Raw genomic sequence first — 144,179 nt, 5'->3', positions numbered from 1 at the left:
TTTCTTTTAGCCGCATCTTTGCTTTTGTTTTGCTTCCGTTGCGCAATGTTTGCCACTCATGTCCTTTTTCTTTATTTTTACAACGACGACGCCGACGACGTTGACGACGTTGACGACGATGATGATAAGGACGACAGCAACGTTGACTGAGACTGAGACTGAGGCAGCTTATTATGCATTGCACATTTTTACATTTTTCTCAAAAGGGGAGACCAAAAAAGCGCCCACCACGCACACCGCAAAAATCGTAATGAAATTTTTATTATACTAAGTACACTGGTCGGCACAATTATTTTGACGAACTGTACTCACGACTATCGGTGCTGGTTGCTTTTAGTTTCAAGGAATAACGGTACAATTTTCATACGGGATATTGAGTTCATAGCAACAACAATATGTAGGCAAAATATTTTGTCTATTACTCTTCACACCTTTTTTCTACAAATGACAATGTGAGTTGACTGCGGATTCAGGCACGGCATAAGTATTTTGACCAAACCTTGTCGCCGTTTTCGCGTACGTTTTATCAAGTGATACTAAAATAACTTTGGTGTAACAATTTTTGTTGACCTTTTTACATTATTTTCATTAAAATTTGATTCAAAAGTAATCGATACAATGGTAAAAAAGACAGAATTAAGTTATGTTGTTAGAGCCTCAATAGTGGCGAAGTTTAATGCCGGCGTAGCACCAAAAGACATTGCAAATGAATATAATTTGTCGCGGCAAACAGTCCACTATCAAATTAACAAATATAAGACCCACAATGACGTCAAAAACTTGCCTAGATCAGGTGCTAACCGCAAAACAACACCCATTGAAGATCGAGTCCTATTGCGGGAATTTAAAAAAAATATTCATTTAAAGCCGCAAGCTGCTGCAGATCAATGGAATAAGTCGACCAAGACTCCAATCAGTGAGCGTACTGTTCGGCGACGCCTAAAAGAAGAAGATTTTAAGACATACAAAGCGAAGGACATACCTTACATATCAAAGGTGAACAAGCTCAAAAGATTGGCTTTTGCAAAGGAGCATCTGCATAAGCCAAAAGAGTTTTGGAGAAGCGTTCTATGGACAGATGAAAGCTCCTTTGAATATAATTCATCAAAAACAAAGATTTTTGTAAGGCTCCCACAGTTTCAAAGACAAAAAAATATCCCCGTATGTCAAAAAGTGAGCCATGGCGGAGGCTCAGTCATGTTCTGGGGATGCATTGCGTACAATGGGTTAGGTGATTTCGTTCCCATCACCGGCTCAATGAACCAGCAACAATATTTGAGTACCCTTAACGAAAACGCATTCCCTTCCGGTGACAGGCTGATTGGAGAATCATTTATCCTGCAACAGGATAACGCCCCATGCCACAAAAGCAAAATGATAAGAGCATTTTTAAGCGATGTTGGTGTTACTACTCTGGATTGGCCACCACAAAGTCCGGACTTAAACGTTATTGAGAATGTGTGGTCTCTTGTAAAACGTAAAAGAAATGCGTCTTTGCATAAAACCGAAGAAGAAACTATTTCCGAGGTCACTTCTCTTTGGAAAGAGATACCATTAGAGGTCCTTCAAAATTTAGTGGACTCAGTTCCAAGACGTCTTCAAAAAGTTATCGAAGCCAAAGGCGGGTATACATTTTATTAATCTACCATCAATTTCTTATGTTTTGTTTAGTATTAAGCTTTGTTTTTTTTGTTAATATCCATTGTCAAAATACTTATGCCAACCCATGAAAATTACCTTGATTTATAATTTTAAAAGTTCTTATAAAAATATATCCTTTGAATTATTTTTAAGTTTGTAATACCAATATGGAATTGAGAAAAAAAGTTTCCTTTGATATCTTAAACCAATAACCAGTTATTGACAAAAATGTATGATTTTCTTCTCGTCAAAATAATTGTGCCGACCAGTGTATATGTGCGACAAAGTGATATATAATAAAAAAAATATTTTACTTCTTCATCGCCTGCCTCTACTTGCCATCGTTTCAAGCTGAAAATCACACAAAATGCGTTTGCGGCTTAAAGGCCAGCCACCAAATGGGCGTGGCTGCGAAACTGCCAAGTCAATCAAAATTATGCCAGAAAAACTTTGTTGCTCTGTCTTCGGGCGCATGTCATAAGTATTATATGCCGAAACCGGCAACTATATTTATTTAAGCAAATTTGTTCAGAAACTAAACACAGCACTTAGGCCAAAAGTCCACCAACGTTCAGCCAACCAACCAAGCTAACAGCGTGCCACACAGCAACAAATGTTGTTGCAAATTGCAGCGCAAAGTTTTCACCCTTGCCCCCTTCCTGGTTGCCCTTGCCACTACTTTGGGTGTCAATTTTCCAGGGCCAAGAAGTAAAGTTTTGTTTTCTCTCCCATCTTTTTTTATGTCTTTTCCTATGCAAATATTTAGCCAACGTAATTTTGTGACAATGTTGCGGCTTGAAAGCCGAGTCGGGCATTTTCTTTATAACAATCTCAGGGCAAATAATATATACACAGCCCTTTTTATTTCTATTGAAGGACAAATGTTGTAGACAAAAGATATTATTCTCGTAGAGTTCACCGACAGAAATATGTTGAGGCAGCTAGATGGCTAATACAATCTTGCAATTGCATGTCTAAAGACTAAATAACTTTAAAACAAAACTGAAAGCAAACTCAAAGAGCTGTTTCAGATTCAAAAATTCTGAAATGTGCAGAGGTGCTTCGGTTTTAGATTTTACAAACAGAAACAAAATAATGTACTTCTTATACTAATAAACAAATCTGATAAATATATGTAGACCACAGCAATGTTAGATGATAACATACTATACAATTTCTGTATGCGTTAAAATTCTTATTCATCACATAAACAATTTTGAAAAATATATTATTAAGTACTACAGGAAATAGATGACAAAAAAAATCAAACAAAAAGATGTACATGCTTAGCAATTATTTATACCAGACTTCATTGAAGGAAAACCCCCAAAAACATTATTTCAGTAATCTTCCTAAAAATTGTAAAGTATTTGTGTTTGATAATCTAAACTTATTCGCAACATAATAATAATAGGTATATTTTTTGTAATAAAAAAAGACGATACTTCCATTTGGTTTGTAATTAGTTATGCCATTTTAAAAGATTTCATTTTTGAAACCCTGTATCCGAAGGGTAACAATAAAAAATGCTACAGCCCGTAGTCCAAACATTCGACGCTGCGTAAAAAGCGTTCATAGCAGAAGCAAAAAGCAAAAGGAAGTTAGTAGTTAAATTGTTTCGCAAATAACTTTTAAGAATTGACCGACTTGTACGAAATTGTAAACGAAAGTAGAGAATTAAATTTCATCCGAATCTGTCAACTCTAGCATTCTCGACTGTAGCATTGTCTCCTGTTAATAGTGCTATTAGTTTGGATTTTAAAAAACTTTTCTTCTCGAATGTACACAAGTATAATATAAAATTGTTGAAGTTGTTGCTTAAATTGTAAATTACCGAAATTCCTCCAAACAATAACTGAGTCGTTATTTACAGCGTGACTAAACGACAAATAAGCACAACAACAGCGCACAACAGTGCGTATGCTTAATGTTGGAGGACATTAGCTTTTTACACAGCATGCAAGGAGACACACATATGAGGAGATAAGTGAGGACGCACATCAAAATCAATTTGCTGTTGCATTTCAAATCCGAGTCAAATCCACTGACATATTTATTCAATTTTCGTTTTTGTCGTCTGCAGCACACACACACACACTCACACACACACACACACACACACACACACACACACAGACGAAGTCGCGCCAAATCAGAGCCAACTGTCATGTTTCATTTGCAAATTAATTTGCCTGCCAATGCCAAAATGTGCGCATCGATTTGCTTAGCTGCTGCATTTCGCAAACGCACACTCACATCCTCTATACTCTAGATTCACAATAAGGATATACATACATGCGTCAGTTATAAATCACTATGCATAAATATATATTACAGTCGGAAGGGAGGCCGACAGAAGATGCGGGCCAAAAAAAAAAACAAAAACAAAAAAAAATGGAAATAAAAACGAAGACATTAAGCAATTTAAAAGTGAAATAAATCGTTTGGCTGGCAACTTTGGCGTTGCAGCAAACTATGCTGAAGGAATGCGCAAGGACCAACAATGAGAATGTGTGCACAGGACGAAAGGAAGGCGGATGTCTTGCATATGCAACGATTGCTCGACTTTTTCAGCGCTCGAGACGTTGCACTTGTGATGTATTGTGTAAATTGTTTCGTAAAACTTTTTTCAGCCAAATAAAAATACTGCTGCTGCCTGCCCGACGCTGCTACTGGATTGTCGAGGAATGGAGAGGAGGGTGGGGTGTTTAAGTTGCTAGCTGAAAAATGGGAAATTATTAAAGTCAAGCAGCAACACATACAGACACACTATTATTTATGTCGGTTCTGTAGACTGTAATTGCCAGCCACTGGCTGTTGGGCCATTGCAAATTTCAAATTTCAACGCCGGCCCCAGCACGAAAAAGGCGCAGGTGTGCTCTGTACTATATATGTGTGTGTTTCGGGTGTGTGTTGGTTACAAATTTTAGCCAGCGGATTTGCTTCTTGCCAAACCACAAACGCCAACAGCGCCCACGCCCACGCCCACGTCCAGTTCCAGCTCTCTAGCTCCAGCTCCGTGCCAAGTTGCTGCAAATGCGCGGAATTTTTCAACTATGACGCGGCTTATGCCTGTGGCAGGGACAGCAATTGCGACTCCTGCCGCTGCGCCTGTCTGCATGCAAATATTTATGCATAAAGTTGGCTCCGTGCTCATATTTATACGCTACACCAGCATCATGGATATAAGGGTATACTAAAAAGATCCTAAAGCGTGTAACAGGCTGAAAAAAGTGTAAATAGGCCGCCGCTTTGACTGTACGAACCGCTTGTTCGACTGTATGAACACTGATAACTTTTAAGTTATAGCATCAAGTGAAGGCAAAGTTGCTATGTAGACGTGTCTAATCCATTTGCATCTAAAGTTTATAATCAATCATATAAGCGCCTCGTCATATAACTGCGATCGGTCTTTTCAAAAAAAATTATAATCTAAAGATATGTGAAAGTTGGTAGACAGCTATTTATTTTATTTTATTTATTTTTTTATTTTTATTTATTTATGTCAACAAACATATGACTGTCGACTTAGGAGGAAAATATATAAAAATTATAAAAAGCATCTTATAAGCGAGAAAAGTCTATGAAGGATAAATCTAATCAAATTACAATAATATCTAATTAACACTACATTATCGAATAGTTGGGAAATAATGTAAAAATCCCTATTGGCCCTAATTCCTTTTGGGAATAAAACGATATCGATATTTTTTAATTTTCCCAGTAATTTTTATCATAAACGTCAAACTATCACTTTTTAACTATAAGAACTATTTTTGGGCTTATTACGATAACAAAAACAATTTTTTTTTTTAGTTTCCCATTATTGTGTGTATCGAAAACTACATAGATATAAGTTTATTTATGATCTGGCTCTCATATATGTTAAAAATCAGCTAAGTTTCAGTTTATCAGTTTTTCAATTTCTGTTTTATCACCTAACTTCCATATGATCGTTCAAAAAATCGCAATTAAATTAAATTTTATTCATTTATTTCTTGGAACTTTAAACTTTTCTTTGTTCTTAAGCATAATTGTGACATAATTGCTTATTGAATTTCCCACTATTTCATATTTAATTCCTACTACCTAGAAACTACTTTTTGCTCATTCAAAAATGTTTTAAAATATCCCACTTTTGATCATTTTTGGTAAAAAATTGTCCACAGTTTCCTGAAACCATTTCAATTTCTTAATTAAGCAGGGTATGTCGTATATGGGAGAAGACTTCGGCATTCTGAAATTAGTCCTTGAGCCGCAGTTGCTGTTGCAGTTGTAGTTGCAGCCACAGCCACAGCCGCAGTCGCAGCCTGTCTGGCTGTATTGTGGCATCGTGCCCATTGTTTGCCGGCACACTTCATGGCCAACAACTGCACAAAGTCAGCTAAAGTTGATGCCTAGCATTGTGCCCCAACAGGGTGGGGACAAGGTTGGGGATGTGCTCATAAATCATCTCGAGGCAACTTAGTTAACATGACGTTGACTCTGAGCTTAGGCGGCTGCATGTCCAACAGTTCACTGCAACTACAATGCACTGCATGCAAATCTAAAACTGATTTGTTGTGACGCAGCCCATCACAGAGATAACGAGTGGAAGGGCGGGGGCGTGGCGGAGCTGCCCTGGGATGAAGAAATGGACAATGCACTCCACTCTAATGGAAAGTTTAAGAGACATTGGCACTCATTCATACATATGTACGACCAGCACTCCAATCAATTCTCGAGCCATACAATGGTCTAGATTTATAAGCGAGCAGGGAAATATATACTTTATAGGCAGCAATTCTAATTTGGAATTAAAGACCTTAACTAAGATGGAATCAGAAGATCTCCCACACAAAATGAAGAATAGCGTTTTATTCATTTTGAAAATGTTTAAAAAATTGCTTCTAAACAGTCAAGCGTGTAAATGTATCGAGAAAATGTAACATTTTTTGTCCATTTGCAGAGCCAATAATCCCACCTTCCCTAGCTGCAAACATTTGCACAATTTTGTCGGTTTTTGTCTGCGAGCTTAAAACCATTGCCGCTTCAAGTGGCAGCCAAATGTTTGGCCAAGTGCACACGTGTGTGCGATTATCAACATGTACCTGCCTAGCCTAGTTCGTATGCATGCCGCATGCCAAATGCGCAGAAGCCCCTGCCACATGCCCCATGCCCCATGCCCCCGCCACATGCCGTGTGCCGTGTGCATTGTGAAACAACTGTGACTTGGTCACGGAGCGCGATACGTTTTTATTGACAGCTGCGCCTCCCAGGACGTGAGGCGGGGCCATGCCTCTGGCATGTTGCCGCTCTGGGGCACACGCACATGTTGCAGCTTAACCTCAGCACTTGCAGCACTTCCTTTCTTTTTTTTTGGGGGGGGGGGGGTGGGAGGCACACATTTAAGCTTCTGCACTTTATTAAGATCAAATAACCCTTCAATTGCATTTGTAGTGCCCAAAAAATGCTTTTTAATTTGCATCAAAATGCAATTTAATGAAATTGCTGCTCAAATGGCGAGTGTTGAATACAAAAAATTGAGAGCATAAAAATTCCCATTTGGCAACAATTTTGTTAAAATCCCCCAACTACCAGAACGCCAAACATCAACGCCAACATCAAACATACAAACAAACCGTACAAATAAAATTGTTGATTTTTTCAGCGGCGAAAGAAAAAGAAAATAAACTATGCTGGTTTTTGTTTATTTGTTGCCAGAACCAGAAAACTGATGATGACGACGACGATGATGCTGGGAGAAAAGGAAAAATAATGGAAACTACGCACGGGATTTGGGGAATTGGGCATAAGTTTTTGTTTAGAGTAAAGCGATGGGCCTGCGCATTCAAAATGCCAAGGTATGTCAACAAGTTTTCAAACATAACAAGACTCAGTATAGAATTCATTCGATTAAAAAAAAACTGGCCCTTTTTTGTAACTTTAAAACGTGAAATAATTCGTAAAAGAAACCAATTTTTACCTAAATTAATAAAAAATAATTTGAGAAAAATCATACTAAAAGGAAAATAAAATAAATAAATTAAATGAATGTTTAAATACTTTCTAAGAAATGAAATTAAGTAAAATATATTGAAATATATTGAAAAAAAAAATTTGCCTATATATATATTTTGATTGTGTCAAAAAAAAGTTAATAAATGGTTTACAGAATAAATATTTCTACAAAATAAAAAGAAAATATATTAAAAATAATTAGTTAAATAAATAAAATATTTGTTAATATATGTGTTTAACAAATTTTTTTTAAATATTTAAAAATAATTTGTTCCCTCAATTGTGCCTTAATTAATAACATTTATTTAGTTAGAATTTTTTTAATTAAGACGACTTTAAAAAATGTCATTTATAAATAAACACCTTTGTTAATCTTATCTTTTATGACTCCCAGTCCACTAGCATTATCCCCACAATTAAACCTTACAAAGACAAATTTTTAACGAAAAAGAAAAACTTCTATTAAATCATAAATGCATGATTTCAAAACCATAAAGACTTTAGCACCTCGGGGAGGCAATAGACGGTTTTGAATTTACAAATTTACACCCACGAGCACTATAACTTCATAATTATGTACCCACATACACATACTATTAACTGGTGATTGTAAACTTCTTTTTATGCTTTTAGGTTGTCCGGTTTAATAACTTTTCACCGAAATAATGTTGCATGCTTTACAATAAACTCAAAGTTTATTGACTTTTTTATGAAGCAGAAAATAAAAAAGAAGAAACAAAACCAAAAAAGGAAACAAAAGCTTACCCAAGGTCGGAAATGTTCAGCACCGACTGAGCCAAAACATTCATAAGCTCGTAAAGCGTGCTACTCACTCATTCAAACACACACACACACACACATATATATATATATATACACGCATCCACATATACACGTGCATATACAACGAATCTGCCACAACGACAGCGCAAAAAAGTTTCAACATAATTTTTACTTCCGGCGCCGCCATTGTCGGCCTTAATATGCTTTTGCTTTTCCTGTTTGCTTTTCCTTTCTCTGACTGGCCGGTCAGTCATTGTCGTCACAGCAGCAGCAAGTGGCTGTTGTTGTTGTTGTTGTTTTTTCACTTTGTTACCGTTGCTATATTTGTTGTTGCTGCTGGGCCGCTGTGTCGGCACTTCCGGTAATGGCCACTCAAAGCACGTGGCAATTAAATAAATGTGCACAAAATGCAGACCTCACCTCACTCCACCCTATTCCGCAACTTCACAAACAACAAAAACATCAAATAAAAATACTAAAACACAACAACAACAACAAGCTAAATAATAAATACATACGATGACTCCCACTCGTTGCTGTTTATTGTTCATAATTGCAGGTGGAATTCGTTTTCATTACTACTACAATTCTCTTTGTTTACTTTTTATTTTATTTATATAATATTGAGTTGCTTGTTCTGCGATACAAAAGCATCTAAATGAGCCGCGCTATATGAAAAGAGGAAAAATCATGGACATTTCTGCATGGGTGTAATATAAGGGGTGACCTTTTTGAAGCAAAAAATGAGAAACTAGAAAGATTAATAATTTTTTTTATTTCAGCTAATTCCGATTTTAATTTAGATAAAAGGAGTTTAAGAGTATATAGAGGCCGGTTCTCGTCAGGCGCACAACTAACGTTCATGAACCACTATAAGTGTGTAAATGGCGTTAAAACAGTTTCTTGCCAATAAAAATGGAGTCCATCTCTAGTGTCTCGTAGCTTCCTATACACTTTCAAAAAAAAAAAGCCAGTCAAGTCCAAAAAGCTATCAATTATCTCATTACACTTAGCTAAGCAGCTTACAATGAGGCCCTGAAAGACCTGTCCGCTTCTGAATCGCCAGTCTAGTAACCAATGGATATTCAAATGCCCATAGAAATGAACGAATTGTTCATGAAATTCTCAAACTCTGATAACGAGAATGCACAACGAGAATGATTCCTTCGTGACAGCCAACTTCACGCACATTCCACAAAAGGATGCAACTCTTGTGTTTCAGCAAGCCACTGCTGTTGCTGCTCTTCATTTTGCAAACTTCTGGCTCTGCTTTTTCTTATGTGGGGCATTCCGATTTCAAATCGCAGGAGTTACGGTTCAAGGTACTCCTCATTTTGCAAAATTCTGGGCCTGACACTTGTGCATAATACGTATTTTGGTCAAATAGACCTCAGAGGGTCCCCATCGCTCGACAAGCTCCCCATCGACCCAGGCACGTGTATGGTGGGCTTTGTGGAGTCCTCGGAAAAGACATTTTTCGAATAATGCCTAATGCTCTCGTAATCGTAGGCCACATCATAACCAGAACTTCTAGGGTATGTAATGTTCATCATTAATATTTGATATTTGCAGCAATTTAAGGTGCACTTGACAAGGAGATCTTCCTAAACATACTAGAGGTTAGCTCGGCAGCTTTGGTCATTATTGTGATATTTTGGTTCTTCTAGAATGAAAGTCGATGCAATCACGCGGATTGGAGTGTCTGGTCACAGCCTCCTCCTCTTAGGTTGCCTTTTTTATTGGTGGACCTTGTAGATGTGCAAAATTATTTGGCCAATACCCTTTTTGTGGTACCGATCATCTTCCATTAAACTAACAACAAAAGTACAAAATTAAATACCTGATTTCGTTTATTTATTTTTGTAATTACAGCTGGAGGAACTAGTCTAGTCATAGCCTCAGCACAATTCTTTCAGACAACACCAAAACTTTAATTATTATGCAATTTCTACTTTCTAAATTTGAAAAGCATGTTAGTTGATATTTATACTTCATGAGTTCATGGCACCACGTTCATTTAAGAGCGATTTTTTTTTTATATGTATGAGTTTCTGTGATTCAAGATTAATTCTAAGTTGCAAATGATAAAATAAATAAATAAATAAGAGCGGTTTTTATTTAATTTATTAATGATTTACAGCAGTTCTTGCAGAAAATCAAATCAGAGTCGTTATAATAGAAATTTTATTCGATTTTTCCTTTTTAAACTTATGCAGCTTTTAATTTGCAAAAGTTGTTAACAATTTATTGACAATGGCAACAAATCTGATTCAACAGCACCCTGTATGTGTGTGTGTGTGTGTGAATAATTTTGGGTGTGTGTTTGTGTCTCTTTTTGTTGAACTTTAATGTTGCTGCTGTCGATGTAGTTGTTGTTTCAATTGAAGAGCTCAAGGACAGCAGCAAAGCCAACGCACGCCTGCTGCTGAAAATGCTTGAAACGACAAATTTTTAATTTGTAACCAAGGCGTGCTTAACCCGCACATGCACACACACACACACACACACACACACACACACACACACACACACACACACGTACACACTCACAGTGACAAAAAGCGGACACGACTGAGGAAATGCTCAAAAGAAATAAAAAAAATGTTCGTGCAGTTTTCTGTTACCCACATTTCTTTATTTTTGCTTTGCTTTTATGAAGCTTATCTCATTGCGCTCTCGACAATAAATTCAATGAGTGTCGAAAACTTTAAAAGGCAACTCGAGCGCTTTCGTTTGCCGTATGCTTTCTGCCATTTGCCGTTTGCCGTTTTCTGTTTGCCATTTGCTGCCTCATCAAGAGTCCGCAACAAGCACGACAAATGAAATTCCAATTGAGCGCCGTTCAAGGCTCTTAATGGAGGCCATCAAAAATATTGCGTATACGTAACGTTTGCTTCTTGTTTATTAATTCCACAACCATAATAATTTCCCCCACACATGCACACACAAACTTACACATGCAACTGGGCAATAAATTATATTGTATTTTGATGGACTTATGTTTTGAGTGGCAAATTGATATTTTGATTGTGGTTCTCTGTTGTTGTTGTTGTTGTTGTTATTTTGATGGCCGGTCAATATTTTGTTGGTGTTATAATTAAAAGTAAACTTATACGTTGAAACAAAATTTCTGTGCACACATTTGTCTGACCTTTCTGCTTTATTTGTGCATTTAATTTATTTTCCAATTAAAAACAAATGCCACACACACGCACACGTACTCAGACAAGTTTTATATATTGTGTGTCTGCAAGTGTGTGTGTGTGTGTGTGTTTGTTGTGTTGACTTGACATCGCTCCTGTGGCTACTCGAGAGGCCACTGGCAAATGCGGTACTGGATGGCCGCGCGCCAAAATGTAAATGCTGACATTTGTCATTTCTGACATTTGATAGCGCCAACATGCTGAGGTCAACCTACAATTCTACGCACAAAGAAACGTACACACACACACACATACATATACTATATAGCATGTATTCAGAGCGCACAAATTGATGCTATTGTGGTGGCATATAGAAAAGCATAGTAATGGTTGTCCGAAACAAATTTCCATGGCCTAGAAACTTTTCAAAATGTCAAAGAATGCGCTACAATTTTCAAAAAATTTTGGTGCTGCAGCCTCTAACAATTTAAAATCTGCACACCTATGATGCGAACCAGAGTCTACTTTGGAACAAATTCAGATTGTGGCTTTCCTGCTAGGCCTCCACGAAAATTGCCTAACTTGGATTTGAGTAAAACAAATAATTGGGGCATAAATAACATCCAAGATTCTGAAAAACACGCAACAATAATTATCCGTCAAAAAAAATTCAATTACAACAATTTCGAGTTACAAGAGACATTATAACAAAAATATTTTTAAAATCAAATAAATATTTTTTTTTTTGGTAATCTAATACAATATATACTTATCTGAATTAAAAAATTATCCGTCAAAAAAGAATCAATTACAACAAATTCGTCATTTATTCATTTATCTGAATTATTATTAATATGCAAAGCCATTTGCCAATTAAATAATTAATTCGTTCGTGTGTTTTAAAAACTTTAAGCTCTGACTTAATCTCCTCATCTATAAACGCACAACTTATTCCATACAAGTATTGATTTTCTTGCCACACATACTATATATATAGTATATAGAACAAACATTCTCTAGCTGATTTGGTCAGCGAACGATGCCGGAAATATGGCCCATTCGCTTGAAATGTCGCCCGTCATTTGAAACCGATCAATCATATCCCTTGGAAAAGGCCCATAAACAGTCCGAAAACAAATAATAACCACTCAGGCAGTCAAATAACAATTTCAAATGCATTAAAACCCAATTTCCAATTCTCCACTGGAGAACAACAACAAACGCAACCGATACCCAGAATTACAATCAAAATTCAAGTGTCTCCGGCAGCCCAACGAACATAAAACTGTAAAATGATAATCCAAACTGCACATTTTAATATATATTTTTTATTGTAAATTAAAACAATAAACATTTAAAAGCTGCCTTCGTTACACTCGCAACGAGCCACAGACAATGCAAAATTTTTGTTATTGCGCATCGTATGTCTGTGTTCTATCAATGGGCCATCTATTTTCATTGTTATGTGAAATACAAACGGAGCGAATTCGAGACGACGAAAGGGGCGTAAAGGGGTGCGGCACATCCAACACAGACACAAACATAAAGACAACACAAACACACTCACACACAAAGGCAAACACACTCGCACTCTCACATATCAAGTCGTTTTACGTTTGACAAATTTAATTTGATTTTGTGTGAAGTTTATTGGCAAAACGTTTGCTGTTCGCTAAGAGCAACCGTGGCCGGCTTCTTCTTAATGGCAGAACATTGAACGGTCGAGTGTAGGGTGCAGGATGCAGGGAGTACAGATGGTGGGCTGTCAGCTTAAGCGTGCGTGTAACGTGCAGCGCAGACGATGCGTGCGCCCTTCGTGTGTGTAACTTAATACAAGAAACCTAAACAAGCTGCACAAAATGGCGTTCACACACACACACACACACTAGTGTTGAGGAAAAGGAGCGTTTTCTCAGTCACAGTTCAAACGGTGATTGCGACTATGGAGTCACAGTAATAAAAAATTCAAACTAGAATAGCCAGTTACCAATTATTCCTATGGATAGGATATAGTACGCCGGTCTTGATGAAGCAAAACAAAATACTATAAACAAAATTGTAAATATGAAGGTATCGTAATAAAGAAGAAAGGTATTCTACTAAGAGTGATGGATTTTGGATGGATTTTGTAATAAAATTTCTCTGCATGTGAATAAGATAAATCTCCCAAGTATAAATCCAGTTTGGTGTCCCTAGCTGTTATAGTTCAACAGATTTGGGCATTTAAGAGCCATACCTTGGGCTCTGTTACATAAATTTGGTGCTATAGATATTCCAGTTTTTCCAGTAAAACTTATAACAATAGAAATTTTTAACATTAATGGCAATCGCTATATGCTTTTGACACTATGTTCTAATAGAAACGATCGCTATATGGAAGGCTACATTAACAGAACAATGCCTAACAATATAATGACACAAAAATGAAGAGCAGCATTTTCAGCAGTGTTGGAAATCGCCAAATTGTGCAAGCACTGTGCTTGCATCACATTTTATTTTATTTTTTGCAGCACTATCACATACACACACACATACAAACACAGTGAAATACCAGGGAAGCTCTCAGCACGTTTAACGTTTCACATTTCCATTTGCTGAGCTAAATTAAATTAAATATAATACGACTACGAAATACTGGCAAATTTAATTTGCAACTACGTTGAAAGGGACTGGGGCTGGAAAGAAAAGTGCAATATTTATGACGCACATTTCTGTTTGTTAATAAACAATTTTGCATAATTAGTTGGCTCTATTTAGTATGACCCAGTGCCTGGCTGGCTGACCTTCAGCATTGACCGAAATGCCAGTCAGAAAAACATCGACTATAGTTGTGCATATACGATGTGTGTATGTGTAAAAGCTTTTCCAACACTGGCCCAGCCAGGCAGACTGTAAAGGCATTTGCGGTTTTTGTGGCATAGTCGAACGAGCTGCATGGAATGCTTTGCTGTTGCCGCTCAAAGGCGCAAGGACAGAGGGCGAAGCCCAACAGGCGTTGACCACAGCATTGAGTGTCTGTCTTTAAGATGGAAAATTAACCAATTAACGCCTACCCACGCACCTATATACATACATATGTGTGTAGGTATGTGTGTATGTATGTGTATTTAGGAAAGGCATGCAGCTTTAGGCGTGGCACATTAACTACTCGAACACACATCATTTGCATGCCAGCGCAACATTTGCGGTCGACGTTTAATTTTTGCGGCGTGTGTCTGAAATATTTCGAGAATTTCACATTCGTTTTTGAAATTCTGTAATGAGTTTTGCAACCCAAACGTAGACGTTGTCACCTCTAGGCAACCACTAGTTCCCACTTCGATTCCACAGCCCAACTGCTGATTAGTTTGCTTGTGGTCTCATATATTGGTCTGACACATACTGTGCCACTACTCTGACGGCTCAAGGCTTTCTGCGGTTTAGTGCCAAAGCTGGCATATTGGCAAAGGACCAGACATGCGAGATTATAGGCAGAGCTAAGAGTAAATAAATAAATTAAAACTAAAATAAATTATTAATGTAAAATTCAAAATAAAAAAAGTATAGATCTCATAAAATTGCATTTCATAAATTGGTGTGCATTAATAATAAAGAGTGCAGGTTGTAAAACCTTATCAACTTAATTATAAATAAATTGTCCCCGTAAATCAATCTAACCAAACTATGGATAAACTATCATTCATAAGATCTAGTGCTTATTGAGAAACCAACAATTTAGTCATCTTTCGGATTTAAGTATACTTAGCAATATTTGCTCCGCACAATAAAAATTGTAACAGACTTGAATATAGGTAACTTGCGAATAATCATTTTATGAAGGTAACTGACAGCTACACTGTTCTTCAATCGTGCCGCATCCAAAGCAAACTTTGGCTAAAATCAACAGCTGTGAGCGCGTTTGTTGCTGCTATTGATGTTGTTTTTTTTTTGTTGTTTTTTATTCCTACGAACACACACACAGACACACACCTACACATGAAAATGACATGTTTACTCTGCCGAGCATACGCACGCACAGCTAAGTGGTCTGGCAGGTGTCTGTTTGTGGAACTAAGCTGCCAGCACTTTATGCCGACGTGGGCTCGAGACTGACTCTGGTTATGGAGCAAGGTCTGGGTCTGGTCAGGCGCATAAAGACGCCTGCTTAAAGACCAGCACACCTATAGATTGCTTGGTTGGGCACAGGCAAAGGGATGATGAAATATAAATTTCAAAAGGTCAAACTCAAATGTTAAAATATGCAAAAGGTGCTGCTGCCAAGTGCAGGCGAACAATGTCAGGTGGGCGGGCGTTCGGTCGGTTTGTCGGTCGACTGCAGTTTCTCCAAATCAGTGCACAAAGCAGCATAATTTTTTTTTTGCATTCGCCAAAATATTCAACGAGCGGAAATTTAAAATTCAATTCATTTGAAGTGAGCACCTTGTCTTGCCTTGCCTTACCTTGCCACAAACAGTGCCTACATGTGTAGGGTGTGGGGTGTCGGTGTAGTTGTGTGGGTGTAGGTCATGTATACGCTTTGAATAATGTGCGGCAATTATAATTTCTAATTCTGACGTCTGTAACACAAATACCAAACCCAAAGAGCAAGCACACTACTCGTATTACGCTCTCTTACATTGCTCTCTCACTCTCTCTCTCTTTCTTTAGCTCTGTCCCTCTCTTAGCACGGCATTTTCGAACTTCCAGGCTATGGAGTTCGAAAAGCTTGCTGTGCTCTCCAGGCTGATAGGCAGGCAGCGGGCCAGCCAGCACAGAGCACTGGGCTCAACAATGTTGGCATTTTAACCTTTTGGCACATTCTGAGCGCTCCAATGTATGCTACGCCACATAGTCAGGCAGCAGTGTTGAAGGTCACTAATTGATTAATATGCCAAGGCATCAATAATAAATGAAATTCGGCCAAGTCCCTAACCAGCAAATATGCCAGCTTGAGATGCTTAGCCAATGGCAGATTAAACGGAGCCGGAAACCAGAAATTATTGCGCTTTCGTTGACTTGGTTTTCTAATTTAGCTGCCTTCCTCCACCTGTATGGCCATTAATTGGTAAAAACTTGCAAATTGCAGTTTTTTATCACGAAACTACAATGAAGCAAAACGCATTTTTAATAACATTTTGTCAGCCCTATTAGAAATAAATATCGCAGCTGTCAAGCAAATATAAATGTTAGCAGCACCACAGCATTTACTTTTTCGTGGGCAGCCACAAGAACGTATCAAACAAAATATTATCAGCTTATTAAAGAATTTAGGCTTTAGATCTTTTAAATATACCCAATTGCTTGACTTTATGCAACAAGTAGAGTAGTATTTTGTTCATAGTCAATTAGGCCATCAAACTTTGTTATAAGAAGGTGCGTAAAAAGAGGGTGTTAGAATAATTAACTTGCTGGGCATAACCAAAAAAAAGAAAAAAAAGAATGTCGTTTGAGTCTAGTTCTTTTCATGACAAAAATATGAAACCTTAAAGCTACCTCAAAAATTAATTGTTGGTCAGTAACGCAGCTAAATAAAGAAATAAAAACGCGTCCACTCAATTTTCGAATATTTTGTAATGACAAAAACGCTTTTAAGCACATCCCGACTATATGTATTGTGTTTGCCTTAAAATTTAAATTTAAATATTTAAAATTAATAATGCACATATTTTGAAATTTATTTTCTGGATGTAAAAATTATTTGCGACTATATTTGTAAGCATTTATTTGTTTTCCAAAATCATAAATTCTGCAAATTAAGAAAATAATTTGTAAAATGAAATCTGTTAAATAATTTATTGACTAATATTGAAAATATTATAATTATATGAGATAAATAAAATTTCTAAAAAAAATTATATATATATATATGTGTCGAACCAAATTAATTATATTGTTTTAAATCAATAAATATATGAAAAATGTTTTTTGTAATTTATTTATAATAATAATTATTAAAAATATCTTTTAAAATAATGTTTAAATATATCAATATGTTGAACACTCTTTGATATATAAAATTTCTAAAAAAAAATGATATAATAATGTGTTGAAACAAATCAATTATATTATTTAAATCAATAAATATATGAATAAATGTTTTTTGTAATTTATTTATAATAATAATTATTAAAAATATCTTTTAAAATAATGTTTAAATATATCAATATGTTGAACACTCTTTGGTTTGAAAAACTATTTCCCTAAAAGGTCTACACTAAACGGGCTTTCTATGAATATATTTGTTACGCCCATCTCTAGAGCTCACGCCCCTGTCTTTATTCCTCTTCGCTACACATTCGCGCCAGCCCACACTTACACAGATACGCACACACACACACACACACACACACACACACACACACACACCCATAGTAGGACACACATATGCAATTGATAATGACTTAATTAGTTTTTACAAATAAACGACCTTACAGGCTCTGTAATTGCGCAAGAGTGTTGGTGTGTTCGAGTGTGTGTATGTGTGTGTGTGCATACGTGTAAGTGTGGGTGTTCGTGTGTGCCAAAACCCATAAAGGCCAAACTTTTCATAAAGGATTTGGCAAAAAGTTTTCGTGAACATTCATATTTGTACGTGAGTGTGTAGGAATGTTTTCCCTATATTTATGTATATACACATATATCTGTGTGTGTTGATGTTTAATTTATACACAGCAAAAAAGCACTAACACACACACACACATGGACAAATATAGTACAAATATATTATTGCCTCGGGGCAAAAGGATTAAAAATTTCGTGCCTTGCTCTTTCGTGTTGTCTCCATTTTCCGCATCGCCCTACTCCGCTCCCACCATCCGTCCGTCCCACTTGATGGCTGTCCCCTTTATGGGCGCCCTGTGGGCGTGGCAGCGGTCGCCGCACTGCACAGTTATATGAGTTTTCACGCATTGCTGAGTTTTATAGTTACCAAATTTTTCTGTTATGCCGCAATAAAACAAAACGTTGGCAGTCATAAATGTGACCGACCGGCTTAAAAGTTTCCGCACACGTCCTGAAGGAGCACTCTCGGCAATAGTAACAACACGAACAACAACAACAACAACAACACCACCACCACAACAACTATGAACCAACAACACGGCTATAGTCATATTACGAATTTATTGTGGTTTTTGCAAAGCTCTGCACATTTTACTTTTGTCAGTAGTGTGGTTAAATAAACATTTGCCTGCTCGCGCTCTCCTACAGGTCCTATCAAATACGAACTATATACTACATTATAATACTGTGGACTAATGTTGCATTTTATAACATTAATCAAACTTACTTACGGATATTAAATTCTGCCCATTCAGCCACAAGTTTGGAGCGACAAAATGTGCAATGTGGCCGAAAGACAAGTTGGAAATTAAATGGAACGTAAAGACTACTTCTTTTGCTCGGTTGAAAAGGACTTTCTTAGTGGTACGCAAATAAGGCCGCACCTAAGCTGAGTACAACTATTATTTTTGTTTTTCAAATTTGTAAACTTGACTAGCATAAGTAGAATATATGAAGCTCACAAGCTGATGGGAGAAAATAGTTGAATATTCAAACAACAACAGTATTATAATAAACTACTGCTGCAACAAATTCGTTGGGAAGCAGCATTGATTTATAAAATGTATAAAGACTGCTTAAGTATGCAAGTTACTTACTTCCTGTCTTTTATTCACATATTGCTTAAGTTTAGTTTTTTGCAAGTCGCTTACTAAATAAACGTGTGTCCTTAACAAACCCAGTAACTGCTTTTTATCATGCGTGTTTCACTTCTGCTATAACTCATCATTTGTTGATAGTATTTAAACAAGACATCTTTTAATTTCGTTTTAAGGCCACAATAAATGCCAAAAGTATAATTCGATGCCAATTAGTTCATTAACAAGCCACTACTGTTTTGATTGAAGATATGTCGATTGTTTTAAATGAGATTGTAAATTTGTCATATTATATAAAGAACTTTTGGTAAATTAAACATAAAAAGGTTGGATTTAATACGGTATGAAATATGCTGTTTTTTATAGATAATAATCTTTAAGACTTAGTTTAAAAAAAAAAAAGAAATATTGCTTTCTTTAAGTTTGTGGCAGCTCCTCCCAAACACAATCAACGTGAGTGCGTTTTCTTTAATTACAAAATCCAAACAATTTTTAAAAAGAAGAAGCAAATTGGTATCTAAGAGCTATTTCCTTAACTAGAAATAAAACAGGCATTACTTATATGCTAATATTTTTATTTTTGAGGCAATCATACGATTTTCTACCATTCAGAAATTAGTTAAATTATTAAAAGGTACAAGTTTGTTTTTTAGAAAATTTCTAAATTTGATTAATTGTAAATAAATGTTAAAGTCAGGCGCACTTAGAGCTACCTGCTGGGCTCGTACGTATACGTGTTTGTTAATCCCTGGACACATTTCCCATGCTTGGCAGAGTGTCGTCACGTCGTAAAATGTAAAAATAAACATAATTTAAAAAGTGTATTTTTAGCCACCTAACAATCGCAATCGCAGCGCGCTAATGGCCAACACAGAAATGAACATGGCTTATCGTAATTATTTATTTATTTTGTTACCAACAAGACAGCCCAGGGGCGAACCGGGCAGGACAGACAAAGAGGCGCCAAGCGGACGTATAATTTTATGAGTCACCCTAATTTTGATGCATGTGCGTCATTATGATGCCAAACGACGTGGCCCGATGAACCAAATAAGTCGGTGAGTGAAACAAAATGTGTGCGCCCGGACTCTGAAAAAGCATGAAATATAGACGGAAGTTAAAAATTAATTCCAAGTACTACTCCAGCAGCGGCAGCTGTCGGATTGCCCGCTGAGATACAGTGCGATTATGCTGAGGCGCGATGAAAGGCAAATCTCGAATAATGCTCGTAAACATAAAAAATTTAACACTTGAAAAAACAAGCGCACCATCCGCCAAATGAACTGAAGAGTAAAAAGTGAATTAATACACAAAAATTTAGTGTCTACACTCAGAAAAAAGCTTCAGCTTAAAGTGTTGAATCATTTTAAAAATATATTGTAACACATATGGGCAATGACAGCAACTTAATGTAGTATTAGTATTAACTATTAAATTATTAAATTACAAAAAATTGAGATGTATTTTGTGCAAATATTTTAATATCGTCGGAGGACGATTTTTAGAAAAATATTGCAATACAATAAGAAGAGGAAGCTCGAACAGAATGTTCTAAGTACTTCTTTTTTAAGTAAGTTTTATAACTTCTCGAATATTTTGCAGCCATAATTTTGTGTAAAACTGGTGTCTGACGAGCGAGAGCTGCAACAACTTCAATATCGATTAATACTCGATACACCACTAGCATCAGTTCATTCGATTAGTCGGTAAGTTACAAGCGAGCAGGAGATCTGAAGTTGAAAGCGATGCTCGTGTCAGCTTAAATATAGCGAACTGGATTGGATTGTGAAGCATGAAACTAAAAATAAGACAAAAACTCTTATGAATGAAAGTATAGGCTGCCACAACAGTTTTATTGCCAACTTAGAAAAGTGGAAAGAGTTCAGAATATTTAAAAAAGAAAAAGTTTCCTCTTCGACCTCACTATCAGATCTTTGTTTTATAAAACTATCTTTATAGCTTTCTAAAAGTGTCTACAATTTAAAGAACAAGTATAATTTATTTTTTTGATGAATTCTTCAATTTGTAGGTTAAATAAAAAGTCTACAATTTTAGAAACAAGTATCATTTGATTTTCAAAATAAATTCTTCAAAATTGAAGCCTTAATTTAAAGTGCTTGCGTGTCAAATTTTTGTCGCAGTGTTGCTTTTTCACTGCCTTTTACTGAACAACAGCTGTTGCCACGCCCACTTGCCACTGTCCAGTGGACACAGCCTACACTTGACCGCCCTCGCCCCCCTGCTGGCATGCACGCTGCTTATCGCTAAAGTTGTCGACCAGCGACATAAATACAATAAATACGTATTTATAATTTTGTTTATACAGGATATTGAATTTTTAATTTCGTGACGCTATCGTCAACATGCGCTCTGTTGTTTTTGCTGGCAATCGAATAAAAATATATATTAATTTCAAGTGGGCCACCTCAATAACTTAAGGCTGGAGGTCACTCCTGCTCGACCGGAGAGCACGTACGCAGCATCCAAGATATTGCACATTATGCTGAGTGGGTGTGTGTGTGTGTGTGTGGGAATGTTTCTGTTTCTGTCTCTGTGTGTGTGCGTGCGTGGGCGCCAGCAATTTTAATTTCCCGGCAAGTATAATTACATACTCAAAATGGCCATTGATGTGTTTCGCCCCACGCTGGCCTCACAGGTGAAGGCATCATTTCTGTTTGACTCTTTTTCAATCTTTTGTATTTTTGCTGTGTCGTGTCCTTGTGCTGAAAACCACCAAGTGTAGGAATACCTCATCTCTTCCCGCAATTTCCTTTATATGAGGCTTCGAGTGAAAACCCAATTTCGTGGACGGAGTGAAGAAATCGCAGCACAAAGAACACGCCGCATGTTAATTAAAAATTGTAATATAGGAGTCGGTAATGTCTGAAAATTGCTATAAACTTCATCACACATTAAAGAAATAAATAAAATAGAAGCCAAAGAAATAAGAGTAAAGAGTTCAGAATCATGCAATAGAAAAGAACCATTACTTTGATTCACTTTTCAATTAATTCACTTTCAATGAAAATGTTTTTTCTTGCATTGAAAAATGTAAAAAAAAGATTTAGTTTTTAGTTAAATTATAAAGATTAGTTAAGTTAGTTAGATTAGTTAGATAAATTAGGAAAAAACGGCTTTCAATTTGAATCAAAAAGTATTAAAATATATTTTTAAATCAAAACTAGTCAAGATTAATTTTATTTAATCTTAAGAAATTATTGGAATTCTTTTTTTATTTCTTTCAATTATATTAAATCTTAAGAAATTAAATTGGAATTCTTTTCTTATTTATTTTTTCTGCGCTTCTTAAAATTGACAGCAATTCAAATTACAGCTGATTAGAATTTTTGACACATTGTGATGATAGTTAAATGCTTTAGGTTAGGCTACCTAATCTAACTTATAATTCGTTTACCGGGAACAGATTTGATTTCTTCATTTTGGAGAAATTATAGTAACAGTTACTTAACTTATTACTTTTAAACGCATTACTGGGATTGCTTGCTGTCCTTGAAGGCATTTCGTACTTGCATAGAACGGAAAAATATTATTATAGCTGTTCAGCATGTGTGAAACAACACGATTGTAGACTAGAACTAAGACTTATAATTAAGACTTATTTTTAAGAAACCTAATAAAAATATCCTAAAAATGTACTTTACTTATATGCTTGACTCTGAGAATATAAAGTGTAATTGGTAGTCCAAGCAGAGTTGACTTCAAGCCACATTTTCACTTTATCGACATGGCATTCGAGTGTTTTTATTTTAGGCATTAAGTTTGTTACTATTTTTGTCCAATTTAAAAATAAAACCCTTTGCGTTCTTTTTTATATCTGTTTGTGTTTGCCTGTGACGTGTTGCCTTTATTATTATTATTATTATGTATCAGCTTCAATTAATGTCAGCGTGCGCTGGTAACGATTTTCTTGTCATTCATGCCAGTCAAATGTGGGGCAGGAGTGGGGGCTGCCGGTGCCGGTGCCGGCACCGGTAGCGGTGCCATGGACGACGAGCCGACAGTTAGACAAGATAACCGCCACACACACACACATCGACACGCACACACAGACACCGAGCTCGATTGAAAGGCAGCAGGCAAAATGGAGAGTATGCAGTGCTGCGTGAGGCGCATGGCGTGAGGCGTGGGCGTGAGCGTCAGGCTGCCTGTCATGCGTTTATTCATTCGTCATTCGTTTCCTTTTAGCCGCAGCTTTTCTTTTTTTTTTGCATTTCCACATTTTTTACTTTTTGTTTGCTGGCTCTGCTGCTGCGTATTGAAGTGTGGCAAAGAAATCAAAAGAAGAATCCTGATGAGATATCCTTGCGTATGCGTATACACCATACATATATTTATATATATAAATATATATATGCTTGTCAATGTATCACTGTAATTGTAACTGTATCTGCCTGTCTGTTTTTTATAATTTTCCACCACACACACGCACACATACAGACCCACACAGCAACAACAACATAAGCGAGTAACCTCAATAAAGCTGGCAGACATAAAGTCGTTGTCGGTATACAAAAAACAGAAAACAAAATTGAAACAATCAAAATAAAATTGTATGGAAACAAATGTAATTTCAATAAATACAAAAATAATTGCTGCAGGATATTGTGGCGTCTCAGGGCGGCACGAAAAGCAGACGCACACGCACACGCACGCACAAACACCCACACACACAAAGACAACAAAGACATATGCTTGACGTTGATCAATGGCATTGATAAGAAAAAACAGAATAACAGCCTTAACTCAAAAACGTGCTAGAGGCGAGCATTTTATTCAAATATACATATTGCATTATAGGGTGCTTATTCTTCAATATTTCAAGTCTATTTCAGGCGACTTTTTTGAGCTCGTCACTGAATATAGGATTGCCCAACTCGATGTAAATGGGGGAAGATGGGGGCTGTAGGAGACAATTAAAGTTATGTATCTTAAACTCTACAAATTGCATAATTAATTGTAAAAGAAAGCTGTAAAAAATACAGAAAAAATATCTCTTGCAGGCTGCAGGCTTACAGGTTTTGCGGCTGTAAGGTTCGCCAATCGGATGAAATTACAGAGATAAGGATGAATAGCAAAGAGTAGAGCACCGGCTTAGGCTCATTTTTTTAGGGCAACCCTACTCCTTACTATCTTACAAATAACCAAAGCAGGAGGTCATGAACTTGGAACTGAATGGTTGAACCATCGCTCCAGTCATCTCTCCCTAGCCTAACCAATTCCTTTTTCAATAAACTGCTATTGAAATTAATCAACGAAAATCATGTATAACTACTTAGACTTAGATTTTGACTGTATTGATTGATTTAAAAGAAAAATGCTTAGTGTTTTAGCTAACTAACTTTTATTAAATTAATTTATCAATACAAATATTAAACTAATAGTGTCAAAGACACATTCTTTTTCTAAAACATATTGTTTTTATTTTCAATTGCTGTTCATTATCTGCCCTTATACCAATAATATCAAATCTTGGAAGCTTAAGTTTAGAGCAGTATTTTTCTATAAGTCAAAAAGTAAGACTAAGAAATCGCCCCCAACTGGGTGAAACGTCCTATCAAAGCTAGACAAGCGACATTAAATTATAAAACTTGGTTACTGGGTAAAAAATTCTATACAAGCTTCGGATAATAATAGTCAGAGATTTTGACAGCCAAATGGGTCAAAAAATCCATTAAAGTTCGATTGAATTGTAACTAGCAAAGTTTGACTACCAAGCTGAGATAAAAAATAGGCAGAATATTTGGATACATTTTAAATTATAACTAATTAACTAAGTATATGCAAAAATAATTTTTCTAAATTTTGGATGATCTAAGAATGACTATGTTTTCAATGATTCAAATTCTTGCAATCTAGTAGTTATAGTTAGAAAACAATGAACTAGAAAAGCACCTTCTATAGTGCGCAGAAAATAGAGAAATGCGTAAATAGTCAATGAGCAGATGTTGTCCCAACAACATACATACGAGTAGGACTCAAGCCCATGATAAACATCATTCGAATCCAACCTTTGACCAAATCCAACCCTAATACCGAACCTAATACCGAATCCAACACCGTTTCCCAAACCGGTGGAATTTAATTAATGAATCATTTGGTCAAAGTGAAAATGTGCCCAAAAAGTGTGTCGTAGATTCCGGAGCTGGCGGCGTCGCATCTTCCTCTTCCGTCTGCTGTTACCATTACCGTTAGCATTACTGTTGCCGTTGCCGTTGCTGTTGCCATAAACATTTGCCGCACGTGTGAGCGGCTAACGGCATTTTGTGCCGCCTCTGGGCTCCTACTACACATCCTTCTTAGTGCCCAACTCCTGGGCCAGCCAAGTTCTTTTTTTAAGCTTTGTTATCTGTTTTTGTTGTGCTTGTGTGTGTTTGTGTGTGTGTGTGTGTGTGTTGGGAACGAACTAACAAAAATCCGACAATGTAAAAACAAAAATTTTAATTAAAAGAAGTAAAAATAAGACCAAAGAACAGGAGCACGGGGAAAAAACCTGTTCGTGTTGCCCGCAGGACACAAGCTGAGCAATTGAGACACACATATGTGTGTGTGTGTGTGTGTTTATGTTCACGGATATGTGGATACAAATACGAGGCTAGACTACACAATATATAAGAGCTTTTTAAAGAAATAAACAACATATTTGGCATAACAAATTACTAATTTTTAATTTACTTGTAAATGTGCTTGTTAGGTGTTGTTTATTCTTTTTCTTTTGCTATTTTTGCTTAAACAAAAGAGAAAAACATGTACTACCATATTTTCATTTTATTTGCACTAAATTTTAACTAAATTTGAAGCACCCCTTGGTAAGAGCTGAAGAATGGTTTGGAAAACATCTAAAGACAATCAATTCATTGCTAAATAATGTTATTTAAATAGTTTTCCTATTTCAACCGCCACGAAATACAAACATGCTGTGAAAATCATTCTCAATTGAATAACTTTAATAATGCTCATAAATAAATATTAAGTAAATTTTGTATGTCGGACTTCTATAAAGTGCCTCAAAATCGAAGCAGGAGACAACACATATTAATTTGAGTTTTTCGAAAAAAAAACTAAAACTTTTAAATCCCACCTCGTTATAGGCACAGATATAGGTATGAGGCATAAGTTGATGCTGGCGGGCCTCTGATTACGTATGTATATATGCGTGTACCTACAAAAAGCAAGTTAAATTAACAAGCAGCTCCACAGTTCGCCCCACTCCCACTCCACCAGAGAGAAACAAGAAAACTTCGACAAAAAAAGAAAAAAATTAACATCAATTGAGCGCCAACGCAATGACCATGACTGTGTGGTTAGGAAAATGAACAAGTCATTGTGGCGGCTTTTTCCGCCCATTAAAAAATACGCACAGATTTATTGACACTTCTAATTGTCGTTTATATAATACCGGGCACTCAATTATGCTAAAAGCCACACCAGTCCATAGACTTGCCCTTGAACAATTTTTTTTTTTTCTTTGTTGTAGGATGTAATAGTAGGGATGGACATAAGTCTCCTTCTATACACGAAACTCAAATTCCGGACGAACCAGTCGAGACATCTTGTGCTAAGTATAAATAGACAAATTCATTAAGATAACATTTTTCCAATAATTTCGAAACGTGTTAAGTGCCTTTGATGCGCACAACGATTTTGATTTCAATGTATAAATATTTGTTTGATTTATTCGTGCGTGACTTTTGGTTTCGCGAACTTGACACGATCCACAGCCACCACTAACAGACAGGACATAGACGTATCCTGCCCGCCCATTAGACAGCCACTCAGGCTTTGGCTTGGCACGAAATGCGTTGCGCGTATATAAATTAATTTATACCAAGAAGAAGGAAAAAAATAAATAAAGCACGACTTCATTTTGTTGCTGTTGTTGTTGTCGCAAACACTTGAGTAGCGCCGCACAAACAGGCAATTAAAATTATTGAGTCAACGAAATGAAGCACTCAGCAGCAGCAACAACAACAGAAACAAAAGCACAGCCGCCAGCCGTTGACGCTTAACGCTTCAAATGCCACACACTGCGTATGAGTAATGCGTGGAAATTGGTTTGCAGGACGTTTTTATTGCTTCCTTACACCATTATGAGTGGTTATGGAGGAGTGTCTGTGTACGTCGAGGCACTTAAAACTTAATGAAATATTTACAATATTGGTGTGTGTTGCTTTTCTGTTCTTCTTTGTTTTCCGCCTATCTGCTCTCGCATTTTTTTTATGGAATTATGAGCAAATTGCTACAAATCACGCCAATATTCCATATTGCAGATATAAATGTTGGCCATTTTAGGCAACGTACACGAACATTCCCACACATACACATAACACAATCACACACCCATACATACACATGCGCACTCTTAAGTGCCATTTTATTGAAATGCTTGGCCGCTTTAAGTGTGTTTTGTGTAGCTTCGGCTTTATGGGCGTTTGATTGGTTTTTCTTTTGTCCCCCAAAAGTGATTTGGTTCAAGTTCAAGGTTCACGTTTACTTAGCCGTGCAGAGACTAAACAAAGCCAAAGGATCAGACTGAGGCAATCCAATAACTTACGCATACATTTGCATTTTTTTTATTCGCCGTAAAACGAAAATGTACAAGTATGTTGGAGTTTAATGGCTCTGCGAAAGTAAAGTGAATCTACAAGTATAAACCTATTACAGGATTAAGAATTTGCATGAAAGTAGTAAGTCACATTCTAATTATTAATGATAAGCTTTAAATCTGATTAGCGATTTCCAAAACAAATCATGCCTAATTATGAAAATACCTTCGTTTTCTTTTCATTTCATCTGCTTATTGTGTTCTATCTTTAATTAAATGTAAAGGAATACATTTCCCGGCTCACAACAGACTGCAAAATTATTCTCGAATAACAATTGTGCACACAACACTCAACTCCTGCAGCCAACTATCTATTCTGTCCTGCCATCGGCCTATAAGAGTACCTGTATTAAACAAATTCAATAATTCTAGATTCTGTATGTAAAGACAGGCGGCAAGACACTTCTTAACTTATTATTAATGAATACATAATTTTAATAAATTGAACAAGATGATAGGAAAATAATTTAATTGAATTTCTATCTATAATATTGTTGCTTTTTTGTTCAAGTCGTCTATATACACAATAATTGTTCGCTTTATATTGAATTTTGTATATTTCGCTAAGAAACAAACAACATATAAATATAGCTAATTGGGCTTACAATAGAATTGTACTTCATTAGCCCCAAATCTTTTGTTGTCTTTGTTATGGGCGATTATTGAAGCTGAATTGGCATTGTTATGCTATTGTTTAACCAAAAATTATGCTAAATATAATGCATTTTAATGCGCAGGATTTAAGAGGACAAATTTCTGCACATACGCCTCATGGTCGATCGAACAGCGGCGAAAACAAATTTGCAACAATACTGGCTCCTATTATGGCTCAAAAACACAAATACACACACAATCCACTTACTATTGTTGTTGTCGCTATATGCTTAAAGCTGCAGCAGCATCATCACCAGCAGAAATAATAACAACAACTACAATTTTAATTAAAATGAAAACAAATACAAAACATTGTTGAGAACAGAATCACAAACTCACACACACACACACACACCGCACACACCTATGCCTAGTCTCAATAATAAATTATGCATATGCCGCACGAATACACACACCCACACATACAAACAGGGACACAAATATGTGCAAAACAAAACAAATTCGCACAAATATACACACACACACATGCGAACACATGCACACAATATAATGCCATAGAATTGTTAAATATAGTCAAACCAAATGCATTCATTCTCTCGCAAATATATTTTGTTTTGGAAACGTTGCCAACATTGTGAACATTACGGCTGCATGTTGCAAAACAATTAAATTGAATGAAGCCTTACATGCAACAAGGTAACCAAAACTACAGCAGTAACAGCAACAACTATTTGCACCATTTTGTGTACTTTTTAATGAATTTATCGTGTAAATTTGGCGCGCTTAGACTTTGCATGGCCGCAACCAGCACCCCATTCAAAGGGGGGACATTTTTTCTCTTTTTGCGATCACAGTGTCATTAAGTTCTCGTATTCATATAAAATATTAAATTGTAAACGTTAAACGAGATATCCCCGCAGGTCATATTGCAGGGAAAGTAGCCAGAAGTCCACAAGCTACGGTAAGTGTTCTGGCCTACCAATCAGCGCTGGGAAAGTACAAATCAGTGTGTTCGAGCAAAACTCCTAAAACTATAGGAAGGATCGATATATCTGCATTGCTTCTGCAGAAGCTTTACAAATCAGGAAGAGAAGGAAATAGGAGAGCACTTACTTTGTTATTGTTCTGCACTTGGGAGGATCAAGCTCATTGCAAAAGTGCAAATGTTTTTAAATTATCTCTCAAATGGAGATCATCAAACAAATAAAATTAATAAGGACCACCGAGAGGCATTATATGACATCACAATATGCCTGGCGATCAGCAACCATTTCAACCTACCCCAACCTAGGGCTAGTTGACAAGCCTCCTAGTACATACCTTATTAATAAAATAAATTATTGCAGTCCTCTATTATACTCAAAGTTGAATTTGAACTCGTATTACTGAATAACATTGTTTGGAATACAACTAATTTTATCTAGGCTTAACAGGACTATTTTTTTTTATCTAATTTTACTTATTTATTACTCTCTGTAGAATGATTTTTCAGTTTTCCAGCTCGAAGCACAACTATTAAAGGTGCCAATTAGATTTTTATTTATTAAAAACCAATGCTATATTGCCTCTACACCCCTCGCTATGCCCATGAAAGTATAGAAGCCTGCATGTGTATGTGTGTGTGTGTGTTACGCATTGACGCCCTTACAATGTTTTTGCTAAAACCCCCCAATCCAGCAGCGCTCTCAAAAGCAAACAAATGCACTTTAATTATATAATTAAATTTATAATTGTTCGAGTTAAATTGCGCATACGCACGGTGTAACGCGCTCAGGCAATCTGACTGACTGCCTGACTGCCTGACTGCCCGCTTCCCCCACTGCACACCTCGCTGATGACAAACAAAAAGCCAAGACGGAAATGTTCAACATTGTTGTGTGGCAGCTGCCTGTGTGATACAACAACAACAAATACAACAACAGCAAAAATACTCTTGGAAACATGTGCTTGTTTTTATTTAATATCTGTAGGAGACGGACTCATTAAAAGTCTGACGCAGCAATTACAATTTATTTGAAATTAAAGCAATTTACGAATTAAAAATCTTAACCACACACTTGAGTAGCTAGGTTCAATTGGCAAATAGATTAATACCGGCCAGATGGGCTATATTGTTCAGTTATCTCTGGCAGTTGTATAGGGTGTATAGCTGTAACTTCCATTTAATGGACATTGCAGTGATCCAGAAGACAGAAAGAGAGTCTTATCGCCCCCATTTGTGAGAAAGCTCCCACCCAAGACTCAGAAGCTTGAAACCGTCAGTTGGGATGGCCATACATATCCAATTTATATTTTCAATTTTTATTTCTTTTATGACATGATCTATGTGAGTATGTGGGACTTCAGGGATTCCTTTATATGCGCTTCTCCATGCAAAGAGCACTCTGCGCCTAAGCACTATGTTAGTAACTAATCCCTACGATAATATCGCTTATTATTACCGATTATATTCAGTGCATTCGGCGGCGTCGTGCGAAGCGTTCGCTGATCTCTGCACCTTGAGGTGAAGCGTGAAAGCATGAAATGGGTAAAATAGGTCTAATAACGGCTAGATTTAGATTTAGTTTTTAATATTTTATTAATAGAATTGCTGGTTTAAATAAGGGCCATCCCTGTAATATTATAAAAACAAAATTTTAACTGAAATTCGAACACTAAAAACAATTTAAGTACATTTGTATGTTTAATGCCATCTATTTAACGATATTTTTTAATCGACACATCTTATAGAATTTTATTTTAAATTGTTTAAAATTCTTCGTTAACCAAACTTCGCAATATACATATGTAGTTCCGAATTAATTTAATTTGGAAAACCATCCATTTCATTTACATTTATTAATATTTTATTTACCTTAACCTTAATATACCTCAATGGTATATTATTATTTTATAAATGCGTTAAAAATTAATGATTTATTTACTTTAACAATAAACAATGGTATTTCAATATTTTTCAAAATTGTTGCCTAAATACTGTTGTATATTAAGCTTAAGCTTAAATTAGTGCCGAAAAGTGTGTCGCGACTTTGCTCATATAATGCCATTGTTTATTTATTATACTTATGTACATATATTTATTTTTTGCTATTGTTTTAAACACATCAAATGCATTCAGCCGCATGAGCCTGATTGATCCTTTTAAAACTTAAAAGAGAACATGTGGAGCGTATATATTTTACACTTATTTTAATTTGCAGCAAGAATTGATTTCGTGTGTGTGTATGTGCGAATGTGTGTGTGTGTTTTAATACCACCACTGGACAATAAATAATTATTTTACAATACCAGCTGCTGCATTCATGTATTTAAATGCAACAGGAGTTGGCCGGGCGTGAAAGGCCAAATGCCCAGGGGATGTCACTCGGTGTGTCAATTCCACTTTCAGAAAATCGAGCATAGCCGTGTCAATATGCGAATGTAGTCGAGGTCTTTGTTATAACGATAAGCCATTTATGACAATGTCGCAACAAAGGCCTTGATCAACATTTTCGAGTTGACTTATTTAAGTGTTTTATATGCTTATTGACATGCTGAACTTAAAGTGTTTAAAAAATTTCAATCATTTCTATAAACTAAGTTAAAATTAAATTTGCAATAAATTAAAAACAAAAAGTATTATAAATTGGTGCAAGGAACTAGATTAAAAATGAACTTTTATTGAAATTTGTGAAGTCACAAAAAACAATATAAAATTAATTAAAAGTTGATCAAAAGAAATGCTAAGCTAGAATTCAATGTTATGAATTCAATTTAAACAAAAAGAATTAAATTATTTGTCATGTGAAATAAATTCAATATAAATATACGACAAATATCAAAATTTAAGCTAAAAGTTAAAATATACTCTAAAGCTGTTGCTTTATTGAAAGTATATTCAAAATAAATGAATGTCTTCAGTAGTTAGAAATAATTAAAAGTAATTTTTAAAAATGAAAATTAATAGAAAATATTTAGAATTTATTAAAAATAGATGTGCAGAATAAGATATAAAATACATTTTAAGGTCTTGAGAAAGATCAGATTTAAAATTATTATATAAAATTACTTTAAAATGTGTACAAATTTAAAAAATATTCAAATAAATAAATACATTTAAATAAATAAATAAATTTAAATAAACAATAAGTTACAAATAAATAACAAGTGTATTAAGGTAGATTTTAAACAAATTTAAAACAAATCTAAGATAATTAAAAACAAATATATTGTTGAAAAATGTATCGAAATCAAAAGTCAACAACAATAATTCTTTATAAAATACAATAAATTCCATAATCTCCACCTCAATGAAGAACGATTTGAAAGCCAACATTTGCTACCAAAAAAGTATAGTAAGAACACTTTTTTTAAAAGGTATTCACACCTGCACTATTCATAACAAAAGCTTTAAAATAAATGCGGGTTTTAAAGCGGGTTAAAAGCAAATCAGTATTATTATGTTGCGTAATAAAAAAAACTGTTATGCATTTAATAATCTGCAAAATGCGCATCTAACATTTACCACCTGAAGACGAAGATGAGAGGATGGTAGCAGACAGGCGGCTTCTGTCTAAAGAGCCGTTGGCAGCAATTTCAGATTTTAATTAAATTCTTGTCTTGTTTGCGTTGCGTTGCGTTGTAAAACGCGGTCGCTTGCTTCCAGCTACCAACGACCAAGAGACGACCTAAATGAACCAACCGCTGCAATATAAAAATATTTGTAATACCAAGAAAAAACGGTAGAAAATGAAAAGTATGTGCATATAAGAAAAATATGAACGAAATCACGAAACCACACAAAGAACAAAAATGTCGGGCAGATGTCATATAGAAATGCTTTCGTAAAATGTTAATTAACTGAATTTGTATCAGAGAATGCACTAATAATCAATCAATCGGAGAATTTTTTTGCGCATCAATAGCGTGTTATATACTACTAAGTATTGGGGTTTCAGAACTCTACTTAACATATTATTGACACACTTTTTAAGTTTTTTGAGTTTACAATTCGCAAATGTATTGGTTAAATACCAGTATTGGTTATTAAAATACATATGTAATTTTTGCATGAATGAAATCATCAAACTATTGACATAAGATGTTGGACTAGTTTTTTAATTTTTGCTAAGCAGTGACTAACAAATACAGGGTGCGCCATCTTTTATGTCGGTATGTAAATATTGAATAACTTTGTCATTAGTGAACTTGAGTAGACCAGTGTTCAAAAATTAGTCTGAAGAAAGTGTACAGAACCAAATTAAATAAAAATATCTCATACTTGAAAATCGGTTGTTTATTTTCAAAGATATTCAATGTTTACATACCGACATAAAAGATGGCGCACCCTGTATTAAAAACACGATTATTATACTTCCTCGACAGATTTGAGCACCAACAAGGTAATGGAAAAGACAAATGCTCTACTCGAAAATTAGAAAGAATATAAAAAATATATCACCGCTGTCTTTCTAAACTGATAGCTTTCTTTTACAAAAGAAATTTATGAAGTGATTAACCATATAGTTAACCAAATAGTTTTCAAAATTAATAGCATGGATAGTCAGGAATATGCAATCAATTTAAATATATAAATAAATTAGTTTTCAAAGAAATTAATGAAGATAAGTAGAGTAGAACATAAAGTTTATTTTATAAATACTGCAGCAGGCATATTTAAATGCGAATTTATTCTAAATTTTTCACCTAGCTGAAAATGTGAAAAATTTGAATCCTATGTATGTTTTTGAATTTTAAATCTAAATACATAACTTATTGCTTTATTCGGTTCTATAATTAATGTAAAACCCATCTCATAAATAACTGGGCTTACTTACTCAGTATATTAAAGGAAAAACCTTCAATGCTATGGTCAGACAGGCAAACAGTTTGCATTCGTAGATCTTGAAATGAAAAGAATATGGTATGTTGTTGTGATTTTATGTGCATGACTTAGAAAAAGTTCATTGCTATCTTTTAACGCTCTTAGCCTACTTATATTAACGGGCTTATTTTGGTAAATAGTGTGACCATAAATTGAATCAATGAAAAAATAGATTAATAAATTGCAGCTCGGGAAGTTCAAAGAAAAACCTGTCTGTAATTTAATTTTCATGACAGCAGTAAACCCTCTGTTTTATTTAATGTTCAAAGCTTACTTGCAATAATTTATCAAATAGTTTGCCAGTGGGACCATAGCTAAAGTTACAAATGTAGCTCTGGATGCTAAAAGAATAACCAGTTTTTCATTTCATTTCAATGTTGTTATTTATAATTTGTGTTTCTTACTTGCTAGACTGTTGAAAATAATTTGCTAAATAGTTTGCCTGTGTGACCATCGCTAAAATAAGAATTATAGCTTTGGAAGTACAAGAAAATAATATTACTAAATGCTCCAAGCTTACTTGTAATACTTTATTAAATAATTTGCCAGTGTGACCATCGACAGCAAAAGTAGCTCTAGAAGCTAAAACAAAAACCTCTTTTCGATTTCATTTTAATGTTGCTATTGATATTTCGTTTGTCTCATTTGCTAGACTGTTGAAAATAATTTGCTAAATAGTTTGCCTGTGTGACCAGAGCTAAAGTAACTTCATATTTGCTTCACAATCGAATTGATAATTTGATATTTGGGATGTTGCAATTTCAACGCACTAGCGACAACACTTAATTGGCAACAACCACTCGGGATGTGGTTGGGATTGCTTGCCACCGAGACGGCGTTACGCACACACCTATTTGTGATCGCTGAGGCATGCAACACATGCACTAGACAGCCATCCACACAGCGGGATATGTGCAATTTGTTCGATGACGCTCTCTGCAGACGTGGTTGGGTAAACATTTTCTCAACTATTGAACCGTTGCTGGATTGTATTGACTTTGCGACACATACACGCACGCTCTATGCACACAACTTAAGGCAGTTGGCAGTTGAATGTCGTTGGCACTGATGTTGCCATTGATGTCATGCTACTGGCCCAGCCACTTCTCAATGGCATTGGCCGGAGCTGGGCGGTGCTGGCCTGTCGTAACATGGCCTGCTGAGCAGCGAAAACGTTCGAATCATGGATTTCTCTTCGTTGACTGCTGCTGCTGCTACTGCTACTGCTACTGCTGTTGCTGTCGGCGCCAACTTACAGGCAAATCCTTTTGAATTGCTGATTTTCCGAGCATTTTATATTTACTGTGCGACAAAATCCTTGCTTCGCTCATGCTGCAGTTCCTCGCTGGAAGCAATGGGGCAACGGGTAATCCATAAATCTCGGTCTTAGCTCCTGCAATGGCAACTTAGGCAGATTGCATTGATATGCGGTTATCTAATGCCTCGTTGCGTTTATTTATTTGTTTCGCAGTCACCACAACTTTAGAAATGAAGTGTTTAAGTGCATTACTTTTCTTGCTCGTGTGTATATTTGCTCGAATGGGTATTGCAAACAACCATTACCTTCTCACTGAGGTATTCAATTGTGTCAGCACTGGGTGAGTTATATCTGAGCTTTTTACAAATTTATAGCTTGTTCGAAACAGAGTAGAACAAAATCGAGCACTGCATCGCTACATTTGTTAAGTTAATGGCTTTAGAGAGATGTGCTTATGTGTTTCAAGGACAAATGAAAGTTTTTAGAGAAGTTTTCAGAGAAAATACGATGCATATTTTGTACTAGAATTATTGCCACTTTCCCTCATTTAAGGTGTTAATATTTCGATGCCACGTTTTTAATCATTTTTATAAAAAAAAAACTTTCTAAACTATTAAGTCAAGTTGTAAAAAACTGCTTGGCAGTGTCAGCTTATTGGTATTTCACCGTTAGTGCTAGATGACTATTTCTAACTGCAACTTTTGGGGATTACTTGAAGTTAAGAGCCAATCATTAAAAGACTTAATAGTTTCATTTGTATTAGATCTTCATATTTTTGGTTTTTTATTTCATTATAAAAGAGTGCTTACACATTAACCCGCAAAGTTATCATTGACTTAATTATATTATAAGCAAAAAGAGAATTTAATAAATGAGAGAAACTAGTATGTCTAATACCAGTATGGCTTTGTTTAAAGTTTGAAAAAACATTAAAAACACAAATGATTATTCTCAGGTTAAAAAAATTTATTAAAACTGATTTTCATTATGAATTAAAATTTATTTTGTAATCCAAAATTAATGCTTCTCTGATCAGCTTTTCCACCCCCTCACCCCCTTTTGCAGTAACATTTTATTTGTGTAGGTGGTTAGCATCCGGCGCAAAATCGCCAATCCCAGCTCTACAGCTTTTCGATTTTATGTTTCAATAACGTTTATTAGAAATTTATGTTTTTCAAACATGCGCCCCACAATTTTCTAATTGAAATTTCAGGCAGGTGGTATTAGTTGTGGCTCGACAGTTTGTTTGTTGGCATTAGTTACAGCATAGTTACTGGCGCCATGCCTTTCCCATTTGGTAACATGATAAATTGCTACATAAATTATAATAAACGGACACGTGGATAAACACACACACACACACATACACACATGAGACTGACCACACACATGCTAGTTGGCTAAAAATTTACATGAAAAACTAATTTGGTTTAGGAAGTGCGCCGGCTGGCTGGCTGGCTGGCTAGCAAACTAAATGGCAGACGGAGGCTGGCAATAGTCGTAGTCGTAGTCGTAGTCGTCTCTGACTAAATGACTAACTGCAGCTGATGTTGATGAAATTCTCACACACTCCTGCACAGCCATGGCCACACAAATATCTTCATTCAACATTCCAAAATCAATTTATTGCTTCGATTTCCAAATACCTGATCAGTTATTCTTTATGCTGAAAAAAATAGTATATGTATAAAAATTCGCCGCATCATCAGGAGGTAATCCTACGTTTTCGTATACTATTTTCTTAGCAAATAGCTACCTTTTGTAGCAAATATTCCTCAGATAACGAAGCAGATCGAGTTACTTTTAGGTAGTTTATATATGTACATATATCATCTATTCTTACAACATTTTAAAAAGGATGCCTCTGGAGTTGCGCAAAATTGCAGAAACTTCAGAGCCAGCTCCTCTCTCGTATCTGTATTCGATATTAAATAAAAGGAAAGTAAGAAGAAATTGTAAAAAATAGAGCAAGCACCATACTTCCAACTATCGCAGCTAACATTATGGACTTTATTTGAAAAGTAAAGGAAACAGAGACTATTTATTAGTGTAGTGTTCAAGTAAATGCTCAATAATTGTTTAAAGTTTATCCTATCCACATCGATTGAGATCTGTCTGAATCATTGTGAGTTCTTACACTAGATGAAATCGTTCTTTTTTTTTATTCGAAGACTTCAATCAATACTATACTTCAATCAACTATGTATTTTGTTTGCTTATACTAATCAGAAAAAGCAAGTTTTATTTTGCAGATAACTAAAGTTGACGGTCTAACAATAAATTATAATATGCAAAATGTAAATATTGAAAATTTAGATCAAAATTGTTTCCGTCGGATAATGTTTTCTCACCTTTTATTCGAATTGTTCAATTGTGGCTTGTCATTGTTCCAAGATCTACATTCAAGTCATAAGGCCACCAAATAGCTTGTATTAATAGCTTGTTTTAAGGTCGTATTTACAAGTATACACTGCTTTAAATTATACTTAGCATTATTAGGTTTTATGTACCACAAATCATTTAATTATGGCATTCGCAGTATTTGAAGCATTACTATACATTACAAAATGCTTTATATATTTGTGGAAAAATAAAATACAAATGTTGAAAATATAAATTTCTATAACTTGTGCTATTTTTGTGGCCATTGCTGTACCTGGAACAACATACAGACAACAACTTTCATACAAATTGAGTTCACACTTTGGCATTGATAGGAATAGGGGGCGGAGGCTGGCAGACACACACACCCACATAAACCCACACACACGCTGCATAATCCAAACGATCAGCATAATCATCAAAATTCATGAATCACAACAAGCATTAATTTAGTGAAGGGGCCGTGGCGAGGGTGGAAGGTGTGAGTTAGCAGCCAGACAGCAGTGGCTGTGGCTGTGGCAGTGGCAGTGATTGTGGCGATTAGTTACAAATGTTGTCAGCAGCAGCATTGCCTAGAATTGAGTTGCTTAGAGGAAGGAAGGAAGTGGTCGGCTGCTCGGCTGGTTGGCTGGTTGGCTGGACGGTGGTCTTAAGGTTTCCCGTTGCAACCAAAACTCAAGAGAAGTCGCCAAAGTCACTTGACCGGCGTGCTGTTCTTGTTGTTATTGTTGTTGCCAAAATGCATAATTAAAATAATTTCGCAGACATGCGGACGGAAGTAATGAACATGCAACTCAGCAGCTCAACTGAGGCCGTGACGAAGACGCACAGCTGCCACGGCATAGGAAATATGTGCAATCCACACACACAAACACACGCAAACACACACACAAACACGCAAACACACAAACACACACACAAACACACACATACACGCATGCACGCAAGTAAATTAAAATCATGACTTGAACGCAAAGTAAAAAGGATTTTCTCCTTACACATGTACACCACACAGAAAAAAAGTTATTGTAATAATTTTTTTTATTATTATAATATTATTATTTTTGCTTGAAAGTGATGTTTCGAATTTCTTAAAATGATTTTCTCCTCACACACGTTCAACTCCCAGAAAAAAAGTTATTTTAATACTTTTTTTATTATTATAATAATATTATTTTTGCTTGAAAGTGATGTTTCGAATTTCTTAAAATGATTTTCTCCTCACACACGTTCAACTCCCAGAAAAAAAGTTATTTTAATACTTTTTTTATTATTATAATATTATTATTTTTGCTGGTAAGTGATGTTTAGAATTTATGTTAACATTTTTGAGGAAAAAACTATATACTCATCTAAATAAAATAGCCGTGGGTCTTCAAAAGTTTTGTGGCTTTAGAAAATCTGTGTGATATTATTGTATAGGATTTTGCAAAAATATGTATTTACTGCGAAATATTTTCTGGCAACAAAAAGTCATAAATGCGACGATTGAAGAAAACTCAGAAAAGGCCACCTTTAGAGCTTAATTAAATAAAGTATATATTTTATTTAATTTATTTTAAAAAGCTGTTATCTTTTGTAGGAAAGCAATAGCTCAATGTTCTGAGGCTACACTAAGAACACATATTTTCTTTGAAATTTTTTAGTATTATTTCGATTTTTTCTATATGATATTCTACTTAAATATCTTACTACTAACTATTAATTTTCCATTCATTTTTATATGTATTTGTTAATTTGTTGATTCTTATTTTTGACTAAGGTTCGCAGATTGGATTTGCGGATAGATTCCAAAATGGTGATCACTAACAAATGCCAATTTGAATTCTATTCGTTCTGTATTTCTTTCCGTGCACACACACACACACACACACATGCAGGTCTGCAGACTGGCCCGAAGTCAGCCATTTGGGCCTACAACTTGGTGCTGCCAATGCAGCCACTAGATTGGCAGGCAGTGGGCGAGTGCATTGACTTAAATATATGTCACTGCATACCTTTTGGCGTGTGCAACGAGGCCGTTACTCGACCGCCTGCCCGGTTAGCCGACGTTGGAGTTAACGTCGTGTTGAGTGGTTGGCGCGCATTAAATTGCGAACAAAAATTGCGGTCAATGAGTTTCACATACACACACACATACATACATATATATGCATATTACGTATAGTGGGCCACTATATAAACTATATAAGCTGTATAATGTGAATGCCAATGGTCAGCCAAACTTGCATACTTGACAAACGGCACGGGCACGGGCACTGGCATGGCACGTCCTGAGCCCAACATTAGCACATGCCTGTAATTAAATGCACGATATATATAACTATATACAAGTGTACATACAAGTGTATGTGTGTGGATATAGTTGATAAGCTGCTTGAGAAATGGCATGCCAAAAATGCGACTTACCAATTAATCGTACGTATACGTAATATGCATAAACTCGCAAATACTTATATACATATGTACAATCATTTACTATGCTATATATATACTTGTACATTTTCGTATGCAGACGTTATGCTAAATAAAAGTTGCGCCATAACTTGATTGCACACAATAGAATGCTACAATTTGGTAGCTATTGCCGGGCGCGGACATTTTTGTGATTTACGTGCGTGTGGCGGCAAAAGTGGAAGCGAGCTGAAAAAAACAAACTACACGGAGACAAACGGCTATACAAATTGTATATATGTTGGCTATAATTGTACGAATTATGCATGCTCTTCTTGAAGTATAAAAATGATTAGAAATTATCTTCTAATATATATAATATATATATAATATATTTGTGCCATTAATCTACACTTTTATATTTTATATTATTATTTATTATTTTATATTATATTTATTTATTATATTTCATCAATATTTTGCTAAAATGCGTATCCAGCGAATACGCTTGTAGTTGGGTCTAACACTGATCATGGAATTACCGATCGTGTATATTAATTCATTTAAGTTTCCTTTCTCTAATAATTTCTTAATGTAAAATGTTTATTTGTTAAAAATTTCCTCACAAATCTACTATATAAAGGCCTCCGACAATTGGCTGCGAATATGGACATAACTTCGCCCATTAAGTCGAAGGTGTTTATTAGACACAATTTTCATTTTATTTTTTTTTTACGCTTTTTTAGCTTGTAAGGCGTGTATTTTTCGACATCAAATAAAATATATAAATAAATAAATGGCGGCATTCGAACGTCGCTCACCATAACCAACAAACAATAACATTTCTTTCTTCTTTTGAAACCTGCAACGACTATTGTTATATTTGTATAGTTCCGTAGAACCGATTCGATATTTCCTGGCATACATACCAATGTTTTCTCCCATTTTCTTTACATATGCACATATACATATAAACGAGAATAAAACAAGAGGCTTCGATGGTTTACATTTCGGCGACGCTAGAATATTTCTGCAAACTGCAACAACAATCGATAAATTGAAGAAGCAAAGCAATCTACTAGGCCAAAATTTTCTTATATACATATTTTCTCTATTATCCAAAGAGATTGATTCGTTAACATGCTTCCTAAGTCATTTATATTCGGAATGATTTACGTTCTAGTAAGGAATTCTTCATAAAGAGACTCACAATACAGTATGAATTTTCGTTACAATTTAGTTTGTTCTTCATCTTAGTCTCCAGCAGAATTTATTGATTCCTGTGAGCTCTCTATTATTCTTCTATAGTCAGACTTCCTGCATTTCATGTAAATCTAGCTTGGGAAGATTTGTGGTCCTTTTTTTACGAAGAGGCCTTTCATTCCAAAAGTTATTATAATTGTAGCTCGAACCATTTAGTCTGCAGTAGGGTTTTGGGCCGCATTTAGAGATTGAGGATTTTAGATTGAAATGATTCAATTATTTGGTTTAAATCTAGAGTAAAATACATACTTTTTTCTCGCATAAATTTATAGATAAGGTACTTTTAAGTTGAATTATTTAAATCATTTCTCTTTAGGTCAAAATTTGTCCAGTTCAGTTGAAAATTACTTATCATTAATGCGGATATAATCGCTACTAGCACTCTTTTTAAAACTTTTAGGTTATATTTTTTTTTATTACAAAATCGAAACACTTTAAGTTTTCCCACAGAAAATTATCGAGCGGCGATTAAAACACACAATCTGAATAGTCTCGATAGTTTTTCAAATGCATTTCAGCAATTTAAAAACGAAAATTTCCAGACTTTGGTAAACATTTCTTGAAACCCTAAGAGCAAAACCTTAATTTGAACAAACAACTAATTGCGTTCAATAGACAGCTGTTTAAATACTTAATTGTATTGAGCAAATAACATTGCATTTTTGAAATGCTCTTTTTCCCAGTGAGGGTGTCAAAATGATGGTAACATACAAACACGGCCGCAAACATGCGTGGTGTTGGGTAACCAAGTTAACACCTCGCACCACATAGGCAGAGAGATAGCGGGTGAGGCTTGAATACTGGTTGGTGGTCGGTGGTTTGCTGCAAAACCAAAACAAATGCCACCGGCAATGAAATGTGCTGCATTTTTGCCAACACTTGCACCGAAATGCATTTTACGCGACTACACAATTGAAGTAATAAATCACGAGCGCAGCCCAAAAGCGTCCTCATTTTTTTCGGGCATACCAAGCACGCCAACTGTGTTCCAGTTTCAGACTCTTCCTTACGGTTTTTTTTCTGATATTTCGGATACAAAAAAAATTGTACTGCACATATACATGTATATATGTATGAGTATTAAGTGCAATCATGTGGAAATGCGCGGAAAATGCAGCCGGAGACTGCCTATTAAAATGTTCGCTCATTAATCATCGACTGTGCCGGCATTTTCCCTGTTTGCTTATTTCGTTTATCTTCTTCTTTTTCCCAATATATATTTTTCACGCCGCCCCGAAAAAGAAACTGCTTGGCCAGCGCATCAAATTGCAAAAAAGGAAAATCTCATTTTTATGTCTGCGTAAATGCAAATTTATTTGCTTTTCATAGTCAGCGATGGGTTAAAAAATTGTTTCATATTACAATTTTTTTATGTCACCCACGGCATTTGTTGTTGCTGCTCGCTTTGGCAAATAAATTTGGCAAAAATTTCATAAATTTTATTGAGTGTGTCTTTTTTGCGCTCTCTCTGCCGATTTGCGCGGGCATATGTAAATAACTGTAACTGCTGCAAATTATACGGTATGTGTGTGTAGTAAATTGCGCATACGCCGCATTGCACGCGAAGTATGCAAGTTAATAATGGGGAAAATTAAACGAAACGACGGCCGTGCGATACTCTTCAAAATTTTAAAGCTTTCTAGCAGCAATTAAAATAAGTTTTCAATATTCAGTTAAAGTTTTAAAAGAAATATTTTTTGGAGGACAGAATTTTTTGCTATTGATTTAAAAGTGTTTGTAAGCACTTAAACAATATAATCAGAACAGCTTCTAAATTTTTTTTAGCAAGTTCTTAATATATAAACATTATGTTGAGTCGCTGTTTCTTTTGAAAATGACTTCAGCCTTCAGTCTTTCACCTCAACTTTGTTGTTGGTTAAACAATCTCTAATATAAGCATTATCTTGTGGAAAGACCCAAATCATATCATAACACCAGTTATTCGATGTGTCGACCTACAAGACCAGCTCCAGATGATTAAACACCCTTCTTCAAATAGATTCCAAATTCCCGTTACAGCAAAGCTTCATTCATTGCTCTATAACCCAATAGAGCTTGGCAAATCTACTAGTGTAGAAATGTTGCTGGCAGAGTATTTAACGATTTTAGAGTGCATGCCAAAAAAGCATTGACACAATAATTGATTGAAGCAGAGGCGCATTTATAAATTAATTTAAATATAAAGCGCTATTGATATATAGTACACAAAAAGTTAGTTTCGTGCATGTATTTGGAATTTGCGTTTGATAAAACAGATAAAGGCAGCTAATAAATATTTGAAGCATATTTTGACTGCTTTGATCAATTTTTAATCATAAATTTTCTTTAAAATGTTACATTTTTTCTCAATAATTCCTCCATTTTAATAATGCAACTTTCAAAGCAAGCTGGCGCGTTATTTATATTCCATATTTTTTTGTATTAATGCTCCATTGCTGTTCGTTGCAGACATTTCTGCGTGTGCACTGAGTCTTTACAGGAGCCTTTTAACTACATTTTTAAACTCAATTACAAATATTACAGCTAACCAAATGACATTGAAAAAATGTAATTCTGTCACCGTCAGAAAAAGTGTGGACAAGAGTGTCAAACGAATTTTTTTCACGAAAACAAAAACTGTCCTTCCTTTAAATATGATGAACTCCTCCAAAAAAAAATGAAATAGTTTTGAATTTGTAAAAACAGCGTTTCTCTTTGAATTAATTGAAATTGCTCGACATGTTTATATGCACACATATTTGCATATATTTGAAAAAAAGGGAGTTGCTTTAAACACGCATTTATTCCTACAAGCCAATAGAAATAAAATTCTCTAGATAGAAGCCTGAATAAGTAACTAAATGTAGTCAGAGTTGGCGTACGAAAAAGAAATACCCCTTTTAGATTGTATTACATTGTTGAGTAAAGCTTGGAATATCGGTTCCAATCCATAACCCAATGGATCATTACTGAAGCTCTCTGGTATATTCGTCACGAATGTATCGGCAATCATCATAGCATTCCAACTCTAATATCTTTGCAGTCTAAACTTAACTAATATATGCAAATAAAACAAACCGAACTACTCGTCCAATCACTCAATGTGCCAGCAATGTTCCCCGTGCTCAGGAGAAATAACCGACCAACCCAGTACCAGTTATTTAAAAGAATACTTATTGTGTGTTAAATCCAACTGCATTCAAAAAACTATTTTTCCGATAATAAATAATGCTGCTTTCACATTCCCTTATTTGCGGAAATGCTGGAAAACTTAACTTAACTAGTGTTTTAGTTAAAAGAAAACCCCACAATATCTGCTAAAACGTTTCTTAAACTTAAAACACTTTAATTGCCAGTCAACAAATGTATCGTTCATTATCCAATTACAGCTTAATTGCTTTCGCTGATGTTCCACTTGCTGCAAACAACTGGAAATATATACTAGTATATGGCTATATACAAACATATATATGTAAAAATATAGTATATATATTCATTTTTTTTTAGCCACTATACTAGTATATATAGTGAGCGCTGAGCAGAGAGCTGCTTAATTAAAAACATTACAACGTTTGACCTTCCCACAATAGTTTTGTTCAATGTACGGCCATTAACAGAGGCAACAAAACAGAGCAACAAGTACGAGTGTGGCAGCAACAATAACAATAAGAATAGCAACAACACAACAGCAACAACTTGTGCATAATGGGTTAAGCCAAGCACAAGCGCGCATTCTGCGCCCCATTTGCTCACAGGCATGGCGTTGCCTCTCTGCCCTCAACGCCCCCTTACCCCTTTCCTCCTTGCCTATCCTGCCTAGACCAGAATGCCAGAATGCCTCGCTGTGTTTAAGCGGCCTGGTAATCAGTGTTGAAAAGCATAACTAGAAGAGAGAAGAAGAGGGAAACGAAACAAAATAATTAAAAAGGGTAGAGGGCATTAAAATATCGCGTTGCGACACAGCATGACACTGCCACGCCCCCAACCACAATAGTGCTCTCATTTGCAACAGCAATTGCAACGAAGCTTTGCAAGTTGCGAGTACAACTTTTCTAATTAATAATTAAAAGCAGAACAAATGTGCAGCCGCCTTTGCTGAAAAGTCAATTTTTTAACTTACAGCCAACCGAGTGAGTGGTTAACTGCCTACCAGAATTGTTTGTTGTGTGTCATCTTTGTCTATTTGCTTAATACGTTTAAATAATTGCCGACTATTTATTTGAGGTGTGGCCCACGTTGACAACCACGATGACAGAATTTTCACGTTTTTCCATCCCAGCCAGCCAGCCATCCAACCAACGAACCGGCAACCAACTCGCAAACAACTGGCCAACTGCCTCACTGAATTGTTTGCTTGCGCTGTCTGGCCTCGAGCCGTGCAACTTTGCGACGATTTGTGTTTTTGTTTGTTCTGCTCTTGACTGCAGCTTTTACATATACACAGAAAGAATGCGAGTAGAACGTCAAAATATCCCGCGCACGACGACTCTGGTGTACCCTGTAATCTCCCCTATCCTCTGCCACAATCTTTTAAATAAAACTTTATTGCACGTTTTGGCGAAAAACTTCTTATGTGAGGGCTTTGAATGCTGGATCTGCAACCTTTTCTGTAACGAAACCATTAGCACGGTAACAGACGCACATAAAAGCTGCATCTATCTATTTTAAGCGGATTTTATAGCAATTTATAGCGGTGTTTCTAGCTACTTTTCAGTGGGTTTTCTATATATTGTAAATGGGTTTTCTAGATATTTTTTTTAACTTTTCGCTAGCTATATCTAATTGGTATTCTTGCTATTTTTTTTGGCTATTTATAGCGTATTTTTAAACCATAATCTGACGATTTTCTAGCTCGATAACCGAGTGCGATTACCATTTTGTAGCCATTCGTTTGAAGCCAAATTTGTTATGTTGATCACCAATGTATCTGACACAAGTGGTCTGCCATTGTCCCTTCTAGCTCTTACATATATTTTGTCTAACTCGGTATAAATATTCATATTTTTGACTCAATTTGAATCTCGCGCGAATATTGATTCACAATTAAAGCAGAAGCTTATTTTAAGTTTTTTCTTTTCGAAACAATGTACTATTTTATTTTATTTATAAATGCATACTCGTATAAGGAATTTCAAAATGATTTTCCAATTTTAAAGCAAGAAGGGTAATTATGCATTTTTTTTCTCTGTGTAGCCAAAAAAATTTCTGCCAACTGTCTTGCCTAATGGGCGAACGCGCCAGATGAAAGTGAAAAGCGATGCATATCTTGGTCGCAACTTCCAGACGCCATGCAAGTCAGATGTCCAAATAGCTCAGACAGAGGCAGCGGCTTAGCTTCTCAACAAAATGGTGGCAATTGCCGCGCTGTTGCTCCGCGTGTGTGTCTGTCTGTCTGTGTGTGTGTGTGTATCTCATTTTTTGTAGATTTATGCCACTCGTGCTACGCATAAACTTTTGGCCAACTGGCAAACGCAATTTTCCACAAAACCCGCTTTTCCCAAAAGTTTCATACACATTATAGAAATGATATCTCACATGCAGACACACGCACACCACATACTATATAATATTAAAATATTTTGGCACACATATTTTCATGCTGAGAGTGAAAAAAAATTCCAGCTGCGCATAAAATCCAGAAGCAACCATTTTATTAATACTCGACTCGCGTATGCGAAAAATTAAAGCAGAACAACAATGTGGAGCCACATTTTTGTGCTTATAATTGCTTTTGTTTTTTAATAATCTGGCTTGACCCCACCGAGCTAATAAGCTAACCGACCTACAAGTCAGACGTTGCGTATGCGTAATATTTTCAGTTGCTTGCCGGCTGTGCTGTGCAAAATAAACTCTCTAAACTGCACATAACTTTTTATTTTTAATTTAGAGCTCAAAACTAATAAAGTATGCAAAGCATGTGGTGGGAGAGGGTGTCTGTGGGGGTTTGTTGTGTTGCCATGACGGCCCGACTGGCCATTGGGCGCTCCTCTGGCAAATTATATAAAGTAATTTCGTTGAGCAACATTGCAAGGGTCTACTGCTTTAGTGGCAAGAAAAGCAACAAAACTGGATTATATAGACGAATTGTTATGCTTTCATAGAACATTTATGCGCGTCTTTATGGATGCAAGGCTAGACCTGAAGACCACTTCATTGAGCTATTTAGCTTTTCACTTTTGTTGTTATGTTTAAGCTCTTTGCTGTAGAATTATGTTCTTAAAATTGTGGAGGAGTTTCGTCTGCTTTGCACATAGTACTTTCATTTAAAAAAACCATAAGAAAGTAAAATATATTAAATGTAATTTCAAATTCAATTCATTTACATAAATAATGTTTTATAGGGTCCAAAAAAATTATTTAAAATATTTGAAAAAGTAGAACTACGTGCGTGACTCGACCCTTCACCAAGGCCTCAATCTTTTCACCGGCAACTAGCAGATACAGTGACAGATTAATGTGGGAAGAGGACCACTTTCTGCCAGACCTTTGCGAAGGCTAAAACAATAAGATTTTGCCAAGGCGCTTAGATACCCCCACCAGTTGCTCGAGGTCGGGTTACTTAGAATAAATAAACTAGCATTGTGAGGCGCCTAATCTGAATGCCAAATACAAAAATTTGAGAAACACAATTTATGCGAAGGGAAACATTTTGTTATCTCATGAGCCAAATGCTCAAAAGCTCGGTTACTAACTAAAATTCGTAGCAGAGAAACTTTTAAATAGATAGAAAACTCTCTGTTAAATACGCTTGTTCTGTTAAATATTAACGTCTTGATTAAGTTTCGACCAGAAGCTGCTCGCCTCTGTTTTGCAAATTGCTAGACAACGACCAACACCTAGCTTATGGCATTTGTGTGAACCGCTGCGAATCAATTTGTAATTAAGGTAAAGCTTGAATACTATGTCTTTATTATCGTCATTCTTCTCAAATATCAAGACGGTAATTGCTGAGTGACTTTGTAAGTTGTCTTGACATAAAAGGACTTCGCCTTTTTTCTTCATTCTGGGACAAGTAGAACTTGTGAGCAAAAGTCAAGAGCTTTTGTAGCAGGACTGGAGAAAAAGCCCTGTTTTCCAACATTTCTTGGTAAAGGAAAAAGTGTTCCAGAATCCTAGAATGCTTAATTGTTTTAAGTTCCATGACGTCGGTTTTGGCCATTGTATTTAAATGACTATTTAAATCATTCAATGCATGATTACTGAAACCGATGATGACTTTAACAAACTGCTCATAGTGGAATTCCCTTTAAATAAACGATTTTGCGAGCAAGCAAGTCGTTCTTTCTGATGTCCTCACTAGTCTCAGGCATCAAAGCAGCAATGTTTTTGTGACTGCATTGCCAAAGAACTGTTGTGCTCGGATAGTAGTTCGAGAAATTCTAGAAAATAAAACAATTAAACTGATAACTGAAGGAAGCCGCAAGCCGACACTTCCCATCTTCCTAAATATATTTACTGCAGATTGTTCTTTTCGAAACTACATATTATTCAGCCGCACTATTTGAAATTACATTTCACCTCAACACTACAATAAACTCACTTAAAAGCCACTTCTTTGTTACATCTCCTTCAGTTCAGGCAACAACGTTTTATTTTTCATAATTGAGTTCATATTTCTGCAACATTTTGGCCCCAATTTTCAATATAAGCTCGTTGCGTATGCTGTTCATGCCTCTTGATGAAGCCAATTTCCATTTAACCACAACAAATTAATTTAAGTCTGTTGAATACGGCATGTCTTGGCCCTTTTCAATTGTCAGTTAAACGTGCGTAAATCGTACTCCAAAGGCTTCTAGTGCTTAGTTCTCTGGCTTTTAAATCCGATAGCTTGTCTAATGCAATTTGCTTTATGTATAAAATCTGGCGCAGCTGAGCCACATGGACGGCAGTGACAACAAGAACAACAACAACAGCAACATCGACTTGCCATGAGTGTTTGTGTAAACATGACTCCCACCCATTAATCTATGTGTGTGTGTGATTGTGTGTGTTGTACGTCTGGTGGGAGTACGAGTATGTATGCAAATCTGGGTCATGCTTTTATTTCCGGCTCTTGTAACCAGTTTTAAAGTGAACATTTCGAGTATCTCTAAGCATGTAACCAACCAACCAACCAACCAGCTCACGGATCACCTTGTGGTGTTTTAGCCAATTTGTATTTGTGGGCCAACGCCCCATGCTCTGGACGCAGCGCCCAGCCGCAATGAGCGGGTAAACACATTTGCAAGTTGTTATTATTGTTGTTGTTGTTTTTTATACATTTCGCCATCGTCGTCGTTGTTGTTGCGGTCGTTGTCTGTACATGTCGTTTGAAGTTCGAAAATTGTTTTGCAATGAAATTAGATTCTAATTCTAATTGTCGTGCTTCAATGGAAAACCTCAATTGCAGCTGTTGTCTGTGTTCTCGCTATTGTTGTCCAACCATGTACCCAGCATGTCTGTGTTGTGTCATGTACGAGTACGTGCTCTGAGCGTACACAGATCTGCAAATGTGTTCCGAAAAAAGATACAACAACTGCTAACTGTCTGTCAATTCTGACTTAAGCCAGCATGCCATTCAGGAATATTTCTAGTTAATCTTTTCATGAATTTCATTGCATTTTGCGCACAATGTGCATTTATTTCATTTTATTTATTTTTTAGCCTACTTCCATGTTCCTCTTTTCTTCTTAAGGTATTATATCTTGTTTGTGGCACAAATGAAGCGCTCCAAAGTCATATCAAGCTGCAAGTCTAGTCGCATGCAGCATGAAGTCAAGCCATGCCGCGTCGTGTTGAGTTTTGCAAGATTTTGTCAATTTTTGTCCAATTGTGTCAGCTAAATGCTGCAGAAATTGCAGCAATGTGCACACAAAGGCATACTTCTACCGCTATATGTTAAGTATTTAGGCCACATTTTTCAGCAGACGCCCAAATGTATGCTACAACATTTTTGACACTAACGCAACTATGCAGCAATGCAGTACGAGGGCAGCCCAATAAATTGCTCAAATTTTCGTCTCTTCTGTTTAAATCACAATTTAAATCTTGAAATGAAATTGGATTCTGAATGGCTGTGTCACAATTTTAATTGTACGAGCCCTCGCTGAAACCAAATACCCGCATATTTACACGCCTAGCCGTTGAGCTGTATGCGGCTACTGCATACCTGCACACACATACATACACACACACACACACATCCTCGGCCGCAACTTTTACTTTTGTGCACACAAGTCGGTTTGACCTTACAGCGTCGTTTTATCTTACAACATTTTTGTGTTGCACCTTTGCCGCAGGACCATACCTTTTGCGAGCAGAAATGCAAATTACACATAAAACTCACACACAAACATACATATGCTCATATATCTGCCTTTTGGCAAATGAGCGCAATGGCGAAGGGAAAAAAATTAAAGCGCGCGAAATGTGAAAAAAAAATGTAATAATAAAGCAAAAGCATTTGTTTCACACGTGGTTGATGCTGTGGCATGCAGCGCTTTTGTTTTCATTGTGCGGCGCAAGTGTGTAGCAAATGAGTGCAGAGGGGGTGGGGTGGGACGAACGTTGAGCTACCGCCCGTATAGACAACGAGAGCCCAAGAATTTCTTTTGGCAGCAACGCCCAACAACGCATGTCAACGGCAACTGTCTGTCTGTCTGTCTGTCTGTCTGTCTGTCTGTTTGTCTGCTTGTCTGCCTGTCTGTCCGTCTGTCTGTTTGTTTGTTTGACTGTGCAAGCACATAAGTGCATAGTTGTGTGCGTGTGTGCAGCGCACTCTTCTGTTCTATTTAATTAAAAATGCACATTTTTACATTTTCGCTAAGTTTTTAATTTCCATAATTAGCGTTTCGTCGACAGCAGCGACACAAAAAAACAACAAAAACTACAACAAAATGTCAGTTTTTCGAGTAGCATCAGCCACCAGCCAGCAGCTGCAACCCACACAGTCGCACAGAACTGCGATGCTACAGAGTAGTTGTTTTTGTTGCCTACTTATATGGGCTGCAGTGTCACATGCTCGCAGTTCAAAAGTGCGCTACTTAGGCGCCTCATATACGCCTGTTTACAAGCACATACACATATATACACACATGTACGTACATATGTATGTTGCCAGCTTGAAGCACCCTCGACTGTTGTGTGTTAACGATAATGTTGATAGAGGCTAGCTCTAAGGAAAAGTCATGTGTATATGGCTTGGGGTTAAATTAAATGCTTCAAATTTGACTTGGGGCTTTAGAGCAAGAAAGTGAAATGCTTACTTAACACACAGCTGCAGCGGCAAAGAAAAATAAAACGACACATACAAATTGAATGTAGGGTGCATTTTCTAAGCTATTTCCCATTCACAATATTTACAAAACGCCTGCTCTGCTCTACTCTGCTCCTTCTTTTATTCAAAGCTATACTTTATGTGGTAATTCGAATTGGAGCGATGCTAAGTGGGCTTTAGAGTTCGCTTAAAAGAAGTGCAGCGAAAGCAGCTTAGAATAGAAATAACTAGCCGGGAGTGAATGAGGTACGCGGATAAATGATCATTTAAATTTAATTTACCGTAACTCATATTTGGTGCTAATTAAAATATTCCATTATGAAATCAAAAAGGACCAACTATGGGAGAGATGGATCAGGATATGTTTATACTTCGTTCGACTGACCATAAGTTCAACCAATAATTGAAGCACAATAATTAATATTTTGAAAACTACCTAACCCATTAAAAATGTAGTAGAAGGATATAAGTACACCCATATTTATAATGCTAGAAATGTGCACATTAATGTTTAATTTGAAATCAAAGTTAACCCCACGGTCTTCCATATACGCAGCAAACTCAACTAAATAAAACAACACTCATTCACTCTCGTTTTGACTCTTCCTTACCACGAGGTAACAAAGGAATGGAAGAGTGTGGCAAAAAGATATCGATGGCCTACTCGAAGGAATATTTAAGGCCATAGTGGACAGCCGCGCTAGGCAATACAACTCCAGAGCGAGCATTTGAATGCTTTAAAAAGCCAACTTTGGTTCGTTCAATACATACTTGTACTGTTTTTTCAATTGTCACACAATTCTATTGCGGGCATTATATTTAACTATTTAAAGATTAATAGTGTTTCCTTGTTCTGAGCTTATGCGATGGCTTATTCACTTCCTAATTTCTCCATATTTGTTTTATTATACTCGCAGCTTCAATATTGTTCGCTGACAGTCGCACAGATGTGTGGAAACCACAATTTATACTGCCATTTAGCAACACCTGAAGCAACATAAAGTCCCATATTAGCAGACACTCAACTGTGTGCTTAAGTCGCGCATACATTGCGGTCAGCTTATATGGCTGCTCGCCCACTTGTGAGCGCATTTATCACATTTATCTGTGGCATTGTTCTTGGCGTTGCTGCTGCAAACAACTCTTGTTTGTGCCGCAGATAAAACGCAGAAGACATAAAGCAAATACGAGTATGCAAACATGCAGCTATTTTATGTATGTATTGAGAAGGAGGAGGAGAAGCAGAGCACAATGGGAAAAAAACACGGCAGAGAAAGGAAAGACGATACAGTTTTTAATCCTATTTTGTTGGATTTTATAGCGCTGCATTTGTTTTGCTTGTTGCCGTGTTGCCACATGTCTAGATATGTATACACGTATACGGGTGTATGTGTGTGTGCAGTTGAGATAAACACAAACTTGCAGCTGCAACAAAAATTGGCAGTTAGCCTTGCACCAAACTTTGCTACATTAACGTAATTATGGCTGCCTGGAGACCACACTAATATAATTAACGTAAGCGCTCACCCGCCAGCCACCCATTCACTCATTATGCCAATCAATGCCAAAAACATCAAGCATTGCTGGCCAACTGTTAACACATGGCTGACAAGGCTTAGTCCGCCAGTTTCCAACATTAACACTATGCTGCAAGAGCGGGAACAATTTTACTAATTTATGAGAATCGAAAAAAAAATTGTATATGCTGTACCGGAAGCGTTAAAAGGGTAAAGCTATTAGGTTTGTGCAAAGCATATAACAGGGAGAAGGAAGCATTTCTGGCTCTATGAATTATTATTAATATTCTGAAACAGCATGACAAGATGAATTGATAGAGCCAGGTTCATCTGTCCGTCTTTCTAGATAAACGTCTAGTTTTCCGAATCGTCTGAGGCTAATTTGACAAAACTTGGTATGTAGACTCTCATTATCACCAGACAGCATGAGCTTATTTATTTTTTGCTCTGAAGCTGAAAACATTCGCTAAAAGGCACATTCAGGGGGTTTGTATGATCACTTCATTAAATTAAGGCATGAGTTAGATAATATAAATATTGTAAGATCCCTGTTTTGAATAAACAAAGGAATTGTGGTCCCATTGAAATTAGTTAGTTGGAAAAATGTTTAATTAAGTTGGAAATGGTAATTAAAGTAAGATGAAAGGAGTCCTGTTTTGTGTGCCTTTTTTATGTAAGTCAATATATTAATTGCAATTTCTCGAATAACTCAACAGAATGCCCCGTTTCAGACCGACCGACTACTCTTCGTTTAAACACTCAATTGTTTTACTCATTTGCCTTCTTAAAGCCAAAACCGCAACAAATCACTTTATAAATATAAAGCGATTGCTGCATAGTGTAGTTTTGGCCAACCAAAATGACTTTGAGGTTCATGTATTTTCAATGCAGCTAAAGGTAGTTTTCGGGGCGACGAGTTAGTGTGCTGGGTTATCCAAATGTGTGCCCCGCATACACACACACACACACACGCACGCACATTCATGCATGTAAGTATCTATTTAATTTGCATTTTGCACGCAAAATACAATAGTTTTTCATTTTCGAAGGGCGTTACCGCTGCTGCTGCTGCTACTGCTGTTGTGGCTTATGTGGGCGGCATTACTCATACGCAACGTGCACCGAATTGCTGGCAGGCCCAACCGCAGGTCAGTTTCGTGCGCAATGAGCCTGCATAGCTGAGTATGTGTATGTTGGTGCACACCATAATTAGAAGTTAACTTTTAATTGGCCGAGCATAATTTTGTTTAATGAGTTTGTTTGTCGAATAATTTTCCCGCCCTTTTTATCTCAATTTAAGTGCAAAACTAAAACACTGCACTCGGCACGTAAATGTGCTTGAACGGCAATTTATTGCAAAAAAAAATAACCAGCAAAAAATCAAAGCGAATTACAAATAATTAGTAACGCATTCTTGCTGCCAAGTTTGTTTCCTCGCCTCATTAAAAGAAATCAGCGCGTTTGCTCTTTTAAGAATATATTTTTTATTCCTCTGTTACTTCTAACTAGTGTAGTGAGTGTAGTGAACTATAAGTCGAACATTCTGCCGCTGTCGAAGGCTTTATATATAAAGATATATATATATATATATATATATATATATATATATATATATTGTAGAGCATACCAAAATATAGTTAATTATATGCTGCAGTTGCTACTTTTGTTTCAGCGGCCAAAGAGCATGCTTGGCAAAATGCTGGGGTTTTGTTTTTCGTTTTCCTACTTGGGGCTTGAAACAGTGGTCAAAAACTCTGAGCAATTTAATTTGGTATAATGCGAAAATATTCAATGTTTATTTTGTTTGCAGTTAAATATTGGTTTCTTTTTTTAAAAAGTTTTTGAATAAAATCCATTGAATCTTTACGAAGATGACTTAGTATAAATATTGGTTCAAAGTATTTTTGAAGACAAATCCAAATATTAGTATTGAAGTACTATTCACGATTATACAAATTAAATCTTCTTTATTCAATCGCTCAATAAAAACTAAGCTAGCGAGCAAACTGCTTAGCAAGAAGTTAGTGTGTAGTTAAAGAAGCAGCTGACAGGATTGTCAAAGTTGCTGCTTAAGGAAAAGTTTAGCTCCAATTTTTAATGAAATTTTTCTCTACCATTAAGCTTCTGATTGCTATCGAAAAGTGTTCGAGAATCAGCAAAATGTTAGCATTTGAACCACTGTAGACACGCTATTTTTTTAGGAGGCATACATCAAGTCCAAAGTTTGATGACTGTTTAATACTTATAGAAGCTTTTTCGCTCTCGTCTGTTCGCTAATGAGTTGACGGATGGTGGAGAAAGAAAAAAATAACAGCAGCCATCATGAAGTGGCAGTTTGGAAGTTTGAATGTTGACGACAATGCAAAATGTTCTAATTGGAAGCACTCGTTGGATTGAAGTTACTTGAAACTCTTTTAAATGGCTTTCGAGTGCACTTCAAAGTATACATTTTAAAGTTGGATAATGCAAGTTTTTCAAAATTTAAGCATAGGTCACCAAATCTCTTATTTACACTCTAGTCATTGAGAAGTGAGTTACAAAAAAATATCCCCAACTTTATATTCAAACATCTGTAAGCTGACTACCTTTTAAAAAACAAGTTAACCTTCTACAAAAATATATAAATTAGCAATAAACAAAAAGTCATTTCAATTCTTTATAATTTTATGTTTACTATAATATTTATATAAGTATTGAGTTGTATCACAAACCCCTTATTATATAAAAATTTCAAGAAGAAATTATAGAATTTTATGCTTCTCAATTCCAATGATTCATAATATAAGCCGAAATGTAAATAACAACGATAAAAAGAAATAAATTAAGCTTTGAATAATTTTGCTCCACCAAAGCCTTATTTGTTTACACATTGCAGATAAAAAGAGAACAACCTTTAAATACTTTATTTAAGATATTTTAGAATAAAATCATTTAATCCAGAATTATAAAAAAATGTTGAACAAAACCTCTAACCAAATATTCTGCTTTATTTATGCTTTAAACCCCCCTCTCTCCATACCACCAGCTATATCTAGCCTAACCTTATTTGTATAAAAATTACAACAAATATGACACAACCTTTAAATCTATTTTAGAGGTTTTTGAACAACATTTTCATCCAGAATTATACAAAAAGTTTGAACGAACCATTCTGCTTTATTTATGCTTTAAGCCCTCACACTATTTTTACATACACATTTCCCCCTATTTTCAATACACACATCTCTACAGATACATATTTTTTGCTAAAAGCAGCTGAATATCAGTCATCCGTTCAGGTTCATTTGCGATGTCAACATTTTAAGCAGCTCTGCGCATTTTATCTAAAACTCAGCTGCAATTCAACTTTGCCATAAAAGTGTCGCCCGTTTGCCACCCGAGCACAACTTCAAAGCATTCTAAATGAGGCGGGACGTTGATGGCAGGACGGCAGCATGGCAGGATGGCAGCTTAAAATCCATTCCTGAATTATTAAGCAGCCCTAATGCATTTCATGCGTTTTCTGAGCTACTACCACTACACATTATCCACACCTCGGCTTCATATGCCAGCAGTGTGGTCGTTGGGACGCTGTTTTTAGGGTTGCACCCAAGCTGAGGAGTCATCTGCCGTTGCCGCATCTGTTTGCCAACCGTCTAGGTATAATCATTAAGGCAACGTGCTCCCTAGATGCTGCCTAGCTCGATTGATTGTGTGGCGGACAATGGCTTGCAACTTGGGCATAGAATTCCAAAGGCGATGCTTTGTGTCTTGACTGCACCTTGGGGCGTGCAAAACAATCACCATTGTCGCCATATAATTTGTTGCATGCAGCACTCAACTAATCGCTGCACACACCTTCGCACAAATCTTCATTCCACGGCAGATGACGCAACCCACCCATAAAGTGCTCAGCGCAAACATCTAATGAATTATTAACGTATTCATTACACGCCTTACTAATTTAAACTTTATCTTTGCCTAACTTTCATGAGCTCAGCAAACGTCGTCAGAATCGTTATACGCCTTAACCGAAAAGTTTAAAGGTCTTACAAAGGAAATAGGCTTGTTGCCAATAGGCAGAAGGTAGCAATGAAAACCAGAAAAGGCCAGAAAGGCCTGATCGCCTCATAGTCTGTATGAGCATTCATAATAGTTGATTATAAATCATTCATATCCTGATAATTTTGAAGAAGTACTTGCCATAGGAACGATCGGTGTAGAAAGAACATTGTCAAAACTATCAACCAATTACCTAATCGATTAAGCCATAAGCATACATACTTCCCTTTGTTTGCCCGCCTACCTGTTCTTCTGTATTAACATAATGTTACGCTAGGATAAATTAATAAATTAAAATAAATAAGAAGTAAATAAAACATAAATAGTTTTAGAACCATAGTTCCTTGAAACACCAGACTGGCAATGTATACTAATTTTATTTTCTCATAAATTTATTTATACAAATATAATATTTTATTACAAATATTATATTGCTTTTTTATGTTAAAAAGATATTGTCAGCACTTATTACTAATTGATAGAGTGTTGTCTGTTGATCTAATCAACTGTTCGCCTGTACATCAATAATTCATAAGCCATAAGCCGCTCATTCGCTTTTTACAATGCTTAATACTTTCAGCAAAGTTGATTAACTATATCATATAGTCATACCTTTCATTTTTCAGTATGTATTTCAATTTTAGTTTCAATTAATTACTTTGAGTTTTAAATCATTAATTTCATCTCAGAGAATGGAGAATCGATAACAGAAGAAATTCCATCAAGGGGTACTCTAAACTTCTGTACTTTATTTTGAAAGTTAGTGTCAAAAGGGGGAAAAATTATGCAAAATTAATTTAGACACAAATTCATCTACCTGTTTATTGATAATGGCCAAAAATTGCGGCTTCAACCGCAATTGGCAAATAATTGTCTGACGGTTAATGGACATTGCAACATAAATTGTCAAAAGCGGCACGCCTCCCATGGCGATTAATTTATTTACTCGTGTGTAGTATGTTTGCCAACTGTAATTAAAATAATTGAAATATTCGACAAAACACATCGCGGTCTAACCAGCAAAGCACACGTGCACACATATACGTATATTTTTATATGTTCATAGAATTTCTGAATATTTTTGCAACCAAAAGTTGGTCAATGCATTGCGTTTATTGATTGTCCTTTTCATTGTGTGAGTATTTGTAAGCCTGTGTGTGTGCATCGCACATTTTAAATGGCACCACAATTTGAACTATTAAGCATTGGTGGCCACTCGACTCGATACTAAGTGAGGGGATTATTTCCGATATAAAGTATACTTTTTTTCCGTGTTAAGTAATGCCTTCATCAATTCAATCGCTGGCAATCCAAATATTTTACATTCTCTAATAGGCATCGCGAATTTTAAATAAACAATGAATTATCATTTCGAACACACTGGGGAACTACAAGAAAATTGGGACGAACCTCGCTAAACAAACCAAACAAAGGATATGGGACAGGATTTTTCACAGGAATATTAAAAAAGCCATATAAATATTTTATTTTCTTCCATTCTTGCATTGTTTCGATAAAAACAAAATTTGCAGCATTCAAAAATTAAATAAAAAGAGACAAAGTCTTTCCTCATTCGAATTTACAATTAATTTCTTCACTAATGACTCCAAGTTTGTAAAAATATTAGTTTAACAAGATATCATGATAGGTGTTCGAAAAGTTTTCTTATATATTTTTTCCAAACAGCATTTGAAATTGAATTTTTTTTTTAAATATATATTTTTTTTTAAATAAGTAAAATGGAGGGATATTTTAGAAAATAGCGAGCTCATGCATAAGAAGATTTTAAATATACTTGTATTTGTACAGTTTTTCTTTTTAGAAATATCAAATTCTTGTATAATTTAAAAAGCAAAAACTGATAGGTGCTGAACATTGTTTTAAATAAGTTAACGATTGGACTTTTAATTAAAATAAATGGAAATAGATTTTTGTTTAATATAACAATTTGGCAAAAAAACACAACAAAAACAATCTTAAAGCTATCTGCATTTAAAAAATGAAAACATTTTTGTATTCAATTGATTAAATGTAAATAGATTTTTGTTTAGTTTGCAAACATTGCGTATGAACTTAAACCTTACTGAAAATAACAATTGATCTATTTTCTTTAACTGATGGATTGGTTTTATTTGTAACACATTATTACTTGTACAACATAACAACAGCATTGTCTTTATTATGTTGTTTGTGCACCTTTCTGGCCACGTTCCGCTACGCCTCTGCTGCCAACGTTGTTATGGCCAGCTTGGCAATTATGGCTGGCATATAAAAATATCCAAAATTAGGTCAACTAATGCACACATCCAGCTATCGGCACTGAGCCAATCGATTATATGACATAGTTGTAGATTTTCAAAGGCTCGACCACAAATGTGGCAGTGACTAACTAATTTTTTAAGCCTTCATGTCGCCATTGTTCAATTTGTCATGCAAACACTTATGCGACAGGAACAAAAAAGAGACGAACAATGGTGGAAGAGAAAATTTAATGCCAGCAGCAGTAAAACCAAATAATTCTCGCTTTTTCCGGCTATCAAACAAATGGCAGACAAGTGTAAAACGTATTGTATTAGTTTGTTAACCATAAAACCAACAACAACATTAACTATTCAATTATCGTTCATGGCCCAAATGCTGATGACAATGAGAATGAAACAACATTTGGCCAAAATGACATTCGAATTTCTCAATTTTTCTGTACACTTTAAGAAAAATGTATAGTAAAGAATGGAAAATACATCAAACTTGAATGAAGATGTAGCTTTTTTTCTGAATTATGATTAGGAATGAAGAACAATAGTGGCGAAAAAAACCATTAAGATAACACTTATCTTTTCGTGAGAGCCTGCTGTGTCTTTTGTGCTTAAAACTAAACAGACTGGCCAGTCTTTCATAATTTTTTCATTCATCTACGGGCTGTAGATGAAGTAAAGCTCCTAACATACTGCATAGTAGCATTCTTATTTTTAATTATACTAAGCTGCGAATAAATTTTAGAAAATTATAGAGTCAATGAATGTTTTTAAATTTCCTTAAGAACAATATTCTGCAGTTTTGTGTGCTTTAGGTTTGACGTTTTTATAAGCAATTTTTAAATGATAATGTCTGAGAGCAGTTTGATCGAGCGAGCCATTTGGTACAGATATAATTACTATAAAATATCAATTAAAATATAAATATAATGCAACATCACTTCATAGCTAGGTACTATAAAAACTAATAAATACAATTAAAAAAGAGTGTTTTCTCCGCTTGCTTGGCCTGATATTCCTAGCCCCAATTTTTATAAAGTTATACAGCTTCAAATATTTCGACCAGAACACACTCTAATACGTGTGGCTGTTTTTTCCAAGTGTAGACACTTTAAGAGTGTGTTTGTGTGTGTATGCGGACAATAAAACAAATTGAATAAATTTACTTGCGTTTAAAGTAAAACCAAAATACACAAGAGGCAGCGACGTGGCAGCATGGGAACCTCAGCAAGTTGCATCAACTGTCTGTTTTGGTTTTCCAGGCACAGGAGTGGGGGGCACAATGCTCTTGGCATTTACAACGTCTTGCCATGAAAATTTCAATTTTTGCCTAAAATTACAACGTACTAAGACGCATGTAAATTGCTTTAGATAATACGAAAGCGCGCAACAAATGCTGCAAATTGTATATGAAAAAGCATCTATCGCGCAACATCTCATCTCTGCCACATCTACCTCAGCTGCCGCATCGGAGGGAATCTGGCGCGGCGGCAAACTGTGGCAATTCGTACTATAAAGCCGCCGAAGGCGAACGTCTTGGCGTCCACCTACACGCCCGATAGTGAGTCTTTAGCGTGGAAAAGTAGGCAACAGTCGGACATAAAAAGAAAAGAATAATTTTAAATTCATGTAGACGACAAGAGGAAAATTTGTTGCCGCTGGATGTTTGCGTTTAATTTTATTTTGCATGCAGCCAGGCGGCCATAAACAACAGCAGCAGCAACAAAAACAACAACAGGAGCAGCAGCAGCAGCAACTAGGAAACACGAACAGAAACAGCAACAATAGCGACAAGAAATCACGCACCACTGGGAGGGGTGTGGGCATGGGTTTCCATGTGGGTGGAGGTTCTAGTGGAGTGTGTCATAAAACAAGAGGCAAAAGAAATGTATTCCATGCATGCCACAAGGCTGTCTCAGTTGTGTAGCTTGGCAACGGCTTGTTGCAAATATCTGAGAGATGAAGACGCAAAAATCCAAAAACAAATTGTCCAATGAACATTTTGTCATTTGCAGGCTCCGGGCTCTAAGCTGATACAAAATTTAAACGCTTTCATCTGCGGGTATGTAATTTTCAATAAATGTTTAGAAGGCGTTCTATTTATGGCTTGCACTTATTTAATAACGGACTATAGATAGATAGATGGGCTGGTAGGTAGATATTTACATTTCCCAAGCAGGCTTTATTTTGTAGGGAATATAGAAGTTAGAAGACTTCATCCACCCACTGCCTTGTCAGTTTTTAGTGTCCATCATCCTGCCTTTCACAAAATGTAGAAGATGGAGAAAATGTTAATGTTTTTGTCAAATTCAATGCCTTGGTGCAGCATGTGCCTGTCAGCTGTTGCTTTCGCTTGTAAAATGTTGCTAGAAACCATTATGCAAAACAGTTAAAAATACATCGAACGCATAATTTATGCAATTGCAGTTGCAATCAACGGCGTTTTGTGCTTTCCCTTACGATGTTAAAAATGTTGCTGTTGCTTTTGTTGTTGGGCGCTGTTTTGCATTTAAGTTGTGATGCATTTAAAATGCAATATAAATACAACATGGCGTATACGCAACGAGGCGCCGCACTTAGAAATCATTGAAAATTCAACACATTGCTAATACGACACGTTATTGTTGTTGTTCTCATTGTTATTGTTGTTGTTGTCATTGTTGTGGCACACAGGCCGTGCCACACAGTAACGCGACACAGCGCAACTGTTGTTTGCAACATTGTGTTGCACTTGCTATTAAGTACTTGTGCGCACAATTTTGTCGTAATGACGACCCCGCAAGGCGAATGCCTATGGCAGCTGCCACCAATGCCTGTGAAAGGGTCTGTGGAAGGCGCAGGTGCAGGTGCAGAGGGTGAGAGTGAAGGTAGGAGGCACATATATCGCGTGCCAGGGCCGAGCAACTTGAGCTGAAGTGGCAGCCAGCAATGAGAACATGGAGCAGTAAGGCCGTGCGCCAGCCAAGTGTTGTACATGTGATTTGCATGTTTAGCGAAATTAGCGCACTAACAACAGCTGCAAACACACATCGATACATAGTAGAGTTGGGCACGAGTTGGACAACTTGACGTCACGAAATGTCAATCACATGCACGGCAACTAACAGAATATTTTAGGCAAGAAAATGATCAAAGAATGGAAAATATAGTAGTATGCCTAACTATTTTTCTGATTATCTAAATAAAATGTTACTAACCTTGCTTACCTTAACAATGTAAGTGCTTCTTAATATTTATGTTATTCCTAAAGAAAGCTTTGTATATAGTTTATTTACTATATGAAACAATACTTGGCTGTAAGTAGGGACAAAGCCACTTTCCTGCGCAGCTAATATACGTATACACATATATATATATATACTTTGTATGTGTATTTAAATGTATTTAAATTCTTCTGCTGATCGAAAAGAGGAGTAAATTGTTCTAACGACAATTTACTAGCACTCCTATCTTTATTTTGATTGAAACTTTAAAACATTCAGCACTTTCATGAAGACATGTAATTGTACTTATCTTTATTTTGACCTTTAAAATCTTGCTGTTTTCTTAGTTAGTTGATTCAAAAGCTATTAATAATATTTTACTTGGTTAATAAGATATTTAAAACTTTCGTCCATTCATTATACGGCGTTAGAAGGCATTTCACAATAAGTCTGACAAACAATTTTTACATTTGTACCCAAATAAGCTCTGGTTCCAGTACAGTGAATGCCATTTAAATTTTGAAATTTAATGTTAAAATAAAATGATAAAATAGAACTAAGAATAGATAAGTAAAAAATAATGATAGAGATACATAAGAAAGAAGAAAATAAATAAAACATTAATCAACTGAGGACGCAAATGTTATTTTCTGATAAACTATTTTCTATTTTACTTTAAAGCTTAGTTTAAAGTCAAGTCTCATTAATCGAAAGTTTATTTAAATTATTTAAAGATATTATTAATTATATTATTATTAAAAATATTATTAAAAAAAATTATTAATAAATACTACGCTAAAGATAAGGAGTATTATCTCTCCAGTTCAAAATATTAAAGCTACTTGCATTCGCATCTTTTTCTGCTCGTTTGACTATTACTGAAAACATACCTAAGTCAAAACAGATTCGTATTTTAGCAATGATTTATAAAAATGGCGCCAAGCACACATTGCTTTCATTATACTACTTTGCATTTTTTGTATACTTCTGATTACATTATCTTCTTCCTTTTCGAATCAAGATAAACCAAATGACAATTTATAGCTCGAGTTTAGTTAAACAGATGGCCCATGCACACCTCTAATGCACAGACACTTGAGTGCATGTGAGCAGCTGTTATTGTTGTATGCATTTTAATAACTGCACGCTGCCAAAACAAGCGCGCAAACAGACAATCATCGCGCATACGCCATGTGTGTGTGCCCCATGAACATAAACTATTATTAATTTAAACGCCAGTTCGGTGCGGTGCTCAGCTGTGAAGCCAAACAAGCCCCATACGCCACTTTAAATTGACTTTAATGGCCGCCACCAACAACGACATCGTGTTGTTGTTTACTGACGCCGACGCCGACGCCAACGCCAGCACCATGGCTCTGCCATTACAAAACCAATTCATTTGCCACTGGTTTCTGTTGTTGTTGTTATTACTGTGATTGTTGTTTGTGCATTACGCGACGCTGCCCTCTGCAGCTAAACTCATTTGCCTTAATAAGTCAATTAGGTTAGTGCGTTTTTGTGGGGGGGCCAAAAAGTTTCTTACTTGGTCGGAACTGTGCACGTAAATCATTACCAACTTTATTTCGTTCGTTTTCTCTCCTTTTTGGCAGACTGCAACTGAACTGTACAAGTATGCTATGATTTTTTCTCTCCGTGGGCTGCTTAGTGATGTGTGTTAATTATGTAACTTTAATTGAAACAAAATAAAATATTTTGTATTCAACTCAATGCTAATTACTTACATTTTCTTCAGATTATAAAGAAGGAATTTGATTCAACGACCTAGAGTTAAAATATTAAAATAAACAAAAGTCTTCTGATTCTGCTTTTCGTTGCATTCCTTTTTCTTTTCACAAATACTTTGGCAGCAGCAGAGCATTTTCCTTTAAATATGTCTCAAAACTTTACCTATTTACAAAAATAAATACAAGTACACTACAATTATTAAATGTATGCAAATTTTGTATTTAAGAACAAGATAGATCGCTAACATAAGCTACTGTGGTCTGATCAATTTTCAGGAATGATTATCAAAATATATTTTTTAGAGCTTTTAAAAAATATCGGATTTCCGCGCTTACTATAAACTATTCTTTCTAAATTTTGAAATTGAAAAGAATATTTTATTTTCATTCCTGAGATATTGTCCAAAAATCGTATTTTTAAACCCTTATATCTCTACAAATACTATAATGAACATTATGGGAATTTCCATAACGGACAATTTTATGTATTTTTTCAATATTTTGGTGCAATAAATTTTTTATTATTTTTAATTTCTAATCAAAATTTCTATCAAAATGAATTTTTTACGTTTCTTTCTACAAAGAAAGTGTAAAAAAAACCATTTCAATAAAACATCACTGTCGGAATTTATTTTGAAGCCAATAACAGGTACCTAAGTTTGTGAATTCGCTTCTTAATATAAACATATTTTAATTATTAATTAATGGAAAACCATATGTTACAGGGCTGTGTAGTGATTTTGCGGTATAGTATGGTTTTATTAAAACTTCTGAAACTGGTTGTAGGTCTAGTTTTTCTTTATATTTATTTATTGGTATTTAAAAACATAACTCCAAAGAATTTAGTAGCGCTTTACATTATTTCTACTCATAGCTAACCTAAAACATATGGGATGTGTCAATACTGATTTACATTTTCCCAATAATTCATATTTGTATGCAGTATTCGTAGTTTCAAAGCATGCATACATACACCTTATAAACTTTGTTAATTGATTGGCAATCGAAGAAGTTTTCCAAGTTGCCTCAATCGTTACTGCAAACGAAATTTATTGCGTTTGAGCATTTATGGGGATTTTGAAAAAGAGAATCTTCCGCTTGAGTAAACAACTGCTAACAGACTCGCGTTGATTGAATTCAACAATTCCAAGAAACTGACATCAAACGACTGCACTTCCACCACGCCTGAACGTGACACGAAAGATATAAGGAAATTATTGGGTGCCTGCAGGCTGCTCATATCCTTGATAGAACCTAACTAAAATATAACTTTTAATTAATTTCATTTTTAAGTGAAATGGACGGACTGATTGAATGCATCAAAATATAACGTATACGTCAACAGAAATTACAACTATTTGACATTTCATTACTATGTTTGTAAATGCTAATCAGCATATAATCTGCCAAGTTAGATATATAAATACATATATATTTATTCATATGTGGAGTCTTGCGTGCTGGCACTTTCAAGAATTTGGCAAACATTTCATGCTCTTTGGGCAAAATGCTCGCATAAATTATGAAATTATCTAATAAAGCACCAAATAACTTATTAAAATTTCATGCAAAAGTCCAGTCCATATACACATAGTACTTGTATATGGTATATAGTATATGTATGTATATGTCTAGAGTACTTTGTCTGCTTGTGGCTGTGAATATTTTTGTTTGATGCGTGGTTCGTTACGCAAACAGCAGTCAGATGTGGGACTAGTTGAGTTAGTTGGAAAAAGGAAATTTTACTTAATTTGTTTAGGGTGGTTGGCGTTTGTTTGCGCTCCATGCTGTTAAACTTATTACCAAACATAAAGCCAGAGAAGTTGGGCTTACGTTGGCTTTTGATGTTGTTGCTTGTCAATTTACTGGCTTTACAACTTTTAAGCAGCTTCATCACAAGTTAACCGCAAAACCAGGCGCTATATCATTTCCAGTTAAAGCCACTTGAAATTTATTGAGCAGACAAATGAAAGATTTATATTTGCATTTATTTAGTGGCGTAAATAAGTCCGTTGTGTTGACCAAAAACAGACCAAACTTAAAGAACTTGATTAGGCAATAATTTTCTTTATATTTTTCCATCTTTGTTTTTGTGAGTTGAGCAAACACAAAACAAAGCACGGAGCTTTCCTCAAACATTAATCTTCATAATCATTTTTATTGCTGCTTGTTTAAAGTTTTTGTGTGTTTTGAACAAGTTTTTAACTGAAATTAGAAAAGCTGTTTCCCTCACAGCTTTCTGTAATTTATTTGCGCTCTAATTTAAAAAGCTTAAAGTAAAATTGTGTTATAGATGAAGTCAAAGCTATCATGAATCATGAATGCAAATGTAAACAAAACATTATTTTGTTGAAATTTATATAAATTAAATCATTTGTATAAAAATGGAATACTTTCTATCAAATAATACTAATTATGCTATGTTCAGGCATGGCTTGATATACGTTCCTCGTTAAAGTTTAATTCAATCAACACGAACCTGCTAGTAATTGTTTACTCAAGCGAAAGTTTCTTTTTAAGGAAATCCCTTTAAATACTCAAAAGCATTGCTTTTGCAGTTACGTTTAAGGCAACTTGTAAAACTTCTTCGATTGCCAATCAATTAACAAAGTTTATGAATATTGCATATCAATACCAATTATTTTGAAGTGGCAACTTGTTGTATACTATACGCTAGTAAAGAAATGAGCAAGTTGAGTAAATTGCTTAACTTAAGTGTGTGGATTAGAAAATTGCTCGCAAATGCTCTTCGAAAACTTTAAATGCAGCTAATCATAACAATTAAGATAAATTTCCTTTAACGAAGTGTTTTAAATTTTATAGAATTATTTGAAAGTACATTGAGAAAGATATTTCTTATTCAAAAATACAGCAATGTTTACTTTAAGAGTTTCAGAAACGCACAGTTTTTAGTCCATATTGAAATCTTAATGAACAGAAGAATTACTCCAAAATGTTAATATTAAGCTAAGCCATTTACCTTTATAGATGCATATTATGGACTATAGGTTCTCTCAACTAACATTAATTAATATATTTAAGCGATATGTAGTATATATTGATTTCTCAACTTTTTGATTAGCAAAAATGTGTAATAAGAGTTGATAATTATTAATGCAAATTAAAAAGATTTCAATGTTTAAAAATACTTAGTACCCGAACTTTGGAGCACCGATCTTTCATATGAGTCGCATTATCGTCGTCAGTTGTCACAATATAATAATAAGAGTCGGTTTAATATTTAATATTTCAACGAGGACATGTCATTCCTTTGTCATACTATCTGCTAGTTTTACGGAATTTCCATTCTTCATCGTAATCGAATTCGGTCGAGAAAAAGCTGTAAAAGCAATTCTCAAGTGAACTTCCTTGAGTATGCCTACTTATGTGCCATATTTGCGTTGACCCGTAAACACCGCAAAATCGAATAAATAGCGCGAAATGAGCTCGTCCCGGTTGGCAGCTGAAACTGCAGATGACCAATAAGGCTGGGAGTGGCAGCTTAAGTTTCTGCTTCGTTAGCTCTCCATCTCGCCAGGCACTTGATCAAAACTGGCGCGTTGTAGAAATAAAGAGAACAAATGAAAGAAAATATAGAGTATAGAGTACAGAGTACAGAGGGTGAGGAAAGATGAAATGTAAGCACCCAGTTTGAGCCAAAGCGAAAGCCATGCCACATGTCTGTTTCAATTGAGTGCAGTTGACCTACTTTGCACAGATTTTAGCAGCTGGACCGGGCGGTCAGACAGTCGAACGGACAGTCGGTCGGATAGCCAGTTGGTCAAAAGTTGCAGTTTTCATGCACAGCATTTGCTGGCATCGAGCACTCGTATTCATGTCTTCCGTTTCCGCTTTTTAGGTAATGCTTATAATTGCAGCATAAAAGTTCAATGCTTCGAGCAATATGTCTGTGTGTGTGTGTCTGTGTGTGCATGTATACGTGTGCGTATGTGTATGTGAGCTGCAACTTATTGTATTTGCTGTTGGCGTCAAGCTAAGGAAAAACTTGCCATCTAATTGGATGCCGACTAAGTTGACCGATTATGAACGGCTTGGAGTGAGTTAAATTTAATGGCAGCTAGCTGCAGAGACTAATTAAAACGAATTAAAGAGACAGTACGAGTACGCTCGATATTTTGTGCATGGCTAACTCAACAGTGAGAACTTTTAATTGGAACCTAAAAATTATCGGATTTAATTGTAATTTATAAAAATAACATTATTTTCTGAATTGCTATCTATCTAATAAATTATTGACTTTATTTTACAATATCTAACGATGGACTTAAAGAGGAACAAAAAGTTATTACCCATCATATCGTCAGTTATATATCCGTCAGATATCTAGCCATCATATCTGTATGTATGTAACTATGTATATGCCCACCATATCTCTGCATATCAGACCTATATCAATCAAATCTCTAAGTGTCATATTTACACAGAATATAAATATCCGTCAGATCTTTTGACATCATATATCTACCCGTCAGATCTCTAACTACACCTTTGGCCTCCACTTTTCGCCCTTCGGTTTTTACTCTCCAGATCTCTACACGTCAAATCGGAGCCCATCATTACTACCTATTTGATCTCTTGGACCTCACTGCTTTACCTGTCAGAACTTTATACGACATTTTTCTGCCTGGCAGATCTCTACACATCAGATATCTACTCATCAGATATATATATATACCCTTCCGATTTGTACTCTCCAGCTCTCTACAGGTCAAATGTAGGCCCATCAGATATCTGCACGTCGAATACATATCAAGTCCCTACTCAGTTTTTTTAACCTCTACAACATATATCTATCCATTATCTATCTATCTATCTATCTATCCATCCTTCATACCAAAGCGCCATAAGTTTAATCTCTACGCGTCAGATATCTTCACCCACTTACCAGATAAATACACATAGAAATGCTCGGTCTATTTCCGATTTATTTCCGACATTGGATTTTTGAGAAACTTCGCTCAAACAGTCGGACATCTAACTCATGTATTTCCACAACTGTTAGATATTTTTCTCGAAGTGCTCCTTAAATCAGTCAACTATATTTTTTTATATGCTAAATATAAATAGCCATCCACATAAATTGAGAGATTTAATTATCATTTTTAATTGTTATAAATTGAAATGAATTGCTTAAAATATACGCGTTTGCATATCAAAAATTTGTTTTCATTAACGCAGAAACTATATCAATTCTATTGGTTTTAATTGATAATGCAAATCCAATAGTATTAATACATTGTACAATCTTAGTCTTATATATGTACAAGTATACATGGGTATACTCGTATATAACTCATGCGCCACGTATGCTCGCTGCAATTTCATTTTCACTTTGACTTAGACAGAAGGCAGGAGCCGCAGCTTTGGTTTATAGTCGGCACACGCAAAAGTTTTGCCCAAGATTAGAGCAAAGGCAATCACGGGCATGCACATATGTATGTATGTGTAATTCGGCGTTGGTGTGTCTGTGTGCGTTTGTGCAAATGTGCCTGTGTCTACCTGGCTTCTGGTTTATTAAAATTTGCACGTGACAGCATGCAAAAACGCTAACTGCCACTTACAGAAACTGTGGAGCGACATACACCGCATAGATACAAATATGCAGCCACCAACAACAACAAGAGTAGCAACGATAAGAACAACAACTACAAAAACAGTGGCTTGTTCGAGCAACATCATAAACTATACATATATGACAAAGTTCTCTGCTTTATACGCACGCGAAAAATCAATTATTAAAATGGAAATTTTCTTTTGCCCTCCGTATATACCTATTTGTGTATGTGTGTGTGTGTGTATCAATATATGTGTGTGTGTGTGTGAGTGTGGAAGCGCGACACAAATTAAAATGCATATGGCAAACGACAACAAACGACTACGACGACCATGATGGCGGCAGTGGTAGCAATGGCGGTGGCAATGGCGGTGGCACTGGCGGTGGTTTTGGTGACAAAACGACGGCTAACTAACTCAAAACATTGTTCGCCACAAAAGTTTGTAAAATTTTTAATCAATTTAGTTGTGGGCGTGCCTGCATTTCAGCACGATGTATGGGTGTGTTCGTATGTAAAGTTTTATAATGAACACGGCATGGAATGTTTTGGGGGGGGGGGGGGGGGGGGGGGGGGGATTCAAATAAAACAAAAATAAGTTCAATTTTCACAACTTCTGGCATACAAGTATATCATAGAGACAGCTCATAGCTACCAAATCGAGTAACTCATAACTGACTAAGAGAAGCTTCGCACTACAAAAAAATAATTCAGAAGCTACCAAACATTTATTGAGAAAATATTAAACTTTATAGTGGGAAGTCAAAAAGTTGAACGCTCAAGAAAATAAAACTGTTCCAAGATGTCACTCTTTTCGAATTATCGGGTACCGATACAAATTTATTGTCATTGTTTTAGAAGAAGAAAAGGAAATGACTAAATTGGTCAAATTTTATGGAAATGTTGTGAGTGCAACAAAAGAATCATTGTATTGCATTTATTCCATTCCGTTGCCCCACCCTGGGTACACCCTTGTTAGGATTCATGCAAATCATAAAGAAATAATAAAATAAAATAAAATAATATTTTGAGAAGATTAATAAAAATATATATATAATATATTTGAATTGCAAGATTTATGTTTTAAGGTAAGCTATAGCTTCCGACCATGTAGATTGATCAATTTATTTAAAAACAATAGAACAAACAAGCTTTTGCGACTTACCAGATAGTTTTTTTTTTTATGCTTTGCTTAAGAGTTTCCCCAACACTCTACCAAAGTAAATTTCAGGGAACTGCAAAGAAAAGCAAACAAATAAATAATAAATAAATAATATTGAACAAATTTAAATATAAAGTTAATGAAATTATATTTTAAACTTATACCAACATGTATTAGCACATAAAACATAAAACTATTTCTTCAAATTTGAATTCAAGCACCGGATGTCAGTTTGGAAGTCACAGTTTTATTAAATTACATAAATAATCTATAAACATTGGACCCACTGCGATTAATTGCTGATTCACTGACTAAGCAAATCAAAATCTAATTAGCTTCCCAGGTAACTACGATGTAGGCGTACATCATGGACTGGATATTATACGAATACCTTAATCGCATTAGAACCCAAATTAGCACGTAAAACTATATGTCTATGTTTCTGTCGCTGCTCAGCCCTAATTAATGCAAGCAATTAGTAAATTAAATTTGCCTCGTTTTGCTATTATAGTTGTTGTTGTTGTTATTGTATTGTGTTCCGCAAACCAATGTCAATAGAAAGAATTTGCGAGCAAATATCATAAACATAAAAACGCAAACGTTGACAATAAATGGCATAGAAATGCCAAAATTTTATTCTAATTGGGCTTGTTGTGCCACACTAGCCAACGATTGTATATGTATGTGTGTGTGTGTGTGTGTGTGTGTGTGTGTGTGTGTGTGTGTGTGTGTGTGTGTGTGTGTGTGTGTGTGTGTGTGTGTGTGTGTGTGTATGTGCGTAAGTGTGGGTTAACATAAATCCATTGTGGCAAGCTACTCTATGTGGCTTTTAGCTGACGTCTTCAATTTGGTTTATTTGTCTAGAATGCCAAAGGCAGGTTGCCGAACGCGGAGCTAAGCCAGCCAGCAAGCCAGCCAGGCATCCAGTCGGGGAGCCTTACTTCGTGTTCATACAAATAAACATATACATATGTACGACTATATCTACAAAATCTTTGCGCTGTGATTTCTTGTGTCAACCCAACAACAACAGCAACAACAACAAGAACAAGAGCAGAAGCCAGCGAGTTGGTAAATATTTTATATTTGTTTCACAGCCAAAGCCAAAACAACAGCATTCTGAGCATTTTGGGCAGCAAATACTAAGCTCCTTCGTATCATGCGTCATACGGGCATACGGGCAATGAGAAAACAATCCTGGCGCCGTGATTTCTTTATTCTTCTACATCTACTATACTTCTTCTTCCTCAAATCATACCTTTTCTCTGTGCTTAGCCGTCGCGCACTTCGTTTCACCAGAATTGTATTTGCATGTCAATTGCGTTTGTTTATCTCGCGTTATTATTTTCGACATGCCTGCGCCGCAAACAGATAGACGGACAGGAAAAAGGACAGACAGTCAGAGACCGAAGATATGAATACCGTTAGGTTTATGTTGCGGTTGATTTGATGGCCCAGATATAATAAAAAATATTTAGCCAAGACATGTGCCGTATCCTGGAATCATAATGTGCATGTTCAAGGCGTGTTAGTGCCATTGTGTTGAATCGTAAGGAGATAAAGGAGCAAGGACACGTGGCCAGCAAATATGTTCATGCCTTTAAAAATCATACAGCGATCGGCTTTAGACATTATCGAGTTAAATTTACAGTTCAGTTGCCCTACAAATCGACCCTTAAACACACTGCCTTTATAAAGTAAAAACAATTTTTTCAATGGTAATATTTGAACGAGGCTTGAATTTGCTTTTAGTATTATATTAGTATGTCAACTAAAACCAATTTCAAATAAACAATTATTGAACAAACAAAACGCGCAAATTGAAACTAAGCCTGCTTGGCCGAAATGCAAAAAAACTCGAGGCGTTTGAAATGCTTTTGAAATTTATAACCATACATGCGTATAAAGAAAAATGCACTTGAGAATGTCAAAGTGTTGCAATTTTCTGAATTTATTACATATAATTGATAAGTTTTTACTTGAATCAGTATATAAAAAATATATGTACAGATTACTGAACCTAATCTAGCTATCTATCTGCATTTCAGCTTCATAAATACCATGTTGTTTCCTTTTGCTCTCTAAGCTAATTAAATTAAAATTTAATATCAGGCAAAAAGCAATCAGAAAAAGCAAGAAAAAAAGAAATCAGAAACCAAAGATTCGTAGAAATGAACTGAATAAAGGCATAGATAGAAGTTTCTATTGAAAAATAAGTATACGCAGATTCTGCAACAAAACACTCAAAAATCCACTTCAATAGTTTCGATTACTTCAAAGATAATGCTTGTTATTGTGTGCTCGTAATAAATAACTTTAAAAAATATATATTTCAATAAATTATCAAATAAAAGACGTTTGATGTTGAATATTAAAAAAAATATATTAGAATTAGGCCTTACAAATAACACATAAATAAATAAAGAATTTATAATTCCGTATTATATTTTATTTTTTAATTTAAGTGTTGAAAAATTACAAAAATAATCTATTTTAGCACACTATAAATATTTATCAATGAGTTTCATAATATCTACAATATATAAAATATCCTAATACAGACGATATATAATTTATATGTTTAATTAAAATCTAATAAGCATGTAGAATAAATTGTTTTATTTGCATTTGATCGAGAACTTTAGGTATATAAGTTGCAAAATTCAACAAATATTCTTAAGAGTAATCGAACTGTCAGTTTTTATCTATTTTATTACTTATTTAAATTTAATAATTAAAAATGATGATACAGTTGTTTTCTGTTCTTCAACTTTCAACTTAATACTTATATTTTAAACCTATTGTCTGCTTAGAACACAGTTTCCAAGCCGAAATCTTCAATAAAAATTTTATTTTAAGCCGGATTGCCTGTCTCTGAATTAAAAATGTTAATAAAAATATAATTTCGGACGTTTGTCTGCTGGACAGTGCAATGGTTTTATGTCCCTTTTTAATAACACTCATAAAAATTGCAGTTTTTCCCACCCACACTTACGCTTTACTTAAAATTAGTCATGACCCGCGGGCGCCACGCTATCATTAAAATGCAGAAACTTAGACACACTTAAAAGCAAATTTACGGCACTGTAAATATAAATCACAAGAAAAGAGACACGATAGTTCTTAAGCATTATTTTTTATAGCATGACTAATTTATATTTCATAAATATTCACGCAAATAAAAATGGAACGAGTCATTAACTCAAGCACTATTGGTTTCTCATATTCAAGCTAAGATGTCTGTCAAAATTTAATGCGAAAAAAACAGGATGGTTATTTAGTTTTGCAAAAGCAATATTTATCATATTTCTAAATATTTTAGTGGAGGGGTATTTCCACTTCATTAAGCGTGCATTTATGAACCGTAATCTACAGATTGTTGGAAGGAAACTTTTCCAAAAATAGGCTTGATTACTTTTGGTGGATTTTGTAAATTAAAAAATAATATTTCCGTGTTTTTAATTAATATTTATATATAAATGAGTTGTGCCTTTAGTAATAAACAGCATAATTCAAATCGTAATTTTGAACCGCATTTACTTAAAATGTATTAAATGGCTTATAAAACATCAAAGTTTGAGCTTTTCACAATGAATAAAATTTAGCTTCAAATTCAAAATGGATTTTAAGTTGTAAAATATCCGAATAGTTGTATTTCACTTGAAACTTTTTCAATAAAATAATTTCAACCCAAAGCAGAAATTTCTCTAAATTGTAAAACGTTCGATTATCTCACTCGAACCATATCAAAATTCATAACAAGAGTAACAATTGCCTTTTGAAACCTAAAACATATGCTCCCAATTTGTTAAACATTATACACTTACATCCTGCCGCATCCGCGAGCAAATTAAAATTCAATTACACGATCGTAGGTATAATGACCCCAGCCGCCATATGTATTTGTAGATGTGATTGCCAGTTGTGCAAATGAGCCGTCAAATTAGCCGAAAATTCACGTTGCGCCAAAAATTTGAATCCAAAAGCAATTGCCAAACACATTAGCCATGTTCTTAGCCTTCTTTCCTGTTCAAACATTGCGCAACCAACACGTACGTTTCGTGCATTTTTATTGGAGGCAAGCAACTGGAATTGGCTTTAGATATGTATATTTGCTGCATAGGCCGGCGTCGCAGTCAATATAAAAAATAAAATCGCACCAAGTCGTAAATTTTGACAGCAAATCCAGTAAAAATGTGTACAGCATGATCATAATGATGATGAAGCTGATAATGATGGCCATGTAAACACGCATGTGTGGTTGGCATAAGAAAATAGACATGGCCAAGAGTATTACTGTATAATACATATATGTTAGGAGATAGATTTTCATATAATGCGCGCATTTTTGTCTGTAGATTTGGGCTAACGACAAGCTTGTTACTCAGCAACAGGCAACTAGCAGCTTTAAGTTTTCCTTTAGAAAATGTTGCTTTCATCAACCGGTTAACCTCAAAACCCGCACAACTACAATAGCCATGTTCGGAGCCATGGCAAATGCAAAAGAAAACACATCTGCACATTCTACATTGTAATAATAGCTTTTGCCCACCCATTCGTGCAACAAAATTTCTGCTACGTATTGTATGGCATGTGTGCCACATGTGTGTGTGGGTGTGCCTATGAGTGTGTGAGTGTGTCTTTCTCTAGTTCTGTCCATGCCTTGGCATCTGCCCACCCCACCAACAAGTTGCTTGCAATATGAAATTAGAAAAAGCTCACAATGAGGTTGTCATTTGCCTGAAGATTCCAACTGGAAATTTAATCTGGCCCGCATGGTAGTAACAGCTCTTTTACTTTTTCATTTATGCCCTCCTTAACGTTCATATTGTATGGATAATGATGGGAAATTTCAGTTACTATTTCCATATGGCATAAAAGTATATTTGACTCTGTCTCTACTTTTCCCAAACCAGTTTAGATATTTTATTAAATTAGATTGATTCAAGTATAAATTATTGAAAATAATAATAATAACCATAATAATCAAATGAATTGGAAATATAAACAGCTATAATATAAGCAGCTATTGATTTTTTTACTTCACTCCCTCCAACGGCACACGACTCGCAGTCAAAAAAGTGATGAGCAACATAGTGATTAGCAACAATAATTATAAAACGGAACCTTTTTAAGGTGAAGATATCCGCAACACTCAAATTTCCCAAATCCCAATCGATAAAGACTTTCAATTTAAATCATAGTTCCTTTTCCCATTTATAAAAAGTCCTCCTACTTTGCAACTTTGTATTTAAGAGATTTATTTAAAAATAAAGAAAAGTCATCTGCAGGTCTTTCTTTTTAAAAACCCATTTTTATTTACATTATAAGCATTTTGTTGCAATTTAAAACAAATTTATTTTTCTTCCTTTAAAATGTATGTACTATAGTATTCATATCACAAAACACAATATCGTTTTATTGTCTGCAGAGTGAACATTTATTTGCTTGTCGGTTGTATCTTCACCTCACCATCTACCGTTGTACCCATGTGCTCTGTAATTTTGTATTCTGCCCTGCACATTGCAATTTATATTCTAGTGACCATTGCAAATACGATAAATGCTCTAGAAAATAAAATCAGAAATACATGAAAAAATGCAAGAATATTTCTGCATCGCAAAAGTTTTGAATACAGCAGCATTGGGCTAATAAATCTGCACACATCTAACCACAAAAAGGGAGAATTCAGACATACTCGCACATGAAAGCGAATTGTAGCCTAACAAGCTGTTGACCCTTGTGGCACACACAACCACACACAGGCTCACACATGGACACAGACACACACCTACACACAATCAATTTGCAGCACAATGCGCTTTGCAACAAGGATCGTTAGTAGCAGGTCGGCATCAATGCATTTGATTGCATGGGCATTGGCTCGATGACTATTCGAATTCTCGACCAGACCAGTAGCAAGACTTTCACTCAAGGTCTAAGCGCCAAGTGCTGTCAGCAACTTTTCTATGCCGTCATATTTCGATACACTATATATAAAGGCATGACGACTATAGCAAGAACTTTATTTTGTATGCAACAGGCTAGGGGAGGCTTTGTAGATCATACTTTTTTGGTAGAAGCTTGACGTCTTTTCGTTCATTCATCTGACCATTTGAACGTCGATATCTTGTAGGCTATATTAGGTTTTAGGAACACTCCACTTCACTTTTGGATTGTCTTAGCCACATGCATATCACTTATGCACTTATTTTAATGATATTTATTTACAAGATTTATTTTTACGATATACTTTTTAAAATATCACAGACTGCCAAATTTTGATCTTCTGTTTTTTAAAAGATAAATTTACATAGGACAGACTTTCGATATACCACACTCGAAAAGTCATCTGACAAAGACATGCAGTTGAGTTCAGCACCAATCGAAGCAAACATTAGTTTTGTGCAACTGTTTTTTAAAATAAACATTGCTTGTTACGATGTCGCAAACATTAATGATACATTTTAATGCTTCACAATTTTCTAGAGTCTTCTGACTATAGCTGCATGACAAAAATTGTAATTCTTTTCGTTATATCTTATATCTTTTGATACAATCATATTTAATGGTAATGAGTACGAAAATCTATTTATATTTTTATTTATTATCTGTAATAATAATTGTAAATTATTGAAAACAAATTTCGTACTTTCTAAACATTTTAAAAATATTTTTCAAATAGAATCTATTTATATTTTTATTTATTATCTGTAATAATAATTCTAAATTATTGAAAATAAATTAAATACTTCTAAACATCTTAAAAATATTTTTCAAATCGAATATTTTATTATAAGAAAGGGATATAGTAAAGAAATGTGGACTGTTTATTAAAATGTAGTATATATATATATATATTTTCTTAATTATTCATTACTTTTATTGTTCCGCCTATTACACTAGAATCAAAATTAATTATCTGCAAGATATGTCTTAATTATATGGCTGGTATATAGAGTAAAGAAGTCTCGGTTGTGCGCCTCTAAGCCACTCCCAATTTTTTTCTTCACTTCTTTTGGCTGCTTGCCTTCTTCGTTGTCCACTTCTTTCATTCTTTGGCACTTTCTACCGCCCCTTTTGTCAGCCAATGTCCAGCATTGTTGCACTCAAATTTAACCAAATTGCCAACTTTTCTATAACAAGTTTTTCTTTTTTGGTTTTTTCTAGTGTTTTGTGCACTCGGGCACAACTTTGTTTTATTGACTTTGCGGCAACAAAAATTCAAATTGCCATAAAAATGCGCACGAAATGACAAATTGCCAAATAAGTTGTAAAAAGTGAGCAATCGTACGAATACTAACTATATGTGTGTTTATATATTTGTTTGCTAAATTGCATTAAATTGTTCGCTCGCTTTTAACACGTTTTGGCGCTCATTATGCGCTTTTTTTGTTGATTTATCATTCATATGCTATTTGGATTGAAATTGGTTCAATTTTGTGGCATATTTGTGCATTGTTGCAAGAAATATTAGAATTTGTTAGCATATTTTATTTTTACTTTCGCCTTCTATGAATATTTGCAGTTCCATTTGATGCCGTTTTACCGCAAAATGTAATTAAAAGTATATTAGTTGGCGCAATGGGGCGTCGATTATTGAAGTTCTGGCTGCTCGGTTGGATTTTTCAAATTAAAATTTATCCTTTTATTTACTTATGTTGGGACAAGCCACTCATTTGCCACTCCTGTGCAATGATACAGTCGCACCTCCCAAACGTGTTCAATATTTTTAGCCCTACTACATACAAAGTATACAATCTTTCGAAATTTGTAATTTATTTTAGCTTTTGCCCAAAACTATTGTTAACTAGTTGGGACAGAAAAATGCATTCTAATTGCAATAAATAATATAGATGAGCACAAACAATTGGCACAATTCAATAGCTTCTCAATATAAATTAATTCCAATTAAATAAGTGTTATAGGGCTGTAAAAGCAGCATGTTCCTCTAATCAGAAGATACTTATCATTAAATTATTTATATTTTCTTGATTAAATTGACAACTTGGAAATCATGAACCATTGAAAACTCCACTGTTTTGGGATTAAACGTGAATTTTCTGAATACAAATACTCAAAAATTAAAATATAGTTTTCAGTCAAAATTGAACAAAGAGGAGGCCTTCTTTATTATTTCTTGATCATTTATTGATGATTTTATTATCTTTGCTTTTTACAAGCTATGCCTTTCCTAATCTTACTTATGATTTATTTAACTCAACCCTAATATGGTATTTTGTATTTTGTGTTTATGTTATGGGGTCTGCATTCGTTATCAATCTCCCTTCCCTGTTAATAGCAGAATTGCTTGCAGCTTGCATCGCTCTATCTTCTGATTGGGCTGCTTGTTTATTTGTTTACACTTATTTATTATTTCTATTTAAAATCTAAAACATTTGCTGTTTTTAAAATCACTTCTGGTTAGCTATGACGGGGTTGTTTATAAAAATTTTCACTGTACAAAAAATCCAGATGCCTTTATACTATATGCTGTTATCGGTTGCCTGAACGCATATTTTGAGACGTTGTTGAATGTTTGAACATGGGTATGTGTGTGTGTGTGTGTGTGTGTGTGTGTGTGCGTTGTGTATTTACACTTGGACTGCTCAAGTTTCAATTTACGGACAGAGATGTGTTTTAAAATTAAATGAATAGCAAATATCATGCAGTCAGTTGGTATGCACAGCAATGTGTGTAAGTGTGCGTGTCCGTCTGTGTGTGTGTGTGTGTGTGTGCGTCCCAAAGCACTTAACTGTTTTTCAATTGCACATGTCTGCAGTTAACATTTCCGAATTATGCACAGCATAATCGCACTTATCAGCAATTACAACAAAGACCGAAATATAACGTATACGCAACGTATACGTACGTACAACAAACCTTTCATTTTAATTGCCTAAATTTGGCCATAGAAATGCTGAAGCTCCGCACTTGCCTCTCATTATGCTGCTTTATGGCTTTCTATGCTTTGTAAGAGTGTAGACGGTACCGTCTCGCCAATCACATGACTCTGCTAAGCAAAAATAATTAGACACTCAGCATTATTTGTAGGCCATCAAATTTAATTTACTGCAGTCAAAAGGTCAGGCGTTTCCATGCCTACGCCCTCTACATCTTTACTAAGTATGTGTATTTATATATATATATATATATATATATATATATATATATATATATATATATATATATATATATATATATATATATATATGTATGTGTGTGTCTCCTCTGCCCTGCCAGCCACCCACCTGCCACCAGCGCCAACTTACCGCTAACTTGCCGACTTTCGCGCCAACTGTGGCAAAGTTTTTCCTTTTTCCCTGACAGCACCAGCCAATGCCAAACCAACGCCAAAGCGAAAGCCAAAGAGAAGCTGTCTGTCTGCGAGGCTAGTGAAAGTGCTTTGAGTTATGAGTCCTAAAAACCTTTCAAAGTCAAAGCCAACTTTTCACTGACTTATTTCGACATGTAGATTATTATAATGAATATTTAATATAACTTTCTGTGCGTCCCTTTTTCTCGCACTCCTATTTTTGTTTGCTGGCAGAAGCAATGCTATGTACAATTGAAATAAAATGAATTTTGCTCTGCTCTCGCTTGCTCTCTTTCTCTCTCTCTCTCTCTCTCTCTCTCTCTATAATTTTTTGCAACTTTCATGCCAGACGAAAGGAAACAACAAAAATAAACATAAAGGTAGAGTGTGAGTGGAAAAAAGTTAATCAATTTTCTCTGCCTTGCCACGTGAAGTCATTTGGCCACTCAATATACACTTGCCGTAGGCGAGTATTTACAAAATTAAACGTAGAAGGAATACTTTTAAAAGGTATATTTTAAATTGAAAGTTTTCAATGGGTTATGAAAATATTTTATATAAAATGCGGCTTAAAAAATGAATAGATATATCACAACTGTAAAGCATTTAGAGGTTTCATCTTCTAACATTTAATCACCAGCCAGAAAGAAATAACAAATTCGTAAATGATGCAACTTTGAAGGACTGTGATGAGTATCTCAAGAGACAAGATACATTCTTACTTGTATCTTTGACTTGACATATGTAATGCATGGCTTGGCGGTAATGTATTTTCTCTGTTAAACTTCATCCTTCATCGGCAACATATTTAAATCGAATTCAACAGTTTACACAAAATTTAATTTTGTTATTCGTGGTTTGCTTACCGCAACATTTTTATTTCCATTTCAAATTTCCACCATAAATTTTCTTTTGTTTTCCTTCCACAATGGACGACATCATCATTTTCAGATATTTGAGGCGTTAAATTTGTAAAAATAAGACAATAATTACACAAAATTGTGATTTTGCTTTACAAACAACCAATGCAATTCGAAAATCTTCTTGAAGCTAATTTTTAATGTGCATCGACTATTGAAAAATGAGCTAATTACCTTTATCCTTTATTTGAAAAGAATAATACCTAATTTCCAAGCTTTTTTCAAGCGTTTTATTTCAAGTCCTCAGCTCACATATTCTGTTTCTCAACAAAGCCTTCTTTGACGATTTTGATTGAGTATATCTATGAAGCATTTAAAAAGTCAAACAGCCTCAAGAATAAGATGTTGACTCACGTTTCCTCTCTTATTTTCAATAAATTTCATTTTTCTAAACGTATTCATTTTTAATTATTCATTTTTATGTACAAATACTACTTTATTTATGTAAGAATCCATGGTTAGACCTAACCCATGTCTTTGTATTAGTTTTGTGAGATTGAGAAAAGCAGGGGGCTTTTATTTATTAAAATTATGCATAAAGCATAAAACGGATACAAATTAAAATATATGTATTACACTATCAGTTGTATGGTAATAACTATTATATTACAATTCCTGCCCAGCTAACAAATTTATTTTATAAAGTATTTCCCCTTACAAACCTACGTAAGAAGAGTTCTGTAAATCAATCAACATAAAGTCTTAGTTTACAAGTCTTAAAACCAACAAACCTCTATTAATCATTAAATATTATAATACTCTTAAACATTTGTTAAAAAACAATGTAAAGCATTGCTGAGTTATAAAATTTATAGACCTTGTGAAACGCTCTCCATTATCTTTCAACTCTCTGCTCTACAGAAATCTTTTCGCTTTTCACTCACAATTTACAGTTTTATTTGTAAAGAACATTGCAGCTTCGGTTAGCTCCACATTCCATTTGGTTCTTGTTTATTGTTTGTGCCACACTCAAATCGCTTTAAACATTTTCTCATTACTTTTTGTTTATTGTCGCTCTTGCTTCTGTTGCTGGCCCTGGCATTAATTGAGTTATTCAAACTGAATGTTGTTGCTTTTACTGCACGTTTGCGAAAGCATTTCGCCAGTCGAATTGCCTCACTGTCTGCCCCATTGCGTGTGCCAAGCCACCTGAACTGACGGCAATGCCAACACCATTCCGAATACCATCACTGACTGGAATGTATTTGCACGATACTTAACTGCTCTCCTCTCACATCCTGCCACTCCTACTACCCAGCCTTCTACTTGCCTGCCAGCTCCAGCTCCAGTTCCTCATTAAATATGGCGCACTACGCATTTTAATTGTTTCATTTCGAGTGCCGACACGCCGAGCTTTTTAAATTGCTTCAATATTTTTTCTACGCTTTGCAGTCAACAACATTATCGTTAAGAGGCCACCAATAATTGTGGGCGAATCCAATGCCTGGGTGGCGTATTAAAGTGGACATGCGGCGCGAAAGTTGCACTTCAACTAAAGTGGCTTGTTAGTGGCACTTCTTTACCTTCGAGAGACATTTGGAATTATAAAATGTCACTGTAAATCTTTCCTATGAAACTAAATGCACTAAATTTTAATTAACTCTGCAGGCATTTAAAAGTAAGTAAATAGAAGTTACGAGCTTTAAAAACAAATGCTTTTGGTTGCTTTTCAATAAAGAGCCAGCCACCAAGTATTTAGATTAGGCGGTTCGATTGACTTTAAACTTTAAAGTTTAAAATGTTTTTATCCACACTGCTATACAAAATATATGTTTAAAAATCTTTCCAAAAAAGTAATTAAATTTTTATCAACCTACTAAAGATTTACATTTATTGCAGATTTAACTATCGAAAGAACATAGACTAAGCTCGTATGCTTTTAAAATGAGTATAGTCCCTGCTCAGTTTGTTAGCAGCTTCTCTTGTAAGGCCTCCATTTGGCCGAAACAGTCGCAATTGACTGCCAACCAGCTGCTCCAACTACATATTGTTGGCCAATGTCCAAGCTTCATTGGCCACTTGCCAGTTAGCCACGTTTGCGTGTTAATTTGCAGTCGCTTGTCCAACAGTCACACGGCACATTAATAAGTCCACTTACACTTCCAGGCCAGACACAATTTTTCATGCTCTCGCTTGACACGGCGACATAATTACAATTTGTATTGCTTCACACTCATTTCGGGGTCGTTTTGTTAATGAGAAATGAAAACATTTCGCTGGCATTTGCGTGCTGACCGGCGCGTCGGCTAGTTTCTGATACTCTCCTCCGAGCCATTGCCGCTCATGTACGCCAAGCTGTATTGTTTAATTTAAATTTCGTGATGTGCCAAAATGGAAATTTCCTTGCGTTAAGTGCGCTCTTTTAGGCGCTCGGCAAACGCCTTTGGGCAGTTTGTTCCGTTCGCTTTGCGTTCATTGTGTGCTTTGTTTCTGCGCTTTTAATTCATAATTTCTGCTTATTTCCTTCTTTATGCAGGCAATTAAAATAATACAAGTTAAATGAATCTAATTACGCTGCAAAAACTGCTTTTTCTAAAGAACTAAAAGCAACGATGAGCGCTGTTTAGGGACAGTTTCAGGAAATTAAAAAAAAACATCACATGTAACCAAAGCCCTATGGACTGCCTAAGCTAATAATTTACATGCATTCAATCCATTAATAACATTAATTTGTATATTGTTGTATGTATATATGAGAGTATGTTTAAATAATTTGATTGCAATTCAATTATTATGGATCACAAATAATCGTAAAAACGGCAATCTTCGAGTATGAATAAATAACATTGTTTTATGTTTGAATACGCAATGAAATTGAATAAATCAAAATATTAATAACTTAAATCTTTGCAACTATATAAAATATCATATAACTTGATACTACTACTATCATCTCTTTTTTATATTTTGAAATAGTTTCAAATTTTATTGCAAGAGTTTATTAGCTATTCCCGAATGGGCTTTATTTATTACCATTTATTCCTTTATTTCAAATATTACCACATCTGAAGCAAAAAGCTATTTTGGAGAATATTGGACAGACAGGAGAGCCTCGTTGCTATCAATTCTTATACAAGTATAGGGAAACATTTCTTCGGGTGTTATGTGAATATTCATGTACTTGTTTTTGTATTAACACCATTCATAGAATATTTCATATCCATATCTGGCAACAATTTACTGTTTTCACAAGTTGCTTTGCTGTCGTGTCATGGGTTTTCATTAACTCGTCCTTTTCAAAGATTAAACATAGAAAACATGTTTAGTTCAATATTCTGCATCAATATTTAATTATTGTTTAGATCTGATCTGCAAAGAATATTACTATTTGTCGTATTACGATGTCTTTTATACTCAAATCTGAAATGGAAAGTTTTGTTCTTTCTCAAAACACGCTTCAACATGAATATAGTTGTTTGCACGCCCACACTAAAAACTTGGCTTCACTGTCGATTTACAAGTAAGCCATAAAAAAATGTTGCAATGCGTCACTTAGCCATAATCCAATAGACAACCATCATCAGAGCGCACTTAAGCACAAGGTCAAGGGCTGATCCAAGTGGCACTCATTGCGAGTAAAAGCCTAAAAGAAAAATGTCTTATCAATCGCAATATATTTGAGGAGCCCTGCATATTCAAAATAAACTTAAACCGCATAATGTAAATAAATTTTAGGCTAAGCCCACTTGGCATAACACTCCAGCCAGCCAGTCAGCGTTTGAAAATATTCCCGAATTCCCCAAACACTCACCACTCTGGTGGCAATCAGTGGACGGAAACCTCATAGCCATTGTCATTTGCCAGATACGAATATGCGTATATAAGCCAGTCTGTATGCGCGATTTACGGCTGTAGTTGTTGTTTTTTCAATTTCTTTAAAATGTTTATTATGGCCATTGCCGTGGCCACAATCAAGATAAATCGCTGGCAATCGTAGCTATTTTTTCTTGTTCTGCAGACAGTCGCCGCCGAGGCGCATTTATTGATTTTGTTATTATTTTTTTGAGCATTTCTCCACTTGTCATTTTTATATTTCATTTTTATTTTGTGCGCTTATCGGTATTTGTAGAAATATGTAGCCTGCCTTTCGGCGATAAACACACAACCAAAAGGAGCAGAAAAACTGTATAAATATTTTCATTTTCATTCGCAACGCGGTGGCTGGGGTGTAGGTAGGCCTTGGTTGTGTTTTATGCATTTAAATATTTAATTTGACTGCCGGCAACGGCGAAGAAAAGGCCACGTGAAGACGCACACGAAACGTCCGCCGACCAAATTATTCAAGCAAAAACCAATTAATTAAAAGGATCAATATTTGCATGGCACACACACACACACACACACACACACAAACATACTTGAACATTTCAAAGCAAACGAATGAGAAATGTGCGCAAATAAATGTCCAACAATGTTCAAGTCCCAAGCACATGCAATTAAATTTTCAATGCCACCTATTGACACTTGTTTAATTGTTTGTTTATTTTTACAATTTTTTCGTTAATTGTTATTTGTAAAATTTTCCTGTAAATTTCCATCATTTGTTAGCTGAATTTTGTGTGCCAATTAGATTTTAAGCAGCATTTTAAACCAAAATTATGCAGAAAATCATCTTCTCTTGCCAAAAATGTATTGTAAAATTTGCATGGCTTTACATTTTTAGATATTCACATCTGCTTAATTAAAATGTACAAATTTCGCAGTTGAAATTCCCATAATAATACATCTAAACAAATATAAAAATGCGGTCGCCTGGAAACATGCAGTGTCTCCCTAACGAGAATATTTCGAAATTAAAATCGAATAAGCTTGCCGGCAAAGAGTTATGCTTCCTCCCCAACTGCATATTAATGTTCATTTCAGAAGTCATTTTAATTAAAGCAAGTCATGCCTAAATGAGCTCTGCTAAACTTTTCATGCATTTTTCACAATTACCCATACGCAGCGTATACCCGACCAAAGGTCATTACTTAGGCGGGCTCAAAACTATACTATATAGTACAGCTAGCATAGCTGTGTAGTGGAAAACACAAATAATTTCCATAAGCTGTAAAATTTATGCTAAAATAAGCGGAACATAAAATGCAAATAGTTACAATTACCCGTCGTCCATCCCACATCGCCTCTTTCGTCATAATTAAGTTATGTCGACTTTGCCGTCGGCTATGGAATATATACATATATATGATATGTTAAGTTCATTGCATGCTACACACATTTGGCCCTGAGGCATGCCACAGCCGTTGGCTGCGTGTGTATTTATGTTTTGTTGTGTTCAACATGAGATTATGTTGATACTTATGTTAATGATGCTCCACTATATATCGCATACATATATCTATGATTCGTTTCACTGCGTTGGGCAATCCAGAGGCAAAAACTGTTAGAACGGCTTCACACATACATACATGTATAGATTGCGTGTGTGTGTGTGTGTGTGTGTGTGTGCTAATGTATAGTGATAATAATACCTTGTCTGTCAGCGCGCGTTCGTTTGTTCGTTCGTTCTCTAGTGTGTGTGTGTGGGCCTGGAAAATAATGAACATTGCTCGGTATTAATTACTGCAATAATTCACAAGCCCAACAACAATCATTGCTGCTAGTAGTACGAGAATAATTTGCGTAGTTCGCTCACTCGTTGCCTGTCGGTCCGGCTATTTATTATTTGTCATCTGTTATTATGTAATTAAGGTTTTTTTTTATTATAGTTGTAATGGCACATTTTTAATTATCATTTGATCAATTTTTTGTCGCCTTCTTGTTGTTGCTGCTTTTGTTGTTACATTTTTCTGCTCATTTTGTTGTTGGATTGGCAATTAACTTGTATAACAAGGACATTTCAACAAGCTGACCGGCGAACCGGCCAACCAACCAACACAAACCACTTACTGCTCCAGATGTTGCCAATGGCGCATTCGAGCATTGTGTGTATGTGTTTGTTTGTGTGTTTGTGTGTGTGTATGTGAAATGGTAGAAGCGCGCAATTGACTGCGGCGTCATCTGTCTTGAAGTGTTCGCATCTGTGTCTGTGGCTGCGCCATTAAATCAAAAGTTCAATGAGTGTCTGACCGCTTTTTGTTGCCTACTTTTGAGCGCGCTTTAAACAGGCACCGCATTGTTACAATTCCTTTTTAATGGCAATTGCTTTATTCTTCTGTATATTGCTTTTCAAGTGCTGCCTCTAATTGCTTTTATCGGATATATATTAAATTAATATTTACAATTATTTTAAATTAAATATATACAAAAATATTAAATTATTTACAATATATATTTCAACATTTATATTTATTTCTTAATTATTTGTTGAAACAGCTGAAGCCTATGTGTTAAGGATAAAGTACTTTCATAAAAAGTTAGTTATAATACATAATTATTATAATCTCTTAGTATGAGCACAAAATATAATACTTGTAAATTAATTTCAAGTAATTTTCAAGCTTTCATTTATGGATTAAAACTAATTGTAATTACTGTTTCATAAATTATAAATAATAATAGTTATATATAAAACAATAAAAATAAAGCTTTATAGGACCGATAATAGTGCTTTAAAATATACATATATTCAATTAAATCCTTCATGAATGTGAATCCTTAATAATATACACACAATCCTGTTCAAGCATCACACCAGCCTGGACATTAAAATTTTCGACTCCATCTGCATGCAAATTAACAAAGTGGCGATTCAACTACCTTTCATCTTGTAATTTTTCATGCATAAAACGTAAAGCCAACAGTGGCATTGCATTTTAATTTTAAAGCTCATATTTACACACCTTCGCCAGCCAACTCTTTATGTGCTTTACGTGTTTTCCCATTTTCCTTCGGCCAAGTAAATGTCACACATACGAGTATGCATAAATTGTATGAACATGTAACTTATCAGCACACAACCGCAAATAACAAATTTACACTTTGCATGCGAAATCCAATTGGAGGTGGCAATAAAAACACAGCTGCGTAAGTCAATAGAAGCAGAAATTAAAATCGGATTTAATCGGACATGGAATCCAAAACTGCAGCTGATAATGAAATTGTTGCCATAATGAAGTTACCCACAATCTTGTTAATCACCAAAAGTGTGGGCATTGATTGAATCGATTGTAATGCTTGATTAAAAATGCAACTTACATTAAATCAGTTACCAAACTGAACAGAAAAGTAATGTTAAATAATTAACATAAATAAATGCAGTACCACGTACAAACTAAATGACCTTCATTAATAATAATAATATAATTTAAATATTAAATATTGATCTGTGAAGTCTGAAATGAAATGAGATCTCGCTTTGAAATATTGTATAAGTAATAAAAAAAATTATCTCAAAATTTAAATTTATTTTATTTTTATTTAATCTACGCTCTTGTCATTAGGTATAAATTAATTATTTTTGGACATAATAATATGAAGCACATATCAATGTTATTTATGATATAGTATAAATGGCATATTATGGATATGCATCTTTTGTTTCAAATCAGACCTAATACTTGTAATGGATAGTTTTTTGACTACATAATGTCATACTATGACTTATTATAAGTATAATAAGTAGAAAAGAGTGTATTTTATAGAGCTCAAAATTATTCTCATTTATATATAAGTAGAAAAGAGTATATTTTATAGAGCTCAAAATTATTCTCACTTACAAAACTGTAAACATTCCTTTTGATTAAAAATTAAGTGAAGTTAATCGACTTCAAGCTGCAAATTAATGAAAAAAAAACCTTCTCCATATTGTTTAATTGAACTGTTGCGTTTTGAAGAAAACTTCTGATGAAACTATACTTCATATGACTCTAACTACTTATCTACGGCGGACACACAGTTAAGCCGACGAACCCAACTCATCTTATCAAGAATTTTTCAAATGAGCTCCTCGCACCACAAATGCAAAACGTACCCTGCTCAAGGGCCTTTTAATTTTGAAATTTTAATAGTTTGGCTTAAATAATTAATTTGTAGGTTAACAAAAAGCCTTCACATACCTCAATTAATTTGTTTGCACTTTCTTCCGTATTTTTTGCACACAAATATTAATTAAAGCATAACAAAGGGCTTTGACCATAACATATGCCCTTTCACACATCTGCAAACAGAGCTGTAGCTCATTGTGTTCGCAAAATGAGTTATTTAACAGTCTAATGAATTTGTAAAATTGATTTTTCAGTTCATTTATACATATTTAATTATGTTAGCCCAACAAAGTACAACAAAGGACTGCCCAGAGCTTGCAAAAACTAAATGCGTGGTTGAGTTTTCGGTTTTTGATTCCGTTTTGTGAAAACTTTCATTTCAAGTGGCTAGTGGCTTTTCTTTCAATTAGTTGGCAGCTGGGAAATGGGGAAAACCAGAGTTTCGTACCCAGGAGTGTGTGAATGAACTCTGCCTTGACTTATTAATTATTAAGCATAATGGCAGCTACAAATTGTGGTAACTTTCCCTTTGATAAATAAAATGGCTTCTAAGTTTTTGCGTGTGCTCTGAATCGATAAAACTAATGCCTTGCCTGCTGCTTCTTCTACTACTAAGTTCAACAGCTATACGTATCGGGCTCATTAAAAACAAGAACGTAACGCCCACCCAAACAATTACCTTTTGTTACAAAACTTTAATTTCACAACCAGCCTTGGCCAAATTGTGGCGAACGCCCCGCCACTTAATGTGGGGGCACAACAAAAAATAAACATGTCAACACGCAAAAGAAGTTTATTTTAATTTTAATATTGCATGTCAAAGTTTTTGCCTTGGCTTTGGCAGAAATACACGCCATAATTCTAGCCCCCACCCCCCCTCAAGCATACTTTTGCTTTTGTTCTGTGGCTGGCGGCAAATAAATCAAAAGCAGTTTACTCTTTTGCCAGCTGCTTGTTTCTTATTCCTTATTCCTTGTTCCTGCTCCATCTTTTTTCTTTAATGGCCACAAATCACGTGTTGGGCCGCTCTTTCATAATGGCTTTGCGCCCTCTTGATAAGAAAGTACAATAGCCAAGTTTTTTGCTGCAGAGATCCTGCAGTAGAAACACGGCTATAGTATGCTAATGTTTATGATAAGTGGCCCGAACACTGCAGGGCTTTGCATTTAGTGTTTGCCTTTAAAACCGACTGCCTCTTAAATGATTCGTTGGGCCATGAAGCTTTTATTGGCGCATTAGCTTAGAAATACTTGTGCATTTCGAATGAAAATAAAAAAATATAACTGAACAAACTAAACTATAAAGATTTAATAACTTGGGCAGACATTATTAATTTGTTTCATATTATTCAAAGAGCTATTATTTTCAGCAATAATTAATTAACAACTATTTTATGAAACAAGGCATGAGGCATAAATGCATAAATAATATTAAATAGGTTGCCTATTTTTAGTTAATTAGTGAGTTAAGTGTTTTCACTTAACAAAAGATATGTCTAACGGCAATTAAGATCGTGGTAGGAGATACCAAATTTCTTACACAACTTCAAGGAAAGTAAGGTAGACTTACAAGAGTCCTAATTACTTGTCACTGTTTGGCGGCTGTCTATGCCAAGAAACTAGATATTCCTTCTCCTATTTTACTGCCCAGCACTTGCAACGAACATAACAAGATAGATTACAGAGGCTTGCCTTACTGCCTTACAATTCAAGAAAGGAGCCTCTAACTGATCTCCAATACCCGGCGAAACTAGGGACCAACTTGTGTCCAAGACAGAGCTGGCAATCGATTGACGCTTTCCTGAGATAATGGTGCTTAAGTTATCGTCATAGACACTTATCCTGGCAGAACTTCAAACCGTTCTTCTAGCCTGTTTAGCAAAAATGAAGTAAGGCCTGTTCGTTTATAATGCTTCGTTTGAACATGGCTGCACTTGTTTGCTTTGAATAGCCAATTGGGGATCTCCACCCAATCCGGACATTACCTAACCATTATAAATTTGGCTACTTATTCTTAAACAAAAATGTCCCCCTTAACAATTTCTACAACATCTCTAAACACCTCTTTCCACAATTAATATTCGCTTTAAATCCATTTCAAAATGTAACAATATTTTGTCAACATTAAAGCGATATATTTTCAAGCATAACTTGCTTAGATTAAGAACCATTTTCTAACGTCAATTAAGAAATTCCAAGAATATATATTTTCAAGCATAACTTGCTTACATTAAGAACCATTTTCTAACGGCAATTAAGAAATTCGAAGTGCTTCATTAGACATGAAAAATTCCCAACCAACTAATCCTAATATATTTGTTCGCGCAGACAAATGCCAAAGCAAATCCATCAAACTGAAAGCATGGAAAAACCATGAAAACTGTGTATGGCAAAATCCAATGCGCAATATCAATAAATATATACATATACTATATATAGTATAAATATTTTCTGCGCGAATTGTCAACAGAGTTGACACTTCAATCAAATTTGCGCGGCAAAGGAAACTCAAAGACGCACACGACATGGCTGTCAAATTTATTTTGAATGCTTTTTCCATTCAGCACACTCTCACACAATTACCATAATTATGGCAGAGGCGGGGAAGCGTACCCAGTATGTAGGCGTCATGGCGTGGCAATTTGTCAAGGCCAATCCAATGTGGCAGGAACAACGACGCGTCGTTTATTACAAGTGCGCAAAACTTAATTAAAATGGCCAAACAAAAGACTACTCGACTGGCGGGAGGGGGGAGGTGAGCGCATAAACTAAATACAATGGCGAAATGGTGAATGCGCTATGGCTTTTCACTGTGCTTGTCCTCCCAAGGACTTCCGCTGCGGCACATCAAAGCGCAACTGCTCGCAGGAAGCTGCCGTTGGAAGCTGTTGCCTTCTGCGACTCGGTTGACTTTTATGATTGCTTGTTGGCATTGGCATTGTATATATACTATATAATACTATATATGTGTACAAGTATATATACAACATACATATATGTATGTATGTACATATGTATGTTTGCATGGTTAAATGGAAATGAAACTTGCAGCAGATTGGACAGAACTCGCCGCCGCCGTACGTCTTTTCACGCAATTTCAAATCCCAACTCAATTTGAGTAATTTTGCAACGAATCCTTTTGACTGCGGTTGGCACTGCGCGCACACCGATACCAAACGAACTGAACTAAATGCTTCATTGAAGGCCAACTCAAAATCGTTATCCTTGTCATGCTCATCCTCATCCTCATCGTCCTCGTCATCCGCAGCGACCGCATCAGCGTCATTTCATTCTGAAAGTTACAGCGCAAGTTGTTGGCTGGCTTTTGGTTATTGGTCGTCTGTTGGTTTCCTCGTTTTGTTAATTTAGTTCACCCAGCCACATACGCACACACACACACACACACATACAACCACACATTTATCTACACATATTTAGGCACGCGCATTCCGCTTTTTTATAAACTAAGCAGCGAATACTCGTACAGTGATTGTGATTGTAATTCGCAAGTCCACGTTTTTCGTTTTCAACTCTATGTACAAGGTGAGAAAATGCTTGAATCAGAGTTCAAATCAGCGCAGTTACTAAGATGAAAAGATTTAACTAAAGTTCGATTTGATTTGACTTTTCATTTATTAACAACGGATTACTATTCTCGCTTATTTTCGAATGAATACTAATAACAATTCAAGTCCAAAGAACACGTTCATTAACTGGGCAGTATGCCGAAGCATTATAGTTCCTACATGGAACTACGGTATCCAGAGCCTTCACTGGAACTACCCGGAGCTCTACGCTGTATGTCGACCAGAATCTGGGAACCGCGTAGGAACAAATCAACAGCCACACCTGTCTATTCTAGGACCTGTTGATGGTGCAGCGGAAAAAAATGGCTTGGCCCCCTATCGAAGAATGGCCAATTACCTGTCTTTATCGCAGATAACCGACCGATTTGTTAGCTTAAGTTATTCTACTCTATATATTATACATATATATAAGTTTTGTTTCGTTTTTGTAAAGTTTGATATTTATTTTTATTGCTAATATTGCAGGCCGATTTTCTGTTTTAAATAAAAATGAAGACAGTAAAAAAAAAGTAACACCATTGATGTCAAACAAATATCTTAAGAAAATATGTATAAGTGTTTTGTTATGATATAACAAAAACCTTCCATTGCTTGTATTAATATAAAAGATTTGACCATATATTGTAATACACTAACAAACACTTTTTAGTTAACAACATATAGCACAATTCACGAAAAAATTAAGGCATCTGTTTGTCAATTTGGTATTTCTTTCAAATGGGTGTATGACATTCTTTCAGCTTATAGCTTCACTTTATTTCCAATGATCGACCAATGCACGCTTTTCTAAATTACTAGTTCAAGTTCACAATCAAAATTACAGTTTGTTTTTTATAAAATGAAGCAATACTTATGTCGTTCTTAAAATAAGTTTGTTATATACATTTTGGGTGACTTCTTGAAGCAGTGAATATATCACAGTCCACAACTTCCTGTCCATCTCTGTTGTGCATACACATACACACACACACACACACACACACACATAGACAAAGACAGACAGACACACACATTTTCACACTTATGTAGAGCATTGGTAGTTGGCCACATTGGTAGTTGGCCACAATGCTTTTGGCAAACGCATTTGGAACATTTGCTTCATTTACTGCGTCGTTTGCCGCATTTTAATTGCTTCTGCTCGCACACATGGCCCACTGTTTATAGTTGTCGCGGCCGCACTTGCCACAGACGCACACGCACACACTCACATACTCGCTTAAGCTACACTCAGAGAAATCAATTGGCTAGATTAGCGATGATCATGGTGACCGAGAAGAACGGCAAGACTCAATAAATCAAGTAACCCAAAAATTGTTTATCAAAAAAAAAGCTTACAAAGCTTTAAAAAATATGCGCACGGCTTCTTTCAGGATGGGGAAAACCCCGCTCTAAAGCTCATACCAACAATTTGTATTCACAAATATTTGACAATAAACTAAGGTAAAGGATTAAAACGAACATTTGCTTTTAAATGTATAAACATCTAAGAAAAAATGTTTGTTTTACTTTTAAATTAAAAAATACTGAGTTATTGGCTTAGAAAAAAGGTTCTTCTTCTTTTAATTATGATTTAAAAAAGAAAAATGTTTACTTATTCACGATTCTAAATATATGCCCTCATGGGAATGTAGACCCTTTATTCCTAAACATTCTTCCTTAAAGTTTGTTTTCCTTTTTATTTGAATTCGATCCCAGCTCCAAATTTTGAACTTCTTCAGTAATTTATCAGACATGTTGAACTTTAATCAGGACCTCTTTTCTTATTTTATTTTTTTATTTATACTGTTATATTTATAACTAAAATTAAACTTATGCTTAAATACAAACACAACTTAAACTACTTGCAAGTTAATTAATTACAATTTAACATTTATAATTTATATAAACCTGTTGGAAAGGTCAATAACGTGTGACCTCTTCAGGACCTCTGTTATCATTTTTGTCTCAGTGCAGCGTGTAAAAGTTTGTCAATCTGCAATTTGAATGCACGGCTTCGCTCTACTGCCATTTTGTGTGCCCGCTAGTGTCTACATACAGACAATTGTATGTGATAGTGTGCGTGAGTGTGTGTGTGTGTGTGTGTGTGTGTGTGTATATCCGCCTGTTTGACGCATAAACCTGCGCGCCATTAAACGAAATGAGTTTCAGACAAAATTATCTTTTGTGCTGCTGCTTGTCGCAATAAAAAGCGGCAAACACGAATGCTGCATTTGGGATTTGCGCTCGGTTCGATTTTAATGTTTAATGATCAATTTCAGGCGCCGCACGAGCACGCACAACCACACACAAGCACAAACAAAAACAAAATACACACACACACACACAGAGAGAGTGCAAATTGTTTCATAACTGAGTTAGCGAAGCTTCAGCTTCAGCAACAGCATCAGCTCAGCAGGCACATCAAGGCAGCTCTGCAAGTTGAAAGTTTAATTAAGTGGCTTAGTAAATCAAATCAAGTAAGTAGCTTGCTGCGGCACGACACGCGAAGCCAAAGCATTCTGCTACCTGCTGCCTGCTGCCACACGCGCTTCCTTAATCCTCACAAAGTGCGCGTAAAAGTCGTCGCAGCCTGCATGTGCGCTGCCAGCAAAGTTGACTGCGACTGCGGCAGAGACGGCAACAGCGACGCCGGCAGCAAGCGCACTTCACCTTCAAGTGGCATTAAAACAAATTACAAGTAATTAAAGCATCCACCTACCATTGGCGACTGTTGCCAACAAACCAGCCAGCCAGCCAGTAACATTTTTTGAACAAGCCCCCTTTGTTGCTGCCAAGTGGTTATGTTTTTTCTCTACTATAATTATTATTATAAAGAATAACAAATTAGAATACGACAGACGAGAGTGTAACCGAGTTTGCTTATTTTAGTAAAAAACTTTGTTGAGAATACGATATAAGTGCGCCCTCAACGTTAACCGAAGCCTAAGCCTACTCAGTAAGGGCTTGTAAATGAATTACAAAAAGCATAATTCTTACGGCAACTAGAAAACATTTATATACACACATATACTCTTACAAGTATATAAGTTTAAAGGGTCTTTTTAATTAAAAAGTGATGCAGCCTTGGAATTTTCAGTTGGTAAGTAGCTCCCAAAATTATTTCCCATCATTATTAACATACAATTGTTCAAAGGCTAGGCTTTTCAAAAATAAAAAAAAAAAATTAAGATATACGATATGAAGAAAGCATATAATTTTGAAGTCTTAAGAAACAATAATAATATTATTTTTTATTTATTATTAAATAGTATTCATTATATAGTAGGTAGTTAGCCATATTGAAAAGTATGAAAGCTTTTAAAAACATATTTATATTATACGTTAAGTCAACTTATTGAGTAAAGTTTATTTTTAAATCAATCCATTCAAAATCAGTATTAGGTTTTTATCATTATTGCATTTTACATTGTATTTATTTGAAGGTCTTATAGAAATTTCAATACCAATAAACACTTCTATCTATATTTGTAAATATGTATTGTTAAGGTGCTAATCTGAATGCACGGCCTCAATGCTTTGATTAAACAAAAAAAAAAAAAAAAAAAAAAAAAAACTTCTATTATACAACTATTTTAGCATTCTGCAGGATAAGTCACCATGTTGAGGTATGACTGCTTAAGAACAGATCAGATTATAAACTATTTTATAAAAGGACTTAATTAGCCAGTCGGATCATGATCATTACACAAATCAATTAATTTAAACTATTTAAACCTGCCTGGATTATGGAATTTGAGTCTGGAATAACTTAAGGCATATCTTAGAACTTGTCTTACACATTTTCCTTCGCATTTCTTTAAGTTCAAGTTAATGGAAAAAAATAGAAACAAATCTTTAAATATTAAACTATTGTGCATTGAACTTTAATGATGTGTTTTCTCCACACCTTGCAAATATTTTTAAAAACAAGCTGGGCATCAAACAAAATTTCGCAGCACTTAAAACTTGACATTTGCAAATTCGCAGGAAAAAGTTGAAGGCCGACTGAACAGAGCCTTAAGCTTAGCGGCAAAGAATAATAAAAATAAAAAAATTTTATTGGAAAATTAATGAAACTTTTTGTTTGGCGACCTGCCGTCATTGCTGGCTCTTGATTATTTGCATGACCTGACTTTGATTTATCGAGCAAACTTATCGAGTAAACTCATTTGATAAATGACAAAAGTTTACAGTTTATGGTAATTAAAAAAATATTTTGTCCGTCGGCTTCTTGTTGGTATTTGTCGAGACTGTTGTTGCTCCCATATTTGTTGTTGTCATTGATGCCATGCTGACAGCTCAAATTATTGACTTGGCTGATATTAAATTAATTTTGTGTTTCTGCTGACTTTTAGGAAGGTATAATATCTCATAAAAATTCTCTCAAATTTAAGTGATGACTGATTGCTTAAGCCGACATTTTTAGAAAATAATGCATGGCAGTTTTAAGATAAAGTCGCTATTTCTTATTATATTCAAGGTTATATTTTCTTTCCATTTTACTGCTCATTGCATGCGCTGTTTTTCCTTTGTTATTAGTTACGTATTTTGTGTTAGACCTACTTTTAGAAGAGCACAAACTATCTAGCCTTGAACAGAATCATTATTTTAAAAATTTTACAAATAAAAAAACCCAAAACAGTGTTTATTTAGTATAAATGCAGCACATTTTGCCGTTTTGTTTCATTTCATTTAAGAAAACAGGATTTTTTCGCCTGCTGGCAATTTAAATTAAAGACTTTACATATTGAAACAAATAATGGTTACTAAGAATAATTAGCGACGAAGATCATTCCAACATGGACATTATTGATGAAAAACTGGTCAGAAAGCTGGACATGCCTTGTCTTTTTGGCCTATTCTTCAGATCAGAAATTATTCAGAAATTAGCAGGCAGTTAGCTGTTGCTATCAAATAGCGCTACACACTTAGTTAATGAAAGAATACAAATAAAATAAATGCAAATAAATATAACTAGCTCATTAAATTATTTTCCAACTAAATTCTATTAATTAATTTTTTTTAAAAAGAATTAATAAATGGTGAAAAAGAAATGCGCTTTCATTATTCAAACAGCGTAGCCAGCCTGCATATCTTGGGGCTCCCCTTCTCTGGAGAAACTGTCACCATTGGCGCAATAACAATTGTCAACCTTTTACCTTACCTCGAGAACCCCGCCGAGCACTTTCTGTTCACATAACCATTATCAATTGTGTATTCGTTTAATCAACTGCATTATCACTTCATTGTGCACGCATCGCTTGCACTATTTGCACTGCACTCAAAATCAATGACCCAAATGTTCAGTGCGTTTTATTTTTACAAGCCCCCGGTACCCAGCCCACCGCAACAAGGACAACAAGGACAATAAGCACAATAAGCTCAACAAGGCTGGCGAGGATGGAAGAAGGACAATTGCTACTGTTGTGGGCCAGTCGAGCATGTCGCAATCAATTATGTCGCCATGTTTCGTGTCAGCTGCTTGCCAGAGCGCTCAACACCTCCAGCCCAGTAGCTCCACTAAGCTCGCACTCTACTCTATTTTCCTCGAGCACTTCTTTGGAAGCAATTTTGCATTTAAAATGCGACCCAAAATCAATTTAAATGCCCTCTGCTTAAGCTCGCTGCTTGGCTAATAATAGCCAAATGGCCTTAAGCCAACCCCCAACTCATGCCACTCCTTTACTACACTCAAAAAAAAGATGCAAAAATCAGGAAAATGTTGACAAATGATCTTGTAATAGAAGTAAAGGTTGAGAAGGAATGGAAGTAACGTTATCGAGGAAATCAGAAATATATTTCTCTTTAAATTAGAAAATATTGCAAGTGAAAATGTTTTTCCTTAACGCTCTGATGTGGGTTCAGTTCAAGGCACAAGCAATTTTTCCATTATTAAAAGAAACGCATTAGACTCTATTTATGTTACACGATTTTTTCAGGTTTCCCAAAAACATTTTCTAAATATTTTGAACTAAATTTAAGAAAAGCATTTCCATTAAATTTGGAAAAGGGGATGCCATTTAAATAATGTTCATATTTTCTAAAATTTAATTTGCTTTCTTAGTAACACAAAGAGAACTTTGCTTAATTTTAAAACTTGTTCCTGATAATACACATTTTTTTTCCCAAAAAATATTTTAATTTTCAGGCTATTTTCTGATACCTATAAAAATATTTTCACCGTTCGATTACAAATTACCTAAAAGCACTTCTCAATATTTTGGAATAGAGGTTCTGCTTGTATAAATATTTCTTATTCATGGACAAACTCCCAATTTGTCAGTTAACAAAATGTTCTTGTTCGTTATGTGTTTAGTGGTGTTTTTAATATTTTTAAATTACACTTCACTTTATAGAACATATTAAAAAAAAAGGAAATTTTTAAATTGACGAAAACCATTTTTAAAAACTTTGGCAACAGATAATGCTGGCATAGCTAATAAAAATATTTCCTCTTAAAAGAAAAGTTTGCTAATTGTAGGTCAAATTTCGAAAGGCCGTTTCTTTTTTCTCAGTGTAGCCTTCAACTCCTCTACTCGGGCCATTCGTTTGCTACGATTTGTAGTCAATATGTTGTTTGGGTTGGCATGGCCGGACGGGTGCGGCGTTGGTCTTTAAACGCTTTACGCTCATTAAATATGCATAAGTGTTTGTCTGTATGGGTGTGTGTTTGGTGTGTTTGTGTGTGTTTGTGTGTGTTTGTTTGTTTGCGTGTGCACGCCTCGAACGTTAACAGCAAGCAATTACAAATGTTGTGCGTAACGGTTTGTCTGCAAACACACGCACACACACACACACATAGATATGCATATGGAAGTCTGTGTAATCTATTATACTGCTGAAAGTGGTAATTCCGGTCAGTAAATAACACGCATGCCGCCATTGCCGAACGCTTTGGCTCTAACTGTGACTCTGGGGCTCAATGCGGTGGCAGTCAAACAGTCAAAGGCGTCGATTAGATTTTAAGCCTCGCAGCGAAGGCTAAAGTTATATAACAACAACAACAACAATAACAAGAGCAACAACAACCGCATCATCGAGCACAAGCAGCAACAAACAAACCGTCTATAATTCCTGTGTAAAGGCCCATAAATCCAAGCGCTGCTTACATATGCGCAATTTCACACCAACGTTACAGTTAGACACACACGCACACACGCACCATTAAAGGCTCAAACAACCTCTCACATTTACATGTATGTATATATATATACATACAAATGCATATATATGAATATACATATATGTGTTCGTAACTGTTACTATAACCAGTCATTGATATCGAAAATGGCGGATACCCGAGCAAAAACACTTGTTATACCTTTCAACAAAATTGCTTTCCGGTTATTCCTTTATCACACCCCCTTCACCCAAGCCATCCGTCTATCCACCTGTCCGTCCATTTGTCTGAGCTCTTCCGAAACCTAACAGCTAGGGACACCAAACCTTACAAATGGCCTACGCTTATGCATACGCATAATAAGTTCGTTACAAAATAGAGAAAGCCTTATAATTTTTTAATAAAGCTGCCAATTGATTGTTGAATAAAGTACTTTTAATAGCCGTTGCCACCCCTACAAAAAATGTTGCCTTATAAAGTCAACCACACGTTCATTATTATGACGCACTATTTCGCCCTAGAATGGAACTGAGTTGGAATTGTTGAAGTTTTTCCATTGCTTATAGCTGTCATAGGAAAGATTAAAATGCTGTAACAAAATGCAGTATTTATTAGTGTTTTTAATGTCTCACTATATTTGGCAGTTAAATAAAAATCTGTGCCTTTTGTTATATTAGTAGTACCAACAAGTTTTTTGTTCAATACGATAGTACAAATATTTTTGATATTTATAGTATTTTTTAGAATCCTTGCACATAATTTAAAGTTTAAACAAAATCGGTTAAATTACTTATGATTTTTGTCATATTCTGAATATCCGTGTGTTATATCCCATATATTTTATTTTTATTTATTTATTTATTCATTCATTTATTTATTTATTTGCTTATTTGCTTATTTATTTATTTATTCATTCATTCTTTTATTTTTTTACTTATTTATATATTTATTTATTTATGTATTTATTTAATTAATTATTTATTTATTTATTTATTTATTTAAAGGAATGAACAGGAGGAAATGAATTCTAATAAGCAAAATATTGTGTATAATAAATTAAGTAAACGAACTTTGTATTTATTAATTTATAAAAAATAGCAATCAGTAATAGCCATTGTTAATGGGTGGGTAGAGCATATACAAGAGTCGATGCTGCTCATCTCCAGTGTTCTGCCCCTCTTTTTGTTCACCTTTTCCCCACCAGAGTGCCTGGCTCTTTCGCACTCGATATTCATTTTAAATTTCGCCATTTTACATTTCCTGCCTTCAACAATATTAAACAAGTTTATTGCTTGATTAATTTTTCACGTTTTCATGTGTGCTTTATTGTCGCTAGCACTTACACTCACCCACACACACACACACGCATCTGGGCATGTTAACAATTTTTAATCAACGTCGCCGCAAACTATGCAACACTTTTTTCCACACACTACGTACGTTCAGTTCGCCATTTTTGAACTTTTGTGGTGCACGTAAAAATAATTTCATTAAAAATGGCATTTAATTAAAAGAAATATTAAAAAACAGCTCCAAATATGCATCATCAAGCGTTTATTGTTGTTGATCAAACGCATTATGCATATTAAATGCGGCCATTAAATGAATTTAAAGCGACAGCTGTTTAATTTAAGAAACGGTCAAAATAAATGGCATGGAGAATGAGAGAGGGAGAGAGAGAGAGAGAACAAAATAAATGAAAAGAAACTATTAACAAATAGACAATGTCACGTTAACATAACAGTTCTGACAGTTTGCAATTTGGCCGGCAGACAAATTAAAAATGCTTTGGCGACGACGACAAAACGTCGCCAACTGCGACTTCAAAGCAGGCGCGCAACAATGGCAACAGTAGCAACAACAACAGCAACAACAACAATATGTGGACAAGCACACACATGTGTACACATGTTTGTATGGATGTGTGCATGTTCGGCATGCCACAGTCGAATATTTGTCAACTTTTTGCGTATGCCAACAAAATGTCTGCCACGGTCGATTGTTCCGTGCCTGGTGTCTATGCCTGCTGCCTAGACATTCCCTTTTTTACGTAGACATATACATGTGCATATAAACATATGTGTAGATGTGTATTTCCCTAGACACAGGGGCATATTGATTGTGTAACAGCACAAAGCATTTCTCTTTAAAGTCGGGATAGTATTCAATATAATGCTAACGATGCTAATGGGAGAGAAATTGCTGTTTCCAGAATTCAACCGCCTGTATCAAACGATGGAAATATAAGCCGAATACCAATAAAATTAACGCAGTGGTTCACTGAAACGATTAAAAACAACTAAATTAAATTCTTATTGGAAAAAATGCTATTGTCGTAAACTCTATATCAATGCTAAAATATTAAGTGAAAAGACAATAAACTTATGACCTAAAATTTTGAAGTTGTTTTAAAAAATCCTATTATTTTCTTTATAAAATCGAAAAGCGTTAGAAATTCTAGATAACTTGCATGTAAATTCCAAATTCTAACTAAACTAAACACTTATTGGAAAAAATACTATTATCGATAACTATTTATCAATGCTAAAATATTAAGTGAAAAGACCATAAACTTATGCACTAATCGTTTTGCAGTTGTTATAAAAAATCTTATTAATTTCTTTATAAATTCGAAAAGCTTTATAAATTCTAGATAACTTTCATCTAAATTCCAAATTCTGCTCCTATTGCAACTAATTTATAAATTGACTAAATTGAAAATTAGTATTCCACAATTCACAGACCTTGCGAAAAAATGTTGTCTCTCCGATTGTAACCGGAATTCTCAAAACTATTCCTTTTCTTCTTTAGGTACACTTTGTTTGTTTTCTAAGCATAGTATGTGGCTAAAGCCCTCAAATCTCACCTATTCTAAGTACTTTTTCCAATCTAATATATTTCGGAACCTTAGAGAAATAAACTATTTGTAGCACCTTAGTTATTGGCCGGAGGAATAAACCAATAACTAAGGCGCTAGAAATATTAAACTTCCGAAATATATTGTGCTGAGCTTCTATATACGAGTACAAGCGAGACTTTAAAAAAGGCTACGAATGCACCTCAGAGAGATGTTTATATTTTAAGATTTATAACCAACTCGATCTATTATCTGATATTCCTGCTATAATAGTTGAGGAATTCGAAGTGAAATTTATTTTATTTCAATCATCTGCTGTTATTTTCGGACTATGTTTAACAGTCTTTAGTCAAGTTAGTCGTTAACATTAAAACTATATAACGACGATAAATTGTAGCAATTAGCCACAAGTAGACAACAAATCTATTGGGGACTTATATGCTTGTGTGTGTAAACAAACAGTTCTGCAAATGATTTGCGAGTCTGACCTGAGCTTCGAGTCTGAGCCAAGCAAACAGTTTCGAAGGGGATATAAAGACATACGGCGAGTACATCATTTTGTTTTGGCTACCATCTTGTGTGCATATAAAGCATAGATATAGTTCGCTGCTGCTGATTGGAATCGCACACGGACACACAGACAGACATTCACACACACACACACAATTCTCACACAATATGCTGTCAGAGAGTTGCGCAAGTTGTGCGCGTCATAAACGTAGAGTGAAGCTGGGGATGGGCAAGTAGAGGGCATAAATATGTTAACATATATATCTTTTTTATTTGTATTTAATATTTCTGGCGTTTTATGAAAATGTAGTTGTGCACGCACGCACGCACGCACACAGACAGAAGGACAGACGAAGAGACTGATAGACAGACAATCAGACTGTTTGTCTGTGCGGTCTGGCGTCTGATGACAAAAGCAAGACAACATTTGCGACATTATCAGACTCGCATGTGTCAACTGCCGCCCCACAGACTTTCCGCAACTCACCTCCTGACCTTGCCTGTCACACCCTGATACACACACACGCACACACACACACCCATGCAGGCACACACAAAAAGGTACAATAATAAAAACCAATAAAAGTGACAAATAAAAAGATTTATGTGATTTATATGTGCAAACTTATTTCTCTACTTTAACATTTATTTTTTCGCACCGAGCTAGGCGTTGTCTTCGTTCTTCTTATTGTTGTATTATTTGTGCTTTTTGGCCATATTCTGGTCTTGCAGTAAACAAAAACAGTCAAGCAGGCAGGCAGGCAGGCAGGCGGCAGACAGCTGCCACAGTTAGGCTGACACGGCCCTCATAACCATTTACATATGAATTTATAGAAAACAAAACAACGCATTTAATTGTGTATGTGATTTATGCAGATTGTACAATATTTTTCTTATACCTAGACATACGAGTACATCCGCGCATTTCATTTTGAAATAATTTCATTCATAAATGTGTGTGAGGTTTCGTGTTTCTGAATGCCTTCAGTTCCTTCCGCACTACCATTTAGAGCTTCCGTTTCAAATCAGTTTTAATTTCAAACAGAGAACTAAAGGCAAACTACCTTTTGTTTGTACGAAGAAATAAAAATGTCAATAAATATTTTTCATTCCATTTCAATCACTGTTTGTTTTTCTTTAACTAAAGTGCTGTTTCTTGTTTTGTTCTATTGTTTTATTCGGAGCAAATTGTTAGCTTAGGAGATTTTTTATTTCAATAAATAAAGAAGAGCCTATTGTTTAGTTTGTTTTACCTTATTTTGAATCAGTTGTTGGTTTGGGCGATTTTTCTCTTTCACTTGTACTTTGCAAAACATTTGTATAATTAAATTGTAATTCCTTATCACAAACAGTTTTCACAGAGTGCAGAAAATGGCATTCCTAAGATAATTGATTCATGTCTGATAATTTAATGAAAGCTAAGGAACCAATAAAAATTATTGAACCGAACGATTGAATTGAATCACATTTTGAAAATAAAGTTTTTTGCTAAAATAACAATTCAGCTGAAAAGCTCTATATTTAATGGGATGGTGGGAAACATTTCTAATTTCCTGCTAACACAAATCTCATTTCTCTTAGTTCTTCCTAATGGAAACCTAAATTTATTTTAATAAATTTCTGTGACATATGGGGAGGGAAAAGGCTAATGAAATTAATATTTCCAATCGCTGCCAAAGCTCATAAACACACTACAGGATACACAATTAGACTTTCCGCTCATGTTTACTTTTAATTCAATTTTAGTGCCTCCAATTCACTCTAATTTTAGTGAGAGTAGGGAGCCTTTCCCTTACAATTATTGCGTCACTTTAAACAAAAAAAATAAATACACAAGCTTAGACTAAAATAAAGCAATGAAAAGTTGGATAATACTTTTATTTGAAGATGTCTCAAATGTCTTAAATAACTTTTCTGGTGTTTGTACTTCTGTTTTATGCATCGAAAACAATGCTAGCAATCCAAAAGTACACAGTTCTTTATTCACTTTCTTCTTTTATTATTTAAAGGTTTCTTCTAACAAACTATTGTGCGCAGTTTTCACTGCCTTGCCAACACCTTGAACAAATGAAAAGTTTAGCAATTTCCGGCACAAGTTTAAAGCTATCAGGCAGCCACAATGATTGCTACATGTGTAAATATAAATATATATATATACTTACGAGAATGTACTATATATGCATGTATGTGTGTGTGTGCGCGAAGCTGCTTTCCACAATTGGCATCAATATCAATTTATTTTCACAGCCATACGAAAATTGTCATTAGGAAATTTGTTTATTTTTCATTTGTAGCTTCGCCCTGGCACCGAAAGGGAAATAAATACAAACAACTCTCTCTCTCTCTCTCTCTCTCTCTCTCTCTTTCACACACACACACACATGTACATGTATGAGCATGCGACCATCGATTTTCATTTTCTTATTGGTTGCGCAAAGTTCCCTGAAGTTTTGAGGCAGACAGCCAGACACGCCGGCAGCGAGTCAGACAGCAGCAAATCGTGGCAGTTGACATATTTGTTTGCTAGTATTTTTCTTCAATTTATTATTATTTCGTTTCCGTTTGCTTTCGTTGTGTGTATGAATGTTTCACAAGTGTATTTGCGCAATATGTCCAAGTGGTTGTAAGTGCAAGTGTAAGGGCAAGCACACACACACACACATACACACACACAATGAAACACACTCGACACGACACCATCGCGTCTTGTGGTGCTTGTAGCCTGACTCTCTCCTGTCATTTTCTATTATTGCAACGGAAACGGATATGTCGCCTTGTTGGCGACTTTCGTTGTTTACCCAACAGGCTCGATTCCTTGTCCAGAGTCAGCCTCACATTGCGAATTCATTGCTCGGCTTATTGCAATCGTAGCCTTATTGAATAATCCACATACTATATGTACACGTATTTGCCAGCGATGGGGGCATTAGGTTAGGATGTCGAAAGATAAACTCAATTTCAAAGCAAACATTGCGAACAGATTAGATTAGGCAAGATATTTATCAGGTTAGTTATTTATCGAAAAATCGCATTAAGTCCGGCAATTAAATACGAAATCTTTTCGCGGACAAGCTAGGTGCGTCTTGAGATCAAAAATTGTACAAATTTAAGCCGAAATTTAAACTGTTTTCGGATTGTTCTTGACCCTGCTCGAAATATAGATTTCTACTCTCCTACCGCTTCGTTGTCCTTACCCGTCCCTATCTTGCGTGTCTGAAGCTTGAAGGAGACTAGCGGCCGACCAATTTTGTCGTTGTCAGGAGGGTATGTGTTTCCCTCTCTTGCCAGCTTGTATGCAATTCAGTTTTGGAACTTGCAGCCACACGTGAATACGTTAAGGAGGAATATTTCTGGCTAATTTCAAGGTGAAGTCGAAGTATCCTTGCATGACCTTTAGATGCATTCCTCTTCAACATTAGTCTGAATACATTTCTATTTACATGCGATTAAATCGGTTAAAGGGTAGTGCATTTAATATTCCAATTATTGTAGTGTCCTTTGACATGAAAGCTTTTTCATTGTACACGGCATAATCTATTACTGTATTTACATGCTGCTCTTCTTTTCAGATATATTTAAGCTTTTATTGAAAAGCGAACAATTTTCCAAAAAGAATTAAGCTGCTAGTGCTCTAAAATACAACTATTGTCATTAGTTCTGTGTTCTGTTTTATTATTGAATATTGTGCCAGTCACTGCATTTGTCAACAATATTGGTCCGAGGGCTGTCAACAACTTTTGCACTATTGTTCAAAAAAAAAAAAAAAGCTAATATAACCTGTACACAAAACAACTTAACGGCTCACAACAAATGCGAATTGATTTTTTTTTAATTTTCTGCAATTATTTATAATACTTTAGTGCAGACTTCTAATAAGGACACAACCTTTGGTTGCATTGAAGGTAAACAAGGAATAAGCGCTGACAATTTACTCAAACCGAGTTCCAGTGGAAAACAAAATAAATACCCAACATAAAAGCCCACACTATGCTCGCGTTGTTGTTGTTGTTATGTATTATTGTGTTTCAACTTCAACAAATGCAAACAAATAATAAAATGGTTATAAATGCACTTTATACAAATATTTTACATGCCACCACGACGCGCAACTCACCGCAGTCTGTCCACAGCCCACAACCAACAGGCCAACAACAAAACAGCAGCACAAGAAAATAAAACAAAAAAGAGAATAAGCAAAAAACATAAAAATAAACAAATAAAGTATAAAAATCATGCATGTAGAACAAAACAACAGTGACAGACACATGCATAAAAAGTTATGAAAACGTGTAAAAGCGCACCAGCTTTGCACGGGCGCAACAAAACAGACAGACAGCCGGACAAACAGACAAACAGTCAGACATGGCGAGCATGTAGCTAGTGTACATTTATAGAAAAAGGAATCAGAAGTGCAGATCGACAGGCAACAACGAATCAAAGCACTGTGACTAATTTCTATTTTTCTAGCTTGAAAAACTATATATTTGGACTAAGAATAGCAAGAGTCTGATTAAGTATTTAATTAATGAATTGAATTCTAATTCTTATTCTCTTTTATAATTTGATCAAGATGTTCATAGATAAATAAATAAATAAATTTCTTAAATGTGTGATAAAAAATTAAATACGTGTTTAATTTTTAAGCAGTTTCTTTCATTTTTATTTTGTTAAATTATAATAATTTTATTTATTTATTTTTTTTATTAATAATAATTCCTATCCTCTTCAATATTTCAAAATGTTAAAATATTGATAAATATCTTAACAAATGTGTGATAAAAACTTAAGCTTTAATACAACTCATGTTTTTAAGCAATTTCTTAAATTGTTTCATTTTATATGTAGCTGTTTGAATAAAAATATTCTAATCGATTTAAATTAACCAATTAAATGATTTGTTGTTGATAAGTGATAATTTAAAATGAAATCTTAATTATTTATGTTATCTATCTAGTTCCAAACTTTTTTATTTGTAATTTAAAAAGATGAATAAATTTTCAATCATTAATGCAGTTTTTATTTTTGAATTATTAACTATGGAATTAAAGTAAATATTAAGTGATATTTAATCTTTAATACACTTGTAAAGCTTTTTTATTGTTGACAAATTAATTCACTTGTAAACTTAAACCTTTTTTTATTGTTGACAGATTAATTAGTAATGATAATTAATTTATAATATAACAATTTCCTATCTCTAAAAATGACTTTTTTATGTTTTATTTTTTTTATACATTTAACACATAGTTAATAATAGTACAATAGTTCACCTTCTTCATAAACATTAGTCTAAGTAAATAAAATGAATAAATTTTTAATCCCAATCATAAAAAAAAGTCATACATTATAATAGCAAAAATAAATAAACTTTTGACTAGTAAGGATTTGATTAATAAATCTCGAAACTTCCACTGTGCCTGTCTGCAAATAAACAACAAATTGCTAGCGCGCTTTGTACCATATATTCATGAATGTAGGTAGACACACATATAGTAAGTATATGGATTCGCATACACTATATACATATCGTATATAGGATATAAACATAGAGGAATATGTAACAACATGCTCCTGAATGCGGTCGACATACTCGTATAGCCATGTAGACAGCCATATTCCCTGAAGCGAACAATCCATGTCGTTGACTGACTCGCAAGGTAAGTGAATATGACGGGTTGCAACATTTGAGTGGCATAAGCCGCACCCAGGGAGCTTTGCCAACCAGTTGCAATGAAAGATGCACGACTGCAGGATGTGGCTGCGAACCTAAGACTCTAGTGAATGAAAACAGAAAGATAAACACAAGGAGGCATCAAATATGCATTAGGATGCCTGTTCGTCAATCAAAGGATGTGCATTTCTAAAATGCACTTGTACTGCACATTTTATTAATAACTTATATCTAAAGACGATGTTCGATGTGTTCGCCAGCAGATGGGCGTTTTGGAGTTTACTTTCTCGGCTAATGGATTTTATTTATCAAAGAAATATTGAGCATTTACTTTGTGATTAAAACAAATAAATAATCAAAAGCAGAATTACCTTAAAATTGCGACTATTTACCAACTACAATCAATTTGATTTAAAATTTACTTTGACACGGAAAATTGAGGTTTTGCTTAAAAGTAATAAAAATTAATAATAACTATAATAAATGATTAGACAAATTTTGTAGTATCTTCTCCGGAATCAGAAGAAACAATTTTCGTTCAAGTAATTCAAATTATAAATGCAAGTTCGACTGAAAATGCATTCAATGGAAAATTCTAAGAGGATGGGAAGATAAAACTAAAACTGAAAGATTTGTAGAACTAAAATATATTGCAAAAGGGTTCTAATTTGATGTCTTAATACAAGTTAATCACCTCACTAAAGTATATTAATTAAATTTGATTTAATCAATTTTGTATTTTGTTGTGGAACTTTATATACATATCAAATATTCAATGCATCGCAATCAGTAACGTAATGAAAACATTTGCATTTATTTCTATTAATTATTTTCTTCTTTTTTCTACTTAACGGTTTCAATAGAAGTTCTAGGGTTAAGTGAATGTGTCTACAACTAGAAGATGTAGGTATAAAGAATTACTTACTCTTACTAGAAAGAAATAAACAAATAAAGAAAACAATTGCATGCCTTTTCGAGATATTAACACTAGACCAAAAGAAGAAATTGAAACACTCTTCTTGGAATACACTTTGTTTGAACTTATTTAGTCAAAAGGTAAATTTTGCAATTACAAATGTTCAGCATTGTTCTCTAACTACTGAGCTTTTAAGCCTTTAAGCGCATAACTCAAAAGCTTAGTTGGGGCCGCCATATGGCATATCTGAACTTTCCAGCCCACTTACTAACCTAACATGTGTGCAGGGAGCATGCAGTCCTCTATTTTTATAAAAACTACAAACGACACAGCCAACCAACCAATGCCCACATTATTTAGCTCCTTTGTTGCACAGCATTTCCCGGCAGTTTTTAATAATATTTTTTGCTCTTCTTCTTATTGTTGCTGTGCACGGGTTAGAGATGGACATGAGAAGGAGTCCCCAATGATCCTTTGATCTGTTTAGATCCTGTGTTACCATTCTAGATAACATGTCGGAGAATTCGAATGCAAGTTCCTACTTATTCTGTCTGTAGAAGAGCTGTGCGCTCAGTTTTAAGATAAGTAATGTTAACTAAATTAAGTAATGTTAACTAAATTAAATAACGTTAACTAAATTACTGACAAAACTGCAATTCGCCAGAACATAGCAGCCATTCCAATTTGTTTTTCTTATATGCTTGAATGGTTTGAAAGAAAAGCCGCGTGATTTTGTAAGATAGGAATAAGCGGGATAAATATTTTTTTAACAGACTTATTTTTAAAAATAATTAAGCTGACATGCGAATTTACAGAAAATTGAAACATTTTTTAAAATTGTGCAATCATTTTGTTTTATTATTTTCGTACTTAGCATGATTTTTTTCATTCCTAATAAACACTCAGCGCTCGAGCAAGCACCTAGTTTTTGATCCAGTGTGAGTAAACGCAGCACAGCTTTCTCATTTCCACACTGTCCGCCAATATCCAATGCACAGCACTGTTTTAAATGCTTTCAATTCGGCTATATCGAATACTTTCACTCCTCCAGTATCAATACTTATCCCAATAGATCGAAATCGGAATATGAAACACGAACACACGCGTGCAAAAACACGACCCATGCCCGCCTCTATCAGAAACATACACACACAGAGTAGGTTTGTTTGTTTATTTGTTCTTATTTTTGTTGCCTGTTTCCATATGCTGTGGTATTTATGTTTTTATGCGCCAAAAGTTGTATTGTTTGTCTGGGCCTGGCGACAAAAATAAATATATTTCGAGTTGTTTGCATTTCAGTTGCCACGCAAAGCTTGTTAATTCCATACGCGAACGATTTCTTTTTTTTTGTTTTTGAGATAAATGAGCGCAGCTTTATCTGAACTGACTTGCCTTGTAAGTATATATACGAAATATTTGACGTTAATGGGGGCTTTTCCGAACTTAAATTTGCAAATATTTTTAGCAACTCTTTTATTTAAAGATAGAACAAGAAATTTAAAAAATATATTTAAAAAAACAGTGTAGAAATGGCTTGTAAGCTTGAAACAAAATTGTCTGATAAAGCCACTTATTAAGAATTTATTGTCAATTAAGTTATTTTATTAAATGCATCCCATAAAAGGATACTCTTTACAACAAACGCCAATTCAAAATTTCTCTATATTTGGCAACTCTTTTATTTAAAGATAGAACAAGCAGATGAAAAAATTGTAGTGTGTGGGTAGATATGGTGTTTGTATTTATTCATTTTTGTTGCATGGGCAGAATTCGGAAGGAGTGCACTTCTTGCTACGCTCTAACTTAGCTCGCCGGATATGGGGTGGGGTTCTTACCTCCTTCTGCCATACTACACTACCACAATAGTTTAAGTGCACATTAATAAAAAAAACCAACAGTTCAATTGACAATAAAATAAAAATCCAAAGTTGAAGAATAATCGTGCTTGTAACCCTACTGAATTGGATTGGACTTGGCAATATCTAGTGAGGAGCATAGATGTTGTTTGCATCCTCGTCTGTACCCACCCGACCATGGCAATATAAGTTGTTTAGGTATTGCCCCATAAGAACTTTATATGAATAGTTAATTATTGGGAAGAAACATGATTTAAATTTTAGGCGACGGACCGAAAAAGAAATACAGTTAGCAATTCATGATTTCAAAATTAAAAATATTATTCATTTATTCCAAAACAATTTCATAGTTAATTTCATGTCTAATCAGAATTTATGTTCATTAAGACCCTAGCCTGATTGTATATGCAAAAAAAAAAATACACCTATCCTATGAGTACATTTAAATATAATATGGTATATGCATTGTAAAATATATCTGGTAAATTTAATGATTCAGGTTAATTGTAGCTTTTAATTTGTCTGTGTTTGTACATACTTACTCAGCTTGGTGATCGTTGAGCTCAATCGAAGACGCAGCTAACATTACCACAGACTTTTGCATTTACAACTTATTAATTTGCATTAGAAATTCATTAAATTTATATATATATATTCCTAATGCATGGATATCATTGTTAACTAATTGGATTTATGTGGCCTTGCATATGCAATCAAGTAGATGGATTGTACATGTTTTTGTTGTTTTTAAAGAAAAAAAAAAAAAGAAAGAAAATTTAGTATGAATTTTAAACTAATCGATTATCATAGATTTTGTAAGTTTTAATTGAAATATCTAATCAAATAAATGTGCTAGTTTGAGCTATTTAACTATTATTGAATATGCAGCCGTTGTAGTAAGACGACCGTTTGTATTTTGCAATGACATTAAGTGTCATAGAAAACCGAATAAAATGGCCAAAGTTAATAAAATTTAAATGAACCTAGGCTCGTTATTCAAAATAACGTTTCAATATCTGTACTATTCCTTGCAAATTTGCTGGTTTAGTCATAGGCACTTCTGGTATTGCCGAGAAAGTAAAGTGGTGTAGCTGCTGGATCTGCGGTGCGGTGTAGACAAAATTATTAAAGTTGTTGCGTTGTTTCAGCACGGAATTATAGCCGCAGCAGGTTGGCCCTGAGCACCATACCTGCCGCTCGGGGTTATGAAACTCGATCTCTAAACAAAAAAAATTACTTTAAAAACAGAACGAAGCTAACCATATTGATTTACCTGGTGTAAATACAACTCTGCTTCCTTTAATAAATTAAACAATCTTTCCAGCGAAGAAAAGGGGTGGAATATTAATCCGCCGAAATCCAAGCAATCTCGAAATCTCTTTATACAATTTTATGCACTTTTGGCAATAATAATTAATAAATGTTGCACGTGGGCACTTTACAAAATTTTTAATAGAGATTTGGCAAGAAGTATGACCGTCCACATTCAGCTGATCTCAAGCAATGAATCTAATGCTCAGCTTGACCTTATTAAAAGGCTTTGGAAGGCCACGTGCTTGCACGTATGCAGACCTTGAGAGTGATAAGCTGCATTGGCTAAAAGCTCTCTCTCTCTCTCTCTTATCCAAGGTGACCGAAGAGATCAGAAGAGTTTATTAGGAGAGCGAAAACGGAGTTTTGTTTTCTTCTTCTTCTTTTCTTATCTTCTTTATCGCCAAATACACTCGAGGACAAAATAAATATTCCAGTCTAAACTGAATACCACAAAATGTAATCGAAATCAGTGTAATAATTACTTTTTTTAAGCTTGAAACAAAATTGCCAGACAAAGCCATTTATTACGAATTTATTGTCAGGTGTGCTGCCAACTAAATAAAAATTAAGTAATTTTATTTAAAACTCTCTGCATCCTATAAAAAGGATACTCTTTACAACAAACGCTTTGGCGCGTACATCAAAGTTGTATGCACGTTTTATAAATACTTATAAACCATTATACTTGTATACTATATACTATATGCTGTCATCTCATATGCCAGCCACAACTTTTTGAAAATTCACTTGAAACTTTGCAACAAAAGTTGTCAAGTCAGACTGCGACAGAGACAGAGACTGAAGTGGCTTGTCAGAGCCCGATTCCGCGCACAACTTATAGATGTACAAGTATGCGAGTAGTATTTGTTGTCGTCATTAGCCGCGTTTGTCTGAAATTAAGTTGAGTTTATGACAATGTGCGTCAGTGCGTTTGTCGTTTGTCGTTTGTGGCCTCGCCATTATGGTTTCTGTTCCATTTTATCATCAATATCACATGTTAGACTATACATCTATATAGCGTTTAGTTGTTTGCAACAATTAATTTGCTGTGCTTTTTATTTGTTTTGTTTCGAGTGTTTTCTCCGCACCCCCTCCCAATCCGGATTCGTCTCATTTTTCATGGTTCGGATTTTATGACAGACAGACAGACAGACAGAGAGGCACAGCGACAGTTTGGGCCAAAACAAGAGACAGACTTAGAGAGCTATATGGCACAAAGTTCATTAGGTTGTCGTCTCCCACAGCATTAACAAATTGTCGCTGTTCAGCTGTTCAGCTGTTTGTGCATTTTGTTTGCGGGCTCTTGAACTTTATGACGAAATGATGCGGCTCATTAAAGTGCGCCCCTTTGTATCATTAAAATGTACTTGAGGTCTTAAGCTTTGCGGGGGCCAAACAAGCCGAATCATGTCATCGCCATGGTTGGCTTAATCACAACCTAGCCAATGCAATCGATCGATGGCGATGCATAAACATTTTTAACGACAGATAATCAGACAAAGTTATAAAGTTCGAATATTGACTGCTAAATGCGTACATAACACGATTAAGTGCTACACATTATGTAAACGTGTGTGAGCACTAAAAGCGCGATTTTATAACTTAATTGAACGACTCGCAAAAAATATAGACTGCATTTAATGGTGGCAGAGTCAACAGTGCAAGTATGGCATAAAGAATGTTATATGAAGTATTTACAATATTAATAACAATTTTATTATTGCTCTTGCTTCCATTTTGAACATTTGGTATGAAGAGGAAATCTCTTTACCCAAGTTGTTAAAAAAAAATTGATAATAGAAAACCTGATAATACAAATACACAATCGAAAGAAGACTTTACAGTAGATGCAAGGTACATTGATTGTTTGCTCTTAGAAGCCCCCTTTTCCCCCATTTAGGGGTCGCTTATAACGAGCGTGTTTTACTCATCAAATAAAATAATTGTTTTAACATCTCATTTCATTTTATTTTAATTCCTTAAAGTTAATGCGCAATAATTTATAATCTTTACTTGAGATATCAATATATTTGTAGCTTTGTTAGCTGTATTTAAAAAGGGAGCTTTCTTTTTTAAGTTTAATTTATACAAAATAGTAATATTTTATTTATTATTATTGGCGTTCATCGTCATTTTCAGCTGCATTTTCATTTAACTCGATCTTACAATTTTATTTATTTGCGAATGCAATACTGACAAACAGAGTAAAAAGTGTCAAACAAATTAAAATGAGCAGAAAAATGCCAGAAAACGATGGTTGATTGCGATGCGCCATTGGGAGTGTACATACATACTCTAGGGAATATACATACATACTTCTATTTTTATATATAAGATTACAAAAATGTTTTTTTTTTTTTTTTCATTTAAGAGCTCAAAAATTTCCTTTTTAACCGACTTCAAAAAAAAGGCAAGGTTATCAATTCTTCTGTATTTTTTTTTAAATATAATTTAGGCAGTAATTTTTGTCCATTTGGGGGTTAAGTATAGAAGACTTTTTCTAAATATTGTAAATTTATAAATTTTTATTATTGATGGCAAATGTCGTTTTTGAAACTGATTGTTTTTTTTAAATATAATTTAGGCCGTAAATGTTGTCCCTTTGGCGGTTAAGTATAGAAGACTTTTTCTAAATATTGTAAATTTATAAATTTTTATTATTGATGGCTAATGTCGATTTTGAAGCTGATCAAATGAAAGGCGAAGGCTACATTTTCTTCCAACTGCGTTGAATTTTTTCATAATACAGAAATGAGGCAGACATAGCTTTACATAAAAAATTATAATATCCTGCTTTAATATCTTATCATATTAATTGCTACTTCTCTCACAAATATTAGCTTTTATGAGTGTATTATTTGTTACGTATATTTACTTTACCAACTCTTATTAAACATGTTTAAGTTTTCAAAGCTAAAAGGCATTACAATTTTATAAAAGCCCAGTCTTTGTTACTTTTTTTAGTTAACAAATAACAAGTGTAAATAACGTCTACAGACATACGTCTAGCTAATTGACAATATCAACACTCTGGTAAGCAAGGGACTAAGCGCAAGGTAATGTTTTGCTAATACTCGCAGACATCGCAAATTGGCTCAACTACTTAAGCGTGTCAAAGGAGCCGTGACATTTGCATGCTGCTGAAAACTAGCAAACTGAAACACTTTTTGTCTAAGGCGCCATTAAATCACTTCAAACGCTGTCGCTGTTGTTACACAAATAGAAGCGCTCTTAGGATCTGCGCCCTCATTATCATCGGCATTATGGCTGTTATGCGGTTGGGAGGAGATTGGGCGACAATGTCGTCAGCGACTGTCGTTGGCGGCTGTTGCTGCCTCAAGTCTGTAGTATGGAACAAAACAGAGTCATAGAGAATCAAATCAAATTACGCGAAGGCAACACGGCAATCAGAGTAGCGATGATGGTTGAGAACATGGCGCTCAAACCTTTGGCAAAAGTTTTTGCATTTCACTGTCTTGACTGCTTGACTGACTGACTGTTTGTCTGTTTGGCTGTCTGTCAGTCTGCGCGTTCTGTCTTTCGGGCATTGTTTGGTGTGGAATTCAACATGTTTCTGCAACTGCTTCATTTATTTAATTATTTCCGCGCAATCTTGCCTTCAGTTCACTCCAGCACGACATCGACAACGAAATCGACGTGGCACGGCAAGTTGGCGCGTTTGCTTTTATTGCTCGCAAAGTTCTTCTGCTTTATTTCACTGTAATTTACTTGATTGTTATTTTTTCACACACACACACACACACACACGGCCAATTGTGTTGTTTGCGAAAATTAGTTTTGACTATCAGCGCATAATTGTGTGAAATCTGAACGCCATATTAGAATCTAGGCACTGATTAAAGTGTCTGCTATCATCTGCCAGTCATCTGTCGTCATTTGCCCTTCACGTTAGCGTCATGCCATCGTCTTATTTGTAGAAAGTCGTAAACTTTCGAATGTAAAGTACACTCGGACTCGGGCTCTGACGCACACATGCGCAACCATTGAGAAGCCATAAAAATGCGCAAGTCAAACAATTTCGTTCTTTGCCGCCTGGCTGGCTCCTTCCTATTTTTATGACGCATTGATTTTATGATTTTTAGCACCCAACGGTGTAAAACCTGACAGCAGTAAGCCATGCCTCCTGCCTGGGGAGCACTTAGGCGACTGCGGTATATAGCTGTGGAGCACTGTACACTTAAAAGTGAGCTAGTTCTGTCCTATTTGTGGCTTGTGAGCTGAGCGATTATATGTAAATTTTCCATAAATCATTATTTAGAAATAAACCAACAACTTGTATATTACTTTGTGGTTGACAGACGCTGCAGACTAGCACTAGTTTCAGATTTATAATTCAAGCAACAAAATAAGAAATAGTGTCTTCATAACTGACTGTTTGTAATTCATATAAGTATAATCTTAACAGCGCTTTGTATATTTTAAATTTCAATTTCCAATTTCTTAGCCCAACATTTCATTTTTGACAATTTACTAAGATTTTGTTCCATGCTTATATTTTTTTCGAAAACTTCCAAACAGTGCTGAACACGTCTTAAGAACTCTCTTTGTCATGCCAGAAATATTGTATGTTAGAGAAAATAACTTTTTTATTGTTAATTATTTATTTACTATCTTTTTTACTTACCAAAACAATGCATGTAAGTTGCTTGTAATTTTAAAAAATAATTATTTCAGTATTTTTAATTACAAAAATAAATTAAATTCATAATTACGTTATAATATTGTAAGTGTTATTTATATTATTTTTACCTATTTTTATTTATATTAATGCTTTCACTCATGAAGTATTGTTATACATAGCTTATCAGACTATTATTTTATTATAATTTTAAAAAATTATTAAATTTTAAATTAAAAAATTTTATAAAAGGCCTTTTTATTCCAAAAATAATATATAGAGCCCTTATTTCAATTATTTCTGTAAATTTCAACTTCAAATTTCTTAATTTGGAACAAAATAGCTAATATTCAAAAAATCTGCAAAAGCAAGGTAGTTACCTACAAATATTTAAAAGTTCATGTATTAAGCTTGATAGTAATAAATAAAGGCCTAAGGTGTTTTAGCTACAACTCTTCTATCCCAAGCTTAGATGGAAGATAAAAAACAATTTTTACGATATCTTTCCTTGACCAGCAATTGTGTGCGTTCCTCTAATTTATAGGTATAGCATTACCTTCCAAAAAAAGTCTCTCTCAATATATTTGTTTTACAATCCTTCACCAGACTATGGTTATGCCTTTTTTATATGCATTTCCTCAGGCTCGGCTTCACTTTATGACCCAACCTGCTTCTTTCCATAAAACTTTTAATTTATTTTCTTAGCACCTCAAGAATGTCTCTACAATTTTAGATTGAGGTAAGCCCACCTCAATAGAGTCGTAATTGGCAGCTTGTGTGTATCTCAGAGCATTCAGGCAGCCAACTTAGCCCACTCTTAAGGCACTCATCTGGCACTCAACTGATTCAAAACAATCTCGGAACACATGCTCCCAACAAACAAACAGCCTGCATAGCCCGCATCATCCATCACATTGCTTTTTATATACGAGTATATTCGTCCACACTCCTGTTAACCCTTAACTAAGCAATGTTATCTAATGCCTCTCAACTTTAACACGAACAATTTTCAGTTACCGAAAGCAACTCTTGATGGCTTTTGGGCGTCATTCAGCAGCAGTTGTTGTTGCTGTTGTTCCATCTGTGTATTGTTTTGATTTTCGGTGTGGAAAAACAATTTTTTTATTTTGCAAGTTTCTCTGTTTTCGAATTTTACGAGCAGCATTGGTATTGGTTTTTATTCTGCCAGCGAAGCGTGTCACTCAGCTGCCACATATGGCAAGGGTTACTCTATAATAGTGTTTAAGAGAGGGTGAGAGTGTGTGTGTGTGTGTGATTGGTTATATCACGCACGAAGGATTTTTCGAGACAGGCATGTTGGGTGATTCATCATGGCAGCTTCCGCAAATATTTTCATAATTCGCCAACTAAGCCAAAAACCGCAAACTGCAACGAAAAATCAATAAGTTTGGCGTACGTGTTGCTTCAGCGATGGTTCTTAAATAATAACAACAACAACAATAACAAGAGCTCTTCAGCAAAACTTAACTTTATGCCCACAACGGCCGATAACTTCATCAACATCAACATCATTTTTTGAAGCCAAAAAACTTTTATATCGGCCGCAACACCAGAGCACAGCACGTGTTGCTCGTTGAGGCGCTCACTGGAGGGTTGCCCAACAACAACAACAACAACAGCCACAACAACTAATATTACAACAACGACATGCCACTTATTTTTATTAATGTACACTACGATAAATCTAAAACGATGGCGCTGTTTTGCGGCTCATCATTCGGCGTTGGTGGTGGTGTTGGTGGCTCATCATAACAAAAGCTTACGAACTTCGGTAACTTTTCCAATAATAGGCTAAAATGAATTTTCGTTGAGATAATCACAAGCGCGTAGACGAAAAGTTTTGCTGCACATATCCCTAATATACGGCATCTGAGGTGGCATTTTGATTAAAAGTCTAGCCATTTGGGAGTCATGTCTAAGCTCTGGCAAATCATCAAGTGGCCATAACTTTCATTTATCGAGCAACAAAATGTGAGCGAAAGGTAAATATAAAAATCTATGTAAATACGAACTTATAATTAGAGCTTAACTTAAATAACAAATAAAAGTAATTCAAATTCAAAAACTAACCACTGTGCTACTCACAAAAAACGGGGGCATAGCTACTTAGTATTATTGGCATCAAAACAGATATTAGGAATAATTACCACTGGTTGTTAAACAATTAACTTGCTATATGTGGCTTGACCAATACATATAGCCCTGATAGTCTATATAAGAATCAAACTAGAAGCTGTTCCTAAAATAAGTAAAATTAGATGACATTACGAGCTAAAACGATATGTTTATCTGGGTTGAAGCCTCCCTGGGTCTTATGACAATACTTTTTACCTCTATAGACATGAACCTTACTATCTTATCCTTCTTTATAAAGTATATAAAGAAGCTTGCCCTGATAGTCCATATAGGAATGTTTGATTCCGCTGCTCCTAAAAAAGTAAAATAAGATGATATTACGAGCTGAAATGCTATGTCTATCTGCTTTCAAGCTATTTAGCCCTCCCTGGTTCCTAATTTATTCCTATATAGTCATCTTTTCTCTCTTTAAAAAGCATTGGTCATTCATAGTCGCAACTCGCGACCCACGAAAATCTTTTTAAGACCATCTGATTGGACTACAACATTCTTAAAGTACAATTTGCTTTTTACATCCTTATCCTTTTGGATAATCATTCTTAAATCATGTTTCTATATGATAAAGCTATCTTACCCTTAACTTATCCTTAAAAAGAGCATCAGACAGACGCACGTAGAGAAGGCCATGGCCTATAGGATCTGGTTAACCATTCATCCTTGTGCATGTTAAAAACTTAAATTATTTCGTTCAAAAACCAATATAACTATAAAGCTTTCATTGATTAATTGAATTCATTCATTAATTCAGCTAAATAAAAATATTGTTGGAAAGAAAACATTTCATATATCTACTATTTATATAGTTACTATAAATGAACAGTAAAAGTTGTCAATCACTTAAGAGTTCGAACTGCTCGACCTCGCTGCAAGCACCTTTCTCAAATTCAAATGCGAGTGGACCCAGCTTTGAAAGAAGGAGCAGTAGAATAAATACATATCATTTACACCAAATCCAATATAGCTGTGCACACACACTCCCATTCAGAAGGTGTAAAGGGAACAAAATGGCGGCGCATTTTCCATTTCTAGTTACCATTCGACAATATAAATTTGCGCGCTGTCCCAATGTTGACAGCATAGCGTGGCGCTTTTTCCCCCATTTTCATTGTTTAACCGTGTGCGCGCTAACAAGCCGTGTCAATAACCAGTTTGAGGTCTGAGGCTGCGTCTCATTCGGCACTCAGTGGGCGACCCTTAAGAACAAGGAATGAAATGCTAACCAGCCAGGCGGCTAGCGTGCCAGTCGTCGCCCCACATCAAGCAGCATTGTCAACATTTCGTGTAGCAGTCAAAAGCAACAACAACAATAGCAACAGCAACAGCAACAAGCAGCAGAAACAGTAACATTGCATGCCCAGCTATAGAGGAAATGAGTTTACTTTGGCTGGCCGGAAACCCGCTGTCATAGCTGCTACCATAATTATCTTGTTTACAAGGTGAAGGTGCCAGTGGCAGTGGCAGTGGCCAACTGCCAACGAGCCCAACAGCTAACCAGCTAGTCAGCTAGTCAGCAACAACAATTAGCAACAACACTAAGTGGGCTGTTTTTTGAGCTGGGCTGGTACGTTGGTTTTGGGCCAGCCTTAAAATTTATGACTGTACAACACATTGGGTATATTAATTTGAATATGATTGCCCTTGGGTAACGGCTTGCCAGTTCATAATGCCAAAACAAGCAAATACACAAACACACACACATACATTCAAAACTTACCATACATGTATGTATATATGTATGTGAGAGTTGGCTCATAAAATATTTGTATTGCAGATTAGTAAAATGGACAGTTTTGCTGTTGTTGCTGTTGTTTCCGTTGCAAACTGTTCATTAATTACAGTTTTCACTCTCATTTAATATATGCACACATACTCGCACATGTATGTATGTATGTATGGCTGGAACATTTGGGTGCCCGTTTCGAGGTCATAATAGGCTACAATTATTTCGTACAAGCTACATATATTCGTGTTGACTGTATTTCAAGTCCTTGGCTTACTAAATTGCATTTGTAAGCCTATACCTGAGTATTATATTTACAAATATAAGCATATTACGTTACAGAGCGCAGCAATTAAAAAAGTGTTGCCTACTTTCATGCGTCCATGTAAATAAAATAAATATTTCATTTTCAAATATGTATATATTTCTATTAATGAATAGACATGAAACGATAATAAATATTTCAATTAAATATTGACAATTAAATATTTTTTTACATGCACAATTTTTAATTAATTTATTTTCAAAATTTTTTAAATCAATATTATATTACTCTGAACATAAATTTGACACTCTGACCACGAGAAGGCAGCACTAAATACAATTACAACCCGTTGAAGAGATAACAATGTATATGTTACTTTAAATGTTCACTTAATTAGATCCACACAAAAGCTGAAATATTTTTTTAATAAATTCAATTTCTTGTATTTCAAAGTTTAACTCCAAAAGCGTATTTAAGACATTTTCTAGCATGAAATGCCATTAAGTCATCAGCAGAGCCGATATACATTTTACAATCATATCAAATTGCCATTTAAGTTTGCTGTTTAAAAAAGTAAAATTAAATTTTACAAACTATGTACAACTTAGCTCAATGCAGAGCTGAAATTCACTTAAAAATATTTTTTGTTTGTCATTTTATTGCGAAACAAAATCATTTTGAAAACGAATATGACACTTTTTGCACAAGTTTTTATTTTCATTAAACAATCCATAGACTATTACTCGAACACTGTGTCACGTTATCATATCTTATATACATCTTATCCGTGATTAATTAAAATTTAAAATAGCATACCATACTACACAGCTGTGCGCACAACTTGAGAGCACTTGCAGCTGAATTGAGACTAGTTGCACATTCGACTCAGACATGCCACTTGGGAAACTGTTGGCACGCTGTGAAGCTGCCATATTGCAGAAGTTGTATTTTAAAACTGCAACTCTGTCTACAGCGAGACATCATTCATCTAATAAGATTCATTTAGTATGAAAAGGCACACTACTTAGACAAACAAGCTGCTGGCCCACAAATGCCTCAGGCGGGCTACGCTCAGAAAAATAAAATAAATCAAATTAATTTCTTCCAAAATTTCAATTTTGTTTTACAAAGTTAATATTAAATAATGTTTCATAAAATGGGTTTAATAATAAAGTATACGTTGCTTCAAAGATTGCATTAAAAAAAATTACAAATATTTGCGAAAAACATGCGAAAGAAGAGAGGAAAAAGTAAATTAATAGACAATATAATTACATTACAGGCATTGTTATATTCAATAAAACGATATTTTTAATTAAAACGATTTCACCACCAACATTATTCAACCATTTCGTTAAATGAGATGTAATGTCTTCTCGTTAATGCGAACTATTTTTATTGACATTAATTTAATTATAATTTTAAGTGAATGCTGTAATTTCTCGCTGCTTTATTATTTAATTATAAAGAAATAGAAGTAGAGTGGTTGAACACAGAATTGTGCGACCGCCTTTTTAACTCAAACCGACCAGCTATAAATGATAATTATAAAATAGCTCTTGAATGGTACAAAACAAATAAATTAGCTTTCAAGCAACTAGAATAATGGAATGATAATTACATTGCAGCGCAACTTTTAACTAAAGGAAAACTTTGAATCATTCAACTAAAACAAAATACTCTCAGAGCACATTAAACGCCGCCAACAATCGTCTGTCTGTCTGTCTGTCTGGCACTTTGTCCGCTTGTCTGGCACGACCACGCCCACAGGAGGCAACCAACCAGCAAACAAGTTCAGTAGCCTCCAAATGGGTTGAAATAATGCGCCAATTTCGCCAGGAGCATAAAAAGCAAAATAAACAAGACAAGAGGAGGCAAAGAAAATACAAATTAATAGCAAATTAATGAAATGTATGATGGCAAGCAGAAGCTTCTCGCGGTGCTGTTCTGTGCTGTGTTGTGGTGGGGTTTTGGGATGGAGAAACCAGCCAACCCGAAAGTAGCGCAAAAGCAACAAAAACTAAGAGAAGAAAATGTGTCAAGCGAATGCTGCTAGCTGCTAGCCTGGCTAAGACCCACAGCAATCGACCATCGACCATTGAGCATAGAGCATAGAGAGAGCAACTGTTGGAATTTTTTGTAATTAAACAATTTCTCACACAGCAACCCTTCGGGGTGCTCGACCAGGAACCAGCCACCAGCCACCAACCACCAACCACCAACTACCAACGCGCTCATTACGGCAATTTTTCAGTTGAAGTGTTGCATTTTGTTTGCGCTAATATCCTTTCCCAAGGCGCGCGCACGTACACCTAACAAGCCGGAAGCCATGAAAGAGGGGGTCTATTGCGGTGAGGAACTGCATTTGCAGTTTCAGATTTTATGAGTGGATATTATGTGGGTAGCAAATTAGCTGAAATTGCTGCTGAAGCATGCTCAACATCGCTAACTAACTTGGCTAATTGTTAAAGCACTCCCTGTGCTCTGTGAATGCTAAGCGGTTTGTGAAACGAAAACATCTACCTTGATGTCAAATCGAGTGCCCGTCATTCATTCAATGGCAAACGAAACAAGGAATAGAAATAAAAAGCAAATAAAGGAAAACCGTTGCCAAATCGAAATAGGCACATTAATTTCAGGCCAAATGAGTTTGCCGACCAAATGTAGGCCAAGACAAGTATAAAAATTGAATTAGACAGCAGCAACGAGCACCAGACAGTAGGCGGTAAACCAACAAACAAACAAACAAACACACACTCACTCACTCGTAAATAGCTGGCAAAAGCACATCTTATTTCAAGGATAACAAAAACAGAACAAGCAAACAAAATGGGGCGTGTCAAGCTATACACACATCTGTGTGTCTCCACATACTCGTATATCACAGATCCAACAACAATAAGAGCCAACGCTCAGCAAACACAGCTGTGACATGCATATAGGTGGGAGGACTTCGTCCTAGAAGAGCAAACAGTATGGACAGAGAGTTAGGCACGGATATTAAAGCAAAATCAACAAAAGGTATTTATTGATTTAGCCATTTCGTCGCCTTCCAATTTCTTTTTTGCTAGCTATACTTTATCGAAAACCTATGCTCGGCAGAGGTACTTAATTTTAAATAATTTGAATAAATAACAAAGTTACAAAAAAAACCGCATCTAACTTTAGAATTAATAAGTTACGATTTTTTAAATTCATTTGAAATTATATACAAGTATGTATAAAACAAAATAATAAAAAAATAACATTTTTTATGTTTCATTTTTTTCTAATACAGAATCAAATATATAAATGTTTTTCAGTTTTTTAAGCTTCTCACTAAATACTTCGAGACAATTGCCATTTATTTATTTGTTCTTTTTATTATTTATAATAATTTTATATTTTTAAAAAGCTCTTGGCAGGGCATCAATTAACAAGCGAAGAATTCGGATTTTCTCTAGGAGAGTGTCGCAAAAATTCCGTATACTTGGAAGCCATATCGCCAGAAAGAAGAGGAGGACGAGCTTGGGGAGAGCTTAACTCTGTCTCTATTAAAGATCTAACTGGGTTAGAAGTTCGTTTCAGCATTAGCTTTGTACGTTTGGTTTTATAACTTTTTGTAGCATACTTTTGTGGGTAGCGAGAAGATAACTTTGTGTTGCTGTAAACATTTTAGGCAACACCATTATTTTGCCGTATACACCATAAACAAAGAGAACAACAATGAAAAACTAACACATAGATCAAGCTGTGGACGAGTTGTCAACTCAGACGACACATTAGGAACACTCAACTTGTTTCTTTTAACCACAAATTATCAGCACTTTCACTTTCGTACTTTTTTGTGCTTGGCAAGAAAATTTATGCACGCACACGTGTACATAAACGTAGATATGTATATATTGCTGTTGTAGTTGTTGTTGTTCTTAGTTGTGCAGTGCCAAAAAGGCAGCTGCTTTGCCGTGAAAGGGCATGATGTATTAACTGCATATTATAAATTCCTTTGAGTTGAGTTTTTTCACACATGCGAGCAATTGTCCGTGATAAGTGTGTGTGTGTGTGTGTGTGTGTGGGGGTGTGGGATTCGGTATGTGAAGTGTAAGTAAGCCACATTTACATACAGCAGCAACGCACTCAAGTGTGTGTGTGTGTGTGTGAGTGCGTGTGTGTTTGTGGGCTGCGTTTTGCCACCAAGGCCGTAAATACTCGAGCAACAACCGTAGGCAGCTGGCAGCTGTGGTACACCGCATGGAGTCGTGTGTGTGTGTGTGTGTGTGTCCGTATTTGCTTTGCCTTGTGTCTGTGACAAAAGCCGCGTCCAACGTGGCGTGTACGCAATGCGAACACCGCCATCGCCAACGACCAACGCCATTGCCATTGCCAGTGTTTGTGTAAACAAAGTTGTAGGCCGTTTATTTGTTTGCCGTTTGTTTAACAAACACGACACACAAAACACACACACTCCAACACACGTGTTGACGCACAATTTAGTTACAGTTACAACCACATCACCCACATGCGGGCACAGTGGCAGCAACAACAATTACAGCAACAGCAACAGCAACAGCCACAACAACAACAACAAGCAGCAAGAAGAAGAACAAGCAAGCATTTGCTTGTCAAGCCATTGTTAAGCTTACCTTATGCTTATGCCTGTCTGAGCGCTCGTTATGCTTCCGCTTCCACTTCCACTTCCGCTTTTGACATTTGGCATTGCTATCACTTCTTCTTCTTCTCTGTTCATTTCTTTCTTGTCTTTATTTTGTGCTTGTGATTGATGGCCAGCGCCTTTGTTTGCTACTCCTTCGCACAGCACATCCTTGGGCCCGTGCTTACTCTTGCATGTTTACATATAAACTCACATAAATATATACTCGTATACTTGTGTGTGTGTGTGTAGCCTTCCGCTTGCTGCTTTATACCTTATTATGCCCATGGGCTTGCTACTTTTATGTAATTGTCTTGCTGCCAACTAACTTTTTGGCTCATTCTAAAAATATTGTTAACTGTACACGCCATGGCAACTCTTTTCGTGACACTTTTTCACAGTTTTATTTCAAAACTTCTTCTTATCAGAGCAAGTTTTATAAAATTATATTTATTATCCAGTCTTTGCGTGGAGTAAATGAGACAAATAGTGGCAGAACAAAGAGATGTCAAGCCTAAGGGCTATTATGCGATATAAAATTCATTCATAAATGGAATATATATTTTAAATTATTTACATAAGAAAATCGATAAAAGTACCTACAAGACACTGCTAAATGTTAGGTGGACGACATTTTAAAATGATTACGCACAGTTATGCTAAGCTTTACGTTTTCAATTGCATATTTAATCGAAATAATTGCATTTATTTATTGAATTATCATTGCTTAACTCCCAGGGGCATTCAAATTGCAGCACATCTATGTCGACTGTTGCCATAGAGACAGGGAAACAAAAATTTAACACCACTCCACACAATAACTCATTCAGAAACCCAATTGGTTTCCGGCCTGTTTCCCCGACGAACTAATTATGATATCAGCATAACAATTTGCATAACCTCAAAATGAAAGGCAGACATGCAAACACGCACACCAACACCAGCACCACTGAATTGGTACACAATGCAATACGGCACAAATAATGAAATAAAGCCCATTTTCCCAAATGCCATATCAGCTCAGCTGATATATAGCTGAAGATATAACACACACACACACACACACACCCATACACTCGCACACTCACACACAAAATATAAAAATTCATATGCAAGGGGGTGTCGTATTATTCTTATACCCCCAACAGCAGCCTCTCATACACACATTTGTGTCTTTTGTCTGATGAAATTGCATAATCGCTTCCAGTTGTTGCACAATTATTGAAATGTGCCACGAGTTGGTTGGGGCTTGGGGTGTGGAGTGTGGGGTGATGGGGCAACCGCAGTTACCAACCGCTATGGCCGCTGCGTGCCGCGCAACGAGGCGTAAAATTCACTCCTCACACACACACACACACACACACACACACACACACACACCACATGCATATACGCAGTGGCAGCAAACGAAATGCCATTTTTCAGAGCCAGTCATCCAGTCAGCTATCCAGCTATGCAACAAAGGCAATCAAAAATTTATAGGCGACGACAGGCGTGGCACACATTGCCACACAAGCTGGCTTTAACACGAAAAATTTAATTGCCGAACCGTTGAAATTATGTGTGTGTGTGTGTGCGCGCGCCACATCAGTGGCTTATCCGGGCTACACACAAGACAATGGCCGCCGCCACCGCATGTTGCACTTACTTAGCTGCTGCTGCTCGGAGCAGTGCGGCCATCTAGCCACGGAGCCATAGAGCCATGGAGCAATAGAGCCTTGCTGTTGTGGTCCCACAAACTAATTTAGCAAATGCATTTCAAGCAATCAACGGCAATTAAATGGCCAGCGCCAATGGCTGCAAGCAACTGCTGCTGACAGCGCATTGTCACAATATTTGCACAACATGGCGTATGCGCAATATAATGCTCCTAATCATTCATTAGGTGCACTCAGAAAAACAATTAAATACATTTCGGGTCAATAGCTAACAAAATCATGAATTCCAAGTAAGTAAAGTAGTAAGTAGGTAACAGTCAGTAAAGTAAGTAAGTAAGTAAGTAAGTAGTAAGTAGTAAAGTAGTAAAGTAATACGTAAGTCAAGTAAGTAACGTAAGTAAGTAAGTAAAGTAAGTAAGTAAGTAAGTTACGTACGTCAAGTATAGTAGTAAGTCAGTAAGTCAGTACGATCCGTAGTACCGTACGTAGTCCGTCGTCCGTAAGTCCGTAAGTAAAGTACGTAAAGTCGTCCGTCCGTCAGTCCGTCCGTAAGTACTAGTCCGTATTCCGTCCGTACGTAAGTCGTCACGTCGTCCGTAGTCCGTCCGTCCAGTCGTTAAAGTAAGTAAAGTAAGTAAAGTAAGTAAAGTAAGTAAAGTAAGTAAAGTAAGTAAAGTAAGTAAAGTAAGTAAAGTAAGTAAAGTAAGTAAAGTAAGTAAAGTAAGTAAAGTAAGTAAAGTAAGTAAAGTAGTAAAGAAGTAAAGTAAGTAAAGTAAGTAAAGTAAGTAAAGTAAGAAGTAAAGTAAAGTAAGTAAAGGTAAGTAAGTAACGTAAAGTAAGTAAGTAAAGTAAGTAAAGTAAGTAAAGTAAGTAAAGTAAGTAAAGTAAGTAAAGTAAGTAAAGTAAGTAAAGTAAGTAAAGTAAGTAAAGTAAGTGAAATAAGTTAAATAAGTTAAATATACATTTCATTTTATATTTAAGCAGCTGTATCGTCAACCACCCGTATTGCCCTCAAGCGGAACGCCATAAAGTAATCAGACTGCTATATAAAGGAAAGCAGGCACATTATGCATTCATGCTGCTGGACATTAGAAAAATGATAGCTATGAATGCAATATGAAATACTATTATGCAGCCTGTCAGAAAACTGGAAATCTCATTTGCAAAAATCGCCCAACTACACTGAGCCGAGCTGAGCTGAGGACAATGAAGCTGAGCTGGTGGCTCCGGTTGGGACTTGGACACACAAAAAAGGCAAAGGCTGTCAATTTCAGTTAAACGTTAATATTGCAAAAGAAAAACGTAGTCGGAGCGAAACAAAGCATGGAAATGGGAACTGATGCACTGCGAGCGCATGACATGCCATCGTAACAAGCTGAAGTCGATTCAAGTCTGTAGGAAGGGCGTAGGAAGGGTAGGGTGGCGAAGAGGGAAGTGAAGCCAGCACGGCTATTTTCACATGCAACTTCCGTTTCCGATTTGCCTTTGTTGACTGTCGTTTTCAGATACACTGCTGAAGATCTTGACAGCTTTTGGCTGATGCTTGTAACGAATGCAAGTTCTCAATATACTCGACAGCTAAGTAAATGATTGCATTATTTGAGTTCCCAAAGCTATGCATTCTTAAAGAACTAAAATACTTCTAAAATTTAAATACTATTACTTTTAACAAGCGCTTTTTTTGCAGGTTAATTAAACAAGTTATAACTTGACTTAGCTTTGTTGAAGCTTAAAAATTTATATATTTGTTTCATATTATTCTTAACATATTATATAATTTAATATGTTGTAAAAGCGTCTAGTTCTTAGGAATCGATTACGAATCTTTTTAAAGTATCGAGCCACTCAAGAATACTTTTATACTTAATTTAACATTACCTAAAACAAATTATTGTAACTTAATCGTATTTTAAGGTTTTTTATCAAAAATAAATGTTATATACCTATCGAAAACTAGAAAATAATAATAGTTTCCAGATAATTCAACGAAATTATATGAATATATTCTGTATTACTTAGCAGAACACAAATCTGTATATCTCTTATGCAACTCTATTTCCCTGAACTTGATGCTCTTTTAAAACCGAAAAGGTAAGGGTATTTAAGCTTTGGTATACCAGATAGTACGAGTATATCTTCTTTTTTGCAGTTTCTGCTTGTCGCCAGCGTAGGTCAATTTGCTCGCCAGAAGTACCAAGAGTTGAGCCTCTGGCTAGCATTTGGGTATGTTTGTGACACTCTCGGTGATTGGTACATGTAGGCGGCACTTCAAACATGACCGACTGGAACTCTTGTTGAGGTGTACGTCTAGCGTTTAAAACTGGGTACACAGCCAAAGGTGAAACTGAGAAAATCAGCTAAAGGGTAAAGAGTGATTCTACATCCAAAAATTACTGAAAAATTATACTTAAGATAAATATACAGTATTCTGTTAGATAAAAAAAAATTTCCGAAAAATGTTATGAAATTATAAAAGAAAACGCAAAGATTTCATTTCATCAACTATCTAAGATTCATATCATTGATGATGGACATTGAAAGAATTCGTGTTAGTAGTAGGTAGTAGTAGCATTAATATTAATAATTACTCTTATTAGTCCAAAATCGAAGAGCCTTGAAACCATAAATTCTGTTAGTAGTAGAAGTAATAGTTATAGTAGTAGTAGTAGTAGTAGTAGTAGTAGTAGTAGTAGTAGTAGTAGTAGTAGTAGTAGTAGTAGTAGAAGTAGTAGTAGTATTAGTAGTAGTAGTAGTAGTAGTAGTAGTAGTAGTAGTAGTAGTAGTAGTAGTAGTAGTAGTAGTAGTAGTAGTAGTAGTAGTAGTAGTAGTAGTAGTAGTAGTAGTAGTAGTAGTAGTAGTAGTAGTAGTAGTAGTAGTAGTAGTAGTAGTAATATAGTAGTAGTAGTAATATAGTAGTAGTAGTAATATAGTAGTAGTAGTAATATAGTAGTAGTAGTAATATAGTAGTAGTAGTAGTAGTAGTAGTAGTAGTAGTAGTAGTAGTAGTAGTAGTAGTAGTAGTAGTAGTAATATAGTAGTAGTAGTTTTTGTTGTAGTAGTAGTAGCTGTAGAGTAGAGTAGAGTAGTAGCAGGAACCTTACTTTTTCATAAGCATTTTATAATAATTATATATTTGCACTACGAATAAAACTAAATAGACTTGGTGTTCACCGTTTTTCCTCTTTTTCTCTAAACACTAGATCTCCAAACACTAGATTGGTTTTACAGGAAAAGCTTCATTGAAAAGACTTTTTTTTAATTTTTATTTTATTAATATACAGTTCTTTTTATATATTTGTATAGCTCAGTGGATATTTGAAATAAGAGAAATAAGAAGAGGTAGAATCTTGACACGCGCTAAATGGTTCAATGGTTTAATGTCTTTAACTACTACTAAGCACATGAATGCAAAAATCAATAAATACATATATAATATAATATCTTATCAGAGTATTACAATTAACACTTAAAGAGTACCTATTATAAATGTTAGCACCGATATCAAGTGCAGTCTAGTTCAGCGCAATAATGCGCATATTAAAATGATATTTAATTATATAAATCAAATTTTTCATACGAGCACTTTTTGTATTAGTTTTCTTCTGTTGTTTGTCTTTCTTCTCTTTGTCGTGTTAGTAAAATCTAAAACTAACTTACTATAGTTAGTTAAGCTTAGCTAAAACGATGCGCAATCGGAGCTCTAATTATTCACATAGCTTGCTTGCTCTCGAGCCCCCGCTGCCACTAAACCTTAATTAACAAAAGCAGTGAGAGAAGGAGGAGGAGCGCTATTCAATTAGGTTTGGACCACAAGCAGTCAACTTACTGGTTACTTACAGTGCACTGGCAGTACGGAATTGCAGTCTGCATTGTCTCATCAAATAAAAGTCACTTGCACTTTCAGGCAAATTACTTTTGCCCACAGTGACAAGCGCGGCAGCAACAACAATGAAACCGCGTGCCAGCAACAAACCAACAACAAAAAACTTAATAAATCCAACGATCCACTTCCCGACTGCCCGACTGCCTGACTGGCGGTCTGGCCGTCTGCTTGGCTGGTTGTTTGGTTTGCAAAAAAAAAAAAAAAATAATAAACTAAAACCGTGGCAAAGGCATAAAGTATAATAAAAAGTTATACACAAAAAACAAAAAAAAAAGAAGAAGGGAAATAATAATAATAATAGATAAGCAAGAGAGCGTCGCGTATTTTTTCTCATTTGCGATTTTCCAAGCCACCCCCAACCCCTCCTCTTATACCAATGTCGTCCTTTCTGAGCTGCTTCCTGTCGCCTGTGTTTTGTTTTGGCTTTTGTATTCAGCGCGGTTCATTATGTCGGCAGTCGCACGCGGTACGCGCTGCATAATAAAAATGTCAAACGACGACAAATTCGCGGCAAATGTGACAGGATGTATGCTAATGAGCTTGGCAAGGACAACAACAACAGAACCAACAAAACGAAGTGCCATTGCATCCTTCGATTGGGCGGAAGTGCAACAAATCAGAGTCCAACGATCGATGGCGGTAAGGTGTGCGTTGAAGCTCAGTTAGTTTTCCGCCCAAATGCAAATTGAATTGCATTGTGTTAGCCAAAAAAAAAAAAAAAAATGAAACCAAAAAGAAAATGGAGGCAATGGCTACAATGGTTGGTTGGTTGGTGTGCCAGTGGCGCTTCAAGCAATTGCTTTTACATTGCAGGAGAAATTTTTAATTAAATTTATGACAGACCAAGTGGACGAAGAATGCGTGAATGGAGATGGAAGTGAGGTGATGGTCGCGAAACTTAATTAGAGATGGACATGCCGTAAGTTTTTCGCACACCATGACCATGACAAAGAGGAAGCGGTTTTCATAATTCAATCAGAATTCATATCAGAATATTTTCAAAGGTATGCTTTTAACCTTGCACAATATAATTTAAACAAAAGCCATTTACACATATAGAAATATCTAATAAAGGGGACATTTCGACCAAGGAACACGTTTCGCCAACCCTGATAGCAGAGTGCAGGCGTTCTGGTCCAAACTAATTCCATTTAACAGGTCTTTAAAAAGAACTATTCCACCAGCTTTAGTGTCTTTAGTTCCTCTAGTAAGCGTTTTCAATCATTAAACAACATTTGTCGGTGAAGATAATTCGCGAGTTTTGTTAATGAAGAATATCAATTAACAGAACGGTCGATCCTAGAGTTGGATGGCACTCTCTTAGGAACGTTTTTATCCAAAACCAAACGTCTTTTACGTTTTGCAGAATTTTTCATTCCTTTTGCCGGATAGTTTTCCTTTTTGTTAAATAAAATCTTTGATATATTGATATGAAAATACTTTTATCAATTTGGCTCATTTTAATAACTACATATAGTTAAGTTTTTACACTATTTATTTATTTTATTTTATTTAATTGAGACACTTTCTAATTTTGTTAAAAATACAAATAATTATACCCTAAATATAAATATAAACATCATTGCCGAATAAATCATATAATTGATAAGTTTAAAAAATCCAAAAAATTTAACTAAAGCTACGCTTAAATGAAGTAAATATAATTAAAACAAACTAAAAAAAAACTAAGCAACTTAACGAACTATAGGAACTAATAGGCCGACTGACATAAAGGAACTAAGCAATTCAAGAAACTATAAAAGAAAGGCAAAAATTACTGAAGAACCTTTAAGAACGGTTATTGCTTTTCTTGGAAAGTAAACTAGATAAGTTTAGATTTCCCAACTCTACCGAATAATGTCCCCATTAAACCACACTTTTCGATCGTCCTAGGTATTCAGTACAAAATACTTACGTTGATTAAGGCTACCCATAGGTAATACTACTCTCCTAGCTACTTCATAATAGCCACCTGCTACGGTATTAGTATAAATAATAATTTTTTATTTCTCTGTTACATAAAAAATAAACTAAATAGTTAAAAAAATAAGCTCTTTGGACTTCAATTCAAATCGGGAAACAATACGTTTTAAGAGAACCTAGAACAGATCTTAAATAAAGATTTAAAAAAAAGAGAATCTTTAGCGACAAATTTGTTTCAAGAATACACAATTTCCGAACAATTAATGTTCAATGTGATTTTAAAAATTATAGAAGTCGATATTATTCCGCATTTGGAAAAAAAAACATTCCATATCTGCATTTCCTTCAAATTTTGGAACAAATACAGGGTGCGCCATCTTTTATGTCGGTATGTAAACATTGAATATCTTTGAAAATAAACAACCGATTTTATGAGTATGAGATATTTTTATTTAATTTGGTTCTGTACAATTTCTTCAGACTAATTTTTGAAAACAACATCAATCAAGTCAATCGGTTCACTAATGACAAAGTTATTCAATATTCAATTCAATATTCAATATCACCTATTTGATAACTTTTTTAAATATTTGAATACAAGCGAAATGATCCAAAGGTAGTACTAAAAGTCCCTTGTAAGATTGAAAGCCTTACGATAATAATTATGATGTATTATTAAACATTATGCACGAGCAAATAATTTATACGATATAAAGTACTCTTTCAGTTTAAAGCGTTACAAAAAATTTTTTTAGATCAAAAACTATTTAAAAACAATTTTCCACATCCTATATATATTTTACGGTCCTGTCTGAGTACATTCAAAAACTAATAATCGATAGCACTATACAGCACTCTTCTATCAAGCCAAAAAACATTTTAGATTAACATTTTTAAAAGCTATTATTCCATAATACACTCCATAAACTAAAAATCGATGAGAAGGCATATTAAAATTGCCTTTTGCCACACTTAATCTTAAGTTCGTTAAGGGCCCATCTCTAGCCAGGACCCACGTCATAAACATAAGCATGGCGATTTAGTAAAGATACAACTGCAAGCAAAGTAAAACCGAGTTAGAGTAAGAGAGTTTGAGGAAAACTTGTGACGAGTTTTCAAGGCGTTCTTTTGGATGCGGAATGCGCAACTTTTTGTGCAGATGAAGTAGAAGGAAAAAGGCACAGGATGTCGACGGGAGATTGGCGCACAAATGAGCAGCCAACAGCAACAGCAACAGTAACAGGAAATACACAAAACTTAACCTAATGAACATTAAGATAATGCAACAACAACAACAACAATAACAACAAAAACGAAACCCGCAAAAGCATTGCTCGCCTGTCCTACGTTCTAAATAATTCTAGAATCGACCTCAAACAGAGAGCCACTGACTGGATGGCTGGCTGGCTGGTTGGTTGGCAGTTTGTTTGTTGGTTAAAAACTTTTGGTTACAACAACGACGGCGAATGCATTTGGCAAACTAAGTATGAAACTTGCACTTGCCATTTGCCAGTTTGAATTCAACATAAAGTTTTTAGCTTATGTTGTGATTTTTATGACTGCCACAGATCGCAAAATGCTCAGAAATGGGACCAGCTAGTGTGTAGAGCAAATGAAGATAAGTTTTATGGGGCGCGGAAATTAGGAACTTTGTTTATGGGCTATATATACGCCATATCCTCGCACGATATCGCCTGCATGTCCGTTTTCCTGATGGCCTCTAAGTGCCTCCTCCCCCTCGCTCCCACACTCCCCGCTCCACTCATCAAATGCAAATTACTTGGCGTTGACCTGGGAAGCGTAAGGTTGTGGCGTATTTCAAATGCTATTAAGTGCATTAAAAATTCATTAGTTATATTGGCTTCTCAATGGACACGTGCTCTGATCTTTAAATATGCATTAATTTTATACCAAATGGCATTAACTTTTGGCCTTTGCAATGTCTTTGGCATATTGCTGAGAGTGCTAAGCTCTTCGAAAGCTTCACAAATGCCGTCAATGCTTTGTTTCGCTTTCAATTGACAACAAAGACAAACAGCGGTAATAAATTCACTACGAATGCTTAAATCGGCTTTTAATTGTGATGAGGGTTGAGCACAAAAGCACAAGTAATACAACATTTGAGTACATAGCCAGCAAATTGTTTAATAAATTATTAAATGTTGACAGCAGCAACATTTCTTAACAATTTTTTGAAATTATTAATTAATTTTCTTGCATAATATTTTGTCAGAGCTATGCTAAAAATGTATAATATATTTTTGATATACAAGTAGATACATTCAAGTTTTCTTAAAGTATATCAACCAATTGACTTAATAAATAATATTTAACTAAACGTCATCAAATTTTTAAACAGCAATCATTTTGTTAAAGAAATATAAAGAGAATACCGTTGATTTTTAAATCCAGAAAACCTCCACATATATTTTTTGGATACGACAAAATTTCAACAAATTGTCTGCAGATTATTCAGAGAATCGTTTATTATTATTGCTTGTTCATCTCATAAATCAAAAGACCAGGACCTTTGAGCTGGAGAAGATTCGTTTCAGTTAATGGAAGTTTAATTTCAATAGAATGTTACAGTAAAACCCTCTTCCACTAAAAAAAATAGAGACTTGACATACTTAAGAACATATAATCTAATTGTTAAATTGAAAAAAAATAATTCAAAAATTACTAGAAAAATCACCGATGTCGGAAAAGTGTTAATTAAATCTCTACCTCGTCAAAGATCTGAAAATCGAATGAATAAATATTTTCCTTACAATCATCTGCCTATTAAATAGCATCCTAAAAAAACAGAGACTTGACTTAAGAACATAAAGGCATTAACCGGATGAAATTGCTAAAATGGAAAAAAAGACTTCAAAAATTACGGGAGTAATAGAAAAATCACCGATGTCGGAAAAGTGTTAATTAAATCTCTACCTCGTCAAAGATCTGAAAATCAAATGAATAAATATTTTCCTTACAAGCATCAGCCTATTAAATATCTTCCCAATATTAAAGAAAAAGAAACTTATTTCCAAAAATAACCTTTTCGAAATGTTGTTGAAAAGGGCGATAGAGGCCAACGATCCCAACTCCACTTGTCATGCAGCTTCCTTTGACAATTGCCTGCATTCGGATTTTCCATTCATTACTCGAACCTTTGTTCTAACTATTGTCTAGTTTTTCCATTTTCCTTTCAGAGCGCCTGCATCCTGCACAGTGTGCTTTGTGTGCGGAATGTTGCATTGAAAATTACACCTTAATTAAGTGCGATGAGAGCAGCAAACACGATCTAACCGAAAAACCAATATCCTATCTCACTTGGCTCAATCGCTAGCTGCCAATTCGGTGTAAATTTGCACAAAAACGCTTCTGCTGTTCTGCTGCCAAAGGTGCTGCCATTGTTGGCTGCCATATTTGTCAACCATTTGCACGCATACAAGAGGGATTGCCATTTATCTCTGCTTTGTTTCCGTTTCGTTATGGTTGGCAGGACGACAGGACCTTCCCCCTCTCATAGTCCCTCTCCCATTTGTACCCGTTTGGGCCATCATGAACGTTGTATGATGTGTTGGCAAAACGTGTCATCGACTCTCGCGCACTTTCTCGTTTGACACGCCAATAACAATAACGATTGGCAGGTGAGGGGAGAAGGACAATGAAATGCCATTTGACTTTGCAGCTGCAACGAAACGTGTCGCTCGACTAGGCGCGTGTCTGACTGCACTTTGACGATGGCTGCCGTAATTGGCTTGTAATTGAAAACTTTGCGGATAATTAATGGCAAAAACTTGCCCCACGACATTTATATGGTTTTTGCAGCGTGATTCTTTTTCCCCGAGTACTCACTCGTATGTGTGCGTGAGTCGGAAAGTTAATTAAATGCTAGCCTCAGCAGCAGGCTAAGGTGTTGGAGCTGGAGCTGAGAGTTTAAATTGTTTCAAAAGCTGCTGGACAATTAGAACTTACAAGTTTTGTTGCTTGACTTACGGATTTCAGGAGCATTGTGGATAGACGTGGTGAACTATCGATGGCAATATCGAACTACCATCGATGGTAGCAGTGCACTATCGATAGTTTTAGATAGTTTTTATTCAAAGCTTTATCAACAACTAATCGTTTTTATTATTATTTATTTATTATAATATAATTATAATTATAACTCGCAGCGTGTATTAAATGTTTTAAGACAATTTATTAATATTTATTATAAAATCGAATGCACTATCGATCATTTTTCTTGTAAGCTTTACCAACAACTAACAAAGGGCATGTATTAAACAATTTATTAATATTTATTATACAATATATGTGTAAAAATGAATTAATTGCTTAAATTGATTGATTACCTGAATATTAAGAATTTTTTATCAAGTTAAAGCATTAACGTGTCGGATGATAAAAATCGTACCAAGCTGCGGAAAAGACGAGCGGAAACACCTAGAACTTACAAGTATAAGACTATTTAAAAAGCTTTCACCCAGGCACTGATAGTCCTGTAACCGATTTAATGTAATAACAGATTCCAATCCATTAAATTCATTAAATTCGTTGAAGCAGTGGAAAATATTCATTTGTTGCTCCTTTAAAATAAGAACCCATGGCTTATATCAAAATATGTTTATAATTCTGTATATGAATCCATATTTTCTACATTAATAACAACGAAATATTAAATTTTTTTCGAATTTTTGTTTTCTTTTTAATTTAAACCTGTTTTTGTACAGATTTTTAAACATGTTTGTTTAAATCAGCTTACTATCGAAAACTATCGACTATCGATATTTCTCCACCCCTAATTGTGGGTGTGTTAAACGCTATACAAAACTTTTCAATTACAACTTCTTGAGCAGATGCCCTAAATTTATGCACGACTGATTGAAATGGTTACCTGACATATAATTATAGAAATCCTAATAATTATAGCTTTATACAGCTTAAAATAATTTTAATGAGAAGTAATTGAAACTTCAAAAGCAGAGCCAATGTACAATTTATGCAATTTAAATGATTTCTATATCACATTTATCGTTCCGCCCATTATAAGCCTTTCATAAGGCCTGAACTTGTGGCCCATAATCGCAGGCAATGCGTCATTTAACATCGCCCCCCCTAACTTGTTAGATTGTCGAGCGCTTGTAATGCCTAAATTACAAAATGTCACAAATAAATAACAACAACAATGGGAGCAACAACAACACACATGGTGTGTGGGGCGAGTGGGCCCCACATGCTTGTAATGTGCATTAATGCCCGACTTAGAACGCATATATCAGAGGCACATGTCAGGCCGAAAGGCATTGTCAAAATCATGTAATGACCCCCACACAAAATCGACAAATTCAAATCAATTATGGGGCCAACAACAACAGCAACAACAGCGATTCTATTTAAGTGGAGCATTTAATCAATTGGGCGTAGATTATTTGAATGTCAAGATTTGAATAACAAACACAAAAAGTGTTAGCAGCAAATAATTTTTGTGACATAGCCACGCACTTAGTCCAACTATCGCTGGATCTTGATTAATTTTAACACAGCAACATAGCACAGTGGCCAAGATAATCCAATAATGTCATAGTTTTCTAATCTCAGCCTTTAATCGAGCACTCGGACTGTATAGTTCCAAGTCTCTTTCTTTTTCCTCTTTTTTCTCTCAATGCAATGCTTTTCATTCACTTTCCTTTTTAAAAACTTTGATAAACATACTTATATAAAAAAGTAGATCTTAAAGAAACTTTTGATTTCTTTTGAATTCTTTGAATTTTTATTTAAATAAAATGATTTCCTTTCTGAAAAATTAAATTCGTTATTAACTTCAGCAAAATAATTATTATTTAAGCTATTAAAAACAAAAAACATCAACATCATCAACTTTTTATTTAAATAATATTTCCTTTCTGAAAATTTGAAATTCGTTTTTAACTTAAGCAAAATAATTATTCTTTAAGCCATTAAATTACTTTTAAAAACATAAAACATGTTTAAGTATGTTTTTATAGGAGTTATATCTTTACTTATTCACTTCACATAGTTTTGAATCGCATTTCAAATAAAATCTTGCAATCTGAAAAATCGAATTAAAAATACTTGATTTAAAAATTATAAAAAAAATTAACTTTAAAAGATCCTCGATTTATTAATAAACAAACAAAAACACCCAAAATATACATTTAAATTTCACATTTGTCTCTGGCAACTTGCTAATTCCGCCCACTGTGCCACTGAACTTTCAAATGAAACTTTGACATGGCCCGTTTCGTAAGGCAAGGTAAGAAGAACGGAAAAAACTATTTCCAACATTTGAATTATTTATGAAACGAACACGCTCACGCACAAAGCAAACCAACACATGTCACGGCATGGGCCAAAAGCCACGCAAAAGGCAAAAGCCTTTTGTGGTCGGGAGACAGCAGCAGAGGCAGAGGCGAGGCAGTGGCAGTGGCAGAGGCAAAGGAGCTGGCTCGAACCAACTTAAATAATGAATGCAGCTTAAGAGCAACGAGCGCCACATCGAGAGCATTCCAACTGGAAGGGAAGTGTATTTTGATGCGCAAACGCAGTGCTGTTGCCACTGAAAGAGCGTGTTGTCTCTTCGACTGCAAGTGCTAGAGCTCTAGAGCTGGCGCCCTAAGGTATGCAACGCTTCCTGCATGCCGCACAGGAACGACCACATCAGCACATTTCGATTTAACTAAAATGAAAATCAGTTGCGGTCAGCAGCAGCAGCAGCAGCAGCAACTTTTGTTATCCCATCGCATTTATCTAGCATTGCCAATTGGTGTTTGGCTGTTCATCCAAAGCCAGACAAAACGACAGGATAACGAAGCAATGAACTGGCAGCCGAATTGAATTGGGAAATAGCACGGAAATTGAAGCGCAACGAATAACATATACGGTACATAGAATCCATATGCTGTGACCGTTAAACGTAAAAAAGAGGGTAAAAATGCTGGAAATCAGGATTGAAGAGACATCACACCACAATTCGATTCAGTTTGGTTTTAGAAACAGCATGCATGCTTTAGGAAGTCCATTCTGCGAGGAGGCCTTGAAAATGCTTTAATTTAAAGTTATAGATTTATTGCTAAATCTAAATTTGAAGGTTACTTAATTTTTGTCTTTCGAAACTTAATTACTAACGAGAACTCTGTTTTTCTTAACAAAAAAGGTGGCTTAAGGGAAATTGTTTTTCCTTTGTTTTGTAACAGACATGGCTCGCAAAATACTAAGTCAAAAGCAAAAGCCAAACTCAAAATGGCTCTTAATAAGTCGAAAAAGGCCTCAAATCCTAGATGTGCAACAACAAGGCTAAGAAGAAGCCAACTGATGTTCAGAACAGAGAGCGGAAAGTCAGCCTCTGCCTTAAGTTGTTGCATCAGAAACTGGTGGTAAGGAAGCCAAAGGCTGCAGACTTTAAGCCTATAACGCATACCAAAAAGCTGGCAGCATATGCCAAGAAAATAGCCAAGTTTTAAGCTAAATAGTCTACCAAGCAACAGAGCCATGTCTTGTTAATGGTATAATCCTGCCTTCCTTTTAGAGACATTCTTGTCTTCTGCGTAGTCTCAATTGTAAGCAATGCCTTTTTTTGCATGTAATTATGAAAAACAGAAGACAGGAGTGTATGTGGAAAAATTTCAATAAAATTTTTTAATATTTGGAACAATTTTTATTAGTTGGTTACATCTTCTATTAATATTCCTTCCAAATAACATAGCAGTCGGCTCCATACAACGAAACACTGTGTTTGCGCAATAGGTACAGAAATTCCCAAATATTGATAGGAATTAGCCTAACATTCTAAAGCCATTATATAGAAGTCGGAAATGGACTAAGACTTCTTACACAACAATGATTGGTGATGAAGTGATGAATCGAACAAGATCGTTTGGAGAAGTCAAAAGTAAAGACAAGTTCCTACGATTGGGAGGAAATTACTCATCAACAATTCGTGCCACCAGCCGAAACGGGTAATGATAAACGAAGGCAGCTTCCTGGAGCTTCCTGCTAGATAATGCAGCATCTAATAAGTCGACATTTATGACATCTATGATTATTTTTTGACATTATCCATTAACCATAAACACCTGATTTGGCTCCGCATGTCTAAAGCCCTTTTGGAAAATTAATTTTTGACCATGAAACAAGCCATTCAGACTTAAACCACCATTCGAAAGGATATGTTGACCAACGGCCAAACAAAAACAATCGTTCGAAATGCTCCCTGATAGTGGAAAACATTGTTTTAAATCGAAAGTTGATGATCTTCAATAAAATTAACTCATTTAGCCTTATTCTGTTTTCTTGTTTTAGAAGGTCTTGTTTTAATTCGATTTTCTGACTATTCATTAGCAATCTAGTACTACATATGTAATCAACAATGCCTAAAGTAGCGTGCATGGCAAATCCCTGTAAGGTCCTTTACTTTGCAGACGAAAACTGCCAAGTTAAATGCGTCGATGTCGACGCTTTGTTGCAAGGACAATTGAAGTGCGAGGCACAAAATCGTTACGCTCGTTCGCACCGAAGTACTCACTTAAATTGTCTAACTGACTGACGATGCGGTGAATGCAAGGCACACAGACATACACACACATATACACATATAGACAGACAGTTACGGCTGCAGAAATATAAGCGTAAAGTGCTTAGCAATGCAGCGTATGGATAACGAATGAGTGCAAGGATAACGATGCCGCAACAAAGTTGCAACACGCACGGAAGTGCGCGAAAAATGGTGGCGCAACACCGTGCCTGAGCCGCGCAAGACATTGAAATATTGAAATACAATTGGTTTAGGATTTGCCATTAGAGAGGACCACAAGCAGCAGGCAGCAGCCAGCAGGCAGCAGACAGCAGGCAAATTGAAGATGGCAAGGAACGTGCACTTTACAAAACCCGTAAAGCATCCACATCGACGTGCCCTGAAGTCTCAGGCAGTTAAATCGTGCGTCACTGTCAGCGTCAGCGTCAGACTCAGGATGTGCGTCAAAATGGAAATCCTTTTGGTTGGTAACCAAAAACAAGCAAACAACACGCGCACAAAACTAGTGACTAGTGCATACATTTATAAGAATCTTTCTTGTGGCACTAGGAACTAATAAGAAATAAGCAAATAAATAAAACGGACATAAATTACAAACTTTTTTTTGCTTAAAATTTTAATAATATTAATTTAAATAATTACAAAATAGTCTCAAAATCAAAATAAAGCGTTTATTTTAATTTTTCTTGTCGCACTAGAAACTAATAATAAATTAATAAATAAAATAAATATAATAAATAAAATAAATGAAATAAATAAAATAAAAAACATAAATAAAATAAATAAAATAAATAGAATAAATAAAATAAATAAATAAAAAGAAAACGCAACACAAAGGACATAAATTCCATTTTTTTGTTTTTGCTTAAAATTGAAATAATAATTATTTAAATAATTTCGAAATAGTCTCAAAATCAAAATAAAGCGTTTATTTTAATTTTTTAATTTATAAGAATCTTTTTTGTCGCACTAGGAACTAATAATAAATAAATAAATAAAATAAATAAATAAATAAAAAGAAAGCTCAACACAAAGGACATAAATTCCAATTTTATTTTTTGCTTAAAATTGAAATAATAAATATTTAAATAATTTCGAAATAGTCTCAAAATCAAAAAAAAAACGTTTATTTTAATTTTTTAATTTATAAGAATTTTTCTGGTCGCACTAGGAACTAATTATAAATAAATTTAAAAAACGCAACAAAAAAGACATAAATTCCAAACTTTTTGTTTGCTTTAAATTTAAATAATATTAATTTAAAAAATTACGAAATAGACTCAAAGTCAAAATAAAGCGGTTATGAACTTTTTGAATATGCTTTTAACATTCAAATACTTATTGCTTATTGTCCTTCCATATGAAATTACTTTTAATGACATGTTTACTCAACAACGACTTTTTTCTTTAACTGCCTATACAAATTATAAATAAAGAAATCACAAACTTTTCTCTGA

This window comes from Scaptodrosophila lebanonensis, unplaced genomic scaffold (genome assembly GCF_003285725.1).
Source record: "Scaptodrosophila lebanonensis strain 11010-0011.00,11010-0021.00 unplaced genomic scaffold, SlebRS2 tig00000053-arrow-pilon, whole genome shotgun sequence".
In the NCBI taxonomy this organism is placed as follows: Eukaryota; Metazoa; Arthropoda; class Insecta; order Diptera; family Drosophilidae; genus Scaptodrosophila; species Scaptodrosophila lebanonensis.
Note: the sequence above shows the minus strand (reverse complement) of the source record.